A 119,441-nucleotide genomic window follows, 5' to 3' on the forward strand; every position below is an offset into this window, starting at 1 on the left:
TGTGCTTTTAACCAGGGTCTCCACAGGCTTCCTATTGTGTTCCAGGCTACTTTGGATCTGTGAGTGCTGCTTCCACACGGTAGCTGGTGGTGGACTTGGGGCTGCTCATGCATGCATCTTTTGTGCAGCATTTCACATGACAACATCCTCATCAAAATGACATCCTATATTATGTTCCCATTTGATTCAGCTTTACCACGTCTGTGGAAAATCCACTATGGGGGGGGGAAGGCTCACAATAAAAGTAAATCTGGATTAAAGTGAGAAGGGGAGCAGGGATATGGTGTGGCATTTTGATGAGGGTGAAGTCATGCAAAACTTGTGTGGATGTGCATCAAGGAGTCCACAATAAGCTGTTATGTGGAAGTAGCACCCATAGAGCAAAATGAGTACCTTGAATTGTGCCTGGAAAGAAATAAGTCCATAATAAGTTGCCAAGTGGAAGCACTCTATTTCCCAGGCATCCTCTCCCACAGCCAGGATCGACTCTAAGGTAGAGGGGGCCCATCCCAGGGAACTACAAGGTGTTTTTTTTTACCCACAATCTCACAGAACATCAGAACTGTGTAAATTTCCACAGAAGCAGCCATGTTAGTCTGCTGTTGGAGAAACAACAGTCTGGTGGCACCTTAATGACTATGGTTCAGAATGAGGGTGATGGTCCACTTCATCAGCTACATTAAGTGCAGGTCCTGCTATAGGCAATGAACACAATGCGTTTTCAGGAAATCTTTTGTTAGGCAAACGTTTGCATAACAATGAGGCAATTTCCATTTTTCCCCTATGGAGAAATTTCTAATGCATTCCCGACCATAGAATTTTGACCCCAGAAGGACAAAAGAACAGGGGGGAAAGCCAGGAAAACCCTCTGAAACCTTGCAAAAGGCAATCAATTATTTGTCTGGCCTCTCCCTCTTCCCCCCTCCATCCCACCATGGTTTCTGGCAAAATGGCTGCCATAGACCAGCAAAGCACAAAAAAATAAGCCTTGTTTTAGGCTGCTTATTTGCTTACAGTACTAGAAGCAGGTCTGGCTGTTTGGATATATGAATCTGTGGTGTGTATATCAAGATTTGGATACTCATTTCTTGTGTTTGGATAAGTTGATTTTTGTATAACAAGAGCTTGGGTGTAAGTACACACACACACACACACACACACACACACACACACACTTTTCTGTGACTCAGAATAATACTTCCCACATCCAATGAAGTGTACTGTATACTGTTTTAGTCTTATAATAACTGTATTAGTCTTTAAAGGTAAAGGTAAAGGGACCCCTGACCATTAGGTCCAGTCGTGTCCGACTCTGGGGTTGCGGCGCTCATCTCGCTCTATAGGCCAAGGGAGCTGGCATTTGTCCGCAGACAGCTTCCGGGTCATGTGGCCAGCATGACAAAGCCGCTTCTGGCGAACCAGAGCAGCGCACGGAAACGCCGTTTACCTTCCCGCTGGAGCGGTCCCTGTTTATCTACCTGCACTTTGACGTGCTTTCGAACTGCTAGGTGGGCAGGAGCTGGGACCGAGCAATGGGAGCTCACCCCATTGCGGGGATTCGAACCACCGACCTTCTGATCAGCAAGCCCTAGGCTCTGTGGTTTAACCCACAGCACCACCTGGGTCCCATATTAGTCTTTAAGGTACCACAAATCTCTTTGCTCCTCTTGCTGCAACTGATGAACAGACCTAACTGCTCTGGAAACTGCAACAAACAAAGGTGGATAATCTTAGATAACAAATGGCAACAATAAAAAAATGAAGCAGCGGGCAAGATCCAAATATAAAACAGCAGTTACAACAAAGCAATGAGCAGTGGCAGCAAGAAAGATCCATGTTCCCACAAAATTCGGTGAGCAAGATGGTTAGCCTGACATCTAGAGGATGACACTGATAGCATAGAAATAAAATGTGAGGTGGTGAATATGCCATATGTTGGGAGTGAGGAATCTTTCTGAGCCTGAGAGCTGCATTCCCTTGTGGGCTACTTTCTGAGGGTCATAGGCCACAGTGACGGACAGGGCAAGTAGCAAAAGTGAGTGGAGTGATTATTGTAGTTTTTACCTTCATACCTACAACCCTTTCTACATTCCATCCAGACAAGAAAAAGGCATTGTAAGAGTTCAAGGACACATTCCAGTCCAGTAAAAATGTTTAAGGTGTGAAGCATGGTGAGTGAGAGGTGTGGTCCTTGAGGGAACATTAATTTTATTGGCTTGTTTATGTTATTATGTTATGTACTCTGTGTTTTTATACTATAAGCCACCCTGTGATCTGTGGATGAAGGGTGGTACATGAACTTAATAAATAAAATAAAATAAAATAAAACAAAGAGTTCCAAGGGCCAGGTAGAGAGACTTGGAGGGCCACGTTTGGCACCTGAGCTGCCTCATTCCTGCAGTAAGCCATCTGATATCGACAGCAAACTTTAAGTGCTGAGGGTTGTATCCAACTACATTTTTGTCGTAGTGTATTCCCTTTGAAATGAATGAACCTAACAAGGAATATTCGGTGTTATGTTGGAGGGGATGCCAGGAAAGGTGAAATTATGTTCACATGTGGTGGGGGTGTAAAAATGTAAAAATAATAATTGGCAAAGGGTGTTTAAGGAGATAGCAGAAATCACTGGGTTAAAGCTGACCAAAAGTCCAGAGGTAGCATTATTATCAATTTACGATGGGGTGGAAGGTTCACAGGCTATGAAGGACTTGCTCACAAATTTATTGACAGCTGCACGAATTATTATAGCTAGGAAGTAGAAGGGGCAAGCAGAATATAAAATGGAAGGATGGTATAAAGAGGTGTGGGACATAGCTATTAACGATAAATTAACATGCACCATTAAGGTAACACGGGGAATGTGCAAGAAAAAAGATTTTGGAGGGTGTTTTCCCCATAGCTCCATAAAAGATTATGGAGGGTGTTTGTAGAATTTGTACTGTTAAAATGGAAAGGAGTCAAACCATCGCAAGAGGTGTTGAAATTTTGGGAGGTTGGATAGTTACAATGGAATGGTCTCGGTGGTGGGGTGCACATTTTTATTCTTATTTATTTATGATGATTACTTTGTAAAAAAAAATTAATAAAGAAAATAAATGAATGAACCTAAGTTAGCCCATGTCAATGAATTTAAATAGGTCTACTCTGAGTAGGACTAACATTGGTTACAGCCCCAAGTATGACAAAAGATTCCCGCATTGCAGGGGTTGGAATAGATGACCGTTGTGGTCCCTTCCAGGCAGCTCTATAATTCTATTATTCTAACCCTGAGTAATGATGGCTGTATAAGCAAGTGTCAGTTATGGCTGGGGAACCTCAATGTTTTGCAGCAGCGTGGGGGGGGGGGATGACGATGACCCACCCAGTGGTCCACGTTGGTTCATATGGAGAGATGCGATCCTTGAGGTACTGTATTGGATATAGGAGTCCTTCTACACCAGGGGTCAGCAACCTTTTTCAGCCGTGGGCCGGTCCACCATCCCTCAGACCATGTGGTGGGCTGAACTATATTTTGAAAAAAATAATGGACGAATTCCTATGCCCCACAAATAACCTAGAGATGCATTTTAGATAAAAGGACACATTCTACTCATGTAAAAACACACTGATTCCAGGACCGTCCGTGGGCCGGATTGAGAAGGCGATTGGGCTGCATCCGGCCCCTGGTGCTTAGGTTGCCTACTCCTGTTCTACACCATCATTTGCCACTTGAAAAGGCAGGAATCCTAGGTTCCCTCTTCCTGAAGATTCACCAAAGCTGAACTATCTGCACCTTCTAGAAGCATTTCAAGACATCTTTGGGCTGACTTTGAGTGGCTGAGCCTGTACAGAGGAGGGCTGATAAGAAGGAGGCGGAGGAGCACTTTCCCCATAGCTTTTCCTCCAAGTTGCTCAAGGGTGATGCCTGTGATTGCTCTCTTCCCTCCTCCGCCCCATATTAGTTTCGTATGCGTTTAAAAATAAAATACAGGCATTTATGTGTTTGTGAAGAGTCACCTGCCTGAAGCCTTGGGAGATGAAGCAGACTGCAAATTTAAATAAACCCAAAACCTGTTACCTATCTAGGTGTTCGGACTATGTTACCACAACATAGAATTGTGTGTGTTGCGTGTGTGTGTGTGTGTGTGTGTGTGTGTGTGTGTATATATATATATATATATATATATATATATATATATATATAACTGCACAGTTGTTATAGCAACCCAAGTTCCACCCCAATGCAATCAAATTCCAAAATAATGTGATATGATTAAAAATTGACACTGCAGTCCTGAAGAACAAGTATATTGTGTCGTTATGGAAACTGGGACAGCTAAAACTCCACATGCACACATACATACATTTAAAGCTGAAAAATCCCGGGTTGGGGAGGGAGAGAAGAGACTCTTTAAAAAAATCAAAAATAGGGACTGCTGTTCTTTTGAAGGTGTAACAACAACAAAAATCACTCAAGATTAGCAAACTGTGTGTCCTCCAGTTAGTCTATTTATCCTGAATAACAGACAATGTTAGGCAGGGGTGGACCTCGGTAATCTTTCATAATATGGTGCCCTGTGCGAGGCCAAAATTTGGTGCCCTAAAGGTTATTTGCTGTTGCTGCTGTGTGTGTGTTTTAGAAAGAGATGGATAAAACACTGTATTCTCAGCCCCTGTCACTTTCCCAGGTGTTCACTCATAATTTCACATTAATCTGATTTATATTTTTTAAGGTTTAATTTTTTTGATTTAAATGCAGTTTAAAAATAGTTACTTAAAAGTATTTAAATCCTTTTTTCTTTTCTTTTTTTGAAAATACGAATTTCTAAAAGTATTTTCTCTCAAGATGCACATTTTAACGTGTGTTGGTATGTGGGCAGGGAAAGAACAATTTTGCTGAATACACCTTTAAAAAACAACAACATTTTGGCCAAAGTGCCCTTTTAATTTAATCATTTTTACATTATGACTTAAAGCTTTTTAAAGGGTTTGAGGAAGATCAGAATCAGAATATGGGGATAAACATGGTGCTAAAATTATGCTAACTGATAAGTCTGGAAAAGGCAGCATGCTTATTTATATCAGTTTTAAATTTGGGCTAAAACACTTTTTAATTTAAGTGCTATTGTGTGACTATTCTTAAAAAAACATTTAAAAATATGTGTGAAGATATATTTTAGCACAAATGAAAACAACCATGTTGATAAAATGGTGCCACTTGGAAAAATAACAGTGAAGGTGCAGTGAAATAGATTCATGACAACAGGCTCACCACTCTTGTCCCCCAAACAGGTCACTGCACACATAAAAATTACACCTCTTAAAAAATGGAAAATGGAATATTAAGGGAGCTTGCACTTCAGTTCCACACTTCCAGCAACAACAACAATTGGAGTATCTGCAGTTTGGGGAAAAAGTAGAAGTGTGGAGAAAACACACAAGATTAACAGTCTGATGACGATGCTACATATATTCCTTACACAGTGCCGGCCCTACCATTAGGCAGAATGAAGTGACTGTTTGAGGCAGCAATTGCTGGAAGGGTGGCGAGGTGTTGCTGTCCTCCCAAGGTCTGCTTTGTGAACCCCTAAGCTAGCTTACTGCTTTCAGATTTGGTGTCTGGTTAATAGGGATGGGGGAGAGATTTGATTCAGTTTGCATTTTAGGCGAACCTCTCTAATCTGCACTTTCTGAAACCATACGTGAACTGGAACAGAGACATCCTTCCAAATTTACATTTCTCTGAATTTTGCAATGCAGCTCTCTATATGCTAGAGTGAAATGCGATGATAACATACAAAAGTGCATTATGTTAGGGAAAATTGCATTAAAAATGTGCGTAATAGGAGAAACCTGTAATAAAATACTGGTGTATCCAACTGTATTTGATTTAAATACAGTTTTTAAAATATTTACTAAGAAGTATTTAAATCCAAAATGAGAAACTGAGAAAAAACAAAATTGACACCCCATCCCTACAGGAGTGTAATACAGTATGGCATTTGTGTCCTGGAAAAAAAGTAATGGCAACCCTGTTGTTGAGCATTCATTCTGACTTGCTTGCAACAAGGTTAAACAATGTTGCACCCTGCAAGTGTTCCTCCACACTTCTTGCCATCATTTTGGAGTATCAGAACAGGTGCTTCAATCTAGACTGTCACTATTTTGGGGTGGGATTCAGTCACACACCTGCAAATTCAGGTTGCACATTTACAATTCATTGACACAACAAACCTGCTTCCCCCCTCCCCCAAACTGGATTTTTTTGGTTGCTTCTGAATAACCCATATATTGAGCTTTGTTTGCAAAGAGATTAGACGACACCAGCTGTTCCTTGCAGAAAGTCCAATGTTTTGGAGAAGCGGATTTGTTGCGCAAGACCTCCAAAACCAACTTTAATTGCCCAACCTAATTTGCTGGCATGTAATTGAATCCTAACCTCAAAAACAGAGATTGTCTGGAAGCAGCCTATACCAGACATGTATCATATTTTAACCTGATTTTTAGCTTATTGTTGGTTTTGATTATTTTTGAATGTTTTAAATCGTTCTTTCTGCTTTTTAATTGACAATTTTATTGTTTTATTCCTTTTGTAAATCAAGTGGTATATAAATCTTGTAAAACAAACTACTAATCCCTTAAAGCCAATTCAAATCACGTTCTCTCCCTCAAAGAATTACGGGTGCTGTAGTTTACCCTTTACAGTGTTATGAATCCCAGCAACCCTTAACAAGCCAAAAGGCCCAGACTTCTCTGAGCAGGGAAAATGGGCTAGGAATGGGCTTTAAAGGTATAGCGCAGGGATCAGCAACCTTTTTCAGCTGTAGGCCGGTCCACCATCCCTCAGACTATGTGGTGGGCCAGACTATATTTTGAAGAAAAAAAAGAACAAATTCCTATGCCCCACAAATAACCCAGAGATGCATTTTAAATAAAAGGACACATTCTACTCATATAAAAACACGCTGATTCCCGGACCACCCGTGGGCAGGATTGAAAAGGCGATTGGGCCGCATCTGGCCCCCGGGCCTTAGGTTGCCTACCCGTGGTATAGCATGTATACTTTCTTTCACAAAGGCTCCCCATTGAAGCCCCATCTTCAAAGCCAACACGTGTACACGTGGTACATATACAAGGGTGTCTCAAATTTCAGTGGTGCCTGTGGGACGCCCGAAATCGGTGCACCAATCGTTTCTCACACTCTTTTCTAAACCATAGCTGGGGTGTTCCCTGATGCAGTGCCCACAGAACCTCCAAGTGTCCCTATTTTCAAGGGAGAGAAGCAGTCCTGGTTTCTGATTTGATCTTGGAATTTCCTGCGTTTCCTTAGGATGTCCATATTTTCAATCGAGAAATGTTGGAGGGTATGGAGTTATCCAATCTCCGAGCCATCAGAAGGCAGTCCTGTATAGGTTTTATTATATCTGTCGGAAGCCACCCAGAGTGGCTGGAGCAACCCAGTCAGATGGGTGGGGTATAAATAGCAAAATTGTTGTTGTTGTTAAGTAGAGCGTCACTATTTTCATCAGTGAAATGTTCGACGTCCCTATTTCTATTCTATCCGATACATACATGTTGGCGGAGACACGCGTAGCGCGGCCACAGCGGCCGCGCTCCCTTAAATCCGCCTCTGCCCGACGCAGCGGACGGACCCAAACGCCCCTGCGTTTCTCTGCTGTGCTGGAAACGGTCCTCCTCCCAGAGCGGGAAGCGGGCTCGTGGCTCCATGGAACGGGTTTGGCTCCGCTCTCGTTTACACCAGCGCCCTCGAAAACGGATCTAGCTGCTTCCACAGCAGCCCACCCCCTCGCTCTCGACAGGTTTCCAGAATGCGCCTCCTGCTGCTGCGATGCAACCGGGGCGGACGACACCTTAAAACACAATCCGGGGGGGCGGATTTTGGTGGGGTGGCGGCGGCGGCGGCAGGCAGGGGCAGGATGCGGTAAAAAGCGGAGGGACTGAGCCCTGAAAGCGGGGGAGGAGGGGGTGCCTTGCACACCTCCAAGGCATCGGGCTCCTCCAGGAACCAGGCGACGTTTGCGCAGCGTAAGGAGCTGGCCATCTTCAACCCAGGGAGGGTGGAATTGGGAAGCTTAGTTAGAAGGGGGGAGGGAGGGGGAGGGAGAGAAGGCAAGCCAGGATCATTTAGATACAGTTAAAATAAATAAACAAATCCCTTCGCCTCCCTCCGACCCCAATGCAGAAAGAAAGACACCTATAATTTGGTGCAGGCATCATGACACTAAAATCCGGATGCGTTGACAGGATGCTTTAAAAAACAAAAACAAGCACGTAAACGCACTCAAAAAGGAAAAACGGTGTTTGCATTTTATTTGAGATATAGCGGGGGGGGGGGTGTGGAAGTGCATCGGAGGAAACCCTCCCCACCACGGTCGCATCAGCAGAGGATGCCTGCTTGCTGTACTGGGTGGGAAAAAGACGGGTTACTAGTTGGGTTAATAATATTATATATTTCTATGAAAATGGGGATTGCAGCGTGGATAATGCTCGGCTCCTTCTCTCCCGCCCACTCCACTCTCCCTCTCTGTCTCTGTCTCTCTTTTTCTGTATATTAAATATGCTTTGCTTGTCAATTTCATCGCCCTGTGCATTTCTGCAGGGAAGGCAGCCCCGCCCCCTGTGCGCGCAGGCGCGGCCAGCCTGAGGTTCCCGCAGGCTCAGCATTCAGTGACCACAGGCTGATGATTGTAGGTAAGGAATCAGATAAGAAAGTAATTTATAAACCTCTTTAAATCATCAAAATGCAGCTCGGCAAAGGTCCGCCGCGTGCTCTGCGGACCTTTTGCTCCGCTTTGCATGCAATGCATCGATTCGAAATTGAGGTGCTTGCCTGCTTTTTTATTTTTATTTTTTTGCAAGTGGATATGCCAGCATTTTGATTTTCTCCCCTTCTTCTTCTTCCTCCTCCTCTCACCACCCCACTCGAGTGGGGACCGCGAATTCATTTCAGCTGCATTTGCTTTTTGCAAGGAACAATGTAGTTAAAACTAAGGGGGGGGGTGGAAATCTGCAAGATGGGCAGAGAGAGAGAGAGAGAGGCTGGAGGGGGAAAAACACCCCAAGACTTAGTGGCTGGGTTTGTTGAAAAAATTGGGCTGTGCAAAATTCTGGGGCGCTTTTTCATATTGCAGTTTCCATGTTTTACACGCGGGGAATGATAATTTGAAGCCTCTCTCCCATAAATACGACATAAAAGAGTTGGGATGAAGCTATGCAGAAAGGGGGGGGAGGGGAGATGAGATGAGATGTGGGCAATGATTTTGCAAGGGAGGGAGAGAAAAGGGGGTCGTTTTCACAAACTTTCTCCTTCGAGTAATTTCATGCCTGCCTTTCTTTCAAATAAAGGGGATCTCTGTCTGTGCAACAGAATAAAAAGAGGGAGAATTCCGCCATTTTGACGTTTTTTTAAAAGTAAAGACTTTGACGGGTTTGTAGTAGTAGCCGCCCTTTGCTAGAGACCAGAGAGAGGGAACACTACTCATGCTTTGCCTGTGTGTACAGCGAAGTCTTTCTCCTTTTCTTTTTAAGGTGGGGGGGGGAGCCTCCCTTCCACCTCTTTGAAGATTGGGATTCTGATGCATGAAAGTGAATATTTGCTGAGAACAATTCCTGCAACAACCCAGGTACTTTATTATGGGGGCGCACAGGCAGTACCAATAGCATCTCCCTTGAGGTCTGAGCTGCCTTAGAAGTATTGGCCCAAGTTATTTGGGTTTTTTTGTCTGTGTTTCATTTGTGGTTTTAATTCTGGAAGTATGCATGGTATATTAGTATATTACCATATTGCCTCCAGCACATGGGCCCATTTTGTCCTGCCAGTTTAAACGTGAGGTTTTCAACACACCTGACTCCATCACCCATCTCTTAACAATAATAAAGGGTCCCAGTAATTTCTGCGTCCCTTTCTCCCACCCTTATCCTGCCCCCTTCTGCAATGTTTCACTCCCCATTGGTTTGATCTTGAAGGAAGTGGTTTGGGGTTTTGTGTGAAGTACATCACACTGGAAACATTTTTATGAACTGCTTGTTAAATAGCAATGAGGTGTGATCATCTTGCTGTTTGCGAAAGTCAAGGGAAGAAGCATGCTTTTGTGTAGAAACGGTGATTTCGGCTGCTTGTTTGAATAGTGTTGGACGAGGCTTCCTTTTAATTAACCACTCACGCTTGCAGAATGCCACTAATGATAGCGTAGTGCTAATTGCTAATCCTTAATGTTAGAACTTTATATTATTAATAGATATCACAGCCACAGTGGCTGTAGAATTGAGCAGCTAGATGATAAGGTAAGATTAGCACCTGTTATTGAAACTTACCCAAAATGCTTAACATTGAAAATAATTCCGATGGCAATGTCATAAATGTGATAAGGAGTCAGGCATTTGTAGCAGTCAGTTTATGGCTTATGCAACACATGATCTGCCACAGTTTAGGTATTACAAAAGACCCATTACCTAGAAATAACAAGATTTCCCCGCTTTCGCTCCACAATCGTGGTATTTTCTCTTCTGTTTCCTTATGAGTCCTCTGTTAAGGAGAGAGCTAGAAATGGAAATGGCCTTGATGATTGTTTAATAGCTGGGAATTGTGTTTTCAAATTATATAATAAAACCATCATCAATCACAAGAGTGGATAAAGTGCCTGGTTGGACCATTTTATTGCGATGACATTTAATGGCATTTTATGTGCCCACAACACACTACAGGCAGTCTTGGGAAATGGCGTAAATGCCCTTCTTGCCGTTTATTGGATATTTATTTTACTACTAATTCTCTAACGTGGGGTGTATCTTTGGAAAAATCAAGTATTAATGGGCATTGCAGAACTATTTCCAAGAGCTACATATTCTTGAGGTATCTGGATTTGTTTTTGTTCACTTTCCCCCCACGTGGAGAGCTTTGATGTGTATCTATGCGGCTGGTGATGTTCAGAGTTGCTGCTCATAGAATAAACATGCAAGGATGTATTATTCCCCCTCAACTTTTGCAATGTTCGTAAAGGGAGATTTCAGTGCTCCATCTCCTTTCCGTGGCTTAAATCGGTGATGTCTGAAGACTGAGCTACCCTTACTGATTCCTATTGTTTGAATTCCTTTTAAATTGCTGGTTGTTTATCTCAGTTTATAGCCCATCATAGCCCACCAGCTCAGGGTGGATTACTGTGTAGTGCAATATAAACAGAATTCCATTGTACAGAGGCTTATGGTCCATAACCTGGATATGAAATTGATAACCTAAAACCTTGTCCATGTTTTACAGACTGCCAGTAGAAATGTGGAGTAAAATAGTGGGGTTTCCCTCTCCCTATTTTAGATCTGGGAACCACTTTCCATTTTAATCTATCACAGCAGTCCCAGTTCTAACTTTGTATGCAACTTTATGCTTCTTTCTTTCTTTCTTTCTTTCTTTCTTCTGACGTTGTGCCATCAATATACTGTATTTAGCATGGTGCAAAGTAGAAAAGGACAGGGCTTTGCCCTTTGGAGTTTACAATCTAAAAATTGAGACAACAGAAGATGAGGAGGGAACTGAAGCTGGGGTAATCAGGAGATGAATATGCATTCACACCACTTAACACATACTTTGACTCCATTTCAGTAGGGCCTCAGCCACGTTTTAGGGATGATGGGAGTTGTATTCCAGCAGCATCTGGAGGATGCAAGCTGCTCCATCCTTGCAGGTGGGGAAAGGATTGTTCTTCGCTTTCTGTTCATTTTTCTCATTTTCCCACCTTCTCTGACAAAACCAGTGGTATCTTGACAATTCCACGCTGTCAGATCTTTTGCTTATGATTTCTTCTCTCTCTCTCTCTCTCTCTCTCTCTCTCTCTCTCTCTCTCTCTCTCTCCTTTTAGTTCATTTTCCAGTAATTTATTGTCTTGTGTGTTTATGATGTTTGGGAACAAGAATGGGTGAAGGAAGGAAAAAAGAAGCCTTTGCCGTTTAACAGGCCTGCGACCCATCAAAATGAACATAACTGACCAGCTTGTATTGAGGCCTCTGAGATGTCCATGTGCTCACCCCCTGGCTTTTGCAGGAGAAAGTGGGAGGGGGGGAGCACCAAGCAAACCATTCAGTTTATTGTGCTATTGACAAACCAGCATATGTACATGGTGTGTTGTTGTTGTTGTTGTTGTTGTTGTTGTTGTTGTTGTTGTTGTTGTGAGGGCTGCCTTTGTTTTGATGGGGCGGTGAAGATTGGAAAATAGCATGGCGTCCAGTGGTGGGTTAATAGTGTTTTCCCCCCATCACATGCTCGTATCATAGATAATGGGCCGAGTCGTGACAGCTTCGTAAATATATTTCATCATTTCAGTAAGCTCAACAATGCTTTTAAAAACTGCATCGTATGTACCATCTTACCAGAGGTCTGCTCTGGTCAGACCTCACCTGGAATACTGTGTCCAGCTCTGGGCACCACAGTTCAAGAAGGATACTGACAAGCTGGAACGTGTCCAGAAGAGGGCAACCAAAATGGTCAAAGGCCTGGAAACAATGCCTTATGAGGAACGGCTTAGGGAGCTGGGTATGTTTAGCCTGGAGAAGAGAAGGTTAAGGGGTGAGATGATAGCCATGTTCAAATATATAAACGGATGTCATATAGAGGAGGGTGAAAGGTTGTTTTCTGCTGCTCCAGAGAAGCGGACACAGGGCAATGGATTCAAACTACAAGAAAGAAGATTCCACCTAAACATTAGGAAGAACTTCCTGACAGTGAGAGCTGTTCGGCAGTGGAATTTGCTACCAAGGAGTGTGGTGGAGTTTCCTTCTTTGGAGGTCTTTAAGCGGAGGCTTGACAGCCATCTGTCAGGAATGCTTTGATGGTGTTTCCTGCTTGGCAGGGGGTTGGACTGGATGGCCCTTGTGGTCTCTTCCAACTCTATGATTCTATGATCTTACAACAGCCCTTCAAAAGCCCCCTGAAAAACCCATGCCTTGATCTGGTGCTTAAATATCAAAAGGGAGGGCACCGGCCATATTTCAAGGGGCTGGGAGTTCCAAAGCTTCTTTAGGGGGACGGGATGCCATGCAAGGAAGGCTTGACCATGCACCGCCACCAGATTTATCACTTCTTAATGGTGGGGTGCCCAGGAGGCCCTACCTGTTAGAACTTAATTGCTGAGCAGGATTATATAGGGAGTGGCATTTAGATCCCAAGTCATTCAGGGCTTTATAAGTTATCTGTATATGGACTGCAAACATTGATATCCATTGCGGGACTCCCTGGTAGCTGTTCAGTGGCTGGAGAGGGTAGGAGCAAGAAGGTAACTGTCATGGCAATTTATTGCAAGAATTTCAGCAGAGCCACAGTTCAGTGCTTGGTATCATTCCCAGGAGTGGTCTGAAACAGGCATGTGATGCCACTGTGCTGCAGTTCTGGTTTTGTAAACTGACTGGACGAGAGACCATTAGGAAATTCATTGTACAAAGCTGATGTCAGCACCTGACACTGACAGTTGTCAGGGCCCCAGCACCTCAGCAGGACCCCCCTGCTCCCTGTAGCTGCCCCTCATTCATTCATTCATTCATTCCTACATTCTTAAATTGCCCCTAGCCCTGCCCTCCAAGAAGGCCCTGGCTGCTAGGGCCATTAGCCTCCATTTTAATTTCCAGCAATGTCCCAATGCTCCTTTTAAGTATTATGGGAAATTAAAGTGGTGGTTAGGCCCAAGTGCCCATACTGGTTGGAGTGCTGCTGTCCCCCTGAACCCGCCAGAGATATGTGAGGGACCTACAAGAGTGAAGTTGTCCAGGGACCCCTCAAACCTAGAGCTGCCCCTGCCTGTGTATACTGTGATACCGGGAGAGGAGTGGGATAATCAAGATGAGAAAGTGTTTGAGCATGTGCAGAGTACCATACCTGTGCCTTACTACTGATCAGCAAGAACAACACATTTGGAATTATTACGAGGGCTTTCATGATCAGAAGAGAACTGAAGAACCTCTTGTTTTGGAAATATATGGATAGGAGACATCAGGATTTGGTATTGGGAGAAAAGATATTTGCAAGCCATTGGAAACAATAGATATGAAAAAGGAGAGAAGTGTCATTTCAGATTATATCTCTGAAAGGAAAAAAAGGAAAAACCAGGCACACACTCTTTTGCAAATAAGAATAGGCAGTTTGATACCTCCATCTTTCATAGGAAGTGTTGCAGCCTTGACAGTGAGTTCTGTTAATTCCATTTCAGATAATGTGAATATTCACTTTTTCAGCAACCAAGTAGTCTGGGTCTCCTGAGGTCTCCTTATTACCGGCCACTGTAGTTATATTTGAGCAGTGCTTTGAAGGATTGCTAAATTCCACATGACAGGAGATTGCTTTACTGTGAACAACGCATTGTGTGATGCATGTACAACCTGAGTCGGCGTGTGTGGATTTTTCTAAAACCCTAAAAAAAAAACACCATTGCAGGCTCCCACAGCTGAGCTCAGCCTCCTGCAAAAGCTTCTTCCGTGCATCCAATGCTGGAAAACTTAAGCGTGTAACATGCAAATGTGTTTGTGGACTGGGATTGTGGCTGCAGGACCCACACACAATTTATACTTGTGCCATGGGAAAGAACATTTCAGACATACAGTGGCACACATGTAGGGTCTTTTCATTAGATATGAATGGATTTAAATTGGAGGCAGGAGCTGCCATCACCACCACCCATCTCCCATCAGTTCTTCCATATGTTGAAAATATTTATGGAAGACAAGGCTCTCAGTGGCACTAGCCAGCATGGTTCTGTTTTGCCTCCCTGTTGGAGGCTGTATGCCTCTGTATTGCTGGGAATCACAGCTGGAGAGAATGTTGTTGTATTCAGGTCCTGCGTCTGGCTTCCCATAGGGGCATCTCTGCTTGTCACTGTGAGAACAGGATGCTGCTGGATGGGTCACTGCCTTGACTCAGCAGGGCTTTCTTAGAATCTTAAAAGGGCTAGACAAATGTGTGGGATCTCAGGAAGCTGAAGGCAGAACAACTGGGAAGTTCAGGTGCAAATGTCCAGAGGGGAGGGGAATGCAGGAAATGTTTTTTTTTTCTCCCTAGGGCTTTAGCGCTTTCCAACCCCATTGAATGAATGCCCACCCCTTTTCATTTGTTAGTTCTTATATCAGCTGAAAAACTGCTTTGCTTCCTCTGAAGCTGCTCATCAGCACTTAGCACATGGGCAGGAGACTTAGCAGGTCACCGCTCACAGACCTCCTTGCTACAATTTCAACTCAAATTATAGTAAATCATTATACACATTTTATGCAAACCTGTGGCTTCTTTTACCCCTTTTTGTGGTGGGTGAGTGCAGAATTGCTGCATTGTGTGCGCACATTTGTTTATAATGTCCAAGCATTTGTGTAGGCTCCATGGTCAGTGTACATTTCATGCTTGGTGCGCATGACAGTTTGCGTCAAGGTAATGAAGTATTTTGTGGGCTGTGCCCCATGGCAGAACGGCGATGCTCATAATGCCTAGCTCAGTATGTGTGGAGTGTAAGGCAACTTTTATTTCTTTGTACCTTGTATTACAATCACTGTTCCCCCCCCCCCCCGGGGGGGTAGGCTACTGAAAGGTACACAGTCCTGGCACTGTTTTTCTAGAAGAAAACCACTGGTTACAGCAAATGGTTTGCCAGAGGAGGGATGGCGTTCAGCTCTGTTTTTAAAAAAAATGAAGCAAGAGACAGGTTTATTTCCTGTCAGAAACAAAACTAAATAATCTAGATCTGAGAGAGTTCTGTAATTTGGGATATGTGTAGAGTAACTCCTCTTTAGAACCAAAGGTGCAACATTTCCTCCTCCCAGTCACTGAAACCACAGAGATCTAGGCCTCTGATGAAGAGAGGCAATTGGACATGGAGCAAAACTGACAGCCTGGTCCTCACTAGAAAGTGAGCCCTGATGATTCCGTTCGAATTTATTTCTCAGCTAGCATGTTTGAGGTTGCATCCTGAGCTGTGTGCAGATTAGGCCAACTCTAGGAAGAAGACAAAGGTAGCAAGACCTCAGAGGCACACTGAAAGTCAATTATTTGACCCAATACGTTTCAAGTCAGCAGCCACTCTCTGGAACAGCCTGTATGCCTTTGTTGTACTATTTTTGATGCCTGCCAAACACTTTGTTTGTTTGTTTAGGGAAGCCTACTCAGACTTTAAATTTTATGACATACATTGGTTTTTAAAGCTGTTGATTTTATCTGTAGTTTGATAATGTTATTGTGTTGACTGTTTTAAAAGTGTACTTTTTTACCATTTTTGAATGAACATTCCATACTATGTTATGTAAACCACTTCGATTATATATAAATCTTGCTAGGTAAAGGTAAAGGGACCCCTGATCATTAGGTCCAGTCGTTTCTGACTCTGGGGTTGCGGTGCTCATCTCGTGTTACTGGCCGAGGGAGCCGGCGTACAGCTTCCGGGTCATGTGACCAGCATTACCAAGCCGCTTCTGGCAAACCACAGCAGCGCATGGAAATGCCGCTTACCTTCCCGCCTGGAGCGGTACCTATTTATCTACTTGCACTTTGACGTGCTTTCGAACTGCTAGGTGGGCAGGAGCTGGGACCGAGCAACGGGAGCTCACCCTGTCGCAGGGATTCGAACCGCCGACCTTCTGATCAGCAAGCCCTAGGCTCTGTGGTTTAATATGTAAATAAATAAGCCAGTAATATGACCCCCCCCCGTTTCATGGCATCTAGTTTAACACAACTTCTTTAGTTTCTCCTCTGTGCCCAGTGTAGAAACACAGTGGGCAGCTGCAAGAGGGATGGAGCTCTCTGTTTCACTTCCCAGTAGGCTGGTAAACCATTTTTTCAGGCTAGTAACTCTTGTAGGCTTATTTACAAGGCTGATATAAGTCTTAAAAACGGCAGACACCAGCCTTCCCAGCATGACAGTGCTCTGCCACACCTCACACACATTTTGCGCCCCCCTCAAAAAAGTTCTTCTTTACAATCATTCCCCCTTCCATCACTATGCATCTCTCCTGATGAATAACTAAAAGAAAACGCAAACACAAACGTGTTTATTTTTAGAGTAGCATACATATCCTCCGAGTAGCAAGCTTCCAAATCTATTACACAGGGATTGGAATATAATGCTACAATTACTAACTTGGTGCTTGCACAATTTTAGCAACAATTGAACTATCAGATAGGGTTTGTGTTTTTTTTAAAAAAGTACAGTATTGTCTTCTGTAACTGGGGCAACTGAATAACTATTTCGTTCTCTTCTGAAAGGCTGTGGTGTCTGCTTCTTTTATATCTGGTGTCTCGAGAACGGCACCAAAAAATAGAATGGTGCTGTGCAATAGCAGGGAGAAACAATAAGGGATAGGCTAGCTCATCATTGTCCTGCAATTCATTTGACTGGCTGCTGGGGGCACAAGAATGCTGGTATATATGGGACCTTGCTCTGCTCCATCAAGGCTGTTCTCACTGTATTATTAGGAGCAAATTTCCAGAAGGGTAGCCATGTTGTTCCATTGTAGCAAAACCAACAAAGAGTCATCTTGTGGCACCTCAGAGATGAACAGGTGTATTGTGGACCACAGTTCCCTTTATCTGGCACGTGAGGTGTAATCCAGAATCAGCAAACACATATAACATGTGGTGAAGGAGAAGGAGCTCTGATGTCTGAATCCTCTCCACAGGGAAAGAAACACTGAATTGATTTCTTTCAGCCTTGGAAGACGTAAAGGTACAGCACAAAGGGCTTGGTGGGGATGTGACAGACCTAACTCCTCATGAAACTGAACTTGGTTCCCCCCCCCCAAACAGGAGCTTCCCATTGTGAATGTCTGAATAGATCATATTTGGGGCTAGCCAGACCTGTGGCTGTTGGAGGCATCTCTCAGGCCTTTCTGACAAATGCTGGTATGTGGATTTCAAAGCATTTTATGGCAGGAACAAGGTTTGAAGACTGAGGCTCTGCGTGCTGGTGACAGATGGGTTTTTAACGTAGCACAAGCTTGTTTATATGAAAACAGCTGCTTTTATTAGGCTAGCTGCAAAGAAATTTGTGGAGAGATTTCAGGAGTTGCGAGTTTTGTTTTGTTTTTACCAGAAGCAATTGGTTTGACGCTCACCTTGAGATGAAACGTCTGTTTCCCAGGAGTACTACACCCTCTGAGTCGGTGCTGGGTCATTCCTGTACAGTGGAGTTCCTGCCAGCATCTGTAAAGGGGTGCTGTTAAAACCTGATACAGTGGGAGCTGTCAGTATGCACACTCGGTTCAGAAGAGAGGCATGGCTGGTAGAGACAATGGTACTAAGTCAAAAGTACTATAACAGCAACCATTAGCTGCAGAGAAAAAATTATCACAAGAACCAGGTTCACCCTAGCTCAGGCAGACCCGTAGATTTCTCTTCTAATCTCCTGTACTCCCATAAGATTAGAATTCTGGAGTACCAGGCATTAAATTAAAACAAACAAACAAACAAACAAACAAACATTATGTTGCAGGCTCATAATGCCAACATTTACTTGCTTGGAGGAACATGAGATGGGGATGACTCCAGCCATGGAAATTTTCTCAATTTGGACACAACCCACCATTTGTGTGGAAAGGAAAACCTCATCCTCAATTTCAAGTATCAGTGACATGTGAGCAAAGATGCAGACAAATTCACTCTTAAAAATGTTTCATAAGATAAGTTATAACCAGGCCAGACTGCCCTATGCTGCTTTGGTCCAGTATCCCCAACAACATCCCTCTCACCACAGTTTCTGGTATTCTTTTTCTGTTCTACTCAGATGTTTATCAGAACATACTGATGACACATGTGCACTCTGAACTCCACAGAGTTGATAACCATCTCTTCGCATACTTCTGTTGCCCTCCAGTGGCCATAAGAACACAGAGCATCAGCTGTGCTTTTGACTCCAAGCTTCCAAAGGGATTTTGAGGCTTTCCGGAGCAATGATAAATGCAGTGTTGTTCCCCCTTTTTTGCAGGGGATCCAGAGCTGCATGTTGCATTTCTCTTGCAGAGATTCCTTAGCTTTCCACACTCATACCAGGGGAAATTCAGTTGTTTTGGTTGTGACAGTGTTGCGTGAAATATGGTTGCGTGAACAAGCACTTATTGGACACTGCCAAGATGCCAGCATTGATGAGTGACACAACCCTCTCCATACCAATGGCATGCCATTTGTGACTTCAAAACCGTTATAATTATGGCAGCGCTCTCTTGTGCTACTGAAGCCTGGGAGAGTTCGTGTTTGAGTATTTTCCTCTTTCAATATGTTTAATATAAACATGTTTATCCCACATTTGAATACTTTCAAGGCAGCTCACAACTTAGGTTTAGAATCAGCCATTACCAAATAAAACAGCAGAGTTTTCCAGGAGCCATAAACTCCTCAAGATGAAGTACTAAATAAATAAAATTCATCTAGCCCCCACCCCCCCAGAAAACACAGTCACTTTTACCTGTTGCCGGAATGTCAGTGTCAGGTGAAGTGGTAAGGAGAAGAAACTCCATACAACAGGTGTGGTGCCATCATGTGGTCTTGTCTTTGATGTCCACTCACCTCAGAAGTAAAGGTGCCCTGAGTTGGGTCTCCAGGAACATGCTCAGTAACCAGACTGGTTCATATTGGGAGAAGGTGGTCCTTCAAATATGTGCATTCCTATACAGGTGTAAGTTCCATTGATTTCAGTAAGAGATCTGAGGGTGTGTAACAGGAATGGAGAACATTTTAACCCCCAAGGGCTGCATAGAGAAGTGGGTGGCTGATTGGGCTACAGTCCTGTTTACCACAGGATTGGGAGACTGCAATCCTATGTACAATGGTACCTCAGGTTACAGACGCTTCAGGTTACAGATGCTTCAGGTTACAGACTCCACTAACCCAGAAATGGTACCTCAGGTTAAGAACTTTGCTTCAGGATGAGAACAGAAATTGTGCAGCGGCAGTGGCACAGCAGCAGCAGGAGGCCCCATTAGCTAAAGTGGTACCTCAGGTTAAGAACAGTTTCAGGTTAAGAACGGACCTCCAGAACGAATTAAGTTCTTAACCCGAGGTACCACCGTACTGTGTTCAGCCATTGAGGGCTTTCATTGAAGCCTGTGCAGGTACCCAAACTGCACACACCCACACTTGCAAAAATTTCCTCCTGCTGCTGAATGTTGCTGTCCTCTCTGCACTGGGCCAGTGTGATTTATAAGGGATGGACAGTGCATGGGGGATGAACCTCCATTGAGGACTAAAAAGCTGTTCATCCCTGTACCTAGGAGCAAACCTCAGCTCCCTTGCTCATATCAGTGGAACTAACTTCCAAGTAGACATGTGTAGGATTGCATAGTTGAGGTGCAATCCTGTACACACTTACCTGAGAGTGAGCGCTGTTGAACATAACGTCCTTTGTTTTGGAGTAAACATGCAAAGGCTCACGGCATTTGGGCCTTGGAGATAAAAAAAACGACACTTTCATGCCTAGAAATGAACTGGCAGCAAATTAAGCTCTGTTAGCACTGATCAGAAAAGTTTGTTTCAGCTGTACCAGGAAGCAGGCAGCTGACGTTTCTGAACAGTCTTTAAAGGCAGTGCTACACAAAATGCATTCCAGTAATGTAATCTGTATGTTATCAGAAGATGGAAGTGTTTTTCCAGGAAGATTGCAGCTGGCGCATCCGACAAGATGATTGGAGGCACTTTCTGCAACCGAGGTCATTGTTTTATGTACCCAGATCCAATAGCATCTCCAAGTTGTGGACCTGATCCTTTGGGAAAGTACAGGCCTATCTAGAATAGGACAAATATCTATTTCATGGTCATAGTTATCCTTGGCGCAGGAGTTTGTTTATTTATAAAAGTATTTGTGTATTGCTATATCATAAAAACAACAAAGCAGTTTACAAGAATCAAACCATAAAAAGGTTAAAAACAGACATTGATTAACCATTATGGATAGTTAATTTGATCATCCAACATTCCTTCCATGTGTGCAAAAACAAATGAGAGATGTGCATGCATAATCTCGCCTGAGAGGGGACTCTGCTGTCTGTATCTGTCCCTCTCAAGAAAAGGAATGGTGATGTACATCTTAAGTTCAGTCTGTGTTGCCTGTGATTCACATACACTTCCTCCCAAATGCTAAATGGCATCTCTTCTTCCTGGTTGTGTTCCAGTTCTGTTCTGTGTGGCTTAGGCAAGGTGATGGATGGACGAGCAGAGATGGAAGTGATAAGAAGCACAAAAGGCAACGCGACAGGGGAAGTCAGTGTCCATTTGGTTGCCAATGAGAATACTGTGCAAAATGCCCACCTACCAGCAACTGCCTTCATCATACCAGGTAGGTACTTGGAACTTGAAGCATCTCGCTGTCTTTTCAGAGTCTCCTGCTGCCGTTGCTTCCGTTCTTTCTGGTCCAAAAGGCAACAAATTATGCTTATGGCCCTAAAGGCAAAGCTGATATCCCACCCGCTCTGTCCATTGGGTTCTGTGTGCTTGGTCGTTCAGTTTGCAGTTGAATGTATTTTCAAGGTACGTTATTCAAAGCTGGCCTGTGTGCAGTGTGGTGACCGAGGACCCACCCCCACCCACAGACCCCTGCCAAGTCCTCAGGCATACCTCTGAAGCTTGTGAGCAAATTAGAGGGCGGCATCCAGCTAACACATCCCATCTACAGTGGTACCTTGGTTCTCAAACGCTTTGGTTCTCAAACGCCGAAAATCCAGAAGTAAGTGTTCCGGTTTTCGAACGTTTTTCGGAAACCGAATGTCTGATACAGCTGTCGGCTATTGTTTCCAGGGCCCCTGCACCAATCAGAAGCTGCACCTTGGTTTTCGAACATTTCGAAAGTCAAATGAACTTCCGGAATGGATTAAGTTTGGCGCTTTTGTTTTTTCTATTTGTTTTTGAGGCTTTTTCGGTTAATTTGTTTTTGTGACTGTGTGGAACCCAGTTCAGCTACTGATTGATTGATTGATTGTGTGACTGCGGAAATGGATAAAAGCCCCCCATCCAAACAATGACTATCATCAGTGCAGGTAAGGAAAAAAAATCAATTTCAATTTTAATCATCTACAATACGGTCTTATTTATTTTCTAGTACAGTACATTGATTATTGATTTCATTTTATGGATCCATGGTCTCATTAATTCATGTCAAATTGCTGTTTTAGGGGTTGTTTTTAAAAGTCTGGAATGGATTAATTCGTTTTGCATTACTTTCTATGGGAAAGCTCACCTTGGTTTTGGAACACTTTGGTTTTGGAACGGACTTCCGGAACGGATTAAGTTTGAGAACCAAGGTACCACTTTACGCATGGATTTCCATTTGTGCAACATGATTTCCCCCTCTCTCTCCTCCAGCCGTGCACACCCTGCACCATCAAATCTCTGGAGGGTTGGGGGAACCCCCAGAACAAATATAGGGCAGGAGCAGGGGAAAGTCTCATTATGCAAGCAGAAATCCTTGCGCTGATGAGTAGCATTACTCTATGCTACTGTGGATACAGCCCATTCATTCAAAACTCGGATCAGGTATGAAAGCAGATAAAGTTGTAGAAACACCTAATGGCGTAGATAAGTGCTGTAAGAAAAGCAATGAGAACCAAGATGTAATAATCTAACTTGCAGTAGACATGTGCCTTTAGGACTTGAATTTGCTCTGCATCTATTGATCAAGGGCAATCTAATCCAACCTCTTGCAATGCAGGAATCTTTTGCCCAACATGGGGCTCAAACCCATGCCCCTGAGATTAAGAGTCTCATGCTCTACCAACTGAGCTATCCCTCTGGAAGTCATTAATCTTACATCACCTACACGTATAGCAGGGATGAGAACTCTGCAGCCCCCAGATGTTGCTGTTGGACTACAACTCCCTTCATCCCTGACCCAGCTGACTGGAGTTGGACTCCAGCAACATCTGGAGGGCCACAGGTCCCCCCCCCCCACCTCTGCCTTATAGTAAAGGATTTGGGCATATCCTCCCTACCCATGTTCTCTTCCAGCCCTCTGCTCTGCTCTGCCCAGACTGTAATGCTGTGTTCCTCCTTTGTGTCGAAATCCTCTGACTGTCTCTGCTGTGGGAGATGTTTTGCACGTGCATGCGTCAGGAGATGATGGTGACACCCTGCTTTCCTTCCCCTCTTCACAAGCAAACACAACCACTGTAAACCTTCCAACAAGCACCTTAGAAATCCAGCGATTCCCCCGGGAACCCCAGAAAAGTGTGGGGTCTGAGAGGCAAAGAGAGGGCATGGGAAGCGAGCCTATCACAGCGACAGTCATCCCCCAGATCAGTGGAGTTCAGACCTGCAACACCATCCGGGTTCTGGAATGGAAAGATGGGGTGGCCACTCTCCCTGGAAGCAACCTGAGGGTAAGTGGAAGAAAGTCTCTTTCCTGTTCCTAAATCCCTTTCTCCTCAGCTTTCTAAGGGAGCATTGGGTTTATTTATTGCTTCGTTTCAAATTCATAAATCGCTTTAGAAGCAAACGTTGCTCAGGCAGCACACAATAAAACAAAGGAAAAAAATAAGAAAAGACACTACAAACTTTAAAAACAATAAAAGTATTGTACAATTTATTATTCCATAAAATGACTTGGTCACACTTCCAGGAATGCCTTCTTGAACAAAAATATCTTCAGTAGATGCTGAAATAGTAAGGCATGGGTGCTTGTCTAATATTAATTTGGTAACTGATTCCAGAGGAATGGAGCTGCAACACTAAAAGCAGTAATGGTACCACTAGAGGCTTCTTAACATTACACAAAGGGTTATGCATAGTGGAAGGCTAGGTTCTTGCATTCTGAGCATTTTTTGCTGGAATGTGGCACCTTAAACTTCCCCTTTGGACAGCACGAAACTCACTGCTTGCTCTTGAGCTATTTTTCCAACCTACCCTACCTTACAGGATTGTTGTGAGGACGAAACAGAATGGTACCATGTGCATTTCCCCTAATCTCATTGGGGCAAAGGCAGGATACAGGTGTATTGATGATACCACCTTGATTTCATTCCAGCGCAGTACAGCCACTGTGCCTAGATTTCTCGTTGTTGTTTTTTCTCCCGTAACTTGTTACCTTCCCTCTCTTATTGATGTAGTTTCGGATAAATGAATATGGGACGCTGAAAGTGGTCAGTGCTGACAAGCTTTTGCCAGCGGAGCCCCTAAAGGAATGCCACTCAGAAAGAGATGGAGAGGATGAGGCAGCAGCACCTCCCAGCAAGGATAATCCCACCATAACTCAAGGTGAGGATTGCTCTTCAGCGAGGGCTCAATACTTTGCATGGAATTTCACTTGTGGAAGCCCTTGCTGGACCATGGTGATAATGAGAATGCTGGGGTAATATTGCTACCTCTTAATGCTTTTCTGGCTTCACACATATGGGGAAATGTGTGATTTAAATGTATAATTACAGGTTCCTCAGATGTTTTTTTTTTCTTTTCGAAGGCTGCATTCACACCACACATTTAAAGCACTATGATACCACTTTAAACCGGCATGTATTCATAGAATCATAGAATCATAGAGTTGGAAGAGACCACAAGGGCCATCCAGTCCAACCCCCTGCCAAGCAGGAAACACCATCAAAGCATTCCTGACAGATGGCTGTCAAGCCTCTGCTTAAAGACCTCCAAAAAAGGAGACTCCACCACACTCCTTGGTAGCAAATTCCACTGCTGAACAGCTCTCACTGTCAGGAAGTTCTTCCTAATGTTTAGGTGGAATCTTCTTTCTTGTAGTTTGAATCCATTGCTCCGTGTCCGCTTCTCTGGAGCAGCAGAAAACAACCTTTCTCCCTCCTCTATATGACATCCTTTGATATATTTGAACATGGCTATCATATCACCTCTTAACCTTCTCCAGGCTAAACATACCCAGTTCCCTAAGCCGTTCCTCATAAGGCATTGTTTCCAGGCCTTTGCCCATTTTGGTTGCCCTTTTCTGGACACGTTCCAGCTTGTCAGTATCCTTCTTGAACTGTGGTGCCCAGAACTGGACACAGTATTCCAGGTGAGGTCTGACCAGAGCAGAATATAGTGGTACTATTACCTCCCTTGATTTAGACACTATACTCCTATTGATGCAGCCCAGAATTGCATTGGCTTTTTTAGCTGCTGCATCACACTGTTGACTCACTGTTTTCCTCCAAGGAATCTTGGGAAGTGTCCTTTGTTAAGGATGCAGGGAGTTGTTAGCAGACCCCCTATTCCCTTCACAGAGTTACTTTTCCCAGAGTTCCTTGTAAAGAGAGATTCGTTGTTATACTACTCTGGGTGTTGTAGTTCTGTAAGGGGAATGGGGGGGGGGGTCTTTCAATAACTTTTAGCAAGCAAAGTACAGCTTCCAGAATTCTTTGGGGGAAGCCATGATGGTTTAAAGTGCTTTAAAGGTATGGTGTGAATTTGGCCTAACTCCATTGTTCGAGAGCACTGGGTGTCTGCGTCAAATCACACAATCGGCGGTGTGTGTATGAAAGATCATTGATTTGTTTATTTTAAAACATTTCTGAATTGCTTAATGGTTAAAATCTCTCAGCAGGGCACATACACTAAGCCAGCAACAGAAAAACTGAGGTGAAAGGATCCAATCTTATGGGTCAGGGAAAACCTGGACAAATATATATATATGCCTTCACATGATGTCTGAAATAAAATGTTGCAGATCACGCATGGCAGAGGGAAAGGCGGGGGCAATGTGAAAAAATGCCCATTTTGGACTGACTGCCCTGTGACTCCAGTACAGTACAAATCCAATGCATAAGAAATAATACAAGCAATATAAATATAAATATAAATCATACTTGTAGCAAGGGACATTACAGTAGCTGCAAGAGGCAGAAAAATCATTCAGTTGTTCACCCCTAGCAATTTTCAGGTGGTCCATGTGGGGGTGAAAAAGTTTGGGAGCCACTAATCTATGCGATCTTAGTTATTCGGGTTACCTGAGTTTATTTTCTATCTAGTCTCTGAGTGCTTTGTGACAAGGCAAAATTATGAGCTTGTGTGTCACTGTGCTGTGCCTAAAGCTGGTTCTTAGCATTGTGCTTCTGACACAAGTGCTCAGACAACCACTTTTGCCACGCCAGAATCTGGGCCGGCCTGCTGCTGTTGAGTTCGCTTGTGACCAATGTGGCCCATTAGAGTTTTTGCTTCTTTTTCATTTTCCCTAGACTCGGATGTCCCAGAGGCTCCCAAGCTGTCAACTGTGGACAGCCTGTGCCATTGCAGCACCTGCGGCCGAAGAAACGTTTCGGGGTCGACCCAGGAAGGAAGAGGGTTTTGCAGTGAGAACTGTCACCGGCAATTCAAAGAAAGGTAGAGAGAGAGAAAGAGAGAGAGAGAGATGCTGTCTTTGCATGATAGGCAGGAGGAGGGGAGGAATTTTGCAGCTCTGCATATTCCTAATTCTTCTGATTTGGAGAGAGAAGAAATGGAGAGAAAGAAATGATGCTGCGTATCTGCCAGGACAGGAAGCTCTCTTTCCTTTGGGTGGGTTATATTAAACCTACTCCTGTGCTGAAATGTGCTCCCCTGCCCCAGTTTCTCAAGAAGAAGAGATGTCCATTTTTATTGCCTCAGTCACAAGAAACTTTAGAATTCAGGGGGATTTTGAACTCACAAATGCTCCAAGGGTAGTGTGCATGTTTCTTCTTTCCAATAAATGTTTCTCCGGCACTCTGCCACCTCCATGACTGTCTGCACTTCCTCATCAGAAAAAAAGCCCCATGGGACAAGTTACCTCATGATGCCTTCCTCTTGGCTTTTAACTGAAGTGTCAGCATCTGAGAAGGTGGGCAGAGCACAGACTGCTGGTGACTTGATTTGTTGGATGAAAGAGAGGCAACACATCTGGGAGGGTTTTAAGAGCAATATTTATAGCATTTGTGTCTCACCATGCTTCCAGGGAGTCCAGAGTGACTTACATGAAGGGTGTCACATTTTATTCTTAAAACAGGCCAGTGAGGTAGGCTGGAGCATTAGCTGAGATACTATGGGCTCCCCTGTCAGATTCATAGCTGTGCAGGGACTTGAACCTCTCGTCTTCTTAGCTCAACACAATCTTATCTGGTTGAAACAAATAGGTCTTGCTTCCCTAAGAAGTCGATCCCCTCCAAAGTGAGGCTTTGCCTCCTCCGTTCAGTTTCTACAGCGATCACAATATTGTTGCAGGAGCCGATTCTAGTGCTCAAGGCTCAAGACCAAGCGGTTCCCATTGCTTGGAAAACTTAGGAGAGTTTGCAAAGGTTTGCTTTGCTTTGTAGGTCTGTCATCGTGGAGAATTCTGCTGGCAGCACCAACTCCACTGAAATCCTCAAGCCAGTGAAGAAGAGGAAGAGGAAAGATTACCAAAGCCCCTCCGAGGAGGAAGAGGAAGAATCTGAGCAAATGGTATGGCTGGGGTGTTCTTCCATGTATGTGTATGAGTCCCAAAGCAACATTTTCTTTTCATATATACGATTCCTCATTTCATTGACCTGACTGACTTGTTTCTAATTGTGTTTTTTTTTTTAATACTTTGACTGTCAAAACTTGTGTGAGGGATTCAAGTGTATGTGCAGTGTTAAAGTGGATTAGAGCTCTTTCCTGTCCTAGTGCAACAAATCTACTCTTGAAAACAATGATAGCTGATTTTTTTTTTTTTTTGCAGTTTGGAAAGTGATGGGGAAATGCACTGAAAAGTGTGGGGAGAATGAATGCTGAATAGAAGGCATATAAATGCCCCACAAGCAAACCAGGAGGAATGCCCAATAAAGACCAGACATAGTCTAAGCTCTGCATAAGCTCAGTGCAAGCAAATCAGGATGAATGGTCAATAAACAAGGTGTCTAGAGGAGCCCACAGATAGCATAAAAATGATGCAGAATTTCGGTATTGTTTCATCATGGGGAAACTGATCTTATAAGGATTTCCTTTCACTTGGATAAATAGGGGAGTCTGAAGTTAGCAGTAAATTAATTCAGAGTAGGAAGGTTTGATTTTTGTTTGTATGATGTAGGAAGTGAAGCAAGAGGAGACAAATGGCTCTGGAGGAGAACTTCCTGCTGGCAGCATGGGGCATGAAGAATGGAACACAAGTCAGCCTGGTAAGCTCATGGCATAGATCTCTGGCTCAAGCCATTCAGATTTTCTGTTTACTAAGATGATTCCTTGCGTAAATAAAGTGTGGCACTCCTTATTTACCGTATTTTTCCATCTGGGGATTCAGATCTAAGAAAATGGGGGGGGGGGAGAGATGTATCCATGTATAAAACGCCTCCTAATTTTTGACATTTTTTAGGAGGGAAATCTAGTCTTATACACGGTACTCCTGTTCTCTGGAAGGTGGAGGCTAAACTGTATTGGGATGGAGTGGGTTTGGTTTAAAAGTTCCTGTTAGGCTAGTCAATCAAGAGTTCTTCTAGTGTCTTATGATCCAGTGGTGCATTTCAGAACTCTGCAGAGATTACAAAACACACAGAAGCACATGAAACCATAAAACAGACATTTTTAGAAGTAGTCGTTGTTGTTTCCTACAATTACCATACTTTTCTGTCTATAAGACACCCCCATGTATAAGACACCCCCCCATTTTGGGGGACTCAGTTTTAAGAAAATGAGAGGAGATGGCCCAAAATTGTTGAGCTTCTCTCCCCCCCCCCATGCAGCTGTGGGCAGGAAACACTCCCTAGATCGCTCCCCACTCGCTGCAGCATCGGGGGAAGTTGCGCTCCCGCCAACCGGCTTCTCCCCATGCCACTACCCGTGTATTGGATGGCCCCAGTTTTCTGACACAATTTTTTAGCCATAAAACCTCGTCTAAAACACGGAAAAATACGGTATATCTAGCAGTTAAACCATTCAAGCAAGTGCATGTATCTGTCTGCACAACTTTGATTTTTTTTGCTTCATATAATATTTTTGTATGGCAGTCCCTTGCCATTAGCTAACAACTAGAGTGGGAAGGCATTTTGCTAGAAAGTATTAGTAGTTTGGGTGCAGAGGAGAGATGGTGGTGATGCTGTTGGAGGCTATTGTAAGTCAATGTAAAAGAGCAAAAATGAAATACTTAAGTCTATTACATTTAAAGTTATTTAATTGATTGAATCGTTTCAATAAAGCAACAGTGTAATGCAATTACATTGTTAGTGCTGAGTCTCCTAAGTCATCCCTTTGCATTGATTGACCAGCGCACTGGGAGGCAGGAAGAGGTTTACTTCATACTGCGCAAGTGGGGAGAATACGGCCTGCGTGCTTTTGCTGATGCTTCAGTAGAGAGAGGACCAAAGTCTTAATTAATGTAATGAAAACTAAACGTTCTAGGAGGGGTCCACCCATCTGCCCTCTGTCTGCAGCCTTGGGGAAAAGGGGAAGCTCAATATAGGAAGTGCTTTTTCTTATATACTGCATCATAAATGCAACCCACTCATGGTTATGAAGGGTTGGCCAACATCCCATTAACTGAGTTGTCACATGATGGAGTAACATTATGCATAATGTGGAGGAAAACTAGATAGAAGTCTCCCCCCCCCCAATGTCTCCTAATGCTAGAATCCTGGTGTCATCCAGTGAAGATGGATACTGGGATATTCAGGGCAGAGAAAAGGAAGGAAGGTGTGTGTGTTTTTTTAATTACACACAGTGCATGGTTAAATTATGCACTAAGTTAATGTTTGATGTTTTATTATGTTTCTGTATATGCTGGAAGCCGCCCAGAGTGGCTAGGGCAGGTGGGGTACAAATAATAAAATTATGATTATGATTTTTAATTAGGAAATTTGCTACCACAAGATGTAGCGTTAGTCACCAGGCTGGACAGCTTTAAAAGGGGACTAGACAAATTCATGAAGGTTAAGGCTATCAATGGCCACTTGTATGCCTCTGAATAAACAGCTGTTGGTAAACATGGGGGAGGGGGAAGAGAGAGAGAGAGAGAGAACATTACAGTTCACCTGCCCTGCTTGTGGGCTTCCTATGGTAAGAACAGGATGCTGGACTAGATGGGCCTTTGGTCTAATCCAGCAGCTGTTTTTCTTATATTCCCGGTGTCTGTGGCCAGCAAGAGGGCAACTGCTGAATCCAAGTCAGAACACCATGCTTTTGGGTAACATACATCACTTGTCCTGCCCTCAATTACTGTGTCTTCAAAAGGCAGAAGTAGTTGAGGGTCATAATTGGCAGTATGTGTGGCAGGAGGGCGACACCAAGAGAGGACAGGACAGGGGAACTCATTTTCCTGTTTTCTGAACCTTGCCCCCAAAATGTCTAAATGCCAATGAAGCTATTATTGCTTTGACCATTTAAATTTGGTCTGCATCTTGCTGTTCCCAGTTTCCAGCGAGGAGAAGACAGAAGGTTGGACCTGGGCATCTTACCTTGAAGAACAGAAAGCCATTGCTGCCCCTCTAAATCTGTTCCAGGAAGTGAGTTAACAGTGTCCCTGTTTCTGTCATGTGTGGGTGTACCTAATCCCAGCAAATTCTAGGGACTGTAGTTCCATGAGAGGGATCTCTGTCAAAGAATTCTTAGCACCATCTACTGACCACAGTTTGCAAGACCCTTTGTGAGAATCTGTAGCAGTTAGATAAGATATAAAAATTGGGTAAATTAGGAATGTAAATAGGGCCAAGTGTGAGGAAGCCTCTTATTCCGTTAGGAGTCAGTCTCTATCTTCTGCTGCCTTCCAACCGTGTGTCATTGTTTACAGCTCAACAATTTAATCATGGATTCTGCTTTATTTTCCTTAGAAGTCTAATCATGCTTTTATGTGATTCTTCTCACTTCCATTTATTTTCAGTTTTTTGTTTTTTTCTTACTTTTCTGTCAGCAGAAAATCACATGGGAGAGTAATTCTAAAAAGGTGTTCAGGGAATAAAGTCAATCTACAGTGTATTCTTTTGAAAGTATTATATATATTTTTAAGTGATCCATAGTAGTTTAACGTATCCATTGGAAGTGCTCTGTTTGAGATTAACTTGACTTGACCGTGTAGGCAGTATTTTCGGATTAGTGAGGAGGCTGCATCACTTACTCCCCATTTTCATACACATTTTCCCCCATCCTGCTGGGTGTTCTAGATAAACCAGTTTCCCACATTTTCAGCACACTTCATGCTAAGCCTGAGAGAATCTGATTCCTCTTCCCAGATGGAGAGCAAAAGCTGTGTGTATGGCTGCTGCAGGAGTCTATTGACTAGTACCTGTGACATCACTCAAGGCATACACCTCTCTGGAGCTGCTTTGCGCGTGTTTTAATAAAGGCTGTTGTCAGGAAACCCCCCTCACCACGGCTGGTAGCATCCCAGGATCGTTTGCAGTACAGGGAACCACCCCCTTTGTTCAGCAGTTCGTCATCCCCCTCCTCAGGAGGAAGCGACCATTCCTCCAGTGGGGAGGGGGAGTTGGAGGCAGGAAGTCAGCGCAGGGGCTGTGAAGGGATCGCAGAGCCTGAGCACCAAGGGGGAAGCGGGGAACAGGGACAGTTTCCCACGCCCCGAGTTCGCAGACAGGAAAGACGTGGAAGGGAGAGGCGGGGGTTTAGAATCCCGCGCCTCTTTTGCTGGACCAAGAACCGGAAGAGGTCATTCCCGGACTCTGCGGAGGGATGAGATGGACGTTTGAACTTTTGCTCCACTGTAAATATCTGCACAATAAAGAACTTAGTTTTTAGAAGTTCTGCGTTTGGCTGATTACTCATGAGCAACCACTGAACGTCCTTACAGCCGTGTTCATACGTAAAGCATGGAGCATTAGGCAAATAGTATGTGCCTGGTTTGGGCCTTCTTATTCCTGCAGGGGGGAAACTAACTATGATCCTTAACTTAGTGCTGTGTCCAAACCCAAGGTTCATGTTTTGTTTCACTCCAACAAACCATGATTAGCAAGCCAGTTCTTTATTATGGATATGCCAGTTTTGGTTTCTCTCATTTTTTCAATCTTAAGTTCAGTTTTCCACATGTCCTCATCAGTTTGCAGGTTGTTGTTGTTGTTTTTAAGTTCTCATGAAAACCAACAGCATTTTAACGATAAGTTCTCCTAATATACACATTTTTGTATGCTATTTTCCCCAATACACACATTTTTTTGCAAACCATTTCCCCCCCTAATATAATGCAGAATTCCATTGTGTGAGCGGTGTAAAAGACAAGCAGCCCAGCAATGGCAATAAAACATTTTTCACCTTTTCCTGTGGTTCGTTCCTTTTAGCACCAGTCGACCCCCCAACACAAGAATGGTTTCAAGGTGGGGATGAAACTGGAGGGGATCGATCCCCAGCACCCTTCTATGTACTTCATTCTGACTGTGGCCGAGGTGAGATGGGTCTGTCCATTTGCGTTCTCTTGCATGTGAACTGCTGAAGGCCACGATAGGTTGCATCTAAAGTAGCACTGAGTAATGCATCCCATTAGCACATGGATTTCTGCTTGTGCAATGGGGCTTCCCTCCCATCTCCTTCCCCTGCATATGCCCTAAATTTGTTCTAGGAGGACCTGCATATTGGGGGAGGGCGCAGGGGCCAGGGGGCATCCTTGTGCTGACAGGACATGTTAGTAGGATACCACCCATTGCCTCCCTCTGGGTTTCTTTCTGGCTATTCTAAATACAACTAGAGCACAGCACCATCAGATCCGTTTTATGAGTGTTTGCTGAAGTACAAGGCTTAAATAAGTCACAGATCTCCCTAAAATGGAGTTATCACATCCTCGCAAAAGGTCTTGTAGAATCTCACTTCATGGAGCACTCCAAGGCTCTGGGTTCAAGCCAAACTTGCAGAGCAATCCAGAACCCCAAAGCGCTGTACCTGTAGGGAGTTAGGATGAGGCAGAGGTGCCCTGCGTCAAATTCGGCTGCGCTGGGTTAGGATCTGCTGGTTGGGGCTTTTGCCACTGTGGCTCTCCCAAGAGCACCTACCACAGGTAGGCAGAAACTACTGCCAGTGGCATTCTGGCTGCTTGTGGTTGGAATATATCCTTGAAACAGGCTAAAGCTGAGCTAGCCAAGGATCCTCTGTATTCTGAGCTGGTCCAGCTACCAGAAGGTTGATGCAACAGGTCTGATCCTGACCTCTGCTGCACCTGCCTGGAGCTGGCATAGCAAAAAATACTGGAGTTTAATTCCCACCTGCCAAGTGTAGCTGGCAAGGCTCTGAATGTGACAATAGCTCTTCTGCTCTGTTTTTGATTTTGACATATCTGTTTTTATTGATACTTATACAAAAGTTCATGCGCAATGCAAAGTATCTTTGTATAAAACACCAGAATAAAATAATAATTTTAAAATCTAATCTAAAAAATAAAAAAAGACAGGAGCAAAAAGAAGGAAAAAGGAAAAAAAGAGAAAATAAAATGGAAAATAAAATAAAATATTTTTTCAATCTTCAAATTCAGATATTACAAGTTCATTTTCTCTTTTACTGAAAAAGTCCGTGAACAGTTTCCAATCTGTAATAAATGTCAGTAATGATTTGTCTCTAATTAAACACGTTAACTTCGCCATCTTGGCTAAGTCCAATAATGTTATCAACCATTCCCTCGTAGTAGGTAGGGCTGTATCTTTCCATCTTTGTGCATATAACAATCTCGCTGCTGTAATCATATATTGGGATGCTTTTCTCTGTTAAGCCCAAACTGCTGCCCGCCAGGGGTTAGACTATACCCACTGAACTTCGGATCCATCCCTGTGTTTGCAGAACCCATTTCATTAGACATTGTTAATTTGAGACAGAAAGCAGATATGACCTAGTTAGAAATCAGATGTAAATGCTCACACTATTGTAGATTTTACGCACAGACTGCAGACTGGGAAATGTACGAACTATGATGTAAGCATCATTTACCTGTGCTAGATTGCTAGATTGCTGGACCCAGCATGTCAGAATTTTGACGCACCAGCCCAGTAAGGGATGGAAACAACCAGTAAGTTTGGCTTATCCTATCCAGAAAGAGTTGCAGAATGAAAATCCATTCATTGAGATGGCATGTCCCTTTCTGTTGCTTTTCCTGCATGCAGGTATGTGGGTACAGGATGCGCCTTCATTTTGATGGCTACTCTGAATGCCATGATTTCTGGCTGAATGCTGACTCCCCCAACATTCATCCTGCTGGCTGGTTTGAAAAAACAGGACACAAACTCCAGCCCCCAAAAGGTGAGTGAATTAGGGTAGTGCATCTGCAGGCACAGAATGCATGTGGAAACCTGAATCACAGCCCTATTTGCATAACTGAGTTGTGTAAATTGCACCATAGGTAGATTGGATTGAGAGAGGGGCCTCAGTAGCTTTCAGGGTGTGGGTGGGGGGAAAGTGGCTTTCCAGGTGCTGTGTTGGTTGCTCTTTCTATCCAGCCTTTTCTCCTGATAGGGACTCAAGGTGGCTTAAAGCTAAAATAGGAACAGATGGAAACATGGGGGGGAACAGTTAAACATTAATGGTGCTGGCTGGGGCTGATGGGGATCAGAGTCCATTAATGTGTGTGGGGCCACAGGTTCCCCATCACTGTCTTAGGAAACATTCACACTGTGCATCTAAAGCACCATGGTAGCACTTTAAACAGGCATGGCTCCCCCCCAAAAAATCCTGGGAACTATAGTTTGTTAAGGGTGCTGTTTCCCGTAAAGGTTCGCGGACGACTCTGGGGTTGCGGCGCTCATCTCGCTTTATTGGCCAAGGGAGCCGGTGTACAGCTTCGGGGTCATGTGGCCAGCATGACTAAGCCGCTTCTGGGGAACCAGAGCAGCGCACAGAAACACCGTTTACCTTCCCGCTGGAGCGGTACCTATTTATCTACTTTGACGTGCTTTCGAATTGCTAGGTTGGCAGGAGCTGGGACCGAGCAACGGGAGCTCACCCCGTCGTGGCGATTCGAACTGCCGACCTTCCGATTGGCAAGCCCTAGGTTCAGTGGTTTAGACCACAGCGCCACCCGCATCCCTATCTGTTTCCCTTACAGAGCTACAATTCTCAGAATGAAAAGGGATTGATTGTTAAACTGCTCTGGGAATTGTAGCTCTGGGAGGTGACATGGAGTCTCCCAACAACCCTTGGCACCCTCAATAAACTACAGCTCCCATAATTTTTTTCGGGGGGGGGGGGGGAAATCATGACTGCTTAAAGTGGTATCACAGTGCTTTAAATGTATGGTGTGAATGTGGCCTTCAAATATCTCAGTATGAGGGCTTTTCAGTGCTATCCCAAAAGAAGATGACATTTGAGGAAGCTGAGAAGCACCACCTCTGTTCACTTGTTTCTGTAAGTCAAAGAGGGAGGTGTGGCCGTCCACCGAAATGCTTCTTTTCTTTTCTTTTTTATTTTAGGGTGTCTAGGTTACAAGGAAGAAGATTTCAACTGGGCCAACTATCTGAGGATAACCAAAGCTCAGGCTGCTCCAAAGCACCTCTTTTTCACTCCAGACAGTGTGAGTAGCTGACCCATTTGCCTACAAGCTAGCCCCATTCTCTGTGCTCTGGAAATGGTGGCAAGAGAAATACTTCTGCATACAACGACACACAAATGAACCTAGCCTGCACCATTAGTGTGGCCCTAGGATTGGAAAGGTTCAGAGGAGTATGTTTAGTATTGATGCACATGCAGGACCCCACCAGACTGTCAGTATTTTCAGCATACTAGAAATTAAGGTCTCTGCAGTTAAAGTGGTTTAAGGCCCTATTGCAGCAAGTCCCTCCCTCCTTGGAAAGTGATGGGGATATGCCTTGAAAAATGTGGAATGCAGGAATGAGTAACAGGAAGACGTGTCAACACTCCTCAAGCAGATCAGGATGAATGCTTATCGTCATATAAACAGCCCACAAACAAATCGGATCAAATGCTCAATAAACACTAGATATCATCTGATCTCCACAAAAGTTTTGTGTAAGGAAACCAGAAGAACTGCTCAGTAAACAGGCTATCTAGAGGAGCCCGCAGTAAAAATAAGACTGTTAACAGAATAAAGAATTGAATTGGATTAATGCTGTGGCCTTCAACAGATTTACTTGATGGAATTTAAATGAATTACCAATACTGCATTATAGCTGTTCATTGTTTTTGTAGTTGATGCCCTGAAGGAAGTGCAAGATAGGTGCACAATCAGCTCCACTTACATGTTTGTGCGTTTCACACATCACTGCTACACCTCAGGATTTCAGCACATGGGTGCATGTATGAAAAGGGCCTGGTTTTTTCTTTCTTCTGTTTCTTCAGAACGCTGCTCCTACAGGGTTCCAAGTGGGTATGAAGCTTGAAGCAGTGGACCGCATGAATCCTTCTTTGATATGCGTTGCCACAGTGACAGATGTGGTGGACAATCGCTTTTTGGTGCACTTTGACAACTGGGATGACACATATGACTACTGGTAGGTGAGAGGAGTAGAGAAGAACAACTTTATTTGGACTGGTGTTGTCCTCTGAGATTGCACAGAAAGAGGAGGCTTAGGCTGAGTTAAAGGTGTACAGTATCTTGCTTGAGAAAAGCCTTTCGAAATTTCGAGGAACGCTAACATGAAATTGTCATGAGCATTACAGTTGCACATCTCTCATTGAGCCATGCTCTCTGTCTACTGTCTTGCAGCATCATTTTGTATTTTACTAGAATCTTTGTTGTAACAGTTCAGAAATGGAACCAAGTTTATTAGTATTATTATTATTTACAAAGATTAGTCACATTTTTTTCCACTCGGCTGTCACATGGTAACGTGTACAAAGTTACTGTTTGCAGGTCTTTTTCTTTTTGTACTTACTCAATTTCTGTGCGACTTTCCCTGTCCCAAACGTTACTGATCCTTTGTTAGGGCATTTGGGATTTTGGTGAATAATGTAGTTAATTGATTAAGGAAAGGGGGAGCTGTTAAATATGGTTTGGAAGCATCTGATGAACTCTTTAAAAAACAGGTGGTCTAATGTAGCCCTAGCAGCGACCTGGGTTGTGGGGCAGAGACATGGAGCTACCCCTCTGCCCCCAGCTTTACTGTAGATTTGGTGGATAAAGGTGAGGTCAGGGTGGCATGGGTGAACCTGCATAGCCCAAACTTCATTGCCACGCTGCCTAAGCCCAATCCATGTAAGTGTAGTAACACCGGTAGGGAGCAAGTGGCGCTGTGGTCTAAATCACTGAGCGTCTTGGGCTTGCCAATCGGAAGGTCTGCGGTTTGAATCTGCCTGGCGGGATGAGCTTCCTTTGCTCTCTCCCAGCTTCTGCCAACCTAGCAGTTCAAAAGCATACCAGTGCAAGTAGATAAATAGGTACCACTGCGACGGGAAGGTAAACAGCGTTTCTGTGCACTCTGGCACTCATCATGGTGTCCCGTTGCGCCAGAAGCAGTTTAGTCATGCTGGCCACATGACCTGGAAAGCTGTCTGCGGACAAACGCTGGCTCCCTTGGTCTGAAGTGTGATGAGCGCTGCACCAGTGTTGGGAGGGCAGATCTGTGACTCTACCCCGCCACACAGCCTAGGACCAGAAAGTATAATAAAATATATATTAAAGGTTTAATATATATTTTATATTTTTAATATATAAAAATATATATTAAAGAGTACAAGTTAAATCAACACCACCAAATAAACCTTCTTTAACATATACCCTTTTTACTTGTTTTGTTCCAGGTGGTGAGGGAGTGGGCTTTTAAAAAAATCCAGTTTTGGGTCAATATTTTGAGCCTCTTATTTAACTGCTTCCATATTTCCAAATATATTGCCATGCTAGCAAGTGTGTGTTGTGCTTATGCTGCATAACTAATCTTATTTGCATTTTTGGATGGATGGATCTCTCATTCCCGGCTTTCTCGCTTTCTCCTTTTCCCCATCTTAAGTTCATTTCTCCGTATTTCTGTATCAATTTGCAATTTTTTAAAAAAAGACCTAATGAAAATTCCCTGCCATTTCAGTGAGATTTCTCTGAACCGACTCTTTTTCTGTATTTTGCCTAACGCGTGTAATTTTGCAAAGCAATTTCCCCAGTATAATGCGTTTTTGTATCTTATTGTCACCAATATAGGCATTTACATGCACGCTTTACCCTAGTAGATGCATTTTTGTACACACTACTTGGCTGGAGAACTGCATATTAAAATTTGGAGGAGTGTGCATTTTGAAGGATGGCTGTGTTTTAGTTTGCATATTCTTTTGGAAAGTGTACATTTAGTAGCTTTAATCAAATTTCTCCCCTGCCACTATTTGTATTGCAGGTGTGACCCCAGCAGTCCCTATATCCACCCGGTTGGTTGGTGTCAGGAACATGGGAAGCCCCTCACTCCTCCACAAGGTGAATACACAATTGTTGTCTGTTTTGCTTCTTACTACAGCTGCTTCCACACTACACAAGACATGCCCATTGGGCCATATTGCTTGGTACTGTTATCAATTGAAAGTTTTTGACCACCTAGAAACTCACAGTAATATTCACACAAACTACTCATCCATGTGGACATGATCTCCACATCAGAAAAAGTGAAGCAGCTGAAAGTATTTGCTGAAATGGATGTCATTGCAGGATTTTCTGGAGCAGAGTCAGAATAATCTCTCAAAAATCCTATGACTATTCAGTTCATGGCAGATTTTAAAGCAGATGCCTTTGGGCTGGTGCCCGCGTTCCCATCAGCGTATTGCTTATTTCTTAAATTTCATTTAGAAATGGAGCAGAACATCCATAAATCGGTTGTAAAGCCTACTTTTGTAGAGTATGGGCTGAAAGTCATGGGGTGGACAAACATTACTGGGGAATCCACTATATAGGCCAGTGATTTGCACATAGCTGATACTGACCATCTTGAGGTCCTGAGAGCTTATTGCAACTAGTGAAGGATTCTCTCTAGCAAAAGCCTGTCATCTGGCAGACCCTTTCATTTCCAGACTACCCTGATCCTGAGAACTTCAGCTGGGAAAAATACTTGGCGGAAACAGGTGCTTCTGCGGTGCCAACTTGGGCCTTTAAGGTGGTGAGTAGTCTCTACCATACATAAGCAAACATTTCCAGGAAGGGTTGTGGCAATGGTGGTGGAAATGGGTACAGGCGAGAGGAATCTGACCTTGATGCATGTCCCGTGCAAATGCTCACAATGCAACTTTACACGAAGGATAGGGCTCTCAGTGGCTACGTCTCATGATGGGTCTGTTACCTCCAGTATTGGAAGCAGTATTCCTCTCAGTATCACTTGCTAAGTATCCCAAGCAGGAGAGTGCTATTGTGCTCATGTCCTGCTTGTGAGTTTCCAATAAGCATTTGATTGGCTAGTGTGGGAGTCTAATCCAGCCGGGTTGAATTCAGGTTGAATTTTAGCAATCTGCAAGGCTTCACGCTCTTGGCATTGTGCCAAACTAGTAAACTCTCCTCTGCAGATATGGATGGATAGATAACTGTTCCAACCACCCCATTCTCTTCCCACTCCAGAGGCAGCCCCATGGCTTCCTGATCAACATGAGGTTGGAGGCAGTGGACCGAAGAACTCCCTCCCTGATCCGAGCATCCTGTGTGGAGGATGTAGAAGACTACAGGGTAAAGGTGGGTTTCTTCCTTGCTCAGTAAAAGGTAAAGGGACCCCTGACCATCAGGTCCAGTCGTGTCCGACTCTGGGGTTGCGGCGCTCATCTTGCTCTATAGGCCGAGGGAGCCGGCGTTTGTCCGCAGACAGTTTCCAGGTCATGTGGCCAGCATGACAAAGCCCAGGGGCGTCGCTGGGGAGGGGCGGTGGGGGCGGTACGCCCCCAGTGACAGGGTGAGCAGCGGCGGGTGGGGGTGACAAGCGGCGGCCCCTCCCGCCACTCCCACGCGCCGCTGCGCCCTCCGTCACCCCAGGAGCAGCAGCACACGGATGGGGTGCTGCCGCCGCTTTTTTTCGGCGGGGGGGTCGACCAGCGAGGGGGGGTGTCACGCTTGTCACCCCCTCATCGCTGGTCACCACCCCCCGCCGAAAAAAACCGCGGGGGGGGGGGGCGGGAAAGGAAGCAGAGCAGGCGCGTTTAAGCGCCGCTCTGCTTCCTTTTCCCCTTTCCGCTGCTTTTTTTCGGCGGGGGGGGGGCCGACCAGCGAGGGGGGGTGTCACGCTTGTCACCCCCTCCTCGCTGGTCACCCCCCGCCGAAAAAAACCGCGGGGGGGGCGGGGAAAGCCTGGAAAGGAAGCAGAGCAGGCGCGTTTAAGCGCCGCTCTGCTTCTTTTCCAGGCTTTCCGCCCGCTTTTTTCGGCGGGGGGGGGGCGACCAGCGGGGGGGGTCACGCTTGTCACCCCCTCCTCGCTGGTCACCCCCCCCCCCCGCCGAAAAAAAGCGCGGGGGGGCGGGGAAAGCCTGGAAAGGAAGCAGAGCAGGCGCGTTTAAGCGCCGCTCTGCTTCTTTTCCAGGCTTTCCGCCCGCTTTTTTTGGCGGGGGGGCCCGACCAGCGGGGGGGGTCACGCTTGTCACCCCCTCCTTGCTGGTCACCACCCCCTGCCGAAAAAAACCGCGGGGGGGGGGCGGGGAAAGCCTGGAAAGGAAGCAGAGCAGGCGCGTTTAAGCGCCGCTCTGCTTCTTTTCCAGGCTTTCCGCCCGCTTTTTTTCGGCGGGGGGGGGGCCCGACCAGCGAGGGGGGGTCACGCTTCTCACCCCCTCCTCGCTGGTCACCACCCCCTGCCGAAAAAAAGCCTCGGAAAGGGGGAAATCCCCCCTTTCTGCATACACGTGCGTCGTGACGTCATGATGACGTCACGACGCACGCGTCGTGCCCCTCCCCCAGGGGGGTGCCTCTGCGCTGCCGCCGCCCCCAGCAGCGCAGAGGCTAGTGACGCCACTGACAAAGCCGCTTCTGGCGAACCAGAGCAGCACACAGAAACGCTGTTTACCTTCCTGCTGGAGCGGTCCCTATTTATCTATTTGCACTTTGATGTGCTTTTGAACTGCTAGGTGGGCAGGAGCTAGGACCGAGCAACGGGAGCTCACCCCATGGCAGGGATTTGAACTGCCGACCTTCTGATCAGCAAGCCCTAGACTGTGTGGTTTAACCCACAGCGCCACCTGGCCCAGTGCTTATACCTTATTGGTGAATCACTGAAATATAGGGCCAGTTGTTAATAAGGGTGGTTGGTCTACATTGGAAGCAAGAGCAAAACTTCTGATATAACATTGAAGAAGCAGCCCTGGATGCATGTGTGTCTCAGAACATGCTTGTTGCCTTCCTCCATGCTGGTTTAATGCTCAGGATATGGATTTCTAAGTCTAATGGCAACCTGTTGATTTGTGCCCTACAGATCCATTTTGATGGCTGGAGCCATGTCTACGATTTCTGGATAGACTCGGACCACCCAGACATTCACCCAGTGGGGTGGTGCTCAAAAACTGGGCATCCACTGCAGCCTCCTCTCAGTAAGGACAAATATTGTGCATGGTGCAAGCGTTCACTGCAGCTCTGCTTAGCATATAGCAGCAGTAGCAAACTCAGGTCCCCAAGGCCTAGTTCACGCATCAATTTTAAACCACAGTTTAAAGTGTGCTGGTCACACTATTAAAAATAGTGGGCACTTCTCCTCTGGTCTCACTGCTGCCACACTGCTGGGAGTTAAGCCATGGTTTGGTTTAGTGTTACATCCAAAGGCAGACTTTTGGTTTGTTTCTCCCCAACAAGCTATGAGTGGTAAGCCAATAACAGACCGTGGTTATAGCTCTTGGTTTGGAGAGAAGCAAAACATGCACCCAGTTTTGAACATAATGCTAAACCAATGGCTTAGTTCCAGCAGTGTGTCAGGAGCAGGGAAAGTGGGAGGTAATTTTTGGACTGCACACTTCCTCTTTCATGCATTCCATAGCATGCATTCACCTTTAAACCACAGTTGAGCTATGGTTTAAAGTGGTGTTTGAAGGATGCCTGTTACCGTCTTGGTGGTTGTCCAGAGTTTCAGACAGGGGACATTCCTAATCCTATGTGGAGATGCTGCGGATTGAACCAGGGACCTTTCTGAATGCAAAGCAGATGTCCTTCCTCTAGAAATCTTAATCCGGATCTTTTTCCTCCCCTTCTTGTGCAGGGCCAAAGGAACCAGTCTCTTCTGCCAATGGGAGCTGTCCAACGTTGGCCTGTAAGACCCTCCCTGCCACCAAGAGTTCCAAATACAGCTTTCACAGGTGAGCTCTTGCCATAAGGTACAGAGGGAACTCGTCACTGAGTCTACTGCTGTAGGCTGCATTCCCCCAGGTTCCCACTGCCCATAGCCAAGGGAGCAAGTACTGTGATGGCCCATGCAGCTTACCTGGAATATGTGTTGTCAAAGTAAGTTAATTGTGCTACACCTGCACAACTTGTGGCTCACCAAGACTGTATCCACCACACAAGTGTGGAAGCTGAGCATGAGATCAACAAACTTCTGTCGTTGCTGGGCTGTCACATATTGGAAAAGCATGTGGTGCTATCCCTGGCAGGATACAGTACATTGCTGTTGGATTGCATTGGGCTTGATAGATCAGAGGTTGGGCGCGGTTGTGCCTTTTGTGGCATCTGCCACTATATGCGACGGCTGTCAACCATACTCAGAACTAAGCACTCCTTTCTGCTTCTCCTGTTCTCCAGGAAGTGTCCAACCCCCGGTTGCGATGGCTCAGGTCATGTGACCGGGAGATTTACAGCACATTACTGCATCTCAGGGTGCCCCCTGGCAGAGAAGAACCAGGGAAGAATGAAGGCAGATCTCTCAGACACAGAAAACTCCGTCCGAAAAAGGAACTTGATCGGCTTCTCTCAGCGGAAGAAATCACGGCACCATGGAAGGTAAGAAGGCAGCTGGCCCTGGTGATACACGTGGACTTCCACACTGAGATTAGTGTATTATCACATGCAAGTGAAACGTGCTTTTTTTTTCTTTGCTCTGTGGATGCTCCATAGAGCTTAGCAATTTTCTATTACCCTTCCATATCTATAGCAAGTTTGGGGAACCTCTGGTGCACAAACCAAAGGCAAGCCCCCACTCCACACTTCTCTGTCTGGACCATGTTGTTCCCCAGGCCACACCCTCCTGCTAGCCATGTTTTACACCCTCCTTGTTCTCCCCCAGGTAGGATGTGTCCTTGAACTCGGATAACACCTCTTGCTGGGAGGCTAGAGATGGGTGTGCGATTGTGTGTAGAAACTAGCTTATTGCCCCACTTCAGGGTGGAACTCAACATAGTGCTAAAAGGCTTGTTCCCATCAGCACAAGATTTCCGCCCCACCATGCTGTTCGGCGGGTTCTTTCAACCCTTCAGAGTGGATTTGGGGGAGGTGTTGGGGAGGAAAGATGGGGAGGAGCCCCATTGTACTAGCTTCTGCTAATGTAACTGAATCCAGCCCTATAGCTGCAGCGAGATGCACTGTCCTTGCACGTTGAAGGAGCAAGTTTGCCCCCATTCCCCCTCTGTTACAGTGATAATCCTCAATGTGAACCAGATGCGTTAAGCAAATACCTGGACCAGGCATAGGCAAACTCGGCCCTCCAGATGTTTTGGGACTATAATTCCCATAATCCCTGACCACTATTAGCTAGGGATCATGGGAGTTGTAGTCCCAAAACATCTGGAGGGCCCAGTTTGCCTATGCCTGGCCTGGACATACGGAGGCCTGGTTCAGGCAATTCTCCCCTGACCTTAAAAAGATGTGTGAACCAGGCTTCAGTAAACGGGATTTACCATAACTTGTCATCTTTCAATCCATGCACTGTGGATTTTGAAGATGAAGCTTGTTTTATTTCTCTAGGGGACGACCTCCGAAATACCGGAAAATCCAGCAGGAAGACTTCCAAAGTAAGGAAATATTATCTCTGGCTGTGTTTCTCTAGCAAGCAAAGAAAGAGCTCCTCCTATAAGAGTGTGTTAAAAGGTGGACAGACAATACAACAGGGGCTCTTTTTATTTCCATAACAAATGGACAAAATGCCCTTTTTAGTTATATATATATATATATACATATATATATATATATATATATATATATATATATATATATATATTAGAAACAACACACCTAAGACATGCATTTTAAATATGATTTTTATTTTATATTTTGAGCAGTATCTTTGTTAAGATACGGATTGATGCTTCCCGCATAAATGCATGTTTATGCTGTTTAGATTACTGTGCATATCACCAGTGACTAAAATCTTTCTAAAATGGAATGTGAGAAGGGTTAAGATGCTATTGTGATGTTTCTAGGACTTCTGTAAGCCAAAAGCTTGCACCCACATCTCTGCAAGCCACCTTTCCCTTAGCCCTTTGCACTGCGTCCTTTTCAGCGCTAAAAAGCTGTCAACCTGGGCAGTTTCCAGGAAAACTTCTCCCAACAACCAGATGGTGATTCCTGATAGGTTCATTAAGTCCTACTTCATATGATTGTCTATGCCGGGGTTGTGGAACCTGTGGCCCTCCAGATGATGGTGGATGACTTCCCTCATCCCTGAGAGCAAAATTTAAACAATTTCTAGCCAGCCACATGCACATTTAGGTTGCAGTTGCCTATGCACATCCCCAACTTGTTGCAAATCGGCCTGGATGGATGGTGCAGGACCAGGAGGAAAAGAAGAAGAAAGAAAGCCCAGCTGGAGTGCCGTGATTCTGTGACGCAGAGCACAGGCACTGGAAGGATTTAGCTTCACTCATGCACCACTTCCATGGATTTATATTGCAGCAAGCCTAGCTTTTAACACTTGGGTTTGCTGCTGTGCTGTTAGGTCCTGCTTGGCCCTGAATCTCTTCCAGGCTTCACAGATCATCCAGATGTTATTACCATAAGCTCTAAGAGAAGAAAAAAAGGGGCATTTTTCTTTGCGCGTTAGCCTGACGATGCTTTGAATGTCATTGCCAGCTATTTCTCCAGACAATATGCACCAGTCTCTCTTTATGTCAGCCTTGTCAGCGCACCCAGACCGTTCCCTCTCCCTCTGCTGGGAACAGCACTGTAAGCTCCTGCCTGGAGTGGCTGGGATCACAGCATCTACTGTAGCCAAGTGGACCATTGATGAGGTGAGCCATTCCTCTTGTCGTTATCATTACTGTTGATTGATTTGGACCCCACTTTCTAAACAAAACATACACAAGATGCCTTATTTCACATCAGTGTATAGTACAAAGCAAAGTAAAAAAAAAATGCAGGTGCCCGCCCCCCAAAAGACAAACAAAACGGAACAGGAATTTTAAGCAGCACCAGAACACACAATAACATGAATTTTATACAAAGTCCAGATTAAATAAAACCATCTGGAATATTTCGGAGTCTGGGTTTGCTGTTGGTTTGGTGGTGAGTTGTTTTGGGTTGCCCTGGGCAAAAAACCAGTGACTAACAAATTCAATAATTGGTAATAGTAATTCGTAGGTTTTCTCTGAAAGGCAGTGGGGGCAGAGAGACAAAGAGAGAGAAAGAAAGGGAAGTGCTTGTTTCCATTCCCCCAGTTATTTCCTGTTGTGTCTTTTCTGTAAAGGTCTTCAGCTTCGTACAGACACTGACAGGTTGTGAGGACCAAGCGAAACTCTTCAAGGATGAGGTAAAGATATGGGCCATAGCCTCTTGGAGTCGAAATTCCATTGGTATTTGGAGAACGATGCTGTAGTAGAACCAGTGTGGTGTAGTGGTTAAGAGCGGCAGACTCGTAATCTGGGGAACCGGGTTCGAGTCCCCGCTCCTCCACATGCAGCTGCTGGGTGACCTTGGGCTAGTCACACTTCTTTGAAGTCTCTCAGCCCCACTCACCTCACAGAGTGTTTGTTGTGGGGAGGAAGGGAAAGGAGAATGTTAGCCACTTTGAGACTCCTCCGGGTAGTGATAAAGCGGGATATCAAATCCAAACTTCTTCTTCTTCTTCTTCTTCTTCTTCTTCCATCAATTCCAGGCTGGTCCTAGAAGCCCATCTTGGCAACACCGCATCCTGTTTGGTATATAGTTTCCCCTCTGTTCCGTTTCCTCAGAGACAAAACCAAAAGAGATGGGATTGATGCAGTGTGGCTAACATTTTTAATATCTGACGTCTGTGAAGTGAATTCCATATTTTCATGTGCAAACATATATAACAGCACCATGAAGATCACACTCAGGAGTTGTACAAACAGGCAAAACCATCAGGAGCCTTTTTCTGTTGGTCTGGCTGAGGGTTACCGGTACATGGCAACCACCTTCCGAGAGACAAGGCCGCTCCCCTACCTTTCATATCAGACATGATTTAGGTTTGGCCCACAGCAAGCAGGAGCGGAGAGCTGGTCCAGAGAGAGGATAGCAGGAGGCCCAGTGGCTCCTTCCACTACAGTGGTACCTCTAGTTACAAACTTAATTAGTTCCGGAGATCCGTTCTTAACCTGAAACTGTTCTTAACTAGAGGCGTGCTTTCGCTAATGGGGCCTCTTGCTGCCGCTGTGCCGCCGGCACACAATTTCCGTTCTCATCCTGGGGCAAAGTTCTCAACTTGAGGTAACCCTTCCAGGTTAGCGGAGTTTGTAACCTGAAGCGTTTTGTAACTCAAGGTACCACTGTATATAGCTACAAAGCAATGAGTTTTATGAATTTAATTCTTATTGATCTTTCTGATCTTCGTAAATTTACAACGAACTAAACAGAAATGACTGCAGCATCCCTGGCCTTTTAGAACTAGAGAGCAAAAGATGCTGCATGCAAGAAAATGTGGCCACGTGATCAACTAATTTCTCACTGCAAGGGGTTAAATTATCTATAAAGGTATTTTTACATGATCCAGAGCATCATTATACATTGTACAACTAGCTGAGTGGGAAAAAGAGGTTGAATGGCAACGGAATTGGGGCTCAGCTTTCAAAAAGAGTGGTACCATCATTGGTTTGACACCTGGCAAAAACCCAGCAAGAGGGGCTCATTATTGGGGATCAGCAGTTGCTTAGCCACATTATGCACAGGTCTGCAAAGTCACATTTTCAAATGCTGAAAGGCCACCAATGGGTGAATTTGTCAGCTTCATTTTCTCATTTTCCCACATCTTTCATTACACATTCCCACATCAGTTCACAATATTTTTCTTTTTGAAAAGGCAGCTTCATGAAAATCCATTTTCCACACTTCCAGCCTGATGTGCAAATTTTTGCAAAGCGCTTCCCCCAGAATATCATGCACTTTTAATGTTATTTTCACCAACATATGCATTTTTTGTGCACACTCTACCCTGGTATATGCTTACGTGGCTGGAGGAACTGCATTGCAAAATTTGGAGAGGTGCAGATTTTGAAGGGCACCTGCGTTTCAGTTTGTGTATTGTTTCGGCAAGTGCAGATTAGGTAGACCTGCCTTAAATGTGAGCTGAATCAATTTTCTTCCCCATTCCAGGTCATTGACAATATTTTCAAATGTACCCATTCCACTGACTCCTCGGGCACACCTGCTCTCTTTTGGGAAATCCATCATGTAAACATAGACTGGCCAGTTCTTGGAAAAACAGATAACACTTTGCCCACAATATTCCCTTCTCAAGTTTTGGAAGTCAGCCATAACTATCCCACAGCCGAGGCATGTCCTGGAGTCATTAGCTGTAAACATGGCCTGGTGGATCAGATTGGGATGAAGCTTTCTGGCGCTGGTCAGATGCTGGGGTGTGATGCGCTGTTACGAAAACTGCATTTTATTCCAGAGGAAGCATTGGGTGCAGATAGCTTGCAGTCTCAATCTCAAATCTTTTATTGGCATATCGACAGAATTCTGAAAGGTTCAGTACAATAAAATCACTCAGCAAAATCCAGCAATGAAAACACTGTTGTATAACATTCTTGCTTTGTGTACACTTGCATGAGAGAGAAACAGGCACCTTCAACCGTCTCTCTTTTCCTCCCCAGATGATTGATGGCGAGGCATTCCTTCTGCTGACTCAGACTGACATTGTGAAGATCATGAGCGTCAAACTTGGACCAGCGCTTAAAATCTACAATGCCATCCTCATGTTCAAAAATGCTGATGATACCTTGAAGTGAACCACCCTTTGACATTTCTCCCACGTGGGAGCTGCCAAACTCTCTGTCTCGGCAGAGTAGAGACCTTCCTGGCTGCTGCAGCTGTAAAATCCTGCCAACTTGCTCTCTCTTTGAGTCTTCGTCTTTGTTTACATGCCAAATCCATTCCCTGTCTGTCTTCCTCCAGCCAGCCTTTCCAAATACTGCCCTGATCCTGCCTAGCAGTGGAGCTCCAGCACTGACCTGCCCAATCTCACAGACCCTATTCTCCTGGTGGTTTTAAAGGCACACACAACAGGAATTCGGAGATTTGGTTTGCTATTGGATTTAACCTGCCTTGAATTTAACTCACACAGCTGCCCCGGTTCTTACATTATAAAGCGTGCCTGGATTCACATGAAGCAGAAGAGGAAAATATCTACAAATGGATCACCGGCATGATCACCAAATGGCAGCACGCACTGGGAAGCACCTCTGATGTTTCAGGGCAAAAGTCAGTCTCTTTAATAATCAGGGATTCGATCATGAACTTCACAAGGGGCAGAGTATCTACAATATATCCAGGGACTGGCTGAACCACTAAGTGTTTGTCCTTCCAAGACAGGCTACAATTCTGGAGTCATTGCTGCTGTTGCAAAAAAAAAAGGGGGGGGGGAGAAATGGTGCTCAGAATTTATAGACTTGTAATATTGCCATGCTACTCGTGGAGGATGAGAGGAAAAAAGAAGATCATGTAATAATGTTCCTTGGTTTAACCTCTGTTCCTTCTGCAAAGCGCACTTCAAGCAATTTTTCTTTTTAATATAAAAAAAAATATGTGTGGGAGCAGAGTATCACAGAAAATAAGCAAACTAGCAACATTAGTACTTTAAGCAAAAGCATTCTTCTGATCCACGGGAGGAGTGACTGGTGTTTGGGATAGCCAGCTGAAGTCGTTCTGGCCGGGCAGGTGCTGTATTGTAAGAGAAAAAGAAAACAGATTCTGTACAATGCAGCAGTTATTAATTTCTTTGTTCTGGATGCATCAGCTGTGCCCCATCAAACCATATTTAGTTCAGTGTGTGCCAAATGTTTACATTCAGCTGCTTGACAGTGTCCCTTCAAAACAAGAAGCTGGCTTTAAAAAAAAGTTTTTTACCATATGATACAATGTGAGCCTAAGCTTTCAAGCTTTTGAAAATAATTCTGCTACATGAGGTTTTTCCCCCCTGTGCCCCCTTGATGTTGACTAATGAAGCAATGACAGAGGGTGTTCTGATGAGCTACTTTCCCTATAGTGTAGCCATGTGACAAAAAGGCTCAGGTTGCAACATCAGTTCTACCCTTAGATAGTGAGGAACTGGCCTCAGGCGACAGACTTCTGAATGCCATTAAAGGACAACTACTATCCTGTTAATGTATTATTGTTTGTTTGATGGAGGTTGGAGAGCCATATGAATTTTCCACCTCCAGTGCCAAAATATCTTGGAATGGTCCTATAGAGTTGGAGAATCCCTTCTAATTTCAGCAGTCCTAGATTTAATTCTGGACCTTTCCCACTCCATTCTCCATCAGTCATTACATGGTCCCATGTAATAAATTATGATTGAAGGCTTCCATACACAAGCAGTGATTTGGGTCTACCAAATCCAACCCTCTTCCCATTTGCTACAAAACATTCTTAGTGTATTTCTTAGTGTATGAACCTCCTTATGACCAACTTAAGGTTTGTTTGTTTTTGTCCTCCTTAAGTCTGTGAAGGAAAGTCTAAAGTTTCTTAACCATACATACACCAGCAACATGTCTCATAGCAGTGTGGTCTGAGAAGTCTACTTTCTAATGTTTGGGTCAAATTCATGCTAAGCTTCCCATGGAAATGCAGCATTTTGACTCTGATATTATTGAATACTTGGTCGCTATTTAGGTCTCTTTTTTAACTGCTGGCTGTTTGCTGCTCCAAGATAAATTTATATCTTGATCCCCCCCCCTCTCTCTGTCATGGCAAGCATTTTTTTTTTTAGCAAGTTTCCTGCTGATATCGAAATATCTTTCCTTTGACTCCCCCTTCTGTTTACTTGTTCGGAGGCAGATTACTGGGAAGAAGGATATTTTTCATTTTTGAATCAAATCCTTCTAACAGATGCTGCTGGATGGTGCCAAACTATCCCCATATCCAAACTATCCCCATATCCAAAGAGATGCTCTTTTTAGTCAACCAGGAAAGATGAAGAAGGAAAGAACCACTTGACAGGTGGTCCACAATTAAAAACCTTGGCGGGTTTTAAGAAGAAAACTTCCCCCTTTAAAAAAAATATATGTCCAGTTTGCTGTTTTAGCTGCTTATATAAAGATCAGCCAGCAAGATTTTGTATCATTAACATTATCTTATTATGAATGTTTTTATTAACATTAATTTTAAATCTCCAGTTATGTATACATTCCTCTTGTATTTGAGACAGGGACTTTGCCAACTCAATGGATGGATTGCTGGGAGTTGCAAGGCATTTGTCTCTGAATTTGAAACTGGATGAGGAGGAATATGGCTGGTTCGGGACATACTCTGCTAAGCAGAGGTCTTTAGGTGCTGTTAAGACCACTTGAAAGAAACAGGAAGTGTTTAATGGTGTTCAGGCCATCTTTGCTATTGTCCTACTGGAACTATAGCCATGAAGAAAATGGCTTCTTTTGTGCAATTTTGAGACATTGATGTGCCAGTTTGCCTCTCTGCCTCTTCAAAGGTTTGAGCCTCTGTTGTTTGGCTCAGGTGAAATGTAATTTTCTGATGAGTCTTGTACGCTGAACTGCAACAGGTGGCCCCTTGAGGTCCTCGGTGCCAAATGGTTATTCATGTAGGCTTTGGGACTTGGGCACATAATCTGTCCTGGATTTCACACCAAATCCCTCTTCCCCACTCTGTCATGCTGGCTACTGAGCAAGCTGAACTCGATTTGCACCAGGAATGTAGTCTAGGTAGTGCACTGCTCCCATTGACCCCCAAGTTCCTCCAGAGAAGAAAATTATTCTTAATTGGATGTGTGTAAAATGCGTGATCTAATATTGTGTGCTTGTGTTTTTGTGTATGTATGTGTGGGAGACAGAAACAATTATTTTATTTGTTAGGAATATGCACACTTTTAAGTAACGCCAGCCCTCACCACCCATTCCCATTCATCTACTGTCATAGGTGTGCAACCTCGTACTTCTTGTCCTTCTGAGGCAATTGCACAAATGGCTACGGGATATTTCCTGCTATAATATGGTTGGAACCTTATATTTGGTGTAAAGCAGAGGTAGCTAATATGATGCCCTCCAGATGTTTTGGACTCGAACTCCCATCAGTCCTAGACAGCATGGCCAACCATCAGGAAAGATAGGAGCTGGGGTCCAGAACATCTGGAGGGCATCATATTGGCTACCCCTGATATAAAGAAACCAAAGTTAAACACCAGTCTTATATGTGTGCATGTATGTGAGAGAGGGTTAAAATGAAACTACCTTTTCTGTGTTTGCTCATTGCTATTTCTGCACATGTTGCTGCCAAGCATTTGCTCAGAAAGGCAGCGAGTGTCAGAGAGAGAGGAGGCAGCCTGGGCCTTGCCAGATTCTGTCTTGAAACCTTTGGCACCTCCAAGTGGCAGGGCTGATGAAGACCTCGGCCAGAGGCCCTAGAGAGCTTCTGCCAATCTGAACAGATAGCAGAACCCTAGATGGATCTTGCAATATATAAGGCAGCCCATTTTATACTGCTTGTATGTCCAGTTCCATTTACCGCTCTTGTTTTCCTTATCTTTAGGAATACTGGTGAACTAAGAGAAGCACCAGACTGGTTCTCAGAACCTCACCGCAGTAGGCCATTTCCCGCTCTGGCACTACTGTTGTCAGTAGAATTATGTATTAGCTGAAACACCATAGGAGTTATTTTGTCTCGAGCATCTAAATAATAGCTCCTTTTTGTGGGGAGCTAATGGCAGCTAAAATGTCTCCTGAGCAGAATACTCCCAGGAGTCCTCAGGTTCTGTACTTGTATCCTAGTCAATTCCTCCTTAGTAGGCTTGAGGTCATTTCTTCTAAGACCAAGCGAGACAATCAGCCAGGCACCAATCCCAGGGGCCGAGGAGCAAACCCCCCCCCCCCCCAGATTTGCTAATGGCAATATACTGAGTGATGATTATACAGAGTAAAGGTTACAATGACTTCACAAGGGTGCTGCACAGAGAGCTCTTCTAATTATTCTTTGCATTGCTATTGCTGGAATGATTTATGTAGCCCATTAAGAGATTTAGATCCCTGTTCTTGTTAAGAACTGATGGGAATCAGTAAAATCCTGACACTAATTCTGGAGTCACTCTGTGATATGGAACATCAGATTTCATAAAAGATCAAGCCAGAAAATCTGGGAGAAAGACATTAGAATTACTTGTTTGCAGAGGGATGCTTGTGTTGAGGACGCTAGCTTCTTAATCCGTGAAAATCCATGGGTTGAAGCACACCTAATCTTACACTGAATCATGGCTGAGTTGTACCGTGGAGGGTTATAGGGCAGGGACTGCATAACCTCTAAAGCAGGGGTCAACAACCTTTTTCAGCCGTGGGCCGGTCCACCGTCCCTCAAACCATGTGGTGGGCCAGACTATATTTTTTGGGGGGGGGGGGGCGATGAACAAATTCCTATGCCCCATAAATAACCCAGAGATGCATTTTAAATAAAAGGACACATTCTACGCATGTAAATACATGCTGATTCCTGGACCGTCCATGGGTCGGATTGAGAAGGCGATTGGGCCACATCTGGCCCACAGGACTTAGGTTGTCTACCCCTGCTCTAAAGGTTTTGTTTGTTTGTTTGTTTGTTTGTTAAAAACACATTACATTATAAAGAATCAATTCACAATATGGTGAAGGCTAGTGTGTATGGCAGGAGGGGTGTGTGAGAGTGGTTACTCATGTGTAATTAAGATGCAGGCTATCCCCAGTCGCAAGCAGTCACATTCCTCACATTTGCCACAATCCAGTCATGTATATATGCAGCAAACTGTTACCTGTTGTTGGACTACAACTCCCATCACCCCAGACAGCATTGCCAAGGGATGATGTGAGTTGTAGTACAAGATCTGAAAGGCACCATGTTTACTGCCCCAAGCTGGTTGGTGTTGTAGTTCAGTTACTGATCGGGTTTATTCATGAGTAGCCCTCACTGCTGTATCAGGCTAGCAAGCAAACAAACACAAGAGAACTTTTGCTTGCACAGTTCCATGTGCAGCTGCACATGAATTTCTCCCTAAGTGGATCAGGACCTCTAGCAGTGAGTGTATTATCCGGTGGTGGCAGGGGTGTGTGCATTTTCTTATTGGCTACAAAATAGTTCGGTTTGATTGCTCAGAAAATGTCATTGTGTTAGCTTGAAATCTGGGTAGGCTGCGTGGAACAAATGTGAATTTTCAGCCTAGAAAACTCTTCACTTTAAAAGGCCTTCTTAACTACTAGCCCAAGACTCATACTCCTTTAGGAACTCTTTATCAGGGGATCCCATTGCAGATGTGTGGGCCAGCTAAGGATCCCTTTCACGCTGCAGAAATGACATAATGTTGCTCAAAGATTGATGTTCCTGTTGCTGAGTCTCAGCCAGAACAGGAATTTGCATTCCTTCCTCTGCACCCTTGATTACCCTTGATTACTCCCACCCCAGAAATCCAGTTTCGACATCAACTTCAAGCACTTTTGAAATGCAAAAGTCCAAATCAAAATGATAGGGCAGGTTTACTGTTTAGGGCTTATTTGGGGCTTGAGTGCAATGGAAGACAGGAAGTCTTCAAAAACCCTTGATCGATCTTCATCTTTTCCTTTCCCTTTCCCCATGGTCCCTGGGACTGCTGGGTTCACCCTAAATGGGGAGGGAGGGGAAAGTCAGGTAGGTGGCTATCCAGGCGTGACAAATCCTGCCCAAATGCCCTTTGTTTTAGGGACCAGTTTTCGCAGAGGGCAAAGGCGGAGTTTTCAGAAGAAGCATTTTCATGGAACCGAAGCTTTTTTGCACTTTCATTCATTTGCACTTGTTTAATTTGTCTTTTGATATTTGCACCTTTGTGTTTTCATGATGGAAATACTATAATTGTATCCAGTGCAGCTATTCTGGAACTTTGTGTCCTGAGTATACAGAAGGTTAATATTTAAAAAAAAAGCAAGATGTGATATGTTTCGTCAGTGTTTTACAATAACAATAAATGTGAATTATGGAATTATACAAATGATATAGAGTTGATGTTTTTGTTGTTTTCAGGGATTTTATTATGAATCATTTAATAATGGTTATGATGATGTATGTAAAATAAAGTTGAAATGAATATTCAAAGTAAACAAAACCTGGAAATCATTGCATTTTTAAAGGCGTGTGTGAGAGTGCTCATCATGGGGGAATGACACATTGAATGGGGGAATATGCCCACCATGAGTCCAAACTGCCGACAACATAAACCTGAGTGTAGTAACTCTATTGAGTCTTTGTCACATAGTACACTCACTTCCTTCAAGTAATACAGGCCAGAACCTCAACAAAACACAAGAGTCCTTAATGATGTCCACCATGCCTTTCTCCATGTTGGGGTCTTCACCAGAGGCATATATCCAATTTAGCGCTAAGTAACCCTCCCATCAGTGCAAGGATTTACCCTCGTGCAACAAAACTCCCCCCTTTCTTCACCTTAAATCTGTTCTGGGGATTTACCTCTCCAGAGAAGATTTGGGGGAGGGTGTTGGGCACACGTGGAGAGGGAGAATGTGGGGGGGGGATTCCTGTTGCACAAGTGTAAATCCTTGCACTGGTGGGACAGGTACTTGGTGCTACATTGGCCAAAAGCCTTACAATTCAGTCTGATCCCAGTGTGCTGGGCTGGTTGATAACAGGGTCTCCCCCAGCTTCTATGGCATCCCAGTAGCCCCTTTCTCAAGGCTATGGAGCTAGGAAAGTAACATGTCCAGTGCATAGCTGTCAACTTTCCCTCTTTTTTGCGAGAAATTCTGTTATTCCAGCACCATTTCCCAATGCAAGAAAAAGGAAGGTTGACAGCTATGGCCGTGGTTCTGCTACTTCTACCTCCTTGGGACACTCTAGGGTCATAACCAGTGGGCCAATCCCTTGAGTGTTGAGGTGGTAAGGGAAGCCCGGGGGTGGGGGGGCTCTACCTTCCAGCTGGCAGGGAAAGAAGCAGTAACATCATAAGTTGGCAGTCCCTCAGATTCCCCATGGAGTCTCAGGAGGCACCACAATAAACATTCTTTTTAGCTAACTGCTTGAAATAGCAAGTTGCAGCACTTTCTCATGAGTAAAACTAATGCAAGGGGGAGGCATCCCAGTCTGATATTTGTCCCTTGTGTTTGTTTATCCTTTGTTCTTCTTTGCACCGATTGGTTGGTGGAAATGTTTTAAACATGTAGCTACAAACATAACCACCATCGAATCACCATAATTCACTTTTCACACAAGTAACAGTGCAAAGTTACATCTGCAATGGAGGCACTTGGAAGATTGCATGGGTTACACCTAGGGATGGAAATATTGTGAGATGAACTTTAACTGCCAAAGCAGCAGTGGTAATCTTCTCTGTGTCTCCTTTTGTAATGGATCCCCCAACACTCGAAATCTTTGAAAATGCTTCTGTGCCTGAAGAGTTTGGATTGGATTTGATATCCCGCTTTATCACTACCCGAAGGAGTCTCAAAGTGGCTAACATTCTCCTTTCCCTTCCTCCCCCACAACAAACACTCTGTGAGGTGAGTGGGGCTGAGAGACTTCAGAGTAGTGTGACTAGCCCAAGGTCACCCAGCAGCTGCATGTGGAGGAGTGGAGACACGAACCCGGTTCCCCAGATTACGAGTCTACTGCTCTTAACCACTACATCACACTGGCTGCTCTTAGAAACATTTGGAGGCCTATGGAAATCCCAAAGTGTTAATAAATCTGTCAGCTTATGATTGCACTATACTTGACCACTCATTTCTGTGCTATAGCATGTGACTACTATGTTTTCCTCTAAGTATAAATAGAGGTAAGCAAGAACCAGGAGGCAATTGCTGCCTGCTGTTAGTATAATCCGGGCATAGGCAAACTCGGCCCTCCAGATGTTTTGGGACTACAATTCCCATCATCCATGACCACTGGTCCTGTTAGCTATGGATGATGGGAGTTGTAATCCCAAAACATCTGGAGGGCCGGGTTTGCCTATGCCTGGTGTAATCCTTTTACAAGCAGAATTACCATCTGAAATACATAGTGGATGCACACAACCTGGATATTTTCTCTGTGCACACCTTGCGCTCATCCTTTTCTTCTGTAAAAGCACCTAACTTCTTCATATCTCCACCAAGTTCACACGACTCCTTTGTCCCTCTTTCCAGTTCTTTGCACATCCTCCCCAGTCATCCTCCCCAGTCACCTGTAGCTAGCTGTTAAAAAAAGAGCATGAAATGCCTGCACCAGTATGCTGAACTCAGTTTACTGACCCAGAATTCTAGTCTCTAATGTTCTGGAGCCAATGTAGTATGGCACCTTAGACTTCAACCAGATTCAGAGCTCTGCTCAAACACAAACTTCTCTTGGGTCCCCCACCATCTCTCTGCAAGATCTAGCTCAAGGGGGGGGGGGTTGCAAGGATAATAGAGGTGCCGAGGAATAAATGGACACCACCACGAGCTTCTTGGAAGGAGGTCGGTATACCAATGTAATAATTGTAATTAAGCAGTGATGATGGTTCTGCTCATAAGAGCTGATACCCCTTGCTGTTGTTCTAAACACAAAACCATGTTTTCACACGCCAGTTGTGTGAGACATAGCCTGCTCTGGCTAGTCTTGAGAAAACCTCCCTTCTCTTTGTTTCTGATACTGTATTAAGAACTGTTTATGTGAACTTGTAGCAGTTATGAGAAAAAGGGCAGTCTCTGTTTTCACTAAGGCAAGACAACAGAGCAAGATAATAGAAGATTCCACTTGTTAACCCTTGCTTGCATCTGTGGCTAGTGACTGATCTGGGTTGTTCAACAATATATGCAAGGACACAAGCCGCCATTTTGGAAGTGCTTGTGCCCATGGCTACAGGCAATGGCTAGGTATGCTGTTTTTTTAATTGAGAAAAGTGAGGTAGATGTGTGTTCTTGTGGTGAATGTTCTCTGCTGTTCTTTAACAGGCCTTTCCAGGCATTTTTTTTTTAAAAAAAACCCTGCTTTCATTATTTAAATTAGTCCAATTATTGCATTGATGGCAAACTGGTGCCAGTCATGTGATGTCCTGTCACACATAAAAGAAGGGGATCGATGTAACTATGAAAAATATTTTAAAAAAAACAACACCAAGAGATATGAGCTCTTTACATCCTGAAATAGGAAATGCATAGTGTCCAATGAAATTGAAGAAAGTTCGGTTTAGGAGACAATGCTGGGGAGGAGGAAGTAAATTGTGCTGATGTTGGCCACTTTTTTAAACACCAGACTTTAAAGAAGTAAAGTTATAAATTAAAACACAACTTTAGGACGTACTCCCAGGAAAGTGTGGTGAGGATTGCAGCCTTTCTTCTGAGTCAACATACACAGACTTGTCTGGCAAGACAGGCAGGCTTACAGTTAGCCACTTGTTGTTGTTGTTGTTCAGTCGTTCAGTCGTGTCCGACTCTCCGTGACCCCATGGACCAGAGCATGCCAGGCACGCCTATCCTTCACTGCCTCTCGCAGTTTGGCCAAACTCATGTTAGCCACTTACAGAAAACAAAAACAATGGCAATTCCTTCTGGAAAAGAGGCTTGCCATAATCCACAGCTCAGGCTCCCCAATGATACGGGGACTGGGTTTGTGTGACAGGCTTATAATATTTATTTTTTTGAGACCAATCCTTCCTTCTTTTAAGCATCAAGGAAATTAGGCAATGGAGGATTGAGATTCCGAGAGGCTTAGGTTGCAATTCTAAATACCCTTGCTACAAAGGGATTTACGTGAAGACAGTGGGGCTTACTTCCAAGTAAATAGGCACAGTTTAATGGCATTGGAAAGGCAAGACTGGCAAAATGGGATGAATGAGACACTGAACAAGCCTCTAAGGATATTCCTAGGTGGGTGTTCATTGTGGGATCATTATTTTTTTGCTAAATCCACATGATGTCATAGATCAGATAAATCAACAAGCTGTTTGATCAAACTGTTTGTTGATTTATCTGATCTATGACTGTCAGTATTTTGCAGGAAAGATTCAAGCATATACCCAGGGCCGTCTCGTCCATTGGGGCTGGTGGCGCGGTGAACCAGGGCGCCAAGCTGTGGAGGGCGCCTGGCGGAGAGTCTGGGGAGGGGAGAGTGGGGAGGTACATGAGGCGGAGCGGGGGCTTGGTGCCTGTGCGCCTTCAGCGCCCATCGGAGGTGCTAGGACCCCGTTCCGTTCTGCAGCATCAGGTAAGAAGAGCGAGGGGGAAGGTATGGAAAAAGCTGCCGCAAAAACAGCCTGAGGCGTGGATCCTGCACGCGCCCACTTGGGAACACACCCTTTGAACACGGCGGCAGCAGGACTCCAGCTTTCCATGATAACATTATTGATCAGTGCCTGGTATTGCGCTGCCCGCTGCAGGTTTTTTTTTTTTCAGACGGAACCTCTTCGGCCGCCTCCCCTGCCGCCAGCGCACGACTTCTCTGGGCTGCAAATCTCGCCTCCTCCCCACCCCTCTGTTCCCCCGCAGTTAGCTTCTACCCGCCCCCCCAGCTCTATTTTTGGGTGGGGAGAGGAAAGGGTGGGGGGATGCTTTGTGCTTTCCCTAACTAAGCCGCCTCTTGAGGTGTCCCAGTATCTGTAGGGAGGGAGTGCCATGGGGGGGGTGGGTGGGGTTGGAACATGTGCCCCAGAACCGGCTCCACCTCCGGGCTCTCCTGCTGCTCTGCTCTCTGTCCCCCCACGACCAGCGCTCTCCTTCACAACGATCCCACCCCAAAAAAACAAATGAATTGTTGGAACTTTCCGAGCTGCTCCTTAGAATGGTTTTTGTTAGAACCTGTTTTGAAAGAGGGCACAGAAAGAGCTGTGTGAGAACTTACAGTGGTGCAGTTTTGTAATTTAGGCTCAAGGCTCAATGATCTTGCAGCAACAGCCCCGAAATCTGCCCCAAAGTCCCGCCTCCTAGCCTCTCCACCTCACCCCCCTTGCCGCTGCTTTAATCTGGAAATGGTGTTGTTGTTCGTTTGTTCCTTCTGTATTTTTCCGGCGCTTTGGCTGACGAAAGCTGTTTTTGTTGCTGCGTTCTAGTTCCAGCGAAGGTATTATTTGTCATTTACTACCAATCTGTCCCTCCTTTAAAAAAGTGTGGAGGCCCCCTAGAAAAAGCTCACTAAATATTGGGAGGCCCCCTAAAAAAAGCCTAACAACTTTGGGGAGGCCACCTAAAAAAATTAATCAAAATTTGGGGGCGCTGGGCGGATCTTTGCACCAGGGCGCTGCATATGCTAAAGACGGCCCTGCATATACCAGTGGATGGAAGTGCTCTGAAAAGTGTGGCATATCAAGAGGAATGTTCATTGTTGTATAACCTCTCTGCAAACACATTAAAATGAATGCTCAAATAAAGATCAGAAATATTATAACCTCTGGGTCAGCTTTGTGTAAGCAGATCAGGATGAATGCTCAATGAGGAGGCTGTCTGGAGGAGGCCAGATATACAAACACACATATGTGAAGGTTGAAGTCAAAGACCATTAAACCGTGAGAATTGCAGTAGCCCAGTTTCTACAGAATACCGCAGTTACATGGTGCTCACGGAGGATGCACATTTAGCAAGAGTGGTGCTCGCACATTACGTTCAACAAATGCACAGTCTGTGTACTTGTGCACACAATAGTTCAGCTGCACACTCATACAGTTACTCATGCTCAACGTTCAACAAGTGCACAGTCGGTATATACAATAGCTGAGCTGCACAAATCAACAAGTGCTCATTCCTTCACCCAAACGCTTGTACATGGCGCAGAAACGGCTTGTCCCTGTGTTCAGTGTAATGTGGAAAACAAGCCTGAAGCAGCAGGAGGTGATGAAAAGAGAGCTGCATGGTGCATGCAACACAAAGAAGAGCCCCACTACATAAAAAATCTGGTCAGGTTGCGGTGCGTGGCTGATGGTGGAACTCCCGAGGTTGTGGGCTAGCTGTCAGCCGGTCCTTCATAGACATGGCTGGCACAGTCAAAGGTACTCGGGGTGAAGTAGCACTCACAGTTCCCAAACTGTCACTGCTGCCGGCATTTAAAAAGTAACTGCAAGCTTTAATTACCTCCGTTTGGCCCCAGCATGTGACTCGCTTCCAGACAACGGTGCACTTTGTTTAAGCAGTTTTCGTTTTCATCTGAGGGGCTGAACTGGCCTCTAATCTTCCGGTGAGGAAAGCTGCCCTCCTCCACCAACACCACCAGCAGCATTTCCACCCCTCCACCCCCTCCAAGCCAATAGCAGGGTAATAATTTACTTCCCGGCGTAAGCCACTCCTCGAAAATATTCTTGTGACCTTCATGCTAATTCATACAAACGAAAACAACAGTCAGAGCCGGGGAGAGGGAGTCTTGCAAGCAGGACTACTGTAGTTACAGGTTGGCATTCTTCAGCTTCCTGAGAGGCCTTGAGACACCTGCCTTCTAGAATTCCGTCCCCGAATAAGCAAACTTTGGATCTGCACACTTATTCAGGTATTTCTGAAGACTCACCAAGGAATAAGGAATAAACTGATCCTAAAACCATGCAGAATATAGGTGGATGGATCTGCTTGGGCAGTGGGACAGTTAGGTAATTTTAAACTCCAGGTGTCATGGTCTTCTGGGGTGCTTGTATTTAGATGCTAACCTGTATATGATTTCATTTGCAATGGTAAGACAGCTCTGCTGTGTTTGGGGCTATGCTGCTCATTCTGTTGAGCTGAAGCCCTGAACTTCTGCCCCAAAGACCTGGGCTTGTATCCAACATAGTGTTAAGTAACTGTCCCATCAGTGCAAGGATTTACAATTCTGGAGCAGGCCTCTCTCCCCTTCTCCCCGCTTGTACATGTCCTGTGTCCTCCCCAGATCTGCTCTGGGGAATTGCGGGTGGGACGGGGGACAGACCCATAACAGATTTAGGAGGAGTGAGGGGAGGAGAGGGGAGACAGGATCCATCATGCAAGCACAAATCTTGGCTCAAAAAGAGTGCTATGCCTAAATGGGCAGTTGAAGTAGAACAATTGCATCCTTCCACACTTGGTTTGAGGTTTTGAGGGCAACAGGCTTCTCCATTCTATGCTCCTGAAAGCTCTTGCTTGGGTATTACAGATGAAGGGTGTGTGTGTTTGTTGTTGTGTGGTTTGTGTGAAGGAGGAGTTGCAGGATCATTAGGAAGAACAGACCCCATGGTTTTGGGTAGGCAGTGATATAGGCAGACCATGCAAGAGCAAAGCAGGGCTTCCAGATCATACTGTAATTTAGACCAATGATTGCTGTGCCGACTGGGGCTGATGTAGTCCAAAACACCTGAACATCACTAGGTGGGCAAAGGCTTCCTTAGTAGCATGTCTGAGAACATCTGGGGCATGGGAACTGAGGAAATCTCTCTTCACTTATTGTTATTTCTCTAGGAACTAGACTGTGGAAAGGAAGAGATTGCTTCCCTGGAGTGGGCCACATAGTAAAACTGTCAATAAAAAAGGAGGAAACTGTTGATTTCATAATTTTTTAAATTACTCAGAAAATGAAAATGAAAATGAAAAATGTTTAGTCTCCTTCAGTTATTCTTCCATGAATTTGAGGTACATTCTGTTGCCCAAACATTAGGTTAGATTATGTCAGCTGTTCAATGAGCATTCATTCTGATTTGTTTGTGGAAAGTTTTGATGATGTTGGGTCAAGCAAATGCTATCCCACACCTTTCATTGCACTTTCCCACCCCTTTCCCTATTGCAAAAGTCCAATTTTGGGCAGGAAACATGAAGCAGGTTTGTTGCACGAGAGCTCCAAATCAGCTTCAACTGCACAACCTTGATTTTCCTGTTTTGTGACTGAATCCTACCCGAAATTAGTGACAGTCTGGAAGCAATGCCTGATAACAAAGTAAGCTGATGATAGACAACTGCATGGTGTTTTGTACATCCTTCCCTGATGCTGACCCCTATTGCTCATTGCATGTTCAAAAAAAGCAAACATGAGGGCAGTAGATAATCATGATGGCTGCAAGGGAGATCATTGCATTGAGGTTAGGGATGAAGGTGAAATTCAATTTAGTTTGCATTTAAAGGGGAACCTACCTAATTCATACTTTCTGAAACAATACACCAACTTAAACACAGCCTTCCATTGAAATTCTCTGAATTTTGCAATGCAGTTCTCCAGCCAAGTCATTTGTATGAAAATGCATATATTAGTGGAAATGGCATGCAGAAATCCATTATATAAATTTCATTGCAAAAATGCATATACAGGTACTCAGCAAAATTTCTTTCAGAGATGTGTTTTTTTTTAAAAAAAGAAATGCACTCTAAAATGCTGCTGAATTTTCACGATGACTTGTTTTGTTTTTAAATTGCAAACTGAGGTGGAAATGAGGAGAATGGAACTTTAAGAGCAGACAAATAAGAAACTTGAGAGAAAGTGACATTGACACATCTTTTTGTTGTTGTTGTTCAGTCGTTCAGTCGTGTCCGACTCTTTGTGACCCCATGGACCAGAGCACGCCAGACACTCCTTTCTTCCACTGCCTCCCGCAGTTTGGTCAGACTCATGTTGGTAGCTTCGAGAAGACTGTCCAACCATCTCATCCTCTGTCGTCACCTTCTCCTTGTGCCCTCCATCTTTCCCAACATCAGGGTCTTTTCCAGGGAGTCTTCTCTTCTCATGAGGTGGCCAAAGTACTGGAGCCTCAACTTCAGGATCTGTCCTTCTAGTGAGCACTCAGGGCTGATTTCTTTGAGAATGGATAGGTTTGATATTCTTGCAGTCCATGGGACTCTCAAGAGTCTCCTCCAGCACCATAATTCAATTGACACATCTACCCATCCTTAACAGAGGCAGGCACAGGAGGCAGCAACCAGCATCTCCAAACTGCAAGGAACCCAAATATATTAATCCATGCACAGCAATTCATTTTTTGTGCTGACAGCTCGTGCATTTCTATTCAGGGGCACGTGAGAGTCCATGTGTTACCCTTTGTGTAGAAGTATGCACCAGTGGCCTATGTGCATAGTTTAAGCTGTGGGCCTTGTTTGGATGTAGCTTGTTTGGATCTCCAGGCTAAGCATCTGACCCTGATTGCAAAGTAAGTTGATGGCGCAGGTGATGCATGAGGTTCCCCTACCCTGCTGCTGACCTGTGTTGCTTATTGCATGCCACCATTTGATCTCCCCGCCTTTCATGTACAAAAAGAGAGAGTAAACATGATGATAGTAGATAACAGTGCTGGCAGCAGCCAAGGGCACTGAAAGGAGGCATTCTCCAAACCACTGGACCCAGCCCAAATTTGTTCATCCATTCTCAGCAACAAACATCTAGGGGTGTTGTCCAGTCAAAATATATTCAATGCTGGTAAGTGATACATAGATGGAGCGTGGTGCCCACAGGGTTCTCACCCCTAATGCTAATGTGGTACAATGGCTAGAGCATTGGACTAGGGCCTGGGAGACCAGGGTTCAAATCCTCACTTAGACATGAAGCTCACTGGGTGACCTTGAGCCAGTCACTGCCTCTCAACCTCGCCTACCTCACAGGGTTGTTGTGGGGATGAAATGAGGAACCTTGAGCTCCTCAAAGGAAAAGGTGGGATCTAAAAACAATAAAATAAAAATGTGCGAGCAGGCCTTAGATCAATTGTGAGGGTGGGCCAAATTATATTCGGCATACAAAGCTATAATTTTGGCCTTTTGTATCTGGAGTTCCGTCAGCATTGAAACGATCTTGGCTGCTTAATATTTAATTTCTGTGTTTAATTATTAAGCAGCCTAGTTCTTCTTTTGACTTGAAGTTGTTCTCAAGAGAGAAGAAAGCATGGCAAGTGTGGACTCCCACAGCTGCTGCCACGTCTCATGCGCTGTGGTTTATCAGCACAGAGGACAAAATGTGCAGGTAGGATAATTTACAGCTTGCTCCTGTTGATAAAGCATTTTACTACCCTGAGAACTGTCTTGATACCAGAATGACAAATGGGAGCTGTCTGGGCAGAGAGTGTGCCAAACCTAGTCTCTCTCTCCATCGACTGCCCCGACTCCATCCTTGTAATTATTTTAGAAATATAATTTAGTGTGTGTGCTCTACTTGTGGTTCTTTATCTCTGAACTGAACTGGGAACAGATGGTGGTTCAAACAGATGACTGTCCTTGGTAAAGGGGCCCCTGACCATTAGGTCCAGTCGCAGACGACTCTGGGGTTGCTGTGCTCATCTCGCTTTACTGGCCGAGGGAGCCGGTGTACAGCTTCCGGGTTGTGTGGCCAGCATGACTAAGCTGCTTCTGGTGAACCAGAGCAGTGCACAGAAATGCTGTTTACCTTCTCACCGGAGGGATACCTATTTATCTACTTGCACTTTGACGTGCTTTCAAACTGCTAGGTTGGCAGGAGCTGGGACCGAGCAATGGGAGCTCACCCCGTCGTGGGGATTTGAACTGCTGACCTTCTGATCGGCAAGCCCTAGGCTCTGTGGTTTAACCCACAGCGCCTTGATAAAGCAGGGCTTAATAGGCTTGTTCACAAGTTCCACTGAATGCAGGTACAAGCTGTCTCTGCACGTGTCCAAGTGTTTATGAAATAATGTGCATTTGCTGATTTGCACAGCTCAGCTATTGTGTATGGGGGTTGTACACTTGTTGAACACCTTAATAGCCATGCTGGGTCCCTATGCCTGTAGCATAAAATCATAGGATTGTAGAGTTGTAAAGTACCCTAAGGGTCATCTAGTCCAACCCCCTGCAATGCAGGAACCATGGCTAAAGAATCCCTGGCATATGGCCACCCAACCTCGATTTGAAAACCTCCAGTGAAAGAGTCCACCACCTTCTAAGGTAGTCCATTCCACTGCCAAACAGCATGCTAAATTGAGAAACAAAAACTGACCCAAGTCACCTTTCAGCTTCATGGCTGAGTTAGGATTTGAACACAGCTCTTTCTCCCACCACCAATGCCTCAAGCCTGCCATTACTCACCATTCATAAACCTTTATTGTGCTAACAAGAGCCATGGCATTGGTGTCCCTCTGCCAAAGAAAGGAAAAGAAAGAAAGAAAAAAATCACCATGCTACACCATAACAACTCTCTTTGGTTGACACATGTTTGTCCTCCTGTTCCCTCCTGCCCCTCTTTGCTCCTTCATTCTGCCATTTCTGGGGGGGCGGGGGGGGCGGGGGCAAAAGGTAGGGTGGTGAAACAGTGACCCATTTTTGTTGGGCTTCCTACAGCCTCCTAGTTGCTTGGATTCCTGGAAACAATGTTGGAATAGAAGGACCAACCATAGTCTAATTCAGCAAGACACATCTTGTGTTCTTATGCAAGAGAGAATGCTCAAGGTCACTTAACACATTTAGTTATGCCTCAGCTGCTAAGGGATCCTAAAGGCGCACCCTTGCTTTGTAAATTTAAGACATATCAGTGGACCACAGGGATTCTTAGTACTGTAAAAGGAGAAGAGAAAAACAGTGCATACAAGGCTGGCATTTGTCCAAGCATAAGACGGCAATTAGCTGAAGATTTCTGATGCTTCGGTTCCCACAGCAGCAGCATCTCCTGGCTATGAATTGCTCACAGTACTGTAGACTCGGACAAAACGAGATCACAACAAGATTTCAAGGTTGAACACCCGAGGCATGCATAAATACTGCTCTTGCTACGCTTGTCAACCGTTCCTTTTAAAGCAGGAATAGGGAACAGATGTTGCTGAACCACAACTACCATCATTCTTGACCGTTGGTCCTGCTGGCTGAGGCTGATGGGAAGTGGAGTCCAGCTAGACCTGGAGGGCCACAGGTTTCCCATTCTCTGTTAATCAATTCATTCATTGTTTCAAGGCCAAATACTATGCGTGGCAAAGAATAGCAGCACCAGTTCTGTTTATACTTAGCCACTTGTATGTATTCTTCCGGAATAAATCCAGGGAATGGTGACTTCATGTGACGCACAACAACAACCACATGTGATAAGCAGAAGCTCCGCTACTGGATATGCTCCTTTGCTTTGTTAGAGTTAATAACACAGCACGATAATAGCACTTTACTTGAGTACAGGACTTTGCTCCTGACATGCGAGCACCTCCAAGCGTGGAAAACTTTCCACAGTGCACCATACGGTTGCAGTTCTTAAACTATTGCAAAAAATAATAATTGGTTTTTGTATATAATATCATAGCCTCTTGAGACCTATGCTGGCAGAGGATGGGGCATATTCCATGTAATGTCTTGGTTAAGTTTGTATCTTTTAAAAGCTTCCTTTTTGGACTACATACACTCAGGGTTCAGGACCCTTCACAAAACTTATGTTCAAGCATTGGTGGGTGGTGGGTGGTGGATTAATGGTTTGGGTCTAATGCTGTGCAAGCAAAGTCCCCCAATCTTCTGAAACAGATTTTGAGGGTGCACAGGGAGGTTGCAGAGGAGAAGAGAGCAAGCAGACATCCATTGCACAAGCAGAACAGTAGTGTTGGACACAACCGAGTATCACTATACACCTCTCTAGGACTTTGGCTTATCTGAAATGCATTTGTCTCTCATGTCTCTCTTTGGATTTCAACCTACTTCACCATCCCAGGCAGGACTAGCAGAGAGGCATTGTGGGTCAAGAGAAATACTGAATAGCTCATGCTCCAACTGGGTTGCATTCCTTGTGTATTATATTGAACTGTACCATTTTTTTCTGTTTTTATATTAACAAAATTAGTTGTCTCAAAGGATGCTTTATAGATTCCCCAATGAGCTGTCAAAGTCATTTTCAGCAGTCTTCTTGGAACAGCTGTTCCCGGAAGCTTGAGAGACCAACAGAAAACTAGCCTAAAGGTCAACAGCATCTTGGGAATTATTCAAAGCCATGGTACATCCAGACCAGCACTCTTGTCACATTTCATTTGATTTCATTTTACTTTGTGTTCCTTGCTGTCCTGGTTCTGATCTTTCAGCATTTAAAATACTGCTGAATTTGTATGGTACAGTAGTGCCTATACAGGCTCCAGCAAGTTAGATGGGTGGAGTGCCAAAAAGTTTGGGTCCGTCACCACTGCTGCCCTGCCAAAGGGGGAGAGTCACCTATTGAGGTCATAATGGTGCTGTGTTCTGAGACTCTGAGATCTCTTCCAGAAAAAAATTAAGAGAAGAACTGAGCAGTCCAACCTCTTTCCCCTTCTGCTTGGCTAGGGAGGGGCTGGATTCGGTAGTGTCCCTCTACCACAGGAGCAGTGAATCCTGTTCTGTTGCCTAAGTTGAAATGGGAATAATCACGAATGCCTAGAGTTTCCAGGGAAGAGGAATGGATTCTTAAGTGACTCTGGAAACTGTAGCTACGCAAGGGGAATAGGAGCTTCCTAACAACTCCTAGCACCCTTAACAAACTACAGCACCCATAATTCTTTGTGGGAAAGCTATGGCTATTTAAAATGGTATAATATCGCTTTAAATGTATGGTGTGAATGTGGCCTTAGCATGATAATGAGTTTCCACCTGTGTTCAGGATCAATTGCTGGCATGCAGCCAATGCATAATCACGTCTTGCTTTTTTACTTCCTACCTGTAGGAGAGCTGACCTTAACATTTGCAGGAGAAGGACATAACACCAGAGACCTTCAAATTACCTTCCTGTATTCCTTGCTGCCTAGACTGCCTGGAGAAGGTCAATTGGACAAGAAAGCTGACCCGGAATTTCTCCAAAAAAACCCAGCATAAACATTTTCAGGCTGACTTGATGCACCCATCTGGGATAGAGACCGTCTTTGAAACACTGGGAAAGGCAAAAGGTAAAGTCCAGCTTATTCCACACCTGTCAAAAAAGGCGATGGAGCTGATCTCTAATGTCAGGTAAACTCTTGGACTCTAAGACTTAGAGCATGCACTCTTAATAGAACTAACATGGATTGCTTGCCTTTTAACATCCTTTAAATAATATTGCACTGGCACAGTATGGTTTCAAAGTGGTAAAAAAAATGGATTTCTTTCCACCAATTCCAGATCATTTTTATGGGTGAAATGGAGCAGCAATAAACATTTAGGGGTTTGAGTGGTCATTGCACACAAATTGTGTGTGTTTTTGTGGCATCTGCAAGGTTGCCAACTGACTAAAAGAAATCCAGTCTGGCCTGCTCTTTTGCCTTTAACAGCATTAAAGAAATCAGTAGGAGAAAGTTTTTATGGCGTAAAGGTAAAGGTACCCCTGACCGTTAGGTCCAGCCATGGACGACTCTGGGGTTGCGGCACTCATCTCGCTCTATAGGTCAAGAGAGCCGGCATTTGTCCGCAGACAGCTTCCAGGTCATGTGGCCAGCATGACTAAGCCACTTCTGGTAAACCAGAGCAGCGCATGGAAACACCGTTTACCTTCCCGCCGGAGCGGTACCTATTTATCTACTTGCACTTTGATGTGCTTTCAAGCTGCTAGGTTCACAGGAGCTGGGACCGAACAACAGGAGCTCACCCCGTCACAGGGATTCGAACCGCCGACCTTCTGATTGGCAAGCCCTAGGCTCAGTGGTTTAGACCACAGCACCACCTGTGTCGCTATTTTATGGCATGGAAATGGAAATTATCACCTGATGTTTTCAGATTGTGCTGCTGTTAAAAATATTAGCAACCCTAAACCAGCCTCTCTGTCATACCCCTTTTCATTTAAAAAGTATCTGTCTACTCTGTGCATTTTTAGGGCTTGTTTGGCTTTTTGCTGTCCATTTTAATACCCTCATTGCACCTGTTACGTTCTTATCTCAGCTTAATTGTATTTTTATTGCTGGATTCTCTTGAAGGTTTTTATTTTTATTTTTCGGGTAACTATCTGTAACTTTCTAGTGAGTGCTGTCATCATAGTAGTGTGTGTTGTTCTGGTATAATAGTTAGGAACTGGGTATTGTATTCATCTGTGGTTGTTGGCTTTGATGATTCATGTAACAAATTTAATTGTTTTATTGTGTCTGATAAAAGGCCACTTTGAGTGCAGTAATTTCAGAGAACAGGTATATTGTAATTATAATAATAATTATAATAAATTCATTTATTTATACATACCCCGCCCATCCAGCTGGGTTTCCCCAGCCACTCTGGGCGGCTCCCAGGTAAAGGGACCCCTGACCATTAGGTCCAGTCGCGAATGATTCTGGGGTTGCAGTGCACTTTATTGGCCGAGGGAGCCGGCGTACAGCTTCCGGGTCGTGTGGCCAGCATGACTAAGCCGCTTCTAGTGAACCAGAGCAGCGCACGGAAATGCCGTTTACCTTCCCACTGGAGCAGTACCTATTTATCTACTTGCACTGTGGCGTGATTTCGAACTGCTAGGTTGGCAGGAGCAGGGACTGAGCAACAGGAGCTCACCCCATTGCGGGGTTTCGAACCGCCAACCTTCTGATCAACAAGCCCTAGGCTCTGTGGCCACCCGCGTCCCTGCATGTCTGGATAGCCTTGCCTAAACAAAGATATTTTTAGCAAGTGCCAAAAAGATGATGATGATGATGATAATAATAATAATAATAATAATAATAATAATAATAATAATAATTTATACCCTGCCCATCTGGCTGGGTTTCCCCAGCCACTCTGGGCGGCTTCCAACAAAATATTAAAAGTACATTGAAACTTCAAACAATAAAAACTTCCCTAAACAAGGGCTGCCTTCCGATGTCTTCTAAAAGTTAGATACCCGGTAGTTGTTTATTTCCTTGACATCTGATGGGAGGGCGTTCCACAAGGTAATAGAAACAAATCTCTCTTGACTTGAGTGGAAGGGGGTGACTGGTGCTAGAATGTGCCATACCTCTTTAAGTGGCAAGCAGCTCTTAAAATATATGAAAGGAGGCACATAAGGTTGGTCCAGACAAACAATTTTCTTGCATATTCACGCAAAGAGAGGAAGCAATTTGTACAGCGTCCCTCACTCTATAACTTTCCCAGTTTCTTACACAAAAATATTGTATAATTGACCTAGTTTGAGGTGTCCCATCTTCCTGCTACTTAGTGGTGGAGCCTTGGCCCCACCCCCCAATGAATTTCTTGCATTGTATAGAAGTGCCCATTTCCCCAGATACCTTAATAATTTTGTCTGTTATGAGAAGAAGCCACAAATCAGTTCCTACTCTACCCTCTTCTGACACAGCTCAGCTTTGTCATTATTGTAATGGGTGTATGTTCATAGGTAGCCTTTCAGATATTTGGGACCTAAGTTGTTTAGGGCTTCAACTCCTAATGCGAGTACCATAAATTGGGCCCAGATGTGAGCTGGCAACCAGTGCAGTTGCTTTTTAACTGGTTTTATATACCACTCACACATGGAGGGAGCCAATTTTTTCACAATGATGGGGATACTACTACTACTACTACTATTATTAAATTTGTATACTACCTTTCATCTGAAGATCACATGGTGGTTCACAACATAAAAATACAAAATGAGAAGACAAAATAGGTAATAAAAACAAGAACAGATTTTTTTAATTTAAAAAAACCCTCCCTTCTCCTAGCATACTACACCCATCAACTGCCCCAGAAAAATCGGGACATTCCGTCTTTCCCACAAGAGCACGGTGGCCATTTTGAAAAAAGCGCTTTTTCCAGGTCCACAATCTCACGTGGCTCACATGACTTGTGTAGGATTTCAAAACTGGGAGATGGTGTCCTGGATTTGGGTGTTGTCGTGTTGGAGGGTATGGCATAAACCTCTGCCTCACCACAGCAGCATCACAACAGCATCACCCCCCCCCTCTCTACCCGGTAGCACTTACCTATTTGCATATAAATCCCCTTTAAGAGAAAATACATTATGATTTATTTTTTTACCTTGCATATATTAAATTTTTAATATGCAACCATGCAGTAACAGTTATACATACCCAGTTTAGCGCTTACTAAATGGAAGAGGAAATGGAACCAGCACCGTGTGTGTTTTGCGCATAACAGAAAGCACTTTCTTTTGTGGAAATCTTGAAATTTAGCCTTCTTCCATTGTTATTTAGAGGCCCTTCATAATCCGATTAAGCCGTAGCTTACTTAGCTTGCGTGTAAATCTGGCAATGAGAAAATCCTTTTCTGCCCTCTCCCATTCGTTTCAAGGAGCATGTATTGGATTTATATCCCATGCTGTGCAGAACATGGACACAACTGTGCTGAACAGTGTGGTGGGACTAGAGAGGATGTGAGTGCCGAGTTCTACACCTGGGGCTACAGGAAGCAGTTGTTAATCAGGTTCTGCCACTCACCCCACCCCACCCCAGGCCATGACCTTGAGTTGTGCTGAACAGTGCAGGCTTTAAGTTTCTCTGTGCATGCTGAGGCCCAGGCAGAATTCCAGTGAGGCAAAATGGAAATTAATATTTGCACTGATTTTACTTCATCAAAGCGAATATTCAACATATCTCACACCCTTGTGGCTAAGGAGAAAAGCTTGAAAGAAAAACTTCCAGAGGATAAAACACATCAAAGTGAAGTGAAATAATCCCCTTGTTTATTATTTCATTGAACTGTGAAGTTGGAAGGGATCCTGAGGGTCATCTAGTCAAGTCCCCCTGCAATGCAGGAATCTCAACTGGTGGCTTTAGAAATGCTGCTTTGGGTAGCATGACATAGAATGGCTTGTAGGTTACTTTAAAACAGCTAGCAACTTGTTTGTTTTCTTTACTCAGCCAGAACGTTCACTCACCTGACAGAAGCTGTGACAGGTTGACAGGTGTGTGCTTATTTCTCTGTTCCTTCCTCTTACATTTAATTTACAATTTGGCAATGTTGCCGTCTGCACAGATTTAATTCCATTTATTTCCATAATTCAGACAGGAGGGTCCATGAGACTGTGATGTAGGAAAGCACTGAGATGTGGGAGATATTATTAATCACACTACAGACTTAATTATGTGGTGAGGATAAGTAGGCTGTTACCTTTCTGGTAGTGCTTGTGAACTACTTCAAGTGGCAAAGGAAACTCGACAGGTGAAACAAGGCATGGCACTGAAATTGTGAGAGGAAATAAGTCACTGCTGGATTTCTAACTGTATCCCAGTTTGCTCAAGATAAGGCAAATAGTGAGTCAAATGTTGGAGTGTAGAAACAGACGGTTCATGATTTTCTGCAGGGGTGTAGAACTGTCTTTAGCCCCACTTTGTGCATTTGCAGGTGTGGTTTAAATTTGAACCATATCTGCAAGGGGACAACTTCAAAGGTGCTCACTGTCAGCTCTGTCAGAAAACCCTGCTCCTCAAAAACCAATCTAGGGCATACGCTAAGCTTCCAATTGTTTCTTTACAGCTGACTGTATTTGCCCCAGATCTCACATTCTATATGACATCAGGTGTTGGGCAGGTTGGTGTGGTTGCAGAGTTAAGAGTTGGCTGTGATGTGGCCTAGGGGTGGAAGAGGTTGCAGGCTGTTAACGGTAGCAAGCTGCAGAGAGGGTCAAAGCACAATGGTTAACTTCTGTTGAATCTAGGGTTGTGGCTATAGGAGAAACAAGACCCTGGGGTTTCAGGCGTTTACCCTGGGTCCGTGTTTCCTTTTGGAAATGAGGCACAGTGGTATATGATATATATAGTTTATTTACACTTATATACAACCTGAGCCTACGATGGAGGTGTTCACAGCAACAACAATCCAAGAAGGTCTTGCTTTTCCCATAGCTGCAGCTATGGATTCAAAACAAGACATCAGCCATTGTGCTCTGACCCTCTTTTCAGCTTGCTGCCTTTACCAGAGTGTAACCTTTTCCCTCCAGGTCTCACCCACTTGCCATCTGGCTCTCCTAATGGCTCGTTACCTTTGTCTTCCTAATGTCCCATCACCAACTGTCTTGGCTTCTATTTTAAATTTTGGCTTGATTAAATTCTAACCCCTACTGGACCCAGGAATTTAGGGTGTCTGGCACCCACAAACACATGACATTGTGTTGCAGTAGATTTTAACTTTTAAGTGCTTTGGGAGCCCATGGATGACAAAAAATGTGATAATTCTAGTACTGGCTTGCCTTGGTCTGCAGTTTGTTTTTGTTTTATTATGTATTTTGTCTACTCGTTTTGTATTTTTCTGTTGTGAACTACTCATCTTTGGATGAAGGGTGATATACAAATTTAATAATAATTCTTTCCAACACCTGCTGCTTCCTCCTCCTCCTGACTAATGCAAAGGTAAGTAGTAAGGAAGCAGGCAGAGTGCCTTCTCAGTAGTGGCACCCGCCCTGTGGAATGCCCTCCCATCAGATGTCAAGGAAATAAACAACTATCGGACTTTTAGAAGACATTTGGAGGCAGCCCTGTTTAGGGAAGTTTTTAATGTTTTATGTTTTATCGTGTTTTTAATATTCTCTTGGGAACCGCCCATAGTGACTGCGGAAACCCAGCCAGATGGGTAGGGTATAAATATTATTATTATTATTATTATTATTATTATTATTATTATTATTATTATTTAATTATGGGCCAGGCAGTTCTGACTCACTTAAGCTGCAGTCCTGTACAGTATTAGTTTATGTGAAGCTTACTTGTGAGTCTACATGAATAGGCTTTCAGAAGTCTAGGATGCCACTTGAGACAAAGTCCAGGGTGAAATTGGGCTATATATGTGCCTAGAAGTTATGAAGGTGACCTTGGTGTAAAAAAATAAAATAAAATCTGCTGTGAACCCTCTTACTGAAAACTGGGCAACAGCACTAGCAAGATCATTGGTTGTGTGCGTCTAGGTGCCAGTGGGCAACCCCTTAATATTTAAAAATGCCTTTCCAAGAACATGAGCTTCGAACATAATATTTAACTCTTGACTTTTAAATATATTAATGCCCACACTTGCGAGACCCTTTTCCATGTGCTGTATCAGACAAGGCACGGCTCTCCCTCTGGAGTAACAGTAGAAAATAGCTCAGTGCTTGTCATCTTGAAGTGAAAGTTAGTGCTTCTTGGGTAAGCTGCAGATGAGATCTGTGTTTGAAGTTTACAATCTAGGTTAGATGATGCAGTAAGGCGGATGATAATCGGGCAAGAGAGGGGTGGGTGTTCGGGGAAGCTTGCAGAATGAGACTTTGAGGCTGCCTTTTTCTTGTAAGGTAGGAATTGTGTTGCAAACTGATTCTTTTTTTCAATTGTTTTATTAGAAGCTTGGAATCAATGGGCTGCTTTTAAGTGTGGTTTGAGAAAACGCTAGCTGTTAAAATGAGATCTGTGTATGTTGATATACAAAAATTAAGCTGTATCTTGATCCTTGGAAGGATTTCTTCCTTTTTTTTCCAGTCAATGGAAAGGGCAACACAATGGCATTAGCGTTTCAACTGCAAAGTGATGCTTATTGGGACCAATGTTTCCAACTTTAGGTATACACTGATAGGATCTGAACTGTAACTGCTTGGGAAATTGCTGTTGGGGTCATCATGATGGTTAGTAAGGAAATGTCAAGACGGTGTTTGGCAGCAAAGGAAAGATACATTCCATGCTAGGGATGAGTAAGGAGGGGAATGAAAACTAAACAGCCAGTATTGTAATGCCTGCATAAAAAATATCTGGTGTGGCTGCATTTGGCTGTAGAATTGAAAAAGACAAACAACACCAAGAGGTGGGAGCTCTTTCCATATGATGAAAAGCTAAAATGTTGGGGCACTTTAGCTGACTTACTGGGAGGCTCAATGATTTGGGGGGAATTTTCCACAGACATTTCCCCCAATGGAATCTCCCCCCCCCCCGGTGTTTATTTTTTTCTGCCAGTATGATTCTATGAAGTTTGTGTTTCATAATTTTATTAGGAACAATGAACGGATGCCATTTGCAAATGCAATATTAGACAATCTTGGCAATTCCAAAGTTGTCAGCTTGATTTACTGAATGCACGTCAAACAAACCTGCAACATTAGACCACTCAGTAAATTTTCCAATGGAGATTACTGTAATTTGCATAGGAAATCATTCCAATTGAAAATGTTCAGGGGACCCACATGATCACTAAGGCGGGGCTCTACAGTTCAGGGTAGAGCACATGTGTCACTTGCAAATGATCCCAGGTTCGATTCCCAGCATCTCCAGGTAGGACTCTGAAATCATGGTGAGCTTCTACCAGTCAGTGGAGAACAGGGGTGGGGAGATTTGAGCCCAGGAGCCAGATACATCCCTCTAGTGCACTCTAGCCCTGGAGACTCACCATTGGCTACTCTTCTTTCTCACTCCTCACTCACTCCCACTCTCCCCAAATCACAGCCCTCACAATGTGCCCTGAGCTGCACCCTCCTTGAGTGGTTTTTTCCTAGCTGGAATGTATTCTTGGACTCTGATAATGCCTCCAGCTTGCCTGGATAGAGGATACAGCAAGGCGGTGTGCATCTTACAAAATTACAATAAGTGCAATTAGAACTTCGGTAAATATTGGTTGGTGAAAAGAAATTCTCATTGCAGAGTCCTGTCTGAATGACAGCATTTTTTTGGAGATGTCTAAAACAATGGAAGAATGATTCCTGCCAATCGCTCACTCCCCTGAGGTTCTTTCTGCCAATATTAAGAGTAGGGAACTGCAAGTAGTGCCCCATCAGAGGATTGCAGTGATCAAGATGGAAAAGTATGCATTAATATTAGTGAAAATGTGTTTATTAGGGAAGATTCACAGTAAAAAGAAAAAGTTGGTGATTTTCTTTTAACCGTGGCAAATTTCTGTGGAAATGTACATAACTCAGTTTAAGATTAGAGAAATGAAATGCCGAGAGAAACTGAAATTGACTGATTTGCCTGCCCCTAGGCTGGATTACAGCTACATTGTAGGAGGACAGTTGGTGATGAATGTGAAGTTTATCCAAGTCAGGATGGAATCCTAATAAAGATGGATGTGGACCAGAGCAGTCTGGGAAAGTGAGGCTTTAGTGGACTCCATGTGAAATTATTCACCGTAAAGTTGCAGCTGGAGTGAAATTTAAGAGATTGATGCAGCTTTGGGTCAAGCTGTCCTCTTCACCTCCAAAACGTCTCATCCTGGTTCTCTAAACAATCTCTCTGCACTTGACCCAACACTTCCTTGCAGAGGAGGAGGCTCATTATTTACAGCATGTACTCGATGGTAGAGTTAGCCTGGCCTTGAATAAACAAAGATGGATCAGCTGCTTTCTTATGTGTGAGCTGTGCTTGAGATTTAGATAGAACTTCAGTTTTGCTGGTGGAAATTCAAGAGTAGATCTGTTGTGGTTGCGGCAATCCCAAACTCCATGCCCAAAACATGAACTTTTAAGCTGAAGAGTGAAAAGCTCAAGTTACGAAAGTAACTGGTCTCAATTATGTTCTGTTCCTACTGAAATGCTTTCTTACAAATAAGTAGGGGTGTATGGATAGGTCAGTTTTTGTTTCTCTCAGCTTCCCGTTTTCCAATCTTAAGTTCAGATTTTCACATTTCCATGTCAGTCTGCATTAAGAAGAAGGGGGAAAGGTATGTGTTTTTTGGTAAGGAATTTGATAGTGTTGGCAGTTCCCCTAGAAATCTGATGAGGAGCTATGCATTTGGGACCTTTTTTGGAGTTAAGTTATATCTTCACCCATAGGAGCCAACTCCTAGGGGCTGAAGTCCCTTTGAGTCCCCCAATAAAATATTTGAGGGGGCCACTCCCCCCAAGTTGGTGGACATTGCCATTCAAATGGTGTGTGTGCACCACATCTTGTGATTGATTATGCATGGCGCGGCTTACCTGCCTCCCCCAATATTTTATTCAAGTTGGCACCCCGTCTTCACTTATGCTCAACCTGTAAATATGGATAGAGAATATGAATACATTGTGTGCCATTGATCAGAGAATTGACACACACACAATACTAGGTTTTTAAAGGTGTCGTATCTCCCTATCTCCATTTGTTGGGAGACATATCTTCAAGTTCTCGCACTTCAAGTTCGAGCTAGTTCTGTCATTGGATATGGTCAATGACAAATGGGGTCTCCATGGTTAGCTGCAGTGTACTGATGCTGGGAGCAAATAGAGTGTGGTACTATATCATGCCTTGCCTGAGGTTCCAGGGCATGTTGCTGGTTATTGCTACAAGCAGAATGCTGGAGTAGAAGAACCCTTTTTTTAATTCTTCAAGCTCTTGAGTCAAAGTGCAATGGGTTTCTTTGTTTTTCCCATAGCAAAACTGTATTCTGAATAGGTTTGTTTTCATGCTCATTTCTCAGGGCATCAGGCCAGCAGTCTTATTTTATTGCTGTCTTTATTATGATAAAATGTGGGCAAAACAAATTCCACAGTAGGTTTCACTAGTTAGATATTCTGAGATGCTGTTCTGTCCTTTTATTGGGAGAGGCAAAATAAAAGACCAAGCAAACATCGTACGGGAGGACTTTATAAAATAAAGAAGGGCAGTAGTGCTCATTCACTCATGTTTCTCAGCAGCTGGAATCCAGAGGCATGCTCCTTTGATACTGGAAGTAATGGCTAGTGGCTAGTAATAGTAGCCTTATTCTCCACGAATTTGTCTAATTCACTTTTAAAGTCATCCAGTTTGGTGGCCTTTCAAGTTCTTCATTGTTCATTGCTTATTTGCACATAGGAGGGGAGGGATTTTAAAAAGCTTGCTTTTATGATTTTCTCACTCTCTTCCTCCTTCTGTGACATTGGCCTTGATCCAGCATTGTTAATATAACTCTACAGCTATAATGAGGGAGCAGGGAGGGAGGAACTGTGATTGTAGAAGAAAAGGCAAGTTTTCTTAACTATATGGCTTCCTTTAGGTTATCCTGGTGAGGCTTCTTGATTGGACTGGAAGAAATTTCTGGTCCAGTCAATTTCACTCTTAAGGTAAATTTAACTTGCATAGGATCTTCCCTTGCTTCTCTGAATACGTTGTGTTAATGCACTAAAAAGAAACAAGCCAGCCCACTTCTGTTTACCATTCTTTAATAGACAGCCACAACAATTGCAGCAAAATCTATACAAGTTTGCTGAATCTCACTGACCTGGGCAAATCATTTCAGCATTCTCCTTTGAGAAAGGAGGATAGTGCTTGTGCTGTGATGCGCAATGCATGTTCGTAAAATGCTTGGAAAGCTTTGAATGAGAGGAACTGAGCTTGTGCCAAGTATGATGTATCAAAGGGGCAGCTCCTCTGCCTTGTGATCTGTGTCTCACAGAAAGGCAGGACAATCCCGGGTGGTATCCTTGGAAAGGGAGGCTGTCGTTTACAGGACATCACTCGCTGGTTTCCGAATTTTGCTTCTGCACTCCTGTCCGAATAAGGTTAGAAGCCTCCTTTTGCAGCAACCGAGTCTCTTCCCTAGCTCCAATGAAGTTTGCTTATTTTGTTTTGTGGGTGGATGCATGAGAAGGGCAAGGTCACTTCAGAACAAATGTATCTCTGTGTGTGTGTTTCTTGCGATTGCTGCCAGCGGAACAGTTTGCTAACTTTTTCCTCCTCCCTTTCCTGTAGATCTCATAAAGCACGGGCGAGAGAGGTTAGAACAGACGATCAAGACTTCCAGTTCCAGACTGTGTTCCTAGTGAGTATAAGGCTCTTTCTCTTAGGGGGGTCACTGTCACTTTAAAGCTGAGCCTGATCATAATCTCCCACAAGCAATAAGCAGTGAATTGAGCTGGCTGGCACGGGGCGTGGTGCAGAGGGAAGCATCTCTTGCACAAACTGGGACTTGTTGCTCAGTATGGCTTTGTTGCTCAACTCTGCTTCTGATGAAGGCTTTTACTCATGCAGATGCAAGTAACGCTGCTAAATGAGATGTTTCAAAATGAGATCCTCTTGAGCAGTGATGTCTATTCACGGCATGCTTTGAAATAAGGGGCTTCTGTGGAACTGTAGGGCTTACAAAATAAGGGAAGGGGTTTGGGCTGCCACACAATCTCTTGTGGAGAGGGGTGGAGAGTATTAAATGTCAAAAGGTTTTGTCTTGTAACTTTCCTGCTAGGTAGAAGGGGAAGCTTTATGGTCAGGATTACCCCTGGAGCTTTAATAGCAAGAATGTTCTTCCTATCAGCATATCAGTAAGGGTGATGAATATTCCCAAAACCTGGCTCCGCGAGCGATCCAGGGTCAGTTCTCTGCAGTAGCTTATCTTAAAGTTTTTAAGTTGTTTTATGCTCATCGCATTTATACATTTTAATTTTGTACAATGTATTACATGTTTGTTTTTCGCTTGAGATTGTACCTCCAAATGTGTTTTTTATGCTGGTCTCCGACCGTAATAAATTATCTATTCTATTCTGTTCTATTCACGTTGTTTATATTCATGTGCTACAGTCTGTGTCACCTGGTTTTGTTGGCTGATATTCCTTTTTTTGGAGAGGGGGAAGGAATGTACAATATGAATGCCTGTCTCCCACCCACTAATAAGGGGACTAATTGACACTTGGAGGTAGCCTTTGATCAGCAAAATGCTACAGAAGAGAAGGGTTGGACTTTCCCCTTGATTCAATTTTGCCAGCTCCCAGGGGCTGCTTTTAAACTTGACACTGGCATTGTATGGACTTTGTTCCCTAATTAAGGTACCTAGAATGGGGATATGGCATCAGAAATAGCACAGCATGCATAAACATCGCATCTACAGTACCAGCTACTGTGTGCTAAAAGCAGGAAAGAGGATAGATAACTATTTTGCTGCTGAGGGTTTTGTTTCTTACTGACTTGCATGGAGACAGGAGAGGGGTTAATTCTGTGTCCATCTGGTATGCCGACTGAGACCCTACCTGCCTGTGCATTGTCTTGCCAGTCAGATGGGCAGGCTACAAATAAAATAATTAATCATCATCATCTGTATTCAGTAATAATAAAATCTCAACAAAATAAAATAAAATAATCCTTCCAGTAGCACCTTAGAGACCAACTAAGCTTGTTCTTGGTATGAGCTTTCGTGTGCATGCACACTTCTTCAGATACCATCTGAATTGTGCATGCACACGAAAGCTCATACCAAGAACAAGCTTAGTTGGTCTCTAAGGTGCTACTGGAAGGAATTTTTTATTTTATTTTGTTTTGACTATGGCAGACCAACACGGCTACCTACCTGTAATGAAATCTCAGTTATGGGCTTGACACACTTAATAAACAGCTCCCCCAGGTGTTATTTTTCCACCTATGGCTGACAACGTATCCCTCTAAGTTAGTATAACATCTACAACTTGAAGGCTCTCCCTGTTGAGGCAGAGGCTAGAGTTGCCCTGCTCTCCACATATCTGAAACTGACTGTTGTCTTGTTTTCCACAGTGCTGAAAGGGTTGCCACCTTAATGGACCGTTCCAAAAGCCAAGATGACAGCCAGGTAAGGTCCAGGTACCTTCTTTCTTAAATGTATTTAGATGGGTTCAGATATGAAGGTGGAGAATTTTAAGAAGCTCAGTTCCTTACCTGTCCAAGGATGTCTGCGGGGAGGGGGACTGGAAAGCCTCATCCATTGCAGTAGGCTTTGCCGGAATGCATTTACTGTACCAGAAAGCTGCACCTTCTCTCACACTGTTGCTCTGCCCTGGTGGCCTTAGCTAACGTCAGCTCTGTACTTCTGTCATTTTTCAGCCTTCATCGCCAACGGACAACATCAACCTTGGCCCTTCTGCTAACCCCAAGTAAGTGCATGCAAAAGTCAACACATTTTGGAAGGTTAAGAAATGCAATGAAACTCTACTTCGCTTTCCTTAATTTGCTCTTCTGAGGTGTCCTGAGCTCCTGAACACACCTTCTGTTTGCAAAAGCAAAGTGTTGGATTGTAGGCAAGCCAGGGGAGTGGTGGGAGTTTTATCGTACCTTGTTGGTGACATCACAGACACTAGCCAGTATATGGTCAAAATACATGCAGCCCCACTCCTACCAACATTCCAGGTAGCTGTGCCACTGTTAGCTGTGTGTGTGTGTGTGGAGGGGAATCACGTATTTCCAGCAATGACATATAGAGAGCTGGGAAAATGCAATATCACTAAAACAAAAGTGCTTCCTCAAATTAAGACGTTTTTATTGTGTGCAACAAATCAATATTGTTCATAAAGGTTGCATAACAGCATGGAATGGAGTTATAGCTATGTTGCTTGTTCTCACTGTTCTTCTCACAACCCTTATCTCAGTAGGTGCTTGGGACATACGATATTGCAGTCACACTACAGCAATGGATGTGCTAACTGTGAAGGGGGGGGGGGGAATCTGTGTTTCTGTGAAGAAAATCGAACGCAATTGGTTATTGCAACAACTTTCCTGCACAAAAGCACAGCCTCAAGGGAAACATCCCCACTTATCCCAACAATTGTGTGACCTATTTATCCTCCTAAAAATGCATTTGTTCTCCTGTTGCCCACCCCCACAAGCTGCGTAACCCCAGCAATACATCTCTCAAACAATGAAATATAAAGCCTTAGCATCAAGACAAGCCGATCTTCTTTTACTGGGGAGAGATGAAGAGCTCTAACTACACTCTTGGCCAGAGATAGTGGGTCAGTTTTAATACTTTGGGAAACCTGGGCTTGTGAAATCCCAAGTCACTCCTTCGTTCTCTGGCTGCGAGTTGTCTACTACAAAGGTGGGTGGGCATCAAGCTTGAGAACATCTGCTTTGCTTTTTCCTTAGATCCCCAAGATCCACTAGCTGGACCGAAGTACAAAACAGTGGCTTAGAGACAAGGGACAGAGATGCATATACAATTGAGGAAGAGGGCACATCTGGGTGCACTTTAGGCTAGACATTTGTTTGCAGTGCTGGGCTGATGGACCTTTCACACACATTCTGGGTATCCCCTCCAGCATCAAATTTCTTTGTTATAGTGGACTAATTTAGGGGAAAGCTCCTATTGTTAAAAGAATTGGGAATCCAGAATCTTTGGTGATCTACTATGGATCACCCAGAGATCTATATTCTGCCCATCCCTGGTGTTGTTTTGGATTTGTTTGGAAGAAGAAAAAGAAGAGTTTGGATTTGATATCCCGCTTTATCACTACCCAAAGGAGTCTCAAAGCGGCTAACATTCTCCTTTCCCTTCCTCCCCCATAACAAACACTCTGTGAGGTGAGTGGGGCTTAGAGACTTCAAAGAAGTGTGACTAGCCCAAGGTCACCCAGCAGCTGCATGTGGAGGAGCGGAGACACGAACCCGGTTCCCCAGATTACGAGTCTGCCACTCTTAACCACTGCACCACACTGGCTCTACTGGAAGAGCCAGATAGAAATATGGTTGTTGTTGTTGTTGTTGTTGTTGATGCAGTGCTAGGAGCTCTGAAACAGATTTGTGTGGAGGAGGACAGCTTTGGAATCCACATTAGGACCCCTCATGCTCATCTGCTCCTAATAATTAGCATTTCCAGCAGGGGTGGAGCAGCTGCAGCCCTTCAGCTGTTGCTTAGCTCCCAACTCCCACCAGCTGCCAGCCAGCCTGGCAAATTTTGAGGGTTGATGGGAGTTGGCATGCAACCACATCTGGAGGGATCACAGATTCCTCAGCCCTGGTACTCAAGCAAAGAGGGCTTCAGGTTTGTGTATACAGATAATCCCTGATACAATAGGCATTAACCCAAATGTCCCTTCTGTGTGAGAGATGATTTTACTGTGTTTGTATCTAAACCTTTTTGCTCCTATTTTCTGCTTTGTTTTCCAAAATATGTACCTGAAGCTACAAAAATGCACTAGTTGATCTCTCAGCCAAGCAATCACCCAAGAGAATAGCAGGTTATCTGGTTATGAAGAGTTGGATATCTGTAAGAACATGGGTGGTAGTCGGCTGAGGTTTACTCAGAGTAGACCCATTGAAATTAATGAACATGACTAAGTTGGGTCCATGAAATCTCCACTCTGAATAAACCTTAGCTGACTACCATCCCATTTCTTTATCTGCCAGGACAGAATGAAAGAATTGGGGAAAGAACAGAATACAGCAGTGTGTCCTTCTGATGTTCTTCATTGGTTGCGTTGGGGAGAATCTACCTGACTGAAGAAAAGAGCTTTCTGTGTTTTACTCTGTTTCCTTTTTCTAACAGTGCCAAGCCAACAGATTTTGACTTCCTAAAGATAATTGGCAAAGGTAGCTTTGGAAAAGTAAGTGGCCTAGTTTAGAAGAATTTTATTTATTTGCTTTTATTACTGTGTCAATGACACTTGGCAACCATCATTCCATTTCCCCCCTCACTTTGCTTTCATACACATGGCTTCTGATGCTTTTGAACTGGTGCCCTAATTCTAGCATTTGTACCCACAATGTGATTCTTCCCCTCCCCATTTCTTATTGCTATTCCTGCTCTTTAGTCTGCCGCTCCCTTTTGCCATCTTAAAGTAAGGAGCTAGAATGCAGTCTGGAGAACAGATCCTTCAATTGGACTCAGGGTGCTGAACCTAGTCCCCATCTTTATCTTCTCAGCCATCCTGTTAAGTGACCATCATGGCTTAGCAGGCATTTGAACTGGAACCCGCTAAGTCTTAGCCTGACATGCTCTCTCACGGCATCTCAGTGATATCTTTAAAGGGCCCATTTTAATAATGAAAGTCGTATTAAGAAGTTTAAATATCATTCTCTTTTCAATTTTACTTTTGTGCCTAAGGTAGGGAGCAGTTACTGTGTGCAATGGATTAATTAGTGATAAGCATGCTGCTGCTCTTGATTATTGGAAATCCAAAATATGTTCAGTTATGCATCGATTCACCCCAACACCAACACCAAATTGTTCCTAGGAATGGGGCCTGCTGCTTGGCACAACGTAGGAAGAAAGTCTCCCTGCCCTGTACATTGTGCAGCTGCCAACTTGGCATGCCACTGTAATGTGAACATAAAACACTGACCAATTAGTTAAGGACGTGAAAGCTGGACACTTCTTTTACCCCCTCGGTCTTCAATCCCGCTTCAGGTCCTTTTGGCGAAACGCAAATCTGACGGGAGGTTCTATGCTGTGAAAGTTCTGCAGAAGAAATCTATTCTCAAGAAAAAAGAGGTATAATTTCAAAGTAATCTAGTTGCGCTTTCAACAAACAAGTTTTATTACTCTCTCCCCATGCTCTGTATAATGTGCCCCCCTCTCTCTGTGTGCATGAGAGATTCTGTGTCTATATCTGCAGGAGCACAACTCTTAATAGCTCTTCAGGTGAATAATTTCTGGGCTTTCAAAGCTATTTTATACTTGCCATCTCCCTGGAGTCAGCTACATTAGTAAAATAAAAAAGTGTTTAAAATGCATTATAACACTGTGACACTAGATGGCGCTGTGGAGTTATGTCTTTCAGCAACATTGTTTCCCATTAGGAGGTTTACAATGCGTTTTCCTGAAACGTTTTTTGCTTGTGTCTAGATCCAGCCTCTGTCCTAACCAAAAAACATGGTCTGCCATTGGTGAACTGCATCACATTGGTCTGAGGGCCAAACTGCACACAATGCTAAATATGTCCCTTGTAGATGAATGAATCGTTCTTCTTTCTTTCTTTTAATCTATAAATTGCACTTGTGGGGGTCTCAGGGATGGAAAAAGAATCCATTTCAAATGAGTTTATACACAGAATTCGGCAGTCACAACCTGACTGCGCTTCATTGAGCTTCCACTTATGTCTGAGCACCCATGCATTTATATTTCTTTTTAAAGCCTGACTAATTATATGCAAAATTATACATACATTATACTTGTAATATGCATGAGAGTCAGCCCTTGTAGAATAATAAGTATTTTCATACAGTTGCATGCACTGTTGTATGTATGTATAATAATGCAAATAATATACGAGAATATTTCGAATTTTTGTTGGAGCCAGTAAAACAACCCCCTCTCTTCTGGCTGAGATCAAAGAGTAAGGTGGGAATTAGAAAAATATAATCTGTGTACAGAAGCTGAACATCAAGATTTTCAGAAAATCCCATCCATGGCTCCAATCGGGACCCCAGCTCTCGTTCGAGGGGAGGGAGGGGGTGTAACCATTTCCTCCCACGCCAGAGATCCATTTAAAATTCCTCCTTCCCTTGAAGTTGCTGTTAGCCTTTGCTAAGACATTTATGTATATGTGTGTGACTGTAGTGAATTTAATTTTAAAACAAAACAAAACTTGATCTGTGAACTTAGCCCTCTCTCTCTCTTTCTCTCTTTTGGTTCTTCGTAGCAAAATCACATAATGGCAGAACGCAATGTGCTCCTGAAGAATGTGAAACATCCTTTCCTCGTGGGGCTCCACTATTCCTTCCAGACCAAAGAGAAACTATACTTTGTACTGGACTATGTAAATGGAGGAGAGGTGAGTGAGTGTCAGTTTTTTGCATCATGCAGAGCATTGGGTTCTGTCAGTGCTATCATTCTGGCTTTACCTTCAACGTGAATAGGTGCAATACTAAAAAGTCTTCTGAATGATTTGGCATATGTTCAGTTCTAGTTATCATATTTAGATATGCTGTACCCCTGTGGTCTTCAACTTTTTCAGACTTAGGACTACTTGTTTATTCATTTATTTGGACCATTTGAACACCACTCTTCAGCCAAAAAAAATCCCAAAGCATCTTACATACAATCAAAACAAGGCAGTCCCTGCCTGCAAGCTTACAATCTTAACAAAACATGACAGACAAGGGAAAAGGGACAGAGAGGGATGTTGGAGAATTCCAACAAAAATGGAAACAGGTGAAGAAATTGCTTGTGGTCACTTAATTCATCCCGTATCAGGAATGGAAATTAGTCTACTGAATGTGATCGATATTTATTGTTGTTGTTGCAAATGATACATAACTGATTACATCCCCCCCCCACATTTGCATTGCATTTCCTTTGCACTGAAATGAATGGAGTAGAACAACATAATGACAACATAATGTACGTAATTAATTACATAATTTATATAAGCGAGGTAATTTCCCCAGCCCAGTGTATCCAGATGTCTTGTACTGCATCTCTGATGGGAAGAGTTCTGGTTACAGGTAGGTAGCTGTGTTGGTCTGCCATAGTCAAAACAAAATAAAAAATAAAAAATCCTTCCAGTAGCACCTTAGAGACTTAGTTGGTCTCTAAGGTGCTACTGGAAGGATTTTTTTATTTTTTATTTTGTTCTGATGGGAAGAGTTGTGGTTCAAAACATCTGGAGGGCACCAGGTTGCTGTGTTCCTGAAATAGCCTAGGAATAGGGCATCGGATTGAATACAGAATACTCGGTATTCCATGAGTGTGGGTGGAATAATGAAGCTGTTTTCGGAGGAAAGTGTGTCAAATCCAGATGATCCTGTTCTAAGCAATCTGTTAAGTCTCTTGATTCAGGCAGAAAAGTACTTACAGAGTAAGTTTTCGCCCCCATCTTGGTTCATAGCTCTTCTTCCACTTGCAAAGAGAACGTTGCTTCTGTGAACCTCGAGCCCGATTCTATGCAGCTGAAATGGCCAGTGCGGTGGGCTACCTCCATTCACTGAACATCATCTACCGGTACAGTATTTTTGCAATAACAGCAGGTAGCTTTAGTAAGATCTATTAAGATGTTTCATAGGAAGCAATTTCAATAATAATAATAATAATAATAATAATAATAATAATAATAATAATAATAATAAATGCTGATGGTGCTGTGATACATTAAGGCTGGAGTGTTTTGGTTTCAGAATAGTGTTGCCTTTAAAGAAGATATAATTTTAACTCTTCTTAAAAAAAAAAAAGAGTTTGGAATGTCAACCTCCGCCCCCCCCCACCTGCCCACCACTAAAGAGTTGATGAACTAGATTAGTAGCGGTCAAGAGGCAATCCTCCATATTGTTAACCATTCCATGTTCGTCCTAATGTGTTTCTTTCCTAACCCAGAGCCACTTAACAGGGGGGTGGGAAACCTATAGCCCCCTTGTTGTTGGGCTACAGCTCCCATTATTCCTGGCAACTGGCCATGTTGGCATGGGATGATGGGAGCTGGAGTCTTACACAGCAGTGAAATTTTCCATCACTTTTTAAATTGGCTCCTTTACGGTTATAAAAGTGTCAGGATGTCTGCACTAAAAAGTGTGGCATAATGACCAAATGTTGTGCCAATGAACAGATGAGCTAGAAACACTAGAAAATAAAGCAAGTGTATAAAAGAACCGATTTCATTGGTTTGTGAAAGGTAACTCTGGAGATTTTTTGGAATCTGCAAGATGTAATTCTTTTAACAGATACATCTAAGCAGTTGAAGCTGGATAGGAGGATGTCCTGAAATCCCACCATATTCCCACCTCCCTTATTCTCTTTCCTCCTTTCTTTAGGGACTTGAAACCTGAAAATATTCTCTTGGATTGTCAGGTATGTATTTAATGATCCTTGCCAATCACTGGGTGATCTACTTCAGTTGTTATTTGCTGGTAGGAAAAGTTTCGTAATTAAACTGGGACAACCAAGTCAAATAGGAACGCAAAAAGTAACAAAAGATGGAATACAACTTCCTAAGGAGCTCAATATTTCTCCCTTTTCTTTTAGGGCCATGTTGTACTGACTGATTTTGGACTTTGCAAAGAAGGAATGGAGCCAGAGGAAACAACATCTACTTTCTGCGGCACCCCAGAGGTATGATGTGAAAACAAGTCTATGTGTTTCAATAGGTGATTTCATCTCTGCTTTGACTTTTCCAAGGAACTGAGTATCACCAACTGACTAAGAAGCATAAGAAAGGACTGTGCCAGTTGAGTAGGCTTTTTAGTCCTGTAGCTCCTACTGATGTTGCTGTGCCATGACGCACATTGCCATTCTCTAAATCTGGGATCACAAAACAAGTGGTCATGGGCATTGTGGTGCTATCCGACACCCCTTGGTGCCTGCCAAATTCCTCTGCCCCTCTCAAGTTGTGATTTATTTATTTTTAACTGAGGTTTTCTTTTTTAGAATAAGTAACAGTAGAATTAATGGGAAGTGAAATGCAGGCAACAGCCAGATATCCATGCTCTTATTTCCCTTTCACTAGAATGCCTTTGGGACCCATATGGAGATGCTTTGCCTGTTTTCTGCTTGCCCATTTGTTTTGCCTGATTTTTGTGTGTGGGGGGTGTTGCAGGATGTTTTGACTGCTTTGGTTTTTGGGGGGGTTGGCTATTTGTTGGAAGGTGCTTTTTGTTTGGGGGTTGCTGTCTGGTTTTTTTTTTAAATCTGTATTTGTTTTGGAGTGTGGGTAGATGTTTGGCTTATTATTTGCCCTTTTTCCATATGTGAAATGGGTATTCTGTGGTGCCCATGACACTTACTTACATTTCTTAATGTGCTACCCGGCCCCCCAAAAGTTGAGGACATCTGCTCTAAATCTAAAACAAACAACAGACAAAGTACTGAATCTGAAGCTGCAAATTGGTCCCCTTCTCTTCTCTGCCAGTTGTGTGAACTCTGTAGGAAGAGTGAACATAATGAGCTGAAGTAACTTATAATTCTGTTAGGGGGAGCTGAAAGTGTCAAAACTATGAATTATGAATTGAGAACTGAACTGGAGGTGTGAGGCTATGATCCGATTTAAAACATGGTGGGTCATATGTTAACAAGCCACGGTAAAAATAAAAAAAGGTTGTTCAACTTAACTTGAAACTGGATGAGTTGAATTTCTCCTAGCCTTTTTCCTCCCCACCCCTGCTCCAATGAGAATTTAGAAGCACTATACTTAATGACAGGGGTAGGGAAACTGCTGCCCTACAAATGTTGTTGGACTCCCATCAACCCCAGCCAGCATGGCCAATGGACAGGGATGGTGGGAGTTGTATTTTTTCATATGAAATCACAGGGCAACAGTCTGTCACATAAAGAAGCTTGAATCCTCCAGATGTTGCTGGACTACCAATCAAGGATACCTATGTGACACTGTGGTCTAAACCACTGAGCCTCTTGGGCTTGCTGATCGGAAGGTCGGCGGTTCAAATCCCTGTGTTGGGGTGAGCTCCCGTTGTTTTGTCCCAGCTCCTGCCAACCTAGCAGTTTGAAAGCATGCCAGTGCAAGTAGATAAATAGGTACCGCTGTGGCGGGTAGGTAAATGGTGTTTCTGTGTGCTCTGGCTTCCATCACGGTGTCCCATTGCGCCAGAAGCAGTTTAGACCTGCTAGCCACATGACCCGGAAAGCTGTCTGTGGACAAATGCCAGCTCCCTCGGCTTGAAAGTGAGATGAGCTCCACAACCCCATAGTTGCCTTTGACTCAACTTAACCATCCAGGGGTCCTTTTACCTTTTTCACCTTACCTACCGGTTTGTGGCTTCTGGAAAGTTACTGGGATACTTCATGGTGGTGTGCTCTGTCTTTAAATCTTCTTGTCCTTTCACAGTATTTGGCTCCAGAAGTGCTGAAGAAACAGCCCTATGACAGAACTGTAGACTGGTGGTGCCTTGGAGCTGTTCTCTACGAAATGTTGTTTGGTCTGGTGAGCTTTCAAAAACTGGCGTTGCTTTCGCAGGCAACAGTTCAAGTGCTGAAAGTGGTTTGAAAGAGAATCCTAAGCTGTGGGCAAGCTGATTTAGACCACAGGCAACAGTGGGACAAATGGCATTTACAGGTGTTTGGAGCAATAGAAAAAGCTGCCATCCTGTTTAACCAGATGCAAAAAGCAGAGGCATTTATACCCATTTACAATGATCCCTCATTCAAACCACTTTCAGCTCTCCAGAAAGAAGCCCCCCCCCCTCCCCAGCCTCTTTAAAAATGCTATAATCCAGAGGCATTCAATGAAGCTGAATGTTGGGGAGACACAGGAAGCACAGAAACAACAAAGTTTGAATATGGAATTTGCTACCACAAGGTGTGTCGATGGTCACCAACTTGGACAGCTTGAAAAGGGACTTAGACAAATTCACAGGCGATAAGGCTTCTGGTGGCCACTGATTATCATGGCTACATTGCCTCCAGTATCAGATGCAATATGTTGTTGTTGTTTAGTCATGTCCGACTCTTCGTGACCCCATAGATGCAATATATGCCTGCCTCTAAATACCGGTTGCTGGGAATCACATGTGAGAGAGGGCTATTGCAATCATGTCATCCTTGCAAACTTCCCTTAGGCACTTGTGGGAACAGAACACTAGGCTTTGATCCAGCAGAAGTTTGTCATATGCTAACTCACACTAGTCTTGCACTATTGACATGAGCCTGGCTCCTCCTTACTCCTCTGTGCCAGTGGAATTAGCTCAGTACAAGCATAGCCCAGGCATAGCTGTGTTCTGGGTACAAATGTTGACCGTTCAGCAGCTGCTGACACTGCCCTGTATCTGACTGTTGATTTGTGTTTGTAGCAATCTGTTGCAAACAGTGTCACAAATTGCTGCACAATATATGAACCATAAGTATCTGTTGGCTACTTTTTTGCTTGAGTGTAGGTTAGACTGAGGTTGTGTTAATAAAACAGAGCAAGCTGTGGACTGCATGCTTAGTCATTGCTAAGCAACTGATGATTTACCGTATCTGAAACATTCCACAGTAGTATATGAAGCAAAATTTCAAGAAGCACTGTCCCCTCCATTTCCTAGCTCTCCTGTTGAATCATAGAAAAAACAACTAGCATGAATTTGATGTCTCCGCAATATTGGCATGTTTGTAAATAGCAATGTATGCTTATGCAACTTGACTTTTCTCCTTCTCCCCTCTCACTTCTCTCCTATCAGCCTCCATTTTACAGCCGGGATGTATCTCAGATGTATGATAATATTCTGCACAAGCCACTTCAGATTCAAGGAACCAAGACCATAGCAGCTTGCGATATCCTGCAGGGACTTCTCCATAAAGATCAGAAGAAAAGGCTGGGAGCCAAGACAGACTTTGTATGTTTAGAGTGCCAGTCACCATTACTCATTCCTTGTTTTCACTAAGAACTCCATCCTTCCCCGAGAGAGCAATATTTCAACACCTGTTGAAACACCTGCAGCCTCCCATTTTCTGCGTCAGTTATTGGCTGATCTGCACTGTCCCCTGTCATCTTTGCTGCTCTCTTGTCAGGTTGTCTCCACCTCCTTCACTTTTGTCCTTCTGCCTTGCATTGATCGCAAAACCTCTAAGATGTGACCATGTCATTTCTATGTTTTAGGGGACTAGAGACTCTGCTGCTGCTGCGTAATCAATGTTTCATATTAGCAGCTAGCAGTGGGTGAATCTGTCAGTCTTGGTTTCTCTCAGTTTCTCATTTTCCATCGTTAAGTTCAGTCTTTCACATCAGTTTACATTTTTTAATTAAAAAGTCATGAAAATTGGCATTTTAGCATGAATTTCTCCTAATATTTTTGCAAACCAAAATGCATTTTGTAACTTGTTTTCCTTAATATATGCATTTTTATGCATGCTTTCATATGCAGTTCTTGGCATAGTTGCTTTGCCCACCATGCAGCCTGATTTTGTATATCGGTGCTGCTGCTTTCTCTTGATTAATGCACTGTTTTTGGAAATTATATGCATGCAAATACATATTGCCAACTGTGTTTACAGAAAGCTGCACTCTGCAGGAGGAAAGTGCTTATGAGATCTCAGATGAGCTGAGAGATGGCCATGGTGGTGCTGGTTTTTTTGAGGTGGGGGGGGGGATGCATGGAAATTTAAACGTACTGTACAGGTTTTTGTGAGTACAGTGGTACCTCAGGTTAAGTACTTACCGGTAATTCGTTCTGGAGGTCCGTTCTTAACCTGAAACTGTTCTTAACCTGAAGCACCACTTTAGCTAATGGGACCTCCTGCTGCCGCTGCGCCGCCAGAGCACAATTTCTGTTCTTATCCTGAAGCAAAGTTCTTAACTGAAGCGTTATTTCTGGGTTAGCGCAGTTTGCAACCTGAAGCGTATGTAACCTGAAGCGTATGTAACCTGAGGTACCACTGTAGATACAAGTGAATATGCCCAACATTTAAGTTCTAAGAATTTATGGCTTACTCTGGAGTGACATTCATTTTCTTCACAGCTTGAGATAAAGAACCATGTATTCTTCAGTCCAATAAACTGGGACGACTTGTACAGTAAGAGGATCACACCTCCATTTGACCCTAAAGTGGTAAGTGGAAAGTTTTCTACTTCGTAATGATGAATAGAGACTGGGTATTATTTATTTTAAACTGTTTTATCCCACTTTTCAGGAGAAAAGGCTTCTAGAGCAGCTTACAGATAGCAAGGGGTAAGACAGTCCCTGCCATCAAGCCTGCAGTCTAAAAAGACACAAAAGGAAAATGGATGGGGCAGGAAGGAAGCAAGTTCAGGCATTGCTTCTTATTGTAATAACCAGCTGGAATGGAACCATTTGGATAGGATGAGCCAAGAGTTGCTAGTATTTTCAGAGGAGCCAATGGAGAGCCTTTGTAGTCCTATCTTTCCCTTTCCTAGAGCCTGATGGAATTCCGCAGTTGGGGAGGATCCTGATGGAACATTAAGAAATGCTTAAAGAGATCACCTGCTCCATCTTCTTTTAGGATTTATGGGGCACAACCTCCCCCTCACCCCCCAACATCATACAATCCAAGGCAAGGTAACTTGTGGTCCTTCAGATGTTGCTGGACTATAAATACCACCATCTTTGTCCATTGGCCATGCTCATTGGGGCCAGGGGGAGCTGGCATGCAACAACATCTGGAATGCCACACGTTCCTCATGCCTGATATAACTGGTCAGGGAGCTTCCTGACTTCATAGGATTGTAGAGTTGGAGGGGATTCTCATGGTCATCTAGTCCAACCACTTGTGATACAGGAATCGGAGTTAAGCTTGCAATATGCTGCCCAAGTCCAAGCATCATAGCCATGTATTGGTCGTTGGGGTTGCATAGTATCATTTGCCTCTCAACCAGGGTTGGAAATGGTATCCAGTCCTGGTATAGAAGAGCTATAGTTTGCTCAGGCTTGACATAACAACTGCCCTTGTGTCCTGTCTGTGGGCTTTCAGCAGGTATCTGGTTGGCCAAAGTGGAAAATACAATGCTGGACTTGACAGGCCTTTGGTCTGATCCAGCAGGGATCTCCCTATGTTTCCATCTCCTCTGTCATTGATAATAATAAAAACAGTATTAGTATTGCTGTCATAAGCTGAGGCTTGCAGAATAGAGGAAAAAATAACTTGCTGTTTCTTTTCAAGGCTGGTCCTGCTGATCTACGGCATTTTGACCCAGAATTTACTCAGGAAGCGGTCTCCAGCTCCATCATCCGTACCCCCGACTTTGCTACCAGTAGTTGCAGTGCAACGGATGCTTTTTTGGGATTTTCTTATGCACCGAATGATGAAGACTAAAGCAACCTATGTCAACAAGGCTTGAGAAACCCAGTTTTTGCTCTCCATTTAAACAGAGAGGAAGCCACTACTCTCTGACTAATCTTCTAACTGGAACAGAACCAAGCTTTCCTTCCATGACATATAAGACCTCATAATGTGAATGCTCCTCTAAAGGAGGAAATGTTGATTATTCTAGCTAGAGTTGTTTTATTTGTACAGACTTGAACACATTTAATGATACAATCTTGTGCCAAAATTGATGTCCTCTTATGAGAATGCAGGCTAACCTCTGTTTGAATTGCCACCCAAGGTATTCTGGATAACCAGCTGTTCTGGGCTCAGTGGGTTTATAGTAGGTACACTACCTGTTCAGATCTTTTGTCACCTTAGTTTGTGGTTCACCTCAACTGGGTCCATGTACTGGCTACATACTCTTAGGGAATAGCCAGTGTAGTTCATATGTTGTTGGACTACAGTTCCCATTGTCTCCAAGCTTTGGACATGCGAGCAGGGGCTGATGGGAGTTGTAGTCCAACAACTTTGGCTACTACAGGGGATTCTTAGAAAAGACATTTGGAACTATCCAGAGAATCCCCTCCCCAATTCCTTGTAGCTGGTCCTTTTACAAATTTTGCACAGGACTGTGTATTTCCAAATTGATTGCCTCTGGAGCTTTCTTTCTTTCTTTTTTTCTTTTCAGTATTATGAACCACAGGTGATGCCACCTACAATTTGCATGAGTGTTTCTTTTCACAGCTGAAAGCATTGCTCTCCAGCTAAATGGCACTGATGGGAGCAGCTCTATCGCACCACACCTGTGCTAGATATAGTGATTTGTGATTTTAACTTGGAAATGTTGATAGCACACTGCATACATTTTTAGTAATTGTATTTATTTCCCCCTTATATCTGGAAGGTGTATAGTGATATAAGCATCTGGTCATAACTACCTCTTTACTGCATAGATAGAGAACAGCCAATGGATTTTCTTTTTACAAAGATAAAGTAAGGAAAATATAGGTTTGTTGTTTTTTTTTGAAAAGACCTGCCTATTAAGAACTCCTGAGCAGAGATGAATTGTACCAATGTGTGATCTTTTATTTACAAAACTAAGAGCTGGTGCAACTATAGCTGCCACAGGGAGTAGTGTCATTATCCTTATTATATAAAAAAATGTTACCTGTCCCAGGGTGTTTTTATGGAACCCTTTAATCATTGATCTCCTAGTCAAAATCATTTAAAATTATATATTCTTCTTATGCTGGTAAGGGATCTTCCTACAAAACATGGATATAAAGGTATTGGATTAAGTAACGAAGCAGGCTGACTCTACAAATAAATTTCCCCTGTTACCAGCTAAAGGTAAAACACATCCACCCTGATGAATTATGAAGGTGGGATGTGTTGAGGTGACTAGAATGGGCTGCCAGTATACATATAAGCACAAGTGTGAATGTCATTGCCAACCTGAAATAACGCAGAATGATACTTTTTTATTTTGCTATTTAAAACAGCACAAGGATCAAGGTGCAAACTTGGGGTGTGGAGAATTCAACTGTGATAATATATACTACAGAAATAACTGCCAGTTTTGGTGCCTTTGTACCTCTTAAACACCTGCCTTTAAAAACACAACACAACACTATGTCCATGTTTAGCTTGAAAAGCATCCACCACCTCTGTGCATTTTAATTTTTAGACACTATGGATGTTTAGCTATGTGTTAAGAAATGTGTCTAGTGTCCAAGCTTGCTGTGGGATTTTCTTTTTGCTTGCTTGCTTGTGTTTGTTGTCAAGGCTATGGTGGGGGGAAATGTAATAGTGCTTGCATGACTGCTCCTCTTTGAGTGTCGTGGATATGCTGTTATAACTCCATAATCATGTTGAAAGATCCTTGCATTTTCTCTTACGTTCCCCAGTTGTTATTTTGTTGAATATTTAAGAGTTTAATAAATAAAATAATATATTTTAAAGCAAACTGTTGCATGACTGATAAAAAACCACAGTGGTTGTTTTTTATGGTAATGTTTATGTGGCTATGTAAAAAGTAACCATATTTTTTAATATCTGTCCAAGATCTTAAGTACTAAATGCAAACCAGACAGTAAAGGGAACAACAAGGTTCCTTAATACTCACCGTTTAACTGTTTACACATCAGCCTAGCTAAGTTACCCTTCCCTACACCGCAATTCCAACCCCCGGCCCCGCACACAGACTTAATGAATATTTCTGGGAGTCTCAGCAAAGCACTTAATAAACTTTTTTGGTATTCTACAAATTGAAGCACGTTGCTTGTTTTAGTAAGCATAGTCTTGCCTTTCTAATGTGACACATCTGCTTTTTCTTTAACAGCTGCAAAATAATATTTGCATCATTGTATGGAAGCAAACATCACTCCCCTTTCACTTTTAATGCTACCCGATGAAACCCTTAGGAGCACACATCTGACAAACTGACAAATAAATAAATAAATATAAAACTAGGGAAGCAGAATTGTTACTAGTGATAATCATTTTCACTGGTTTGATGACCAGCGAAATGCAACTAATGAAAACTAAAGCTATCCTCAGAAAGGATATCCTGGAGTTCAGAAAGTTTCAAAAAAGGGCAACCAAAATTATCAAGGGGGTGGAAGAACTCCCCTATAAGGAAAGTTTGCAGCCTTTGGGACTTTTTAGTTTAGAGAAAAAATGAGGAAGAGGTGACATGATAGAAATTTATGCACGGCATTGAGAATGTGGATACTGAAAGGTTTTTCTTCCTGTATCATAATATTGTGTACAGCCAATAAATTGAATGTCGGGAGATTCAGTGATTCAGGACAGCTGAAAGAAAAAACTTCATGCAGTGCACAGTTAAAACAATGGAGCTATGATGGCTTTCATATACAATTAGACCACCAATGTCTAGCAATGTCTACTAGCCGTGGTGGAGGCAGTATGCCTCTGAACACCAGTTGATGTAAATCACAGCTTTCCCACAAGCACCTGGATGTTGGGCTAGATGGGCTACTGGCCTGACCCAATACTAGGCTCTTCTTATTTTCTTATCCTCACCTGAAAACACACAAGGTAGTCTTGACACGTGTATTGGAGAATAATTGAAATGGGTTGGGATTCAGTTCCCTAGACTGGATGTTTTGAAATATAGCCAAGTAACGCACCCATCTTAAAAAGGTCATTATTGAAATATATTAGAGAGGGGCTGCAATTCTACAAGTTGCCAAGAGAGCTGGCGCAACAACACAAGGAATAGGCTAGTGACAAAATGACCAACAGAAGAATACATGTAGGTAGCCGTGTTGGTCTGCCACAGTCAAAACAAAATAAAAAATAAAAATAAAAATCCTTCCAGTAGCACCTTAGAGACCAACTAAGTTTGTTCTTGATATGAGCTTTCGTGTGCATGCCAAGAACAAACTTAGTTGGTCTCTCAGGTGCTACTGGAAGGAAATTTTTATTTTTATTTTTATTTTGAGAATACATTTTAAGAACGTGCTGCTACTCAGCACGAAAGTGGAGAGGGGGGAACAAGATGGCTGGGATTTAGGTCTAACCCTTCAAGTCTAAACTTTCCACATCGTGCCCTCTGCTGTTTCCAGAACTCATCCAAAGCAAACAAACCAAAACAACAACAACAAAACCGTTGCCAAGAGAGATTTTCCCTGCTTCTGCCGCTGTCGTCATTGGCGGAGTCCCCCCCCTCCACCATCGAGAATGGAAGATTCCACCGCTGAACGAACCTTTCCCTGTAGCTCAAGGAGACTCTAGGCGGGCCTGTGTCGTCATCACGTCGGACGGAACGCGGCTTTCCTTTCCTGTTACCCGCCCTCCTGCTTTTGCCAACGAAACCGCTTTGGGCGCTTGCGCAGACGGAAAGGGCTCGCGTTGCTAGGGAGGGAGAAGGCCCTTAGTTACCGCGCGTTGCTGCTGCTCCGCTGTTGGAGGGGACGGGGAAAGGATGGTGGCGACCCCGCAGGTAAGTCAACTTTTGTGGTGGTGGAGACGAGTCTCCTTCTTCCTCGGGACCATTTATGGAGGCGGAGGGTTGCTTGGTTCGTAGGTACGATCCTGGCTCCCCTCACCTTGGGACCTTGTAGAAGTCCGGAGCTGGTGAATTTTAGTTGCCTCCTCCTGCCTTTCCGTAGCAAGAAAAACCATGCTTACAAACGGGGGACGGGGCGGGAATTGCATAATTACAAACATAGCAAAAGCAGGCAGGAGCAATAAATAAAACACATCCAAAAGCATGCAACCATATTGAAAAAAAAATCCACATAAATCATAATAAGATCCAAAACAAATGTACCCAAAAATAAATAAATATCAATAGCAGCAACAAAAGCCCCCTCAAACAAACATTACCCCAGTCCAAGAGTCCTCTTGAATTTGATTTTTTTTTTTAAAAAAAAAAGGATACATGAAAACCACAATCAAATCACAGATCATATCTGAGCCTGCAGACTGAATCACACAGAATCAGAGAACTGTAGAGTTGGAAGCAACCCTGAGGATCATCTAGTCCAACCCCCTGCAGTGCAGGAATAGATCCTACACTTTGTGGTGCAGGAAACTTGCAATATTTTTATACTGGACCCCCCCCACTATAAAAAAAAACCATGATATCTGTAACATGTCAATCAACACCAGAAGCGCTGTGGCACGGTCTGAGGATACAGGTGTAATGTGATTTGATGGTAGTTTGAGGAAGAGGCTCCTGTTCAAGAATCTGTAAGGATCTGTGCCCCTTAGGCCTAGATCCAATGGTTAATGCTGTTAATGTGAAGCACTCTGGATACGCTGTTTTGAGGTGCTGCCTGTGATAACAGACATCATAGTGGTTTTGGTGGCATTCTGTATAAAACCTATGTGAAAAATCTGCCCAGTGCTTCAGATCCATGTTTACTTGCCATGGCTGTGTCAGAAAACACCAGATACATCATGGTTCATGCATCAGCCTCTGGAGAGGGATATTCTATAATGGGATTAAGATAAACCTTTGTAAAAATGCAATTTCAAGAAGATTGTTTTTTTAATTACTAGATGCAACTATTTGCTTCCAAATCTACTTACTGTCTTTCTGTTCCTCAGTGCCAAATCGTACACTTACTGATAGAATTGCCCTCATTTTTCAAACTACAGATGCTTAGGAAATCTCAGCGCTGCAAGCTTGCAATGATTTTATGCCAGTTTATTCACTGCCATAGCTCTCCCAAAAGAGTCTTGGGAATTAGCCCTTGGAGAGGGTTTTGATAGTGTGTAGTAATATAGCTCAAGAACAAGAGATCCTGGCCAGGAACCTACTATTTTATTGTCCCAATTGCTGGAACAGAAGTGGGGTTGCTTTGCTTTCTGCTAGAACTCTTAGATCCACCAGCTGTAGCCTGGTACAAAAGACATACCTACTCTAAGAACCAAACAAAGCTGACACTCATACCACTCAAAAATACACTTGTCACCCCAAGCTTTCTTCATTTTCACTAGCATTCTTTTTGGCGGGTTAGGGTATTTGGAAGGTTGGAAGTCAAAAATCCTTGCAGAGAACCCAGATTTTCTTTCTTTCCACTGTGCTAGAACAATCAATAAAACATAATGTTATTTGGTTAATTGTGGGTTTTCATTAATTCTACATTAATCTGAGAGAGGTTCTTAGAATTTATGAATAATGATAGCAATTTTTGCTTTTGCTTTGTTTTTTATTTATGTGCCGGTGCTCTTTCATTTTTGAGGTAACTATGGAGGGAGAACTTCGTAATATAATCGTCTTCAATGCTTCTAAAAAGGAAATTTTTACTATGAACAATGGTTATAGGATTCTACAAAAAAAGCTTCGAAGCAACTGGAAGATACAGAGGTGAGTGGAGTATGTATTGTTTTCTTTTTTCTGATCTGTGTTAGCTTCCTGCATTTTACTACTGCTGTTCTGAGAGAAGAAGACCTTTTGTTTCTAGGCCAGCATTGAAGTTTGATGAAGGCATAAAAATGATTGAAAGTACCCAGGACAATGGCTGCCCCATAACAGTTAAATTTTTGCTCTCCTCATATCTTGTACAATATCTGTTTATCTTATTGCAGATTTTAAACAAGTTTCTTTTGTTAGGGTAGGATAGTGGCAGAGTGTGGGCTTCATAGTCCTGCATTCAAGCCTTACCTCAACCACAGCTTTTCGAGACGGGTCTAAGCCCCTGTTCTTTAAAGCATCAACCCTTCACCTTCATTGTGGGGATAATTGTGGAAGTGAAATGAGGCCTTTAGCTTAATATGCCTATATGCATTTGGCATTAGGTCTTAGTGGTTTGTAATAGATCTTCCTTGAACATTTTGATAATGGAATGAGATTTGGTAATCTTGTTCAGGACATCAGTCTTTATTTTAGGGTTGAATACCTTATTTTTGTAGTCATTTTCAAAGTAGAGAAGAAAATTAAAAATACATTATAATGCAACATCTGCCTAGACAATTGAGATATTGGCACAGCATGCATGTCACAGTAAGCCATAGTTCACCCTGAATACCACTAAGATGGCTCTTTTCCTCCTCCCTGCTTACGCTGAGAAAAAATAAAACATGATCACTGTCTTTGTGTTATGTCCAATCCTGGAATTGTGGTTTGCCAATGATATCTGTTGCTGGATAACATGTCTTCTGTTAATTTGTCCATAGTTTAAAAGATGAAATAACTTCAGAGAAGCTGTCCGGAGTAAAACTCTGGATTACATCAGGACCTAGAGAAAAGTTCACAGCTGCTGAAGTATGTAATTGTCTTAAATACCTCAATAACCATTTAAAGATATATCTGCTTTGCTGATCTTGTCTAGTATTTTGATCCTGTGAACTTCTTCAGGATTCATTGGTTCTCTTGCATCGCATCCTATAGGTCTTTTGGATTCATAGAAGCAGAGCAGGATGATGCACACTCTGGCTATCCTGTTTTGTATGATCTGGGGCAGGATCGGTGCCTTGCAAATGTGTCTGAGCCACAGTGCTGTACCCTGTATGTATGTTTGGTGGGTTGTTCACTGTTTACTAATGGATCTCCGTCCTAACGCCTTCTTGTTGGGATTTTTGCAAAGAGTGCTAGACATAGGGCAGAATTCAGTGTAGCGTTAAGGTTCACGTTCTGTCAGTGCAATAATTTTTCCTTATGCAGTGGAACATTCTCCCTCTCTCCTCCCCTGTGCACCCCATAAATCTGTTCTAGGCATTCCCCCAGTCCTCTGCAGTAAATCTGGAGACAGTATGCGGAGGGACAATCACAAAATTATTTAGCTGAATACCGCCCTAATTGTACAATTCTAACCATGTCTACTCAGAAGTCTGTCCTGTTGAATTCAATGGGGCTTACTTTCAGGTAAGTAGTTTTAGGACTACAGCCTAAATGTAATCCACTAAAGCACTATGGAGTTAAACATGAATGCCTACTCAGAATTGCTTAGAACAGATTAATTATGCCATAATTTGTAAAGAGACCTTGAGTATGCACTCATACTTGATAAATTTAAAACACATTGGTGGACTCACAGATGAAAAACAAAGAAAAGAAAAGAACGTGGACTATGGAAGACTAAAGTTAGCCCTGTTCTGCTGTATGCCAAATAGCAGGTGGTTTGCTAGCTTAAATACCTATTTGCACTGCTTAAACTTTAACCATCTTTGGGGTTAATTTTCCCTTTGTCTTGGAATAATAATAAGATGGGGTTTCTTTACCAAAGGGGACTTAGGATTTTGTAAGGATGTGCAAGCTGTGTTGTGTTGCTATTTAATTTTCAAGGGTTAAATTGTGTAAAAGCAGGAAAACCTTTCAACCTGGGACTCAAGACTTTGTTGCAAAGCACTTGCATTTTGTGCTTTTTTTCCTTTACAGTTTGAGGTTCTGAAGAAGTACCTAGAAAGTGGTGGGGATATCCTGGTGATGCTGGGAGAAGGTGGTGAATCTCGATATGACACCAACATCAACTTTTTATTGGAAGAATATGGGATCATGGTCAATAATGGTAATAACTGACCTGAGGACAAGCTTTCTTCTTTGGGCAGTCTTGAGAATGTTTACATATCATATAGTCAGAAACCACAAACAAGTGACTCAATTTACATCAGTTTGAGTGTGCTTTATTAATTTGATATTGCTAGGTCCCAAAAGAGCTAGTGACAGAATATGATTGTAGCTTTGCCATCTTCCCTTTTCCATGTTTGCTGATTTTGAAAATACTTAGCGAGTGAAGAGTACTACAATAAAGTACATCCAAGGCTGAGGGATATTTGGTATGGCGGCAGGCCTGGACTCTGTGTGAGCATAGAGCAAGGTCCAAAGAGTTTCTCTCTGTTAGGCTCCAAGTAAACATCTCTTGCTATATTGCCTCGGTGTGCCACTGTACACCATTGTGCTGTAACTTTCATTTTACTTTAAGCCATTGTGCGCACTGCACATTAGAATATTCAGCAGCCTCTCCTCTCTGTGGCCTCAGTGCATGGACTGTATTCAGTGGATGCAAGAGCAGAGCAGTGCAAGGGCTTGAGGAAGGTGAATTCATGTGCGATGTAGAACTGCCTTGGCCTAAAGTGAATAGCTTGATGAATTGCTTCTGATACAGCAAAAGAGCCACTGCACCTCTATCTTTCATTGTGACTGTTCCATTTGTACTTTTGCTATGATTGTACATCTGCATCTTCTTACGGGCTGCCACAAGGAAAATATGAGAGATTTGCCAGCTTTTTAAGGCCCATGGGCACATTTGCAAACAGGAGAAAGTGTGTGGGCACCACATACACATCTCAGCCAGGCACAAACTGCAGCCTAGTCAATTGGCTACTATAAAATGCTTCTTTCAAGCCAAATTTTAGTGGGGTGGAGGAATCTCATGAAGCCAGAAAGTACTGTGTTGGCAACCCCAGCCTTCATACAGTTAGAGAGAACCATACTTTGCAGCACTGCATCTTACTGAGAAAAAAAATATTTTCCATTTCTCTTAAGACTCTGTGGTGAGAAATGTGTATTATAAATACTTCCATCCGAAAGAAGCTTTGGTCTCCAATGGAGTTTTAAATCGGTAAGTATTTGATAGTGGATGGTGTGTGGGTGCATTCACATTTTATCTTGCATAACTTTGCTATATTTTGCAACTACAAATCACAGTTATTTTTGGGTTTCCATCTATAAGGGAAATCAGTAGAGCTGCTGGAAAAACAGTGTCTGGGATAATAGATGAAGACAACAGTGGAAATGATTCACAGTAAGTATCTTCTTTCCAGCCATGTTACAGATGCCGTGAATGTTAAATCCGAAAAGTTATAATAAAGCATTGTGTGGGAAGTGCTCTTGAAACTTGTAGAATATTCTAAAGAATGCCTAAGATTTCGTATTTTGCCTCTTAAAATGCTGCTTAAGGGAAGTTATACTACAAAATCCAAGGAAGGGAAGAGTTTTGCACAATGTTCTGGATTTTTTTTTTTTTTACTGTTTATGGACATTTTTTATACATGCTTTAAACATGTCACCACAGAAAGCAAGAAAAACAGGATTTTAATACATTGTAAAGTATAGTCCTTTTAATTACTGACTTGGATCCACTATTGGAAGGCCTCTTCCACTCACAGTGCAATGGAAGAGCACTGTTTTTAAAAAGTGACACCCAAATCCTGAGAAGTTACTGCATTGTCACAAGCTCTTTTTGAAGCACAGGTTCCTTCTCAAGACTTTCTTGTGGCCTGGAGTCTGTAAACTTCAGCCTTTTTCCTTCCTTATTCAGTATGTTGCCTATACAGTATTGTAACCTCTGCTAAATTGTGGTACTGCCCTGGGAGAAGTAGAAGACTTCTGTGAATGCTTGCTGAGCAGTACAAATGCACCTTTCGTCCACTTATGGTTCTTTGGATTTAAGCCATCACTATTAATTCTAAAGTGTTACAAAGACAAGGTATCTTTTTTCTTTTTTTAAAGAAAAAAATAATCTCCTACCAGCAGAAGAACATGAAGGGGTGTGGACAGAGAGAATGGTTGATTGTGTTTGACAGCATTGCAATTCTGTGAAATATAGAAAATGCTTATGACAGTCTTTGTACTATTTTGTAGGGCTCTCACTTTTGTGTATCCATTTGGTGCTACACTTAATGTGATGAAACCAGCAGTGGCTGTTCTGTCCACGGGATCTGTCTGCTTTCCTCTTAATAGACCCATCTTGGCTTTTTATCACTTTAAGGTACATAACTGCATGAGCCATCAAATACTTGTAAAACATGATATTTTGTAACTTCGTTCATAATTTCTGTTACTTGCACATCTTGTGCAACTTTAGCAGGAAAGCATTCAGATAAAAGCTCCTTTATGTTGGATCCTTTGAAAAAAAAGTTGACCTATAACAGGGATGGGGAATCACATTGAACTGTTATTGCAGCTCCTCCCCGGTTTTATCAGTCATTAGTAATAATAATTATACCATTTCTAAAACAGTTCTAAGACAAAATGCTGAAAAGTGAATAAAACTAAAGATAGGCCCTGTTCTAAATGTACATTATCATACTTTTACTTCATTATGGTGTAATTTACCAACTTTAAATAATGTATGGTAAATATGTTCATTTGAATTTACTTACTTATTTTCTTAGCTTATCCCAAAATATTTGGAAAAGGGAACCATATGTTAGGCATCCATACAAATTCAACCGAGATGGATAAAAACAAGATAACTTGACATTTGTTCACATAGTTTATCCCAGTTATTAAAACCATTCCAAACAAGTATGCCTTATAATTTTTTCTTTCTTCTGTCCCCAATAGTACCTCTGCATTTATAATTTGTATGAGCTTTTAATGCCTTCATAGAAACATGTAATATGAGTGTATGGTGTCCTCAAAACTGAGACTTTCATTGGACAAATTAATTTTTATTGTCCCAGCCAATTCTAGGCTGCATCAACAGAAGTATATTGTCTAGATCTAGAGAAGTAATAGTTTGCTCTGTTCTGCCTTGGTCAGACCCGATCAGGAGTACTGTGTCCAGTTCTGGGCACCATGGTATAATAAGGATATTGGCAGCTTGGAATGTGTGCAAGAGGATTCTGAAGAAAATGGTAGAATGTCTATTAGGGCAGAGAAAATGATCAGAAGGAAAATCTAGAATCTAGAAGACAAATGAGGTGGCATTCAAAGAGCTACTGTAGTACTGTGCCTCTAATACCTATCCCACACAGCCAATCTAGGAAAATACCATGGTCACCTGTCACATCTGGCTTGTGAGGTGTAGGGGGGACAGAGGGATCTGGCCTGTTGGTCAGACCAGATTTCCCAATCCTGCAGTAAAGTAATGCAGAGTGTTAAAGAGTGTAATATGAAAAGTACACCTGGTAAGACAAAACATTGATGTACAGTATAAGTTATTAAATGTGTTCTACTGATTTATTCTTTGATAGAATCAAGGTGGCAAGTTAGCTGTACTAGGATCTTGTCATATGTTCAGTGACCAGTATTTGGAAAAAGAAGAAAACAGCAAGATTATGGTGAGCCTCTGTTGTCAACTTCATTGCTAATACTTTAATAATGTATGCCCTCTAATGATCAGTTGACCAAGTTTATTTGAAGCTTAGGAGTTATTCAGCAGAGTGAGTTGTCTTTTCAACCATATCAAGTTGAAGTTTCTGCTACTACTTTTGGACGCTATGGTATGTAGTCTTTTTTGCAATACAGTTGTACCTTGGTTTTCGAACAGCCTAATTCTCAAACGTTTTGGCTCCTGAACGCCGGAAACCCTGAAGTGATTGTTCCGGTTTGCAAACTATTTTTGGAATCCAAATGTCCAACGGAGTTTCCGCAGCTTCCAGTTGGCTGCAGGAGCTTCCTGCAGCCAATCAGAAGCCACGCTTTGGCTTCTGAACGACTGTACGTCTTTTAGGGCATTGTTGCTAGACCAATCGCATTGGACACTGGTTTCTCTTTGTAGTTGCTGTGACTCCACAGTAATATCCTCTCGGCATCAGAACCACTGCCATTTACTGGTAGAGTGTGGGGTGAGGAGGGAGCAAGGTTGGGGCTGTGCACACACACTACAGAACCTAATCCAGTGCTCCGGCTGGTGTGCACGAACAGCCCCACCTTGCCGTTAACCTCACCCACTCCCCCTCCCAGTAAGTGGAAACCTCTCAACCTCATTTTGTGACCTGCTCCTGTTTAAGTGTGTATAGAATTTGAGCCCTAAACTTTCAAGGAAAACGGTGAGCTAATATGTTTCTTAAACATAGAGGGAGAACCATGAAGGGAAGAGATCCGTTAATAAGAACCTTATTAACAGAATTAATACCCAGTCAGTGGCTGCTACGTTGAAGTCTTTATGCAACCTCATTTTGTTGGGTGCTATAACATGCAGGCACTAGAGAGACCTGCCACATAAATCATCCCCACTGCATGAAACATTTTCATTATGCAATGAGGAATGTCTGAAATTCTATGTGGCAAGGAGAGTAAACCATGAAATGAACCACTTTACAAATTATGGTCATTTCATTGAGAAACCACTGCAGAGACATGTCCAAAACATTGGACATGGGTATTCAATTCAGATTCCCAGAGAAAAGCTCAGATGTAGGTTAAAAAGTGAGGATGGCAATGGTGAGAATTCTTCTAGAGATACATGCAAGAACGTTGTTTGAAGGGCATAATACTGATCCCAGATTTTACACCTATAATTTTATTTCATTTAAATTCTTATTAATCCACCTTTACACACACAAACAAAATTTAAACCAGAAAAATATGATACTGGAATTGAAGTCAACAAATCAATACAGTGCAGTATTCATACAATACTATCAAGAGATTGTAATGCAGAATGTCAGTAGATACGAGAAATGGTACAGATGTTTTTATAGTTCTGTGATACCAAGTTATACAATGTATATTTGAAGTTTCTGTGCCTGTATTCAGCATAATCAACACTCCTTTAGAATCAATGAATTTCATACCATAGTTTCCAGTTCAAAACAAGCCATAGTTCATGTTAACCACAGCTTTTTCAGAGGCATTATCGGGAAATGAAGGTTGCAGGTGCAACTGGAGCCTGCTCAACTGACACTTCTTGCTAGTTGGTCAAGCTAGAGAAACGGGACAGAACACTCTGCTTCATCAGCCAGACCAGATTCCATACTGGCCATGGAGGAGGTGACAAACTTCTGCGGCCAGTAGTGAAGATGATTGGGCTGGCAAAACAGAACACTCTCTTGCTTTCACTTGCCTGGAGGCAGTTCCACTGCACTCACTGTAGAGTTCCTGGTTGCCAGTGGTGGCTAGGAAAGGGATGCAAGACAGGACTGGTTTAGTGTGACATCAGAATGCAGCCACCACCTCTCTTATAATCATTTACTCTAAATAATGTTTCCTGCTTCCAGCCAATTTACCTATATGTAAGTGTGATTGTTTGAATATGCCAAGGAACTTCTCTTGGATTTTTCCCCCCACTGTTAATATTGGTAATTCAAAGAATTCCACAATCGTAACTGGGCTCTTTGGTTTCTTAGGATGTACTGTTCCAGTGGCTTACTACAAGCGACATCCATTTAAACCAGATTGATGCAGAAGATCCCGAGGTAAGGGGAACTAATTTAACATTATTTAGTAACATTAGCTTTGTATATCATAAAGTATAGCTGCCAAGTTTGCTGAATTTTGGTTTTTGCCTCTCTATTTTTTGTCCCTGCAAAGAAGGAAGCCTTGATAAGCTTAAAGTAGGGGTAGCTGGTGCTGTTCCCTCTAAATGCAGGCTCCAACTCCCATTATCCTGGAACACTGGCCATGGGAGGTGGGACTGATGTGGGCTGGGAGTCCAGTAACATCTAGAGTGGACCCCATTGACTACCCTTAACTTAAAGACAAAAAGTTGAGTTGTTAATTTTGACACTCGCTCTGTAAAGTTTATTTGGTTCTATCACTGTTTCAACTTTTCAATTACAGTATCCAAAACTTTAAAATTACTTAGCAGTTTGTAGTAATCTTACATTGTGAAGACTACACGGAGATGAAAAAGTATAGCTAATTTTCTTTCCTATGATGTCTGCCATCGACAAATAGATTTTACCATGAAAAATAAAGAGATATCATAATATACAGTATGTGAATTTAGAAGTACGTACAGAAGATAAATTTATTACGACCAAACTTATTTAACTGTTGAAAAAGCTTTTAAAATCTGTTTCCTAATCAAGAGATGTATATAAGTGCTCATAACCATCATGGTTAGAAAATTGGCCAAACTAAATTAAAATCTGCACTCTTAAGTGTATTGTTTGTTGGATATATGATTTAAGATGCATTTATTTTTATCATGTAGTTGTTTAGCTCACTGGAAAGGTTCCATTTTTAGTGTGAGCTGTCTCTTTGTTCACAGCAATTTCCGTTTGCTTTCCCCCCCAGATATCTGATTATACAATGCTTCCAGATATAGCAACCCTGTCAGAGCGACTGCGAGTTTGCCTGCAGGAGGGAGATGAAAATCCACGAGACTTCACAACACTTTTTGACATGTCTATTTACCAGCTGGATACCACTGCACTTCCGAAAATCATCAAGTTGGTGACCTCATTTATGTATCTCAAAACAATGGGTTGAATCCAGATTTTGCTGCCAGCAGCAGGAGTGAGAAGGCAACTTTTACCAGTTTCCCCCATCGCTTTGCACCCTGTGAAACTGCTCCAAAGGATTAGGGCTGGGAGAATCAGCAGAAATCACATTACACACATAAACACACACACCTGATCAAAAGTTTCCTGTGTACAAAAGGAGATCTTCTGTTTGTAGACAGCAAAGTCTGGATCCAATTCAGTGTCTTTTTCTTCTTTTTAGTTTAATAGATTTTACGGCCTATTCATTGAATTATTTTTGTTGTTTATAGGCTCTTTGAGGACAGAGTCCTCTCAAGGTGGAGACCAATAACATAAAGATTAAATTACAATAAACAATACATTTTGTTAAATACTTTTAAAAATTTAAAATATACAACAGTAGGCATCAATATAAAATAGGCAATAGAAGTGCATCAGGTAAAAGCCACTTGAAACAGGTAGGGTTTTTAAAGTCTTTTTGAATGCCAAGACTGAAAGGGCCACTGTGCATCATTTGGGAGTTACAGAGAACAGGGGCCACTACTGCAAAGACCCTAGGGCCATTCCATTGTCACGGGTGGGACACTTTGACCATGTTTTTTGGTATTCACACATGTGTAACAATGTAAATATACATAAAAATTAACAACCAAAATTTAAACTATGTTCTTAATAAGATACTGAACATTTTACTAATGTTTTATTATTTTATGGATATTTTTGACAATTTTATTAAATGTTAAAAGTGTTGTCACGGGTGGGACAAAAAAAGGACATGGAACTTGAGATAAGTTTGATTTATGGAAAAACTCTGTGAGTTGGGAGGTGACTCAATGATAAACTCAGCATATCTGTTTAAATCAATGTTTATTGGTTACAACTATGCAATCAGGAATTAAGTTTAAGAAATTTAATGATACAAAATTAAGGAAAAAATGCTGTCACGGGTGGGACAATCATCAGAAAACTTTTAATTTGAACACTTCTGTGAAGACTACGTGGGTGGACTTTTGAAAAGAAGGTCCATAAAATAAACTTCTTTTGTCTTTAGCTTTTAAAAAAATGGTTAGACTCCACGTTTGGAATCTTCCTCACCAAAGTCCAGTGCTCATCTAGCATTCTTATCAGGCTCATTTTTCACGGAATGGCCCCCTATCCTTGGTGTCTACCAATCTTACCAATCTTAAAGGTGGCACAGAAGCAGAGCTTCCGATGCTGTTGTCTTCAAGGTTCATATAGGCAGATACAGTCCTTATATAACATGGGTTCGAACTGTTTGAAGTTTTTAAGGTTCAGTATCAGCACTTTTGACTTGGAATTTCAATATGTTACGCACCATCAGCAGAAAGGTGGTTAAATTTGGGGTTTTGCTCATGTACACTTCTATTCCTAGTTATATTTTTGGCATAGTTAAATTAATATCTATCCTGAACTTGTAGTGACAGTAAAAGTTGTTAACACATGCCAAAACTCCAAAGGAAAAAACCTTTAGCAAATGCTGCAAACTTTACACATTGTTATATGTTGCAGGTCTTATGAGCAGCTGAATGTGAAATACGAACCACTCCAACTAATTCAGCCTCAGTTTGAAACTCCGTTGCCTGCACTTCAGCCAGCTGTGAGTAACTGTTCTGGGAGAGGAAGGAAATAAGGTGACAAGCATTTGTGAGTAGGGTGAACAGGTGGGTCTTGGGTGATTTCAGACACAGAAGAGGCAACACAATATATAGTGCAGGAAGAGTTCAAGGCTTATGGGGTAGGAAGAGAAGATCAGGCAGGTCATCTTGGCAGAATGACTGAAAGTTACAATGTGTGTTGAAGCAGGTCTATGCCTTGTAGGTCAGTGTTTCTCAACCTTTTTCCGACCGTGGCCCCCTTCCAAACTCATTTCCTCCCTGTGGCAGAAAGGTAGCTATTCAATTGTTTTGTTTGTATATATATATAAAATTTATACAAAATACATAAAACAATATACTTTTAAGTATTTCTCAGTCAATGTGATCCTTGTGCTTGGTGACCAGAAACAATTATATCTGGCTCTTTTACTGCGAGGGATAACTGAAGATCACCTCTGTCCATTGCGTTGAGCCAATTCTGCTTGAGGCTGAGTAACAATTGCATGCAGCAACATGCCTCCTTTCACAGTAATACTTGCACGAAGAAACAGCACCCCACACACTAACATTGCTGCAGCCACGCACCTTGCCCATGACAAACAACGTGGACAGCTTGGTGCATGCAGTGGTGGAGTGCAGAAGTGGGAGGGAGAAGGAAGTGGAAGCGACGTCGCTGAAAAGTGCATGTGGCACTCCATACATTGGGAATCACAGTCACTCCTCTGTTCCCTCTACTTCTGTTTTCTATTTTCTTCACTTCTTTGTTTTCTTTTTTCTTTCCTTGGTCACTTTTCTATTTTCTTCACTTTTCACTTCCCTCTGTGGCTCCCTAGTCTCGTGCCATGGCGTCCCATTTATGCGGTTTTCACCTGTGGCCCCCATGGAATATCCTGGGGTGTCAGAGACCAGACTGAGGATTACAGCTCTGATGAGGAGTGGTGGGAACCTCTCCCTCTTCCTGCTCCTGACCAGGATCCTGAAGCTGCCCGTGAACAGTGGAGCAGTATAGATTTAGAGAATTGGTTTGCAGAGGGACATAGTTCGGAAGACAAAGACTTGACAGAGCTGAGTGGGGAACATTTAGGAGAAGCAGAACAGGAAAAGAGAGAGATACCGTATTTTACGCTCCATAAGACACACTTTTTCCCTCCTAAAATGGAAGGGGAAATCGCTGTGCGTCTTATGGAGCGAAGGCTTCACTCCCACTGCCTCCCCCCATCCCCCGTCGCGTTCGGCGGAAGGTGGGGGGAGGCAGCAGCGATGTTGCTGGATCATGCCAGCACCTCCGTTCACCGAAAGAAGCTTCTTTCGGCGAGCGGAGCTGCTAGCACGGTCCAGCAACATCTCCGCCGCTTCCCCCGACCTCCCGCCGAACGCGACGGGGGATGGGGGGAGGCGGTGGGAAGCGAAGGGGATGTTGGTGGATCGTGCTAGCAGCTCCGTGAACGGAGCTGCTGGCACGATCCACCAACACCTCCGCCGCCTCCCCCCACGTCCCGCCGAACGCGACGGGGGATGTGGGGAGGCGGCAAGAAGCGAAGGGGATGTTGGTGGATCGTGCTAGCAGCTCCGTTCACGGAGCTGCTAGCACGATCCACCAACACCTCCGCCGCCTCCCCCCACGTCCCGCCGAACGCGACGGGGGATGGGGGGATGGGGGGAGGCGGCAAGAAGCGAAGGGGATGTTGGTGGATCGTGCCAGCAGCTCCGTGAACGGAGCTGCTAGCACGATCCACCAACACCTCCGCCGCCTCCCCCCACGTCCTGCCGAACGCGACGGGGGATGTGGGGAGGCGGCGGGGAGCAAAGGGGATGTTGGTGGATCGTGCCAGCAGCTCCGATCTTCTCCCCTCGTCCCCATGTCCCTTTAAGGAAGCGGGGATGAGCCGCTGTGAAGGGAGAAGGGGCTTCCCCTCCAGCACTCCCCTCCGTGTTTTTTAGAGGAGGAAAACCAGGAAAATATTTTTCCCCTGGTTTTTCCCCTTTAAAAAACAAGTGCGTCTTGTGGTCCGGAGCGCCTTATGGACCGAAAAATACGGTAACTGACTCCCCTTTGCTGGAAATTGTCCAGCCTCTCTCTCCAAGGGCAAAGAGACCTGAAAAGTTTGCTACGCAGAAGGCTCAGTGGTTGCGAGATAAGGTTGCCAGAAGGGAAGTGATGAGGATGGCTCGGGGGGAAGTAGGAGAAAACTTAACTGGGGGTACCTTAACTTCAAGAATGGCTGTTTTGTTCTTTGTCTGTGATCATTAAACACTCTTAAACTGGTAAAGGCAAAGGGACCCCTGACTGTTAGGTCCAGTAGCAGACGACTCTGGGGTTGCAGCGCTCATCTCGCTTTACTGGCTGAGGGAGCCGGCGTACAGCTTCCGGGTCATGTGGCCAGCATGACTAAGCCGCTTCTGGCGAACCAGAGCAGCGCACAGAAATGCCGTTTACCTTCCCACAGGAGCAGTACCTATTTATCTACTTGCACTTTGACGTGCTTTCAAACTGCTAGGTTTGCAGGAGCAGGAACTGAGCAACAGGAGCTCACCCCATCGCAGGGATTTGAACCACCGACCTTCTGATCGGCAAGCCCTAGGTTCTGTGGTTTAGACCACAGTGCCACCCGCGTCTCTAAGGGACTCTAATTGCTTTGTTCTTCTGATGCACAGCCAAAGGGGAGGGGGGAGGACGCCATTTCCCTGACACCTGACATGGGATGGCCCAGGGGCCATATGGCCCCTGGTTGGGAAACACTGTTGTAGGCAACCAAAAGATAGTTTTTCAAAGGAAGGCAGTAAAAATGAGGAAAGGTTTAACCCAGACATAATGTTCTGCCTGTCGTTCCTCAAAGTTAGAAATTCCCTACATGCACAGCCTAACTTATTTTATGTGTCCAGTCCTTGCAGCTAATCACATTTCTCTCAATTCAGGCTATGCCCTGAACACACTCTAGCCCTTCCAATATCTGAAATCCTGTGATTAGGAAACAAGTAATCTGGTGCTTGCTTTCCTCTCACCAAGATGCTTATGCTGCATGTCACTGATTTTTCCAAAGTAGAAATTGGAAATGTCAAACCTGTATATGTTTTTGAAGGGCTATAAACAGAATAGATTACTTTCTGAGCCTTACATAGTATAAACAAGATTACAACATGCGAGTAGTTTAATTAGAGCCTGCACCAGTGCTCTTTTTCTTGGAACAAGTATGGGCAGACTGAGCATGTTAATAAGTTTTGCCTAATCTCTTACTAGGTTTTTCCACCGGCCTTCAGAGAGCTGCCTCCTCCCAGCCTGGACCTGTTTGATTTGGATGAAACTTTCTCTTCTGAGAAAGCTCGCCTTGCTCAAATAACAAACAAATGTAAGTAGTGCAAACATTTGAACTTGGGATTGCTAAACTATTTGTGGGATGGGCAGGGGTTCTTTTTAGATGAAATGCTTTTTAGAAAACATTTTACAGCAGTGCTTGTCAGACTTTTTCTCTCCAGGGCACACTTTAGAAAGCTGAAAAGTACTGAAGTCCTCCATATTATGCATACCTTAATTTTTTTTTTTTTTTTTTTTTTTTTTTTTTGCAAAATGCATCACATTTTGTTAAGAAAACCAGATCTTTTAAATCTGTTTCCTCCATGCTAATGGAGGTACTCTACATCAGGATAGAGAATCTGTGGTCCTCTGGATGTTATTATACACCAGTTACCATCAGCCCAGCCCCAGCGTTCAGGGATGAAGGATCCTGTGGTCTAGTAATGTGTAGCTGCATATAGGCTCTGCGTCCCTTCTCTGCTTGTGGAAACCCATATAATATCTTAAAATGATTTGGCAAATTTTGTGTGTATTATACTACTTATAATGTCCTTATTAGGCACTGAAGATGATTTGGAATTCTATGTCAGAAAATGTGGGGATATCCTAGGGGTGACTAATAAACTACCAAAGGAGCAGCAAGATGCCAAACATATCCTGGAGCACATTTTCTTTCAAGTGGTGGAGTTCAAGAAGCTGAATCAGGTAAACTAATGGACATTTTTCTTGAAGCCCTGTTGGATTTAAAGATATAAAAGCCAGGTTTCTGGGAAAGCAGACTCTTTCCTGATCTCAGTGATCTATAGAGGAGGCACCACATTAAAATTAATAATAAAACAGGACTTAAGCTTTATCTAATTTGCTTTTCAAGTTAATTGAGTATTCTGTTCCAACACCTCTTTCAGAAGAAGAAAAAAAAGATGGGTGGGGAGAATGCTTTCTAGCTTTTCTATGATTCTCTGTGCTCCTTATAGAAAGCAATATTAAATACCTAGTTGATAGTTGAGCATATTGGACTTTATGCTTCCTCCTTCCTTGACTGCCAGACTCTCTCCTTCGTTTTAGTGGCAACTCTCTGGCAGTGTTATATGTGCACCAATGTTAATGCTAACCAGGGCTGCCTAAACCCAGAGTTTGCCATCCCATGTCTAGCTGTGACTACAAACTGTCCAAATAGTCAGCTGTGCAAATAGGAAGAGGAATTTACATGAGAAGAGTGGGGAAGAAGAGTGTGTGAGCCTTCTGTGTGATCCTAATTTGTTAAACAAGGGCAAGAGTTTGGGAACATTGTATTGGCCCTGGGCCATAAAGTCCAGGAGCTGAAAACCTTCAAGACCATTTAAATTTTATTTTCGACCCTGAAAATGCAAAGGAGCTTAGAGTCATTTCTATGTATTGACAAATATCCTTTTTCTTTTTTTTAAAGGAGCATGATATTGATACAAGTGAAGCTGGATTCCAGGGTGGCTTTTGAATATTTGAAAGGAAATTTGATGGCACAGGGAAGAATAATAGAACAGCTTCCCTTATTTTGTTTTATTTTTTGTTCAATAAACTGGCTTGCTTTGCTTCTTCCTGCCATTATCTGTACCCTATGTTACCTTACAAATATGTAGATAGTCTAAAACGCTGAAGCCAAATGAGCGATTGCCTTATAGGCAGCAATAATTTTGATAATTTCTTATGTATGAAGCATTCCATATTTAATATTTCTATTTATAAACAAATAAATATCACATTTTGTACAACCTAAAATTCTTGTTTCTAGCTGTCACCCTTAAACGCGTCTCTCTGTGTGGATTAATACAGTATGCCTGTACAGTGGGGAAGAGGCAGATAATCCATAAGGTAAAAGCATGGCTATACAACAAATAGCATATAGCTATAAGGGTGGGTGTTGTCACAAGTTTGCTTGCTTCCTTTTACACAAGATTTTGCACATTCTGACTAATAGCCTTGTTTGGTCTTTACTGTAGCTACCCTGCTGCCACCATGTCCTGTAAATCCTCTTGCAAGTTAGGGATTGCCTTGGAGAGGATGCTTAGGAGTGTATATTCTAAAGGCAAGTGTATGTCTCCCACGCACTGTGTGTGGTTTTTCCAACCTCATCTGGGCACTTGCTCCTTTTCAGATCATTAATGTTACTCATCTGCCTTGACAGATGCATGTATTGCTGAGCTGGCAAAACTAAGCATTTAGAATACTTACAAGTAACAGTCAAAAGCCATGAGAAATGCATACAATTTTAAGAATCAAAAGATGCACCTGGGAATGGGCTTTGACAGTTTAGCTCGCTCAGACCTCTTTTCAATGTTTGGCCCTACCTCGACACAGCTGGCCTAGAGAGCGGACCAGAGAGAAAAAGTCTTCCCTCTGCTCTGTTCCCCAAACCGCACCCTCTGGCTCAACCGCGAATGTCTCCACTGCACCCGGAACCAAAGCAGCATCTTAGAACATGCACGACATTCCAACTGATTAGGAAAGTGAATTCAGTAGGATGTTAGCAGAGAAAGTGAAAACGCAATTTGGACTATTGGCACACAGAAACAATGCATGGCCACAGTGGATGTAAGAAATGGCATCAGTATCATGAGAGGTAAGGAGTCCAGGAGGTCTGTCTTGGCTGACACAGGTGATAGCAGAGCAATTGCAAGTCTGGAGTGGTACCACTGCCTAAGGTGGTGACAGGTACACACTGAGCTGTAGGGGGATAATATGAGTGACCACACCTGCCTCTTCTCATAGGGGAACAGGCCATCGATATAGCTCAGGCTTAACTTTAGTGGTTCTAGAGGATACTGCAGCAGGCTATCCAAAATACTTTTCCTGAGCATCTCATGTTCCTTCAAATAAAGTTGTGGCCTGTTTGATCCTGTTTCCTGGTGTTTGCCTTTCTTTCTGTTGGCAGATCAAAGCAGTGCCCAGGCAGTGAAAAAGCCTGGCAGAGTGCAGAATGCTGAATTTTATACAGAGCAAAGGGCTATAGCTTTCTAGTAGTCAGAAAACCGACTTCTGCTTTTCTTCCTCCACCCAATCTCTTTGCACACTGTAAATCCTTCTGGGAGATGCTTTTGGGTTATCTGCCCTTCGTGTTGTCAAAACATGGTTGAAAGCAGTTGACAGGACCTGTTGTAGCTATCCCATTCCCAGGCTGATCCAAGCAAAGCATTAATAAGTTTTTGCTTTGCACACTACAATTTTCAGAGGGGTGTTTATATCATAACTTAATGGCAAAGCAATTTCACTTTGCTACCCTTTATACTTTTATATATATATATATATAAACTTGTCCCCTCATCTTTTAACTAATCTCACCTGTGACTTAATGTCAGTACTTTAAGAAACATAGAAATGCCCATAATAGACTGGAGGTATTTGTAGCCTCTCCAAGCCTTAAAGCAGGAGTGGCTAACCTTTTTGAGACTGACCCATGGTTAACCCTCCCAGGAATGATGCATAAGAGCGGGCACATTAATGACTGCCGTTTTCAAAAATGCATTCTGAAATGCTTTCTCCGTCAGCTGTTTGAAAATCATTTTTAACATTCAGCAAAACTTCGGAACTCAATTTGTTTTCAGTTAACTTTTTTTTTGGGGGGGGGACACACACCAGGAATTGATGCTGTTCTTTCTACTCTGAAACAAGCAGTTGTCAGGGCTAAACCAAAAGCAGCTGTCAGAGGGGAGCCAGGAGTAGTGCTACAAAAAATTCCAAGGCATAGGAAGAGTGCTGTTGGTTGGGAAACTCCTAGCCTAAAAAGGAAACCTTTTCTAGCCCTGTCCAGGAGGGATCAATGGATAGTCTGGGTGAGAGAAACTAGTCCATAGTGGATGTTCTAATATAACTTTGGTGGCTATATTCAGAGCTGAGGGTGGGGCTGATGTGAGTTGGAGTCCAGCAGGCTACTGACAGTTGCATCGCAAGAGAGAGAATTAGTCTCTTTATTTGCATTTATACAAAAACACAATGTGCACAAATCTGACATTAAAGAATACAAGTAGTTCTTTGATGCAACAGTTAAATGAAGGAACCCCCTCCCCTTTTTGATCTTTCAGTGTACCAGCATTTTAACACAGATTACTACCTGTAGGTCGCATCTTCCATTTCAGTCCATCACACGAGTTGCATTGTGGGGGTCTCTGCAACAATAGACAATAATGCCAATATTCTGAATGTGGCAACAGAATGTGCTCTAAGCAACAGATGCCTTGTAAAACATCCCACTATATCTTGTTCAGCTCTGAAGTATGCCTGTTCAGCTACCAGTTAGGGTTGACCTCACAGGCCTCTGAGTTACCTTCAGAAAGAGAAGGACAGAGTTGTCCAAGTGCTTCCTTATCGGATGGTTTCATGCCTTTGTCCACGTGGCACGAGTGCCTTATGTGACCAGTTCTTCATTTGCATTTATGCTTCACTTGTTACCTGGGAAAGAGAATGCAAGAAACATAGCAAGACGGCTGGATGGTGCAAACCACCTGGAGCTTTTGCCCAACCAATGAACCATCAGGTCCAAGTGCAGGAGTCTAGTGTCTTGTAATAGTAACAGACACGGCACTACCACCACCCAGAGGCATGGCAAGGTTTGACATCTCCAGAGATGGCGTATCAAGCTTCACAGAGCTCAAGGACCCAAATTCTTCTAAGCTTGCTTCTGGAGAAAGTACATTGTCCAGAGTGGCTTGTATTCCAGAGATCTCCAATACTGGCGGCGGCGGCGGCGGCTTCTTGAAGACTGCAACATCATTTATTTCAGAGCTCTTCGACATATTCTCAGTTGTCAGTTTAGAGGGCTTATCTTCCCTGCATGGAGTAGAAGATTTGGTATCATGGAACACACCCTCTGTGTAATTGGTTTTGCTGTCATTTGCAGCGCTCAAGCTTGACAAGTCAAAGGCGCATGGCTGGATGGGAGTCTTGCAGAAAGATGCAAGAGCATCCGGTGAGGCCTGCAGGTTTTCCTTTGTGCTGCTCATGAAGGAGTCTGTTGCCTTTAGAGCTAGAGAGCTTCCCTTTGTCACATTCTGCATCTTGCTTGCACTGTCGCATGCATCAGGCTTGGGGATGCTGCTCATTTCTAGGAAACAGTTGCTACTCGGAGAGATGCTGCAACCAGAAGCACCAATCAGAAATCCGTTTTCGAATATTTCTTTCAGTAACAGAGAACTAGAACAGTTTTGAGAAGACATTTTTTTGGTTCCCAGAGAAAAGAGGCCAGTCTTCAGAATCCTAGGGGCACCTGGCGATGGAATTAAAGGAAAGCTTTGATAAGGAGTTTTGTTTATTCAGTTATCCATCACACCAAGTTACAAACTAGATTTAGACACTTGCTTTTTCTCTACTAATGCCAGATAGTTTTATTTTATCATGCAGTGTGATCCAAAGCTTATTCATTCAGAACATGCTTTGTGCATGTATAGGATTATAGCCAAGGTATTATGTATCTAGCACTTAAAATTCCAAGAGGACAGGCTGCTGCCATCAAGAGCCCCCAGTCTAAAATTTAACACTAGGGAACAATGTGCATTTATTTCACTAAAATGGACTTAGGTCAGGGGTGTCAACTTAAATAAAATATTGGGGTGTGGAGGCAGGTAAGCCCTGCCCCATATAATCACATGACACAGCACACACACTATTTGAATGGAAATGTCCATCAACTTGGGGGTGCGGCCCCCTCAAATATTTTATTGTGGGGGCGAATGGACCTTGGCCCCTAGGAGCTGGTTCCTGTGACTTAGGTTAAAATTAATCAAGTTTGCTCCAATACTTGTCTGAAACAATGTTGGGCAGCCATTTTTGTAGGCAGTGTCAGAGCTGTTCCAACCTTGCAGGTATGGCCCAAAACATTTTGCTGCCTGATGTAAAAGACAATATGACAATCACCCAAAACACACACACACACACACACTTCTGTGGGCAGGGAACTACTGGACTGGGAGCAGAATCTTGCTTTAACACTGGCAACAGGTAGTCGGAGCTCAGAAGTGAAGCAAACGGAAGATTCCTAAATCAACCCCCTGCTGCCCGCACCAGGAGTGCCAACTTGGCCCCACAACTGTGGGTGCCCAGGTCCGTGGGTACCATACAGAATGTATGCTCCTTGGCATCAACATTTGTGGGTGCCCAGACCCTTCATGGAGAATTTTGTGGGTGCTTGGGCACCCAGGGTCCCAGGGAGTTGGCACCTATGGGCTCCACATAAGGCTGGGAAAAGTCTGTTGTCTGAAACCCTGGAGAGCCGCTGCCAACCAATGTAGAAAATACTATACTAACCTAGTTTAACAGGAGCATGACAAGCCGTGTGTCGCTCACAGAGCCCTAGCCTTATGACACCTTGCCACTGCCAATCTGCAGTTGCCTCACTCCATTGAATGCTAGGGGGTTGGCCCTGCAACACAGCAAAGCCAACAGCCAAGTCTTCACACTGCCCCCCACTAGCCTGAAATCTGCATCCTCCTTTACGAAGGTAAGTTTCTCTGCAAAGCCTAGAGTAGAGGAAGCTGACAAGGGGACAAAGACAATTTAAAAAAGAAGTCAAGAACATAACAGGGTTTATTTCAATCTCCACAGAATAAGAAAAGCAGTTCTTTCTTCTGCCCAAGATCATAACCCAAAATAGACACAGTTCAGAAAGAGTTTCACAGCTGAACTCCTGAGTCAAGGGAAGAGATCTGCCCAATAAATAGAAAACTGAAGTTCTGCTGGCTTAAGTCTGAAGTGATAGCTTCCTAATTTAATGTATCAATACTTTACTACTAAGCTATACTTAGTCCACCCACCCACCCCAAAACCCCCACTTTAAACAGAAGCCAATAAAGGCAATCACTTATTTTTAATACTGTAGGTTTCTTTACTTATCAAAACCCCATTCTAAGAGTTTTACTTACTTTCCCCCCTCATAAACAGCAATCTTCTTAAGTAGCACCACTACAGCTGGTTCTTATAAATCCTCGTGATGGATTGTGGCACACTTTCTTAA

At 43.5% G+C, this 119,441-nt stretch overlaps 4 protein-coding genes across 9 annotated transcripts; 3 read left to right on the forward strand and 1 right to left on the reverse strand.

The window, feature by feature from the left end:
* The first annotated feature begins 8,579 nt into the window (after window positions 1-8,579).
* Window positions 8,580-48,395, forward strand: L3MBTL1 (L3MBTL histone methyl-lysine binding protein 1). Its single transcript, XM_033153346.1, has 23 exons — window positions 8,580-8,691; window positions 10,239-10,284; window positions 21,115-21,278; window positions 23,090-23,313; window positions 24,040-24,187; window positions 26,113-26,257; window positions 27,205-27,331; window positions 27,939-28,026; window positions 30,251-30,342; window positions 32,125-32,229; window positions 33,928-34,063; window positions 35,230-35,330; window positions 36,116-36,267; window positions 38,098-38,174; window positions 38,762-38,847; window positions 39,300-39,410; window positions 41,128-41,242; window positions 41,902-41,998; window positions 42,441-42,638; window positions 43,599-43,645; window positions 44,703-44,860; window positions 45,316-45,378; window positions 47,681-48,395. Exons 2-23 carry the CDS (start codon window positions 10,277-10,279, stop codon window positions 47,813-47,815), a joined length of 2,577 nt encoding a protein of 858 aa, XP_033009237.1. The 5' UTR covers window positions 8,580-8,691; window positions 10,239-10,276; the 3' UTR covers window positions 47,816-48,395.
* An 11,918-nt stretch (window positions 48,396-60,313) lies between these two features.
* On the forward strand, window positions 60,314-94,882 carry SGK2 (serum/glucocorticoid regulated kinase 2). 5 transcript variants are annotated; one of them, XM_033153347.1, is made up of 15 exons: window positions 60,314-60,467; window positions 67,503-67,722; window positions 78,316-78,385; window positions 80,101-80,155; window positions 80,407-80,456; window positions 82,844-82,901; window positions 83,705-83,788; window positions 84,939-85,070; window positions 86,127-86,239; window positions 87,043-87,079; window positions 87,254-87,340; window positions 89,070-89,165; window positions 90,400-90,555; window positions 91,678-91,767; window positions 92,837-94,882. In XM_033153347.1, exons 2-15 carry the CDS (start codon window positions 67,671-67,673, stop codon window positions 92,987-92,989), a joined length of 1,233 nt encoding a protein of 410 aa, XP_033009238.1. In that variant the 5' UTR covers window positions 60,314-60,467; window positions 67,503-67,670; the 3' UTR covers window positions 92,990-94,882. The 5 variants fall into 5 exon arrangements, with proteins under 5 accessions (XP_033009238.1, XP_033009239.1, XP_033009241.1 ...); XM_033153348.1 differs by having other exon boundaries at window positions 67,585-67,722; XM_033153350.1 differs by lacking the exon at window positions 60,314-60,467 and having other exon boundaries at window positions 67,684-67,783.
* A 1,922-nt stretch (window positions 94,883-96,804) lies between these two features.
* On the forward strand, window positions 96,805-114,217 carry IFT52 (intraflagellar transport 52). 2 transcript variants are annotated; one of them, XM_033153353.1, is made up of 14 exons: window positions 96,805-96,950; window positions 98,701-98,825; window positions 99,635-99,722; window positions 100,836-100,965; window positions 101,943-102,018; window positions 102,130-102,201; window positions 103,041-103,167; window positions 104,378-104,464; window positions 106,475-106,543; window positions 107,367-107,521; window positions 109,085-109,172; window positions 112,409-112,517; window positions 113,022-113,167; window positions 113,889-114,217. In XM_033153353.1, exons 1-14 carry the CDS (start codon window positions 96,933-96,935, stop codon window positions 113,934-113,936), a joined length of 1,338 nt encoding a protein of 445 aa, XP_033009244.1. In that variant the 5' UTR covers window positions 96,805-96,932; the 3' UTR covers window positions 113,937-114,217. The 2 variants fall into 2 exon arrangements, with proteins under 2 accessions (XP_033009244.1, XP_033009245.1); XM_033153354.1 differs by lacking the exons at window positions 96,805-96,950; window positions 98,701-98,825; window positions 99,635-99,722; ... (1 more) ...; window positions 101,943-102,018; window positions 103,041-103,167.
* Window positions 114,218-116,374: 2,157 nt separating this feature from the next.
* On the reverse strand, window positions 116,375-117,692 carry LOC117047800. Its single transcript, XM_033151029.1, has one exon. The coding sequence runs from the start codon at window positions 117,646-117,648 to the stop codon at window positions 116,986-116,988; it is 663 nt and encodes a 220-aa protein (XP_033006920.1). The 5' UTR covers window positions 117,649-117,692; the 3' UTR covers window positions 116,375-116,985.
* Window positions 117,693-119,441: the final 1,749 nt, after the last annotated feature.

This window comes from Lacerta agilis, chromosome 6, assembly GCF_009819535.1.
Source record: "Lacerta agilis isolate rLacAgi1 chromosome 6, rLacAgi1.pri, whole genome shotgun sequence".
In the NCBI taxonomy this organism is placed as follows: domain Eukaryota; kingdom Metazoa; phylum Chordata; class Lepidosauria; order Squamata; family Lacertidae; genus Lacerta; species Lacerta agilis.

Bases quoted from the DNA above. Each gene is read 5' to 3' on its own strand.
- L3MBTL1 (XM_033153346.1), top strand. The intron at 26,258-27,204 runs GTAGAGAGAGAG...TTTGCTTTGTAG, and splicing joins CACCGGCAATTCAAAGAAAG to GTCTGTCATCGTGGAGAATT. The intron at 38,175-38,761 runs GTGAATACACAA...TTTCATTTCCAG, and splicing joins GCCCCTCACTCCTCCACAAG to ACTACCCTGATCCTGAGAAC.
- IFT52 (XM_033153353.1), top strand. The intron at 99,723-100,835 runs GTATGTAATTGT...TTTCCTTTACAG, and splicing joins AAAAGTTCACAGCTGCTGAA to TTTGAGGTTCTGAAGAAGTA. The intron at 107,522-109,084 runs GTTGGTGACCTC...TATATGTTGCAG, and splicing joins GCACTTCCGAAAATCATCAA to GTCTTATGAGCAGCTGAATG.
- SGK2 (XM_033153347.1), top strand. From the start codon at position 67,671: ATGCACCCATCTGGGATAGAGACCGTCTTTGAAACACTGGGAAAGGCA. The intron at 67,723-78,315 runs GTAAAGTCCAGC...CCTTTCCTGTAG, and splicing joins AACACTGGGAAAGGCAAAAG to ATCTCATAAAGCACGGGCGA. The intron at 86,240-87,042 runs GTACAGTATTTT...TCCTTTCTTTAG, and splicing joins TCACTGAACATCATCTACCG to GGACTTGAAACCTGAAAATA.
- LOC117047800 (XM_033151029.1), bottom strand. From the start codon at position 117,648: ATGTCTTCTCAAAACTGTTCTAGTTCTCTGTTACTGAAAGAAATATTC.